The following is a 130,028-nucleotide window of genomic DNA, read 5'->3' on the forward strand; positions in this document are numbered from 1 at the left end:
CCCTATAGCTGCTTACAATAACTAAATTAAACTGTGTGCAGTGGTGTATCACCCATCAGATGGCACAGATGAGTTCTACAGCCTCCCTGGGGTCACCCAAATCAACTGTTAATAGCTGTTTTTAGTGTAAGAGTTCCTAAGCATCTTCATTTTCTGCTTTGGTCATAAGATACTCTGGAGGGCTTTTTTCTTCCTGAAATTGTTATGCTGTTTTCGGTACTTAAGAGAAAGATTCCAAACGAAGCAGCCATTCTTAACCTATGCAGACAAAGGGAGTGGTTCCCTTAGCAACAGGAACCATGTGGAGGTTCTCAGAGAGCTCTCTTTTCCCCCTACTCGTGTTTTCTTTTAACTCAACATTTTGCACAGCATCTTGCATGGAGACTCCGACAGCTGGGCTGGAGGCAAAACAGTTCTTCCGGCTCTAGCTAACCAGTGCTCGAAAGGCAATTGTTCTACACTCATCAGACAGAAAAAATGATAATCATGGGTAAGTGAACTGGCACACAATCAGAGTTCATGCTGTGGAGGGGGAAAGTTTACTGGCTGGCTACCAGAAGTGTCCAGCACTTACCAGTAGGCACGTATATTTTAAAATAGGTTACTACTGTGATGCTTAACTTGTTTACTGTTAAGATCGTATGTCTGCATTTAGTAATTCAGGGCTTTAAAACACTGCCACAACAGAGTTCTAGTCCTTAGTATGCTACTGACTTTCTTTATAGCCCTGGGCATGTCAGCTAATCTATTTGTTTTCCTCCCCCATTGACTAAATGGGGACTCTATACCACGAGCATGTTAAAAGGGCTGTAAATTATTGCAGAATTATACCGTATTGCATGGCAAAATTATATCTGCTTCTGAAGTTAATGATAACATAAAGAATTTGGGATGAAATATTCATCTTTCATTGAAGATGTAACTCAACTTTTCTGTAGATTGATCAAGTTTCTTTTCTTCATGGTACAATATTAGACTTGAGATGTGTGCATATGCAGTTGAGTATGATGATGTATAAATAACAGAAACAGAGCAGTTGATTTCCCTCAAAATAGCTATAGCTTTGGTAAAGTTGCAGCCGTGCTTCTGTTAAATCCAGCTTATTGTAACATAATGGATTTAAATTTTTGTGTGTACTGAAGTAAACACTTGTTCTGCTGTACCTGAGGTGTTACAGATTTCAATATATCTTGCCAACCTCAGCTGAAAACCTTAATGTATTATCTCTATACATTTGTGTCATTTTATCTACAAAGAAACATCCAAATTTGTCCAATTTTAAGTCTGTTACTTTGTGGGGGAGTTGCATAAGAGATTAATTTCTCTCTCCTTTCTTCCTAATTTAAGGTATGGAGTTTCTCTGATCACAATTTTTTATCACATTTGAATTGAAATTCAGGCACTAGAGTTCATATTTGACAAATAGTACTGCATACTGATCATTTGGATGCAGAGTTCCTTTTTTTCCACAGCTACAGATGGGTTTCCTGGTGTCGCAGTGAATGTGTTCAGCAGTACAGGCAACTTAGTTGCTCTTATTTCAACTGTGATTACTGCAGAAAAAAAAGCAGTCATTGCAAGTATGTGTGCAGAGTAGCTGCAGAAGTGTCATACGTCAGATATCCACTGTCAATGTCAATAACGTACTGCTGATCCTCTTCCTTTTCTTTGGTAATGCTAATCATCTACCTATCACTTTCTATGTACTTTTACGGCACCCAGTACAACTGAGCTTTTCCTACATGATCACAGGTTAAAACAATCATAACACTCCCTTTTGCATGGTCATTTAGAATTTGTCTCTTAACTCCAATTTAAAGTAGGAAACATTGCTGTATTTGCACCCTTATGAACAGTGTTAGATTTTGTAATTCATGAGGAAGTCAATTATGTATTAGAATTGAAATGAATCGTTCCTCTTTTCTCTCTGTGGTTTTATTTCACTCCTTTTATGCTCCACTTCAAATAGTGCTTCTGCAGGAGTCATTTATACCAGCTAAACTACAAGATTAAAATATTTAGCACTTAGGAGGCAGTCTGAGTTCCAAATTACAATTCATTATGCATATTGTGTAACAGATGAAGAACCTCCTTTGTATCACTCTTATTCTATTTTCCTTTTAAGGAAAAAAAAAATAATTACAGATTAATATTCTTGATTGTTTCTCCCATCTCCATTTGGTGTCCTGTTCTATGATATTCCTTCACTGGTCATTTACCCAATCTTTTCGAGCAGATGATTTTCATTCCAGTAAACAAAAATGTCAGTCCTTTTGCCAGGCCCACTATTAGTGATTCTGTATGAATAACCCACTGAGAGGCACTTTATGTTACTTAGAAGAAATGTTTGTACTGCTATTAGCAGTAGTTATACTGTGCCTTTCATCCAAGCATTTGAAGTGCACTGCAGACGTACATGAAGCCTCCCCAGAAAGCTGGAGACAAGGAAGTAATACTAAGGGATCACTTCACCCAGAAACTAAGTAAATAACAAGAACTCTAATAATCTACAAAAGTGCTGTGTATCTTACAGCAGGAAGTAAGGATTTGATGTAGAAGTGGATTACATTGCTACCAACACCTATGTCAGTGTCTTGATGCTTCACGCATAGGATACATATATAAAGTAAGCTGAAACTGAAGAAAAAGTGGATGTTAGTTTTAAAGATTAAATGAATGAATGATGATTGGCCCATAGGAAGAGTTAAGAGAAGCTTATTTATGCAGCTGGCAGCCAAGAAGTTGGATATGTTTCATGCTGTTAGTAAGATGGATAATCACACACGGATTCAGTTTCAGGATTTTACCAGTTTTGTATGCTGTATGATTTTTCAACACCAAGTAAAAGGCAAGGCTTACAATATAAGTATTTCCTTTTTCAGTCTGATTTATTCATTAAAAGAGCAACAGTTATAACTTCTTGAAGGTACCTTTGGCTAAGAAATAAATCATACATTAGTTCGTGCCTGCATCATGGCTTTTTGTATTCTAGCACCTAAACAAGAATTGGTGTGATGGTCTGGTGTGATGCTGCCCCTAGCAATTAATTAACATTCATCTGATCCATTGCTGAAAAACATTGCTGTTGCATGAAGGTGGACAGGGGGCATCCTGTTCTGTAAAAACTTATCAGCATCTTTTCTAGGGAAAGCTAGAAAATGGTAGGAATTGTATTGTTTAAGTACTGACTCTGGGAACACCTACTTGGCAAACGTTTCTGCATACCTAGAGAGTGGAAGTAACGTACCAGCATATATAGATAGAGGTCCCAAATCTTTCACTGCACTGCCATTCCTTTTAGTCAGTTTGTATTCCTTAGCCAAATACAGTTATTGTTGTTGCATATACTAACATGCTCCTTGTTAGGTTATGGCTGTTGTAAAACACTTAACCAGTGGGCTTAGATTGTTCCAGGTCGGTGAAGACCCACAAGAGCACTTTAGCTTTTAAGATGTGGTAAATCTAGCACCTTCATGCCCTCAGATTTGTAACCAATTCACAAGTACCATGTGTGTGAGAAGACTTAACAGACATTTCTTCTCTCTACTTCAGCGTTATCAACAGAGGCTTAACAGATGGTCCTATGGAGAGCAAGTATTAATTCCTAATGCTCTCATTTCTGATCAGTTGCCTCTATCAATTGTCTAGTCACTGGGCTTGTGCAGTTGTTTTTTCCCCTTTCAGTGAAAAGCTGATTTCACTTCTTTTTTTTTGTTTGTAGGTATTGCCTCTTCATACTTAACCTTCCCTTATTCTTACACACAGTACTTAGAATTTTTCTTTATTTTCCCTTCTTCCTCTAGTGTTACAGTGCAATTATGAAGAAGTACATAAATGGGTGTTTCTAGAGTCGGCTATCTGGAAGCTGTTCTGAATGTTAATAGATGTATTCATGGGTTCATCCTTAACTCTCTTGTCTATTACTTTGGACAGATACGGAAAAAATAAGTGTCATGGTCTTCGAAATAAATGTTTTATAGTTTCGCTGCCTGTTCTTCTCTATCTCTAAAAAAATTCTCTTTGATCTAAAATGATAAAGCCAAGATCTGAAAAAAGGCTGATTTTCTATCTTTCTCTTGTGTCATCTTCAAGCCCATGTGTTAAGTGTCATCAAGTTTGATCCACATTGATCTCATTCTGCAGTAGTAAACCCTGAATATTTGGAGTGAGTTTTGAAGGAAGGAGATGTTCTGTATGAGCTTAAAGTTGACATCTAAACTTGCTTTCCCCAGAAGCTTATCAGAAATGCATATAAATTGGCTTTGAGTCGAAAATTCTTGCCTAAATGCAGATGGTAAGCAGAGAAAGATAGAAATCAATGGAGGGATTCTAAAACACCTTTATCTAAATCTTTTGAGGCTAATGTCTCCTTTTCCATCAGACAGTATTGAAATTAATGATCTTTGGATTTAAATTTCACATGGAGTCAAGCAGAGAAAATGTACCTGAATCCAAGTTTCTTCTAAATACAAAGTTGCTGCAGCTTTTGTTCACAGCTAATCCCTCTGTGAATCATATGGCAACGCTCAGCATGCCTGTTCTCCTGAAGATGTTCCTTTGAGGTCAGCAATTGTCTCAAGCAAATATTTGCCACTTCATAAATCTCTACTTGTATAGGCTGGATTCTATAGCCTCTTCTTTGGGCAGTGCAAGATTATACTACAGCTATCAGGCATCACCATGGAAGTAACAAATTCTTTGGGAAAAGGACACTAGATACTCAGACTGAAACACAATGTTTTTTGTAGCCAAACTAAGTTTTAGATCAGATTGTCACTTGAAATGGATAGCGATTTCAAGTCCTACACTTGGCCTAAAACAAGGTATTGTGGAAGCTGACATATGCGGTCAGTGCACTTTTGAAAAGCAGAGGAATAGGTTTGAAATGCTTCACTGAATTCCTGATTATAGCGCTTAAAGAAGTTTCTGTAATAATATTTAACATTGTAACTATATTTCAAAAATGGTTATAATGAAGCATATCAAATTTGTCCAGAAGTTAGTGTTGAGCTAGAATTGCCATTTAGCCATTTGTACCACTTGGAAAGTATATATAACAGAAGGCATTTTATATATGGAAAATTTGATGTATGGTCATTGAAAAAAGGATGTGGAAAAGAACTGGCCATTTTTATTGGATTCTGTCTTGTATGACAATACTTTCTGGCTCACAAGGGAAGGTAATCATTCAATTTTTACTTAATAAGTAGCCAGAAAGTTATTCTTTAAAAATAATCAACATAGCGTTTTACTTTGTTTGTGCTGGAATTTAAACCAGATGATTGGTTGTTAGGAGCTTTTTCAAACCAAATGGGCTGACATATTATAAAATAAAATATCCCACGTCTAATTAGGTAATGTTGATTAAGTTACATGTGACCACAATTTTATAATTCCTTTTGTTTAATCCTATTGCTCTTCACTGAGGTACTGGGTACAAAGAAGCTCTGTAAGCAGCATATCTGCTGGCAGCTGAATGTCTCTCTGCAGTGTGTTTAAAGGATCCTTGAGTTTTTTTATACAATGTTGTAAGGCCTAGACCAATGCTATCTGAACTTGACTGTTGTGGTCAATTTAGGATTGAAAACAAATGTCATAATAGCTCTATATTCACTGCTTTCCAGGATGTTCTCATAAAAGGTATGGCTTGTATCCCATTATTTCTGCCTCTTTTGAGTGTTCCTCTGTGGTCAGATTTTGAACAAATTGTGCATTTTGTGTTTATAGGAGTAAGTCTGGAGTCTCACCTTGGACTGGTTTAAACACTACCGAAGTCCATTGAACTAATCCAATTTGTATTAGTTAAATAAGTGATGTTTGCAGCCATACATTAAAAAATAACTTCATTTAGATAATATATAAGAGGTTGAGAGTAGCAACCTTTGACAGCTTGCATTGAGCTGTAAGTTTTTATGTGATGTCACACAGTAGGCGTGATGCTTTAGCATTTTAAAACTCTGTAAGATGATAGGAAAATGAAGTTTTGGAGAGCATACCAGGTTCTGGGTAATGTAAGAGAAAAACAGGATGGAGGGAAAAAGCAGTCATAGGAGCTGAAATTTCATTAATTTTGACACTGGTGTTCCACAGCTTGGTGATAACTACTGTTCCAGACAGCTCCCATCGTTATTATAATCTCAATTTAACAGCAGCAATTCTTACTGTTTTCTATTGAAGGGGAAAAAAAACAGAATGGCAAAAGAGTTTCTCATAATGATTGCTGCTGTTGTGTTCATACGACTGTTTACACACAAGGTATACAACAGCAGAGCTGTGAAAATGCCATTTACAGTGAGCATCCTCACAGTCTGGTAACAGCGTCTTAATATAAGAGTTAGGATGGTGTATGCGTATCTCAAGAAACAAAGGAAGAATTGAGTTAGAGAGAGAAAGAGCATCTACAGGGTAATAGCAATGGGAAAAGTAGAAACATTTTAGCCTATTACCTCCTGGTCTATCAGGCTAATTAGTCACAGAAAATAGTGTACTTTTGAAGTCAGAGATAGCCAAGTAGGAGATAAATGTACGGGATTCTCTCCTCTGTCTTGCAGCTAAATGTTATTCACTGATATTGATTTGTTAAAACACAAGACAGTTTATTCCCCTTTCTAAGAATTAGTATTATGGGGAGTGGATTAACACAGGGAATTACTGCAAAGTAATTCATATGCTGTAAATTCATTTCCCAGCGTAATTTGCAGTTATTTCCTACATAGGCAAATGCAGATTTATTAAAGGGAAATGGAAATAAATGGACAGAAGCAGAGGAAACCCATTTGCAATCCAGACTGCAAAATAAAAAAACCAAGTTTCTATCTGTCTATATATAAAGGATAACCAATCCATAAAAGGGGATGCTGAGGATCTCCTACAAGTTCAGATGAGGACAGCGATGCATCCTTAGAGAAGTCATGACCAAACTTGTGTGGGCAGGAATATAAAAATAGACTGTCACCATCTCTGTGCTTTTGTTTTCAAGGTCTGAAAGAATCATTGGTGGCAGACAGACCAATAAACATCTGACAAATCTGTATAGGAGGTTTGAAAAATGAAATTCTATTTTTACCTACTTTTTCCTAGTCTAGAACATGGCTTTTATGTGGCACATCTGGTCAGACATTCCAGGAAGAAGTGATAAAATTAAAGTGTTTGCTAACCACTATGAAAATTAAATGATTGCTGTGTAGGAGGAAGGTGGGAAGACTTTTTATGTCGTTCCATCTCAGTGTAATGACATATTGTCCCTTAACAAGGTGTGGTTGATACTTTCAGTGATTTCTAAAGGCTACAAGAAACATGCAACCTCACAAACATGCCCTGCTTACAGACACAGCAGGTGCTACTTGGGCTTATATGAATTCACTACCTCCAGTGAAATGTCGTCTTATTCACCTGCACCTGCTTTTGTACCAGGCAAGCTTGCTGCAAGCAGAAGATTATTCTAGCAAAGAGCAAAGGAAAGCTTTTCAATACAAAATAGGAAACATGGGGACAGGTGAGAAAAAGGAAATTAAATAGAGAAAGCCTGTTACCAGCATCCTTTCTAGGCAGCATTCAACGCTATGCTAGACTGTTTGCAGCAAATGCTTTATTTGCACTTTCCTTCTTAAATGCACTTTTTTTTAACTTCTATTTATATTCACACTGCCATACTACTACGTAATAAATTGGGCCCCTTTTTATTCCTTGTACCATATTTTAGCTAAATATGCCTTATTTGCTAACTGTTTTTCATATTGTTTAGCACATTTTGGAGCCCCTGACAGTACAGGATGAGTTGTACTTTTGCAACTCTTGACATTTCTATCTAGCCTGTCCTTTAATACCTTCAGTACTGCAGAGCAACAAGTGGCTGGCTGACATACCTTCACAAATGTACAAGCTGAACCTTTTTGAATGTTACTTGGAACTCTAGTTCTTATTCAAATCACTGTGAATAAGATCAGACTGTTGTCTTTCTATCATGCTCTTAAGTATTTTCTTTGTTCTTCCAGATCTTTATGTATAGCTTATATTTTCCAATGCTGGCCTAGTTTTTTCTTGTCTGTGCAACTTCACCCATTGTTTCAGAACTTAACTGAAGTGCACTGCCCAAATGGTGTTCACTATTTCAAGTGAGTCCTCTAAGTGAAGGAAAGACAAGGTGCCCATAGTAACTTCTACACAGCTTATCAGCCTGAGCCTCCCTGCAGTCATCCCCAGCTCCAGCTCTTTGGAATTTATTTTTCAGCACTTCATGTTGAAGAGAGGAAGCTAACTTGGAGCTAACTCCATTCACCAATAGGGGGGTGCCCCTTGTTTAGGTCATGCAACAAGCTGCTGAAGAAATAAAAATAAATCTGATTTCATTCTTAGTTTATTCCAGACAGTTACTTTTGTATACATGAATATTGTGGCTATTTTCTCAAAAATTATGTGGCTTGATGGGATGGAGAATGGTTTCCTTTTAGTTTACATGGAAATGGCCCAGAAAAAGAAAAAAAAAAAAAAAAGAAATTTATTTTCTTAATTTAGCTGTCACAGCAGTAGGGTGATTTCTCAAGTGCATAAACCTCTGCCACATCATTTTGTTTTTGCTTTTCACAATTGATTAGAGAAAATAATGTCAGAGAAATAAAAATGAGAAAAGCTCAAAGTCTTGAGCTAGAATAAGAAGGAAAGCTTGATTGTCATCTGGAAATGACCTGTCTGGATAGGAGAGTGTTCCTACCAGCCTTTTGTCTTCCAGGGCAAAAAATAATTCCATGCATTTATTTTCCTATTTTTTTCTCATGAAAAGATGGGCTTTAAATCCAGCAGCTACCACAAGAAAACTTAAAATCATATCTCTGATGTTGTATTCAAAACTCCTCTGTGTTCGGATAATAATTGCCTGAGATATTTCAGTTTGTGCTTAAATAGAAGCGGACCAATTAAGTGTGCTGAAATGGGAATTTCCATGCAGAAAGATGCAGCCTTTTAAGTTCCTTATTTAACTGCATCTGAAATATTATCATGAAATCTGCATTTTATAAAATATATTGAAGGATGAAAAAATGGTTCCAGTTTTGTTTTCAGATACGCCTACAAATTTATGGTTCCATCCTTTGGATTGTAATTGGCTCTCAGTTACGATGTATTCACACCACCTAGCTTAGGTGGCAAAATGAGGGGCTCAGGCTCACTATAGTACAGGTAGGTGACCCCACATTTGGCTAATCTCACTCTTTGGTGATGCTTGCCAGGCACTGTGACAATGAAGCAAGCATTTCCTATCAGTTTAGGTAGCTGATATGAAGGCAGGGAGTCATCTTTTCCTCAATGTGTTCTAGCATTGCTAACAGCATGGCATTTCCATTACAGGGTTATCTGCCTCTCCGATAAGTATTTGTTGCATTTTAAGATTTTTATGCTATTTTCTTTCATTTTTCACAGTTTGCAAAGGGTGGAAATTTGTTGCTCTGAAACTTCTAGCTTGTTTCTCAGGTTGTCAGTGCTCAGAAGTTCAGAGAGACATTTGGCTGAGAATCCAAATTTTGAAGCTTTCACCAAACTGGCAAACGAGCTGATCTTTACTTGACACTGTGCATCACACTGCGCTGATGTTCACAGCAGAAAATACCCCTTTCTTCCTAGCTAGAATTTCAGAGCTTTAAAATAAGATTCTTCAGCTTTAATCTTGTGATATCTCTGAACTTCTGACCATTTTAAATAGCAAAATCATCGATTCTCTGCACATAAATCCTACAGGCATCTTGAGGCATCACTTCAGACTTCAGAAATTTCCATTTTCCCAGTTACCATTAATGAGGAATTCTTCAACTCCCACTAGATAAATGCTTTTTCTTACATTTCGTTAACATCAGTGGGCTCTGTTTGTGAAACTGTACTGATACAGAGGAGAAAGGTACTGAAGAGCAAGAATAATTTTTTGGTAACTGGGCTTGCAAATAGAGTAGTGGAGAATTTGCATGGTTACACGTGTTGTAGGAGATTAAATATAAAGGCACTGTTACCTGCAGGAATGAAATCCATCTTGTCAGCTAGTTGGAAGACTCGTGAGAAGGAATTTCCTGTTGTGGCCAATTTCTTCTCTCCTTCCTCTGCCCCCATTACGTCTTTGCTGTGCTTGCTTCTTCAGCTCTACCCGAACATATTTTCACTACGGCACATTTAGTTATCAATCAACAGGAATCTCAGCTGCTGTTGTGCTTGGTGCACAAACTGTTCTTTCTTTGCACTAACAAGGAATGCCTGAAATAGCCAGACACACAGCACTGATTGATGCAGCTACAGTTTATACACCTAGCTTCAGACAGTCTGAAACTGCCAGAATTAATAGCTTATTATTAGCAAAATACTTCTACTAGACTTATAATTTAGAACCATTTAAATGTCTGAGGCATAATCACTGATGTTAAAGTTCTAGCTTATGGCTTGATGGTATGAATTAGATACGTCTACCTGTCTCAGGTGCATTTTGTCTTAGTTTTTTTTTGCTATTTTAAGGTTTTCCTGTATGTGATGTGTTAGTGTGTAATACCAGGGATGATCAAGATTATTGGATTATTGCTCAACTATCTGTGGGTGACATTATGGCCATATGTTTCTGCTTACAATCTTCAATCAATTGTCTAGCTCAACCTGGTGAATACCCACTGCTCAAACAGAGCACCAGGAGTCTGTCCCTGGAAAGGGAACCTGCTTTTGCAGGGGTGTTGGCAAAAGAGGCAACTGCTTTTTGTCCTGGATTTATTCTATGGCATGCACCGGAGTTAAGGGCTTCGAAGAGAAAATGTTCAAAAGGAAGAGAAAGTATCAAGTGAGACATGAGAGGAGTAAAATTCTGCACAAATGGGGGCTATGGAACAAACAGCACCAACTTGCCACATACATTCTTACTGCCTTTCAGTGTGACTCTCAGCTTAACTGTTAGCCTCTCTATTTGTTTATGAGGGTTTAATTTTGTGACTGACTTTCATCTTGAAAATGAGTCTTGAGTTAAAAGCTCCAGCAGCAGAAAATGCAGAAAATTGAGCTACGGGAAACAGAGTGCTCAAGAATAAGGCACGCACTGACCAGTTAGGTGTAATCAGAAAACATGAGAGGAACTAAAAGAAGATTGAATTGCATCAGTGTATGCATCTGAAATTCAAAGCGTAAAGGCTGGGTGTTGTCTAAGCAACAGTCTGCACTCAGAAAAAGATATCAGATGAACCTGGATGCTTTCATGGTTGGGTAGGCTTTGTAACACTCAGTACACAGCACCAGGATGCCTGAGCAAGAGCAGCAGTTTCTTACATTTTGCTGAACTGTAAATGACTACAGTTCTGCCACTGGTGTTAATACAATGCTCTCACTTTGCATTACTGTCTCAAATTGTGTTTTTTTACTCAGAGGCTGCCCAGAGACACTTCAGGCTCTCAAGGCCATGATGGATGGACCCTGAGCAACCTGATCTGTGCTTGGCAGCGCAGCCCATGGGGGGTGAATGGAACTAAGTGATCTTTAAGGTCCTTGCTAGACTAAGCCATCCTGATTCTGTGATAAAAGATATCAGTGCACTTAAGGAAGGTTTTAACTGATGGAATCCTTCTGTAAATTAACCTATATATATATATTTTTATTTTATTTTATTTTATTTTATTTTATTTTTTTTCTGGGAATAGTCAACATTTCAAAACATTTGTGAACATTCCTGTGTATGCTTTTTTGTATATCGCTTAGTAGATGAGAACATCCAGTGTCTGAATCAGGCCAAGCTTTCTGTGAACTGATAAGCTGAAAGAGATGGCATACACTGAGCAACATCAGGTTCTTGTAGAAAGTTAATGCTTTAGAAATCATCAGTGCTGTTTTATCAGTCCCTTTTAAAAGAAGATCTTTTTCATGGGCCACTGTCCCATTCTTGAAGTCATCAGTAAAAAAAGAGTTTTCAACACTGTTAATTTTTCCTTTTTGAACTCAAAGTGTTTTATCTATCAGCTACTGAAGAGAAATGAATGTCTGGAGACAGAGAAGCTACCAAGGGCTCTGAATAACCCTGGGAGCACTTGGGGACGTATCCGGAGCTGCCTGTGTACTGAGGTCACACAGCACCAGTCTGCCAGACTGGTTGGAAAAGAATTTTTTTTCCTTGCTCTTGCAAAGAGCATCATTATGTTTCCAAGCTAGAATCCTAGGAGCAGAACTCAATGTGTGCAGAGCACGGCAGCAGTCTTTGAACGCTGTCTGTTATGCTAGACCATTGTTCCTTGGTTTGTTGAGCTTTGTTACTCCATGGACATCCATGGGTGTTAAGCACGTCTATGCTTTCTGTAAAAGCTGCTTCTGAAAAGGTTTTGTAGCTTGAGCAGTGGCAGCAGAAACATGGTTAGCATTGATTTTGCAGGTTATCTGAAGCAAAGTGTTGTTTTGCTCTCCCTGGGTAATCTGAGGCATCCTTTATGACTTTAAGACATCCTTCAGAAAAGAAAGCACTTTAATGCTTTTTTGTCCCTGTTTGTTCTTTTTTAAACCAAACCAAATATAAGCCTTTTATGTTTATCCCTTTTTGGTCAATCTCAATACAACCGTTGTATGTAAATCATGTCTTTCTTTTCTATTTATTTTGATTTCATTTCTTTCAGGAATAAATTCACAATATAATCAGTTGCAGTACACAGGTGTTTGTTTTTAACTGGCTCTGAATTCATGATATGGTTTTATACAATCTAGGGCTAAATTCATGACGTGGTTGAGATTCTCATTGAGCTGGAAAGTTCATTCAAGGACACATTTCTTATTTTTATTTAATATCCCAAATTTTATTGACTTGGAGTCTTAAGGTTAATAGGCATATTTATAAATACATCCACATCAATCTATATTGTGGCTCTCAGTAAGTGCTAGAGAGGAGTTGTTTGCACAGGAAGTTAAGACAAATTAACTAAAGATATGATTTTAAAATATATTAGTTAAAGTGCATTAAAGCTTGGTGTGAATGTTCTCATTGAGGAATAAAGTGACTGCAGTTCACTTTAGCTTAATGCACTTTAAATTCACACCTTTCAGCTAATTTAGCTTTACTTCCTGTGTGGACAAGCCTTAAGATTGTTCCCATTAAATGGCTGTGCTGAGCTTTATTTTCTACTTCTTAAATGCAAACATGTAAAATAGCCTTATGTTCTAAGGAGGCCATGTTTGAAAAGAGATTTTGTTATGGGTTTTCCAGTCATGACATTTGCCTGAATGAGGTCCTAAGTAGTAAATTTTAGGATCAATTATACTTTTTTTTTTTTTAATCTCAGGTATGAAATTAGTAAGTCCTATAATGTACTTATCCAAACAAAAACCATAAGACACGATGGGCAGAAATGTGAAACTATAATGACTTTTACCAATGAGTTTGCATTATTTTCCCTTTGGAATTTTTTGAAGATGTATAAACAGAATTTGAACTAGTTTATTTTCAGGATTTCTGAACTTTCAAAGCCCTGGCAGAAAGGTGCTGTGCATACACAGACTGACTCAGCAGTATGTCCATATTGCCACTGCTGCATTGTGGATGTGTTGGACTCACTGAGGGAGGAGACCAACACACACAGAGATCTCCCCAGGACACCCTGTTGCAGACATGACAAAATCCCCCTATGCTGTCTCCTTATTGTAGCAGTAATTTTAATACTTTATTCCATTTAGAGATGGATGGTTGCTGATTATTTGTTACAGTCCATGTACAAAGAGACATTTAATATATATTTCTCCTTATTACTCAGCATAGATCTGACATTCATTTAGGTTTGTATCTTTTTATTCTCACATTTATCATCAGATAAAATATAATTGTTATTCTCAGTTCTGTTCAAAGCTGTTTATTTGAAGAAACAGAGCTCTTCACAAAAGCATTTATTTTATAATTTAACATGACATATTAAAATGTTATTAACATTGCATATTTTTAACATCAGAGACATGACCTAAAATTAACCTTGCTATTACCAACTCGAGTCTGTTATGTGAGTTTATCCAGTCTTCTTGCAGTGTATTCACCCAGAATGAGTCCTTTCGCAGTTCCCTGTAGCTTGCTGTAGCAGGCACTGTGCAGAGCCTGGTGATCTGAGTGCATTCAGCTGAAAACAAGGATGTGAATGAGGGGCTGGATCTGCAAAGTGTGTTGCTCCCATCCCAGCAACCTACCTGAGCTTGCACTTAATTTTTAGTATTTAAGTAGTCTCGTTGTTTTAAATGGAACTACTTAGACTTCTGAGAGGTTAAGGAAAATCATGTGGTTAATGCTTTCCAGGGTTAAGACCAGAATGCTAAACACATTTTAGGGTTTAGCGCTATGCATTTCACTCTGCCGATGACATGAACTTTAACCAGGCAGTGTGTGTTACATTTGCCAGCTGTTATCCATGGTGTTCTACGGTTTGATCAGAGCTGGCATGTAGCTCAAAAAAGACTGCATGGCAGCTGATACTTATGTGCATGTGTAATAAAAGTTGTATTTTTGGTCTTCAGATAATGGTGAAAAAGCTCTTTCATATTCTTCTCTCCATCCTTCTTATTGTGCAGAATTCTTAGGAAGTGGTAATAAAAATTTTGAGTCAGTCTTTATTCAAGTTACAAATTGTTTGAGAAAATTAAACACTCCATTCCTGATGGTCTTTTCAATAAAAATCAAAGCCCATGTGAAAAAAAAAGAAAAAAAGAAAAAAAAAAGGAATACTAGTTATGGAATAGGAAATTGTGGGTTTCAAAATGTGTATAAAGAGCACAGTTCACATTCTTTAATAAGTATGTCAAGGTACGGTAATTAATGTTTGGAATTATCTTTGTATCACACATATCCTAGAAGCTTTAAAGAGTACAGAGGAAACAAAATGCCTTTGGAATCATTAATAGTTCCCATGTTTGTAAGAATGCTCTGCCTCTGGGAATTATGAATGTAATGTGTTTTGTAGGTTAGATGGTTATACATTGCCATTTCTTGAATCATAAACATAGGCAAGAAGTCTTAATAAATATAGGCAAGAAGTATTGTACAGATTTGTTTCTGTGTTACAGGATCAGCTAAAGGCCCTATTTTATTAGATACAGCAAGTAAGAAAGAAAACTTGCTGTATGCTGTGCGGACAGATGATGGATGAGGGTGGAGGGGTCAGAGAAACAGGAAGCGACTTGGTCACGGTCGTATAACAAGAATAGAAACGAAGTCTCCTCACTCCGAAACCCAGCATGTTATCCAGTATTCCACACTGCTTCTCCATCTGTATGCTTAGCTTTTTCTTAAGCACAACCACTGCTTGAAATCCGAGCCCACCTACCTGGTTATGACAATACTCCCCACCAAAGCTTTAAGGAAGGACATTAAATGTGCAGATACAGCAAATTATGTAGCAAGTCTAGTATCAGCTTTCTAATTGAATCTGCAAAGAACACCTTTCCCTTGTATTTTAATGTCAAAATGGTACATTAGACAAAAAGACTTTGGCACAAATAATGAGTTTATAATCTCTTTGTTTCCTGTATCCATATACTAGGTTGAAAGTTGTGTTCCTAGTTGCTTCACAGAGAAAATGGCAGTGCTTGGGAAGGGCTATAGACCAATGGTCTCTGCAGCTGAGCTTTTAGATCTAGAAATAACTGTGAAAGGAAAAGTATTATTGGGATGTTTCAGTTTAGAGATGAATAATTAACTTCCTTTACCAGCTTTTAAGCTACAGTCAAAACTTCTGATGACTTTTCTCCCTGGATAGCCATATTCATCATCCAATAAGGTGTGTTTTTTGAAAAAAGAGAAACTTGGTCACATTGTTCTGAATGAAACATGAAATGGTACAGCAGGGATGCAGTGAGAGGAGGAGGAGATAGGTTAATGAGTTTTTGCTGCAGTGAGAGTGTAGGAAAGGACACTGAGAGAGAGATGAGGCATCGCACAGTTGCAAGAAACACTGTCTGTGTTGTATATACGTGTATGTCTCACAGTTCCAGTGGAGGAATTTTTGGTTTCTTGCATATTGGTCATGTGTTAGACTAGGTATAATTGTTTTAACATTATAGTCATTATAGTGACTCCAGAATTTCAGACAGAGCAGTGTTCTTCACCAATTAACTGAAGAAGAAATATGGTATACTACATATCCAGCTCTTCCTTTCTGAATACAAACATTTCTGAATAAAAGTAGCAAAGATTTTGAGATATTCAGATATTTGCACAGTATTTCTGATAACACAGCAAGCCAACAGGGCTATCAGCAACTGCACTTTGGTGCAAAATCAGATGGAGGAAGCTACCTCTTTCAAGAGATGTTTGAGTAGGTGTGCATGCCCTGCACAGTTGCTGCTGCCTGCAATAGACCCAATACTTAGCCCAGCTTTTGGGCAGACTTGCCCTACTGGACACGTGCTTTCAATTCAGGCTGCACTCAGTCAGTGAGTCCAGTCTTTCAGAAATCATCTGGCCTTCTCCACAAGCTCCATTTTTCCCATACACCCACAGAAGATTTGCTCTGTTTGTCACATGCACAACTGTACCCAATACAGCAGGTCTGGCATAATGTTTTCAAGGTGCTGAGCTGGCCGTGTGGGTGTTGCATAGCACTTGAGCGAACACTCCAATCTGGAATTATTACAGGAATCCAGGAAGGCTATATTGTATGTTTAGCTGATACAATTGCAACCACATACAGTTGGTGTGGCAAAACACAGAGCACTGAATGGCTTTCTCTTCCAACCTAAGCCATTTGATGATAATGTTTGGATGTAGTTATTTTATATTTATTGCTTAAAACTTCACTTTCTGCTCTTCCAAGAATTCATTTGCATTAAAAATAACACTTTTGTGCAAGCAGTTGGCAGATAATAATTACAGATCAAACTATCAGCCAAAATATGCCAGAACTATGGTTCCTATATTTGCATTCTGTATTCCCTCACTGTCCACCAAAGCAAATTAATTATACCATTATCTTCTGCAAGTCAGCAGGAGGTAAATTGGAATGGTAGAAATGAAAGGGAAGAATCTGTAAGAAAATTGTCAACCGATCTGTTAAGTTTTCAATTCCCTTGGCTGCACTGTTTTGCAGTATCAAAACTGGGAAATGGAATGGCTGTCCTTGCTTTGGGCAGTGCCCTAGCCCTGCTGGCATAGGAACTGCTAGTGGTAAATGAAAATGTCAGGTGGCTATCAGGGTGTATTTATTACACCCCTCTTTGTTTACTCAGTTATGATTAACCAGAGTGTACAAATCTGTGATCATTCGTATTATCTGTAGTGCAATACCTGTCCCAGCTATATTTCTTGTTAGGATCCTACTAATGCTTCTACCTCTAGAAATTCACTTGGAAATCAAATTTTGTGCACCACTAGCCAGTCTGACTGGGAGCTCTTGTTAATACAATTCAAGTGACCACTTTTTTTATTTATTTATTTATTTTATTTTTATTTTTTATTTTGAGCTACAGTCACTCAGCGAGAAAATAAGAATAATGGCATCTCTTATTATTAATTATACAGGAATTGCACTTGCGTCATAATTCTTGGAGTACCACACACAACAGCTCATCTTGAATGCTATAAGAATTCCTAGGGCTAAATAATGGGCTTTCAATTGAATCTTGTTGTCTAATGTAGAATACAAACTTTCCAAACTGGCAGATCCCAGAGAATTTCAAGAAAATATTGGTCCAAAATTTCTGAATTTGAAAGTGAGATAGAAAAGTCTTTTATTTCTTTCCCAACTCAGTGAGGAACAAATAAAAATGTAAACAAATGTTACAAGAACTTCCATTGAAATTTGTGATGTTAGAGAGAAAAAAGATTAAAATCATCAGTGCAACTAAACATTTTTCTATGCTTCGAAGTAACTTCTCAAAGTAACACTGAAACCAACTATTTGAATCTCTATGATGCTGATTTTCAATTATGTGATTTCAGTTTGCTCAGCAGATGGTGCGCAGTAATATAGAGTGACACAGAGTTGAAAGGAGCTGCAAATATTAGAAAAGCCTTTTATTTTTAGGGGTAAGCCTGGAGAGTTCACAAATGTCAAGTATGTTGGTTCCCTTGTATGCAATAATTCCAGTTCCTTCACTGAAGGGGTTAAAGATCTGACTCTGATCTGAACCTTCAATACAAGTGCAAATTGAGAGATGTAAATCTGGTCTCACAAGTCTAGACATAACTGTCAGCTACTTTTAGCCATTGTTCTGTGTTGGTTTTTATGCTGTTTTATTTAACGAATGGGCTATTTTTCCTTTCCTCTGTAATTCCAATCTTATTTGGTAGAATCTCACTTGGCAACTCCGCTTTAGCTTTCAAAAAATATCTTCTATAACAGGTTCAGAAAGCAGTTTCCTGTGAATTTTTATGAGGATGTTATGAAAATTAGGGTTGCATTTTTGACCCCATTTAATCTCCAAGCATCTGGCTTGCACTGCTCTGTTTGGTGATGTTTCTTTCCTCGAATCTGACTTTGATAAATACTTTTGGTAGGCTGCTTACCCTTTGCAATTCAAAGCATTGGAGTTATTTACTACACTTCAGCAAACTTTCCTATTGTCTCCGCTGTCCTTTGTATCAAATGAGTTGGAGACCAGCACCAGCTTTGCAGCAGATTGATTATGTGGCTGCTGATGGCTGCTTCTTTTGGTAGTTTTGAATTTCAGTTCAGAGTAAGAAGAACTGTGCGAGTACTATAAAATTATATCTTTCTTGCTTTTATTTTCCCTTTGCACATGATGCTTTTATTAAGATGATATACTATTTTTATTTGCCATGAAATTTTAGTTCTACAAAACTAATTTAGTTCAGATGGTAATACTTGACATACGAATTTTTAGGAACTTTGATGTCCTACAGGACAAAATTCTTTTCATGCACCTTTAGTCGATGAGCTGTATTTTTACTGTCAGTCCCATTTACCCTTTTTTGTAGCAGTATTAGTTGTAGTGGTATAGAAGTACCCCACTGAGAGCAGATACCCATAGTGGTAGGCACTAAACCAACATTTATGAACATGATTCTTACCCTAAAGAATTTACAGTCTGAACATGGACAAAGAGAAAAGGAAGAACAGTTTATTCTTCTTTTACAAAGGGGAAAACCTAAATGCAGGAACTTGAAGGCTCAGATCCACAAAGACATTTAACTGCTGTTGAAATCATCTAATAATTCATTCAAAGTTGGTGATTGCTCCCTGTGTAAATATCAAGAGGGAAGAACCAAATTTGGAGCTTCCAAACAAGACTGGAACAAAATCAAAATAATATTAACAAGCCACAAATAAATGCTTATGGTAAATCAGGATGTTTGCAACTATCAGCTAGGAAGGAATCTTCCAGTAGGAGTACTGGCAGCAAGAAGCTCAGATACGTTCTTAGAAATGTATTGCACATTGCTCTGATGATCAGAGAAAATGAAGAGTGGTCTCAGATATCTGCTCAAGACAGTCCTGGAGTTCTGTCTTTGACCTTGGAAAGAAACATTAGAGGCCTCAGAATTCACTGGTCTGGACACAGGATTGTGTGGAGGTTTCATTTGTTCTACAATCAGAGTTATAAATACTGACTTATATGTATGTCTATGTATACTACAGTCATATATATAAATGTATATATATATAATATACATATTAGAAGCTGGATGGCCTGTACAGTGTGTGCAACAAATGGTCTCACTAAACTTTTGATTTACTTAGTGAATGCTCCAGAAGAGGAAGATAACCCATAGGCATAAAAAGAAATCAATTTCTGAAGTTTATCTAGGGACTTGTATGAAAAGCCCCTCCAACTAATCTTAGAAGAAGACAAAAAAATAGAAATAGAAAATGTAAATATGAATTGCAGCATAAAACCAATTTGATAATTTGAAGATGTGTGCAATCTTAGAAGTTGTTTTTTTCCTAATAGCAATCCACTCAAGACACATCTCTACAGTTACCTTTCAGATTGTGCTGTATCCAAGTTGGGAGGGGAAATGCTTTTACACTATCTCACTGGATAGCAGAAAATCCCCAATAATGAATGCCAGACTTCTAGCTCGAGTAGCTTCATTGAAACCATTAGACCTACGCCAGTTTACATCAGCTGAAGATCTGAACCAGCAGGAATAAAAATGAAAATAGCAAGGTAAAAAAATATGAGCAATTTGATATCAATAAAAGTGTGCATGAGGTCAGTCAGGACAGTTTTTCACGTTTCCCTTTGACTTTCTTACCCTAAAGAAGAACTGGTTTCGGTCATTGAACAAGGTAACACACAGCAAATGACACATTACAAAAGAAAATAATCTGTTGTAATAAATCCTGGGCAGAGCCCCAAGCATTTGTTCCTAAACTATTTATTTTTCCCCAGCTGTATTTATGGCTGAGTATACTGATGTTGCTTAAGAAAGCATTTGAAAACGTAACAAATTTTGAGTAAGAAGGCGGTTTAAGTTACGCACAGTTTAAAAAAAATCTTTTTCCTTTTTCAAATTGCAAACTTCACGTCCACAACTGAGCAATCCCAACTGCTTTATTAGAAGATGTTTGCAGAAAGAGACATTTCCATTCACAATTCTGACTCGTGCAGATTTCTGACCCAGAAAGGTACTCAAGATGTCAAGAAAAGAAATTGCAATAGACGAGGGGATGATTTGGTCTCTCAATTTGAATAGCAAACAAAAACTTTAAATATTTTGAATTTAAATAGTGAAAAAGGCAAGCTCAGACCTAAAAACTTAATGTAGAAAATAAGATGTTTGAATTTTATTGAGCCGCAGGGAGAGAATATTGTATTTTAGGAGCTGGGTGTGTAGTCCAGATGTGATTAATTAGCTGCACCCAGGTGGTGAGATGAAAGAACAACAAGCAGCTTAGCTGGGAGAGAGTGGTGGGGAGTAGGAGCTACTGGAGGAGTGCTGGGTCAGGGAAAGGGGCTTGCTCTACCAGCAAGATGAAAGGCCATGCTGGGTACACCTGCTGTGTAGACAGCAGCAGAAGTCCTTGGAAACAGAGGTCTTAAGAGAGGCCAGGCAGTGGGGTTTGGTTTGTCTGCTTGGGTGATTTTTTTTTTTTATTATTGATGACCTCTATTTGAACAGAAAATATAGAGGAGGATACACTGATACTAAAGAAGATTCATTAGGAAGTGTGGCTGGCTTGTATCAGACTGGGGAAGCTGTAGTGTAGGTGTTGAAGGCGGTGATGTTCTTGTGTTGCAGTGAAGTACTGTTCATTTCTCTTACGCTTTTATTGAGTGTTCCCTCCAACTGTGCTTTGCTTTTGGCCTGTGTCACGAGTGCAGGAGCAGCCTGGAACGTTCTTTGGGTCTCTCGCTGAATGTGACCAATAATAATAATGTTGTTAAGCAGAGAGCACTGCACAGAGGACCCGGGAGTGGAGAGTGAAATGGGTGGATCCTATGGAAGAGAAGCAGCTTGTCTGGAGCTGTTTGTGTGCTAGGGCTGAGCCCCATTATAAGGAATGGAATAATATGGAATCAAAGTGAAATTCTATATGGGACAAGAAATGGGGTGGTCTTTATAGCAGGGTGGTCTTAAACTAAGGTTTAATGTATGTACAATATACAAACATTTTTGACAGACCATTAACACCTATAATCTTGTAAATATTTGCAATTTTCTAGATCATAAATATAGCTGCATAAGCAGTTCTTTCAGGACATCATTTATACTCCATTAAAGGTTAATTTACAAGTTAGTACCTTATAGAAAGAAGATATGTGTACTTTTATGTTAACTTTCTGTAAAGGGAGACCGGTGTCTCCAGCAGCAATTTGTAATTCTCCTGTGACGCTCCCAGTGGCACCATTCAAAGCACTATTTGAATTCTTTTCATCAGCTCATGTTCACAGCAAACTTAATCTTCTGTTTTGAAGGCGGAGGGAGAAAGAAAAAGAAAAAAAGAGCGAGATCTTGGGTCTTCTGTCTGTGTTTCCAAGCATCCAACTGTTTGTTTAAACAGTCTCCCTTGACACAGATTCTCGTTTGTCACAGCACTGATGATACCTGCTGCTGTATCTAAGCCTGGCTGAGCGGGTTTGGTCGTGCCTGAGCCTTGGCTGTGCAGGGGGGGCAGGGAGGAAGGAGGTAAATAGCAGGGGATTGACTCTGTGGGCTATGACTTTATTCACTGTAATGGCATTTGTGCTTTCTAAAGATCAAAGGCCAGAAAAGGGACGGGGGCAGGGGGAGAGAAAGAAAAGTGTTTGCTGCAGACCTAGGCAGGAGCTTTCAGAAGTGCCTGTGAGAAATTAGGTGCCTCTCTGTGCATTTGGTCATCTAACTTTGAAATCCTGATGAGAGGGCTTAGAGAATGATCTGAAGGGAGGCGAGAATAACCACTCCTGCGTTAGGGCTGGTGTGGGAGAATGAACAAGGAAAGTGACAAATTTAACTGATTTCTGTTTATTTTATTCTTCCAAATGACAGCTTTCCCTGCTGAACCTATAGATAAACAACTGAGTGGCTTAAAATGCATCAGGTAGTGGCAGGAAAACCTTTTCTAAACACATACGCTTCATTTGCCCATTATTGGGATAAAAGAAAGCTTTCTCAAAGTACATGGGATGAGCTGCTCTGTCTTAAAAATTTATTCGCCTTCCATAGGATTTCCCAAGAAGAGAAATGAAAGGTTTATGCTTCTGGATCACTGTGTAGCATATGTAGATCTATGTTCCTCATATCTGAATAGTGTAAAGATTTCAGCAGTGTTTTTCTCTATTTCAAACTCCCATAAATGTTGCAGAGTACTCCAAGCTTCTCTTTCTCCTTTGAGATGCTCTTTGTGTAGTGTGGTCTAATGGTGCCTTCGCTGCTATCACCAGTAAGAGCTGACCAGGGCTATCACTGGACCTTTTTCACGTTCTATAAACATTGAAGCCTTTTTCCCAAAGTGATATACCAGTGCTGTTTAGTTTTCTCAGGCTGAATATTTCTACTTTGGCTTTAGGAAAAGCAAATTCCTATTTATTTGTCAGAAGCAAATACATCAACAGGAAGGGTGTGCTATTTTCTTCAGCTGTTTACTACATACTGTATGATGAGAACTATTAGAAGTTCTGTGCATCTTGCTTTCTTTTTCCAGACAGCATCACAAAGATGTGCTGATATGTCTTTGCTCACTTCTTTTTAATGTTTTTGCCCCAAATGATTCAGACATGCGCATACTGGGACTTTCAATAAATACTTGAACAAATTGTGGATAGCTCTCTTGTACTTATTGAGATTGTCTCCTGTTCTTCTGAGAGCCATGTATGGATGTAAAGATCAATTATTTTCTGCATTGGTTCTTGAGGAAAGGAAAAGTGCATTCAATATCTACAAGAAGTCGTTTTTCTTTTGCTTGCTTGGAAATACAGCTCAGACGCATCTTTGGATGAAAGAAATCAAACAGGTCCCTGCTGTGGAGACTGCATTCTCAAAACCTTGCCTTTCAGTCAAGGCTTTTGTGCAAGCTGGAAACTCACCACTGCAGTGCAAACTAGTGTATTGTGCATTTGTGATCGCTTATTTATATTTATCTTTGTTTCAAATATATTTCTGGTACGCAAGAGGCATTTAATTTGTACTGTTGTCTAATATAGGCACCATGTACACAATACTATCTGAACTTAGAAGCAGCTTTCTTCTACATTTGAACAGCTGATTGACAATACAAAACATCAGTAGCTCCATGCTGCTCAAGTAGATTAAGAGCAGCATGTCTGCTGTCAACTGTCTTAACAGTTGAGTCAAAAATGGAAAGCTTGCACCTCCATTTTGGAGTGAAGGGAATATTGCTTTGAGCTGGGGAACTTAGAGGAGATTCATCTCACTTTAAAGTTTCAACTCATTTTTCATGAGGGCTGTGTAAGTGATTCCAAGTAGAAGTAACCAGTTGGAAAAATTATCAGAAGTTCTGGTTTTAATGCTGCATAACTACATGACTACGTTATTTTTTTGAATCCATATTAGAACTATTTGGAAGTCTGTAAAAACATAAGGCTTTTTTTCTATTACTTTCTTATACTAGAATTTCTCTTCTTAAATGTAAATAGAGGAAAAATGAGGCAGTCTTTTTGTGGGCTGGTACTGTGAAGTTTATACCTGTTTTTCCCCCACTACTATAACACTGGAACCACCGCAGTAATTCCACCCAGGACAGAAGACTGTGCTAGTACTAAAGTAAGCATGAAAGCATGGGCAAATTCTCCATTGCATATTGTAGAAGGGATTATTTCAATCAGGAATGCTGCTTTTAAAAATACATAATAGTGATTTATTTTTTATTTTTTTTTTACTTTCCATGACTGCCTATTATCTATGATTCAAGGCTGAAGTAGTTCTTATCAGCCTGAATTTTGTTCTCTGTAGTTCAATATTTCTTTCAAGAAAATCCACTTTATTTGCATTGAACAGTGCACAGTAACTCAATCCATGATAGCAATTCTAAGGGAGACTTTTACATGATTCTTGTTTAATGCAGCCAAAATAATCAGTTCTGCCTTTTGTTTTTCAGCACAGTTCTCTTCAGAAGAGACACATTCATCCTTTGTACCAGTAATGGATATTTTTTCAGTCTGTTCTGAGTTGATCCTTAATTCAGAAATGTGTGCATGTAGTTTTACTGCACGGACATTCAAATAGTTCATACTCACCCAGAGCATTAGAACACAAGCTCCTGAGTTCCTCCTGAGCACTGGCTGTTGCATAGAGTTTGTTTCATCAGAGCCTATCTGTAAATGTGAATAGCGCAGCTACTGGGCCAGAATCCTATCTTCAAAGATACAAACTGTACTTTCAGCTGCAGTCATTCTAAACATCTACATTGTATGAACTGCAGAGTTCTTGCCTGCTGTTTAATATTTCATTTGGACTTGGACACGTGTCTGTAGGAGAGATATTGCTGTATGAGAGATTATCTCTGTGCAGGTTTGTTTGTCTCTTGTACCCCTGACTGGTGTATGTGCATTTCATAGATAACATGTTCCTGGTTTTATAAAAACCAGAGAAAAGGTACTCACTGAGAGTGTTCACATTGTGTGCATTCGGTTAATTTCTCCTTGTAACACCTCATAATTTTTCTGAACAGAGGTTCATTAATCATTCCAAATTGTATAGAAGTTTGTGTGATAGCTGTAAGACCACCAAACTCTGACCCTGGAGGAAATGAATTCCTAAAGGTGAAAAGCAAGTGTTTTCATAATTAAGCCAGCTAAGCTGCCTGCTTTTGCAAATATTTATTAACTCTATTCAGATGAAGTCAGATTAGCACTTCTGGCTGCAGAGAATGTTGTTCCATTGGATCACAAGTTCTTGTTTTCAAATCAATATTCAGTCCTTTAGCACAACGGTGAATTATTCTCCCCGTCTGTCTCCTGTGACAACGCTAACTAAAGCAATATCTGGATGGTGATGTACTTTTATAAGTACTTCACTTATAATAAAAAAGGCAGCTATTTATAGCAGATTGTTGTTTTTTCTACACTTTCTGAAATCAATTTCTAACATTCTTTTCTACTTTCTCTACGTATCTGGGATGTTAGTGAGCTCACTAGAACATTCCTAGTGCTGTAAATCTGTAGGATAAGTGCGGTTGGTATCACAAAGGCTTTCCAAAACTATGCCCCTATACTCTGGGGCATCACGTTTTAATACAAGTTGAAGGATGAAAGTACTTCGAACTGAAACCCAGTGGGGGACTGTATTGGCTCAGAGTGGAGCTTGGGGCAGGCTGTGCTGGCTGTGTTACATGGAATGTATCCCTGCACTTGTGACAGTCATCAGGGCAGAGTGCTTTTCTGACCCCACAATGTTCTTTCTCATTAGAGGATGAAGGAGAATGTGGACTATAAGCCCAATAATCTTATGGGCTGAATCAGATTTTTGTTTGAACCACTTGAAAATAGAGTAATGGCTTGCTGCAACCTGCCACAGAAGGTGAAAAGTAGGGTTTTATTTCAGATTAATTTCTCCCATTTGTTCTTGATGTGTGCATTCACTAGGATGTGAGGAAGATGGAGGGATGGAAGGGGAAGCTGTGAATCCAATGCGTCCTAATAGTATGTGGTCACTGGAGAGCAATGATCGCTTCTGTTCAGGTTTGTGATAGTAGAGGTTTGATTCATGTGGGAACAAAGTGAGGACTAGTAATACTATGTATTGCTTACTGAGAGGCTGACATGAATAACTGAAAGGAAACAGATTGGTCGGTTTTAGGTCTTAAGAAAAGCGATGAGAGGATATTTTCACGAACTGCTATTCTAACTGCTACATATTCCAAAAGCCACCACTGCAATAAAAAAATGATGATATTTGGCATAATATGTTACAGATCTCCTAAATTCTATACAGCAAAGATTTGGTTGTGTTTCCTGTATTTGTATTTTACTTTTACTGAACTGCTGGACTTCAGGAAAGAACAGTCACATCTTGTGAGCTTTGTCACTCATTTTGCTGTGCTTTGTACCCCATGTGAAGTAAACATAATAGCATGTCCTTGTCTCTGTAAATTCTAGAAAATGTTTAACAAATACTCTTTTATGTGCATGTAAATTGCCTCTGTAGTAAGCCTTAAATCTTTGTGATTTGAAAGCTAGCATAAATGCTCAGCAAAAAATGAATATTTTAAATGTTCATTTCAACTCAGTGTGAAATAGAATTGCGCTGGGAAGCTTGGAGTTGCTTCACAGCAATCATTTCTATTCTGTTTGGGTTTTTGTATTGCTCCTATGAGACGCTGGTTTGGAACTCCAGAGTTATTTTCATTCTTGCTAAAATGTAAATGAACAGTCACATCAGACCAAATGATTGCAGTATGAATTCTGGCCTGTGCAAAACTATCACAGCCAGTGAGTACAAAGTTTCAGTTGCATTGATGACCCATGGGGGTATTCACAAAAGCTGGCCCAGTGAGGCAGATCTGCTTGTAGTTCTTTGGCTGACAGTACAGAGCAGTAGGCTCCTATTGTGGACTGTTACCTAGAATAGTCAGTCTCTGTCACAACCTAGAATGATTGTTCTCCTTAGGTAAATGTTCAGCTTTGAGAACAGTCCTGCTGTGCCTTCTGCATCAAAGCATCAAAGGCTTTTCTGAAATGGTACTTCACTGTTGTTTTGAAATGTCCGATTCTGTCACTATAAAATACTTGTGAGAGATCACTGCCCCTAAACAGATCTGTGCTTTCATCAGGTCTAACAAGCTGCTCTCCATCCGTTTGGGGTAATAAACAGTGTTTGGGGTTCACAGAATAGTAGGAGGTTGTTCTGTTACCAAAGCTGCTTCTTTGTTCATCATGACAAATAATTACACTTCTATAGTGTGTGTCACATACAACGTTTAGCTTCGTAATAAATGTGCTTACACATCAAGATTTGGAGAAAAAGGAGCTTATTCTGAAGGTACATGTTAATGATTAAATTGTTAATCATTGTTAATGATTAGATTGTTAATCACTGTAATCATGTGAAAGTTACAAGGAAACCTGTCTGTATATTTTAAGTAACTTTTGGTCTCTCCAGTGACAGTGTCACAGCCCTGAACTTGTTCTGGTCTTTGGAAGGAGTGCCTTTGCATAGTTGGGGAAAAAAATTCACAGGCATCACATGTGTCTGCCTCTGTTCAGCTCTGGTAAATCCTACTCTTTCTTTATCCATTCCTAATCTAGAAATTGCTGGCTATGAAATGCTTGTTAATTTCTGTTTGTAAAGTGTTCTGCTATAACTTGAATTCAATGCAGTGCAGCTGGGAGTAGTCATGGCCAAACAATACATGGCATAAATTATCTCTTTATGTAGTGTCTGACTAGATAGCATAATCAACTGGAGACTGACAAAGCATCAGTTGTGCTGTTGTTGCTGACATCTTCATTATTTCTATGATATTCAGCTGGGAAATTTATTTCCAAAGACAGCAGTATCTTCAGCTACATCTTATGCCCTGTGTGTACTTTTATAAGCTTTCTGAAGACTGAATTTTAGTCTTTTCCTAATATGGAGAACAGTCACAGGAACCATCAACAAAACACACTCTGATCTATACTGGCTTTGCAGTAGGACAGCAGCTCCCTTAAACCATGTGAGAAAGCAGCTCTTATATGCATGTGGATCACTTCAGGCAACAGCAGCTCTCTGAGTCTTAGTCTCAAGCAGGAACATCTCTAAGGATCTGATGGACTCTTAATGCTGATGTATCTTTGTTTATCTTAATGTACACCTGAATGATCGTGGTTGACTTAAATGTTTTGTAGCTCGAAAACTTCAGGCCTCATTCTGTTCCACTGCAGCAATGATTGAAGTGTTTCAGAAATTTTCCAGCTAAAGAGACCAGAAAAAAACCAACACTATGACATCTTTGAAGAATCCTGACCAAATGGTTCTGGTTTCCTTCTAGTTCATCTGAAAAACAAGCAGTCCTGGTCCTCGTCTCCAAGATGCTGCTGCCATGTTGGCTGCCCCAAAGCTGGAGGACTTCTGGCCTCCACAGCCCTTCCTGTAGAAGCTGGAGTCTGCAGGAGTCAGCCTGTTGGATTTGCCAGGAGCAGCCCTGCAACAGAGCTGAAATCCAGGTTGGGTTGCAAGGGCTCTAGATCAGGAACCACGGCAGAGGCAGGAAGCCTAGAGGAGCTGGGGCTGCCAAGCTCCGCTGCTTTCAGTCGCTTACATCATGGGTGTCTCAAACATTTCAAAACGCTGGGGGAAAATTATTTCATTGGGAAATTTTCTAAGGTTTGTCCAAACACAATTATTTTTTCTTCACTCACAATTTCAGAATTTCTTGAGTTTGATCACATCTGTGACTGATGAACTGGGAAATATTTGTCTTCTTTATGAATATACTGAATACTTCTGTGTCTCCGTGGATGATGGGTTATTTGCTATGGATTTGGATCAAGAACGTTGGCTAAAGAAACTAGTGAAAAAGTAAGACTCAGATCAATGTCCTTGAGGAAACACAAGAAACCAGGGAATAGGACAGAGAATTAACAAATTGGCAAAAGAGTAAGTGTGAAAGATGATAGGTAAACATGGAGCCAGGGAGGCAGAAATTGCCAAAACCAGAGCTGGAATTTACTACAGTAGTTTATATATACACGAAAATTTGAAGAATAAGTGAAGAAGCAGAGCAAGATGCGTTTATTGGCCTGTTTGAAGGATGGGAGGCTATCCTTCCCACTGTATTCCTTTGGTTGCATGGAGGAGGGGCACAGATATCCTCAGCATTTAATTTCAGGAGCACCTTAACCACCTTCCTTGTCACAGATCTCTGACACGAGAGAGCAGACAGATGCCAGGCAGAGCAGGCCTGGCTCTGCTGCATGGGGTGGGAGGGATGGAGGTGATGATCCCCTTGCCAGGCAGCCGGCCTGCCCAGCTCTACTGCCTGACCCCATGTGGAGGTGTGCGGGAACCAGCACTGATGACAGAGGGTTGTTAACAGCCTTAAACCCAGCTTTGTCTTTAAAGATGATGACAGTTTTTCCATGGAGTGACTGGGAATTAAAGCTTTAACATTCTAAATGTTTGAGTGTGTTTCTCAGCTCCAAACTTCCCACACGGTTGCTGGATCTGCTGGGTGTCTCTCAGCAGCTCCGTGGGGACCTGGAGCAGAAGCACGGGGTGGCAAGAAGGGAGGGACGTTACTTGATGTGCAGGGAGGATGTGCTTCCGGCTGAAATACCGCCTGCAGCGAAACGCTGGTCAGTGTTTGCTCCGGACAATGCGATAGCAGTGCGTGGCTGCTTGGACCACATCAGGCGTCGGAAGAACTGGGTGAATGCTGCCACCTATTGATTGACGCCATGCAAAGGAGCGCCTCCCAGCCGCCCTGAGCCTTGGTACACAACTGGCTGCGGTTTTATCATCTTCCACGGGAAAACACCATTCCTCATTCACAAGTGTCACCTGGACCAAGAAGAAACAAACAACTCGCTAAATGGAATTAATGGCCAATAAAACGTACTGCTGCTAAAAATATCTATTGTGCATAAAGCCGAGATTAATCCAGAGTTAATATTTTGGTAAACGTGTCAGTTAAGAGGCCACCCAAACTGGCTGATTTACATGAAACATATTTCTGAGCTCACATCTCTGTAATAATATGCAGACTTTGTGATGCAATAATAATAACAGCTTCTGGAATCGGCTCCTGCTGTGTGCTACAGGTAGGTGAGCTTCTAGAGATTAAACACAGAATGGAAGTTGGTCACAACAGGTTGCTCAAAGAAGTAGTTCTAGTACAACCAAACTTTTCTGCTCGGCTGTAAATATTCAGTATTTACATATGAAATATAGATAAGTGGAATAATAAATGGCTGATATCTCAGTCATCTCACAGAGGGGCTGTGATCACACAAGTCTCTGTACAAGATCAGACAGTCAGGTCTGCTTGTGTGTGCTTTGTCACAAGCACAGCATTTTGTTTTCTGTAAGTCTTTGAGTCTTTTCCATTCCCAGAATGAAGCGTAGGTGTGCGCTGGACATGCAAACAATCATCGCTTTCAGTAATTAGTTTCATGTTGCATCATTTGGTAGGCTTATGATCACCTCCCTTACCTTAGTGAGTGTTTTTTGCCTTTTGTCTTTTGAACAGTTTAAGAGTGAGCTTAAATCTCTATGACAAGATGATTAGTGGTAATGTTTACTTGGTATAAACAAACTAATTGTCTTTTAAAGAACTACCTGGGGCAAGAAAGCATGGATTTTTTTTGTTAAAAAAAAAAAACGCTGTTCTATTAAACAGCATTTGAGTAGCAGTAGAGAAGTACTAAGAGCCTTAAAAGTAGAAAAGGCAATTGCAAAAGGTCTGCTTTCCAGAAAGCTGGAAGTAGAAAGCACAGAAGAGAAGGGGAGGAGTATTGGTATACAATGAGAAATTGCTATAAAGGCTTCAAGAATATTCATATTCCTTCTAGTAAAATAATTTTAGCTTTTTGTACCAAAAACAGCTGGAAAGTGAGAATTCCCTCATGAGAATATTCCGTATATCGGTCTGTAGGGACCAAAAACTTCATCACAGGTTTTGCCACAGAAGCAGCATCCCTGTTCAGGACAGCGTTGAAAACAGAATTTTTATGCTTGCGTTTAAGTAATTTTACTTAGCGCTCATAAATTTCAGATTTTCAGCAGGGCTTTTTTCCTTATAGAATCCCAGTGTTAAAAAGGTATTCGGTGGTTTTCAAAAGATTTCCAGTCTTTCTCGTGTGGGCAAGCAGTGAGCTCAGCCAGCTGTCCGCAGCCTGCTGAGTAACGATCCTCTGCAGCAGCAGGGTAGAGAGGGAATCCTGCACACATACAGCTTGGGATCTCCACAAATGCTGCATGATGTGTGTTTTCAGAAAGAAAGCAAGAAAAAAAGAGGGTTGGAGCATATCCTCATTAATTTTTAAAGTATAGAATAGAAAGTATATTACAGAATAGCATAGAATAAAAGGTATATAAGTAAGTTCAAGTCTCATGACAGATTAATGCCAGGCCTAGGGCTAGGTTTTATCTTCAGTTATTTCTGCAAAAGGATGTGATTTGGAATGAAGTTCAGAACCTTTAACTGAAGTTTGGAAGTGTGGGAGAATGCTTCCAACACTGTCCAGAATAAAGCATCACATCTGAATAAAATCACTGATATTTTTTGATGTAACAGTAGCCCTGGTGCCCCTTTAAAAGCAATTTGAAAAAGTAACTAATAGTAATTTAAAAAAATCCCCACCAACTCCTCCCACCCCTTCCCCCTCCTGTAGATATAAACAGTTATTTGCTATGGCAGAAATGAGTGTCTCATTGTTTTCAAATGCCAAATGTTAAACAGGAACGTTCCTATTATTTGAGCCCAGTGCACTGTTCAGGAAGACTAATGATTTCATGAGCTGTTGTTTAGCTTTGTTCATCATTTACATTATGACTAGATTTCTGTGGCTACGCGTGGTTATTCCTTATTCTGCATTGTGGATTTCAATGGGATCCAGTGTTAATCCTATTTGCCCTTTAGTAAAAGAAGTAATAAATAAATGTGTATTTTGAAATACCGCTGCTCTCCTATTTTGGAAGATATTAAAGCCGATATTAACATTACCAGATCTCTTTTAGCTGAAATGAAGGCATCAGTAAAATATGTTTTTTCTTATTCATCTAGAAATCATTTTTAAACATAACCTGCTTGGGCAGATGTCCCATAGCTATAGATGTGGTTGCTGCTTTTGTTGCTATGATTGCAGACAGCTGTAGTGGTAGCCTGCCTGAAGAAAGAAAAACAAGACATCACATGCAACATGCATTACTGGACAGAGTGTAGGACCGGGATTCTTTTTTTCTCCTTTTATTGACTGAACATAAAGCTAACTGCTTTCCATTGGCAGTGTTAATGCCTTTTTGATCATATTTTGTGACAACTTCATGACAATTGCAGTTTTGTTTACTCTGGCGGTAATTACTGTTGTACTTGCATGCTTTGCTGCTGACCAATTTTAAGGAATTCAACAAGCCAAAAGCATGGAGAATTCATGGCAACTTTGACTACAGAAACAAAAGCTTTAGGTGTTCATCATTCTTCTTATAGCTGCAGAGGTAAACAGCATAGAGTCAAGGCACCAAATGTGACTGTTGATACAACACTATTTGCTTTAAATACTGTTTTAGCCTGAGATCTTATCAGTCAATTTGGATTTTAGTAATTGCTATTAATAATCTTTTTATTTCTGATCATTCATGCAGCGTAAGGGATTCCCTCATTCTGCCCAGAGGCCGAACCAGACAGCAAAGCCAATGTGATTCATTCAATGAAGACAGTGGACAATTACCACCATCTTGATCACATTTTGCCTTGAGCAACTGGTAAGTCAAGTTTAATTTTTAACATATAAATTCTTAATTATTAGTTCAAATATAAAATAGTTTAATGAACATATTTATGAGCATGTAAGCTGAAGAATGGTATCTTAGCTTTTGCTTTCCTAAGATCTGAAGTTAATTCTTTTACTGCTATGGTGTGTCCTGGCTTACCTGTAGATACAGTGCAGCATGTTGGTGCCACATAGAACATAATGTATAATTTAGATTTATTTATTTTTTTCTCTGAAATATGATTTTGAAAGGACATGGATGTGCTAGAAGGACATTATGTCAGTATTTACCAATCCCCCCAAAAATGCTTTTACAAGGATAACATTTTTATTTGACCTTTGAAGCACCCTGCTGTTAGGGAATAAAAGGTTACTTCAGTGCTTTGATGTGAAAGTAGAAAACAGATCACAAAGAGCGAGCTACAGTATGTGCAGTGAGAATGTGTGTCGGAAGACTTCTGCCACTGGTGTGGCTCATGCTATACCAGAGTTGTTGTCACAAAGATGAGATGTGCTTTAGTGGTTAATTCCAGAGTAGTTTCCCCAGAGATTCAGGTTTTTAATATTGGAACCATCGCCATAAGCTTTTTATTTTTAATTCTTGGAAATGCAAAAATCACAGTTAAAAGGCTGCTGCTGTTTTTACCCTGGTCAGTTCTGCCCTTTACCAAGAAACAGTGCAACATGCTTGTTGTGGTTTGTGACTTGCTGTAAGAACACTAGTAAGAACACTCAGGGCTGCTCTGAACCATGCTGAGATCTCCTTGCTTGTTTAATTTTGGCATATGCTGAGTATGTGCAGAGGCCTCCATAGGTGAAAATCTCAAATGGTCCATTCTGGACATCACCTGCTTCTGAACTTTTAGTCTGGGATATGCTGTAACAATATTAGTTGTCACAATGACACATCATCAGGTCTAGCATCTTTCAGCACAGAATTTATTACTTCAGTCCACATCGTGTGAAATCCAAAAACGCACCTGATGGGAGACGTGAGGACAGTGTGCTCATATTGGAGCGGGGTGCACAAATGACTTGAAAATGGAGCCTTAGTCTTACAAAATGGCTTACATCTATAAAAATGAAATGCCAACGATCAGTGAACAAGCAACAGAATTATATAAGTTGATCTTTGTTTTTGTTATTTCTTATTTTTGCCTGATCCTATTTCCAGTGGTCCCTTAGGAGTCGTTTTAACAGCTTACTAAGATCCCCTTACAGAAAGTTTTCTAGACTATGCAGTCTGCATTTACCTTTCATTTTTTTCATTTCATGCCTTGTATGTGACTTGAGAATATGTAAAGTATGATGATCTTCAGAAGTGTTTTGCATCTCACTGGTCAAAAATGCAGACAATTTGCCTTAAATAATTCCAGCAGATGCTTTGTTTCCCTGTATTTATTCCACACACAGTTACAGTGTTCCGATGGTGTTAGCATACAAGAAACACACATTTGTATTTTTCCGAGTCATTTCTGATGCACTGATTCTGTGTGGATAGCAAAGATGCCATCTGTTGTATTGTTGTATAGCTGCATTTTTTTACAGAATTTAGTTTCTCCTTAGATTTGCTGGCTCCTAATGAATGAAAAACTTGAGATCTTATAGAGGACTGATAAAGGCATAAGTTATGTTAGCTTTAATAACAGGTATTTTTTGTTTGGTTTTAGTATTACCGCAGTAGGTCTGAGAAGGCTTACTACGTGGATAAACCTAATTTATTTAATGTAAATTTACTAAAGGTCTATACAGCTTCTCAGTAAGCTTCCCATTTGGCCTACAGGCTTAATGAAGCTTGAAAACTCTCCATAATGCAATGTCATGACAGTTGGAGGTACTGAATCTGCTGCTTTCGGTATGAAAACAAAATCCCAAAGCAAACACAGTGGGGTATGGTAAGCTAGGATTGAATTAAGTGTTGGTTGGATCTACTTGAGTTTTTCTTGTCCTCTTCTTTATGATATTAGGGTTTGTATGGTGAATGCAAATTGTTCTCTCCCATGAGTTTACTATTACCTGTGGGGTATTTGGAATAAAATGACTTTGGAATACTGAAAATTTCTTTATAAACATACTTAAAACTGTGCATGAAAGGGATTTTTGCCATAGAAGTCTTGCAATATATTCCAATGACACAGTTCTGATCAATGACATTTGTGCAACAAAATCTTGTTGAACAGCTGTTGTTTTTCTTCTAGAAACTACTAGGTGAAAATGACACAGCAAATGCATAATTTAAGTCTCCTCCAGAGTAAAAAGAACAGTATGCCATCTTCTCCAAATGCTGCAAAGCGGTTGTATCGGAACCTGTCAGAGAAGCTGAAGGGGAGCCATACATCCTTTGATGAAGCATATTTCCGAGCGCGATCGGACCGGCTCAGTCTCCGTAAGACCTCGATGGTAAATACTTGACATTTATCTAATTGTCAGTTCCCTTCTTATAAATCTGTACCCTTTTCAATATCACAATTCATCTGTTTCCTGACCAGTGCTGTATATTCTTCTCAAGCTTAAATCTGTTTTTGATCCTATGTCAAAATACAGCCTGACCTTCTTGAAGGCCAAAGCAACTTGCGGTGGTGTTGCTTTATCTTAGGAGTAAGATCTTATCTTAGCATTAAGGTCTGTCGGGGACTGTAATGTTGGTCACTAGATAAGACTGTGAAAAGACTGCACAGAAAACAGTATAGCCTGGGTGCTCTACACTGTTAGAGAACAGAGCCAGGCATTCTATTGCTAGTACAGGAAATCATGTACGTCTCCACTGAACTTAATACTCACAAGTGCTTCTACTTGTACCAGAGATGGTAAAGCTATACAACCTACAGCATATACGTTTTGAAGAATGGGATGCCTGTGAAGTTGTAACAGTGTAAGCTCAGTGCATAACAGAATCTTTTATATTTGCTGGAGGAAAATAAATCTGGTGTTGATAATGCCATTAAAAAAATAAATAAATAAATAAATAATCTCTTTTCCATAAGTAGAAAAACACATCTTTCATCTTCTCTTCTGAAATATTTTGAGGGAGAGAGATCCTCTCCCCTTCTGAATAGTAGCAACTTAGGACAGTGTGTGCAGATGTGCCAGAAGTCACATCTAGGAGCCATTATTCTGACGCACTAAAGCAGATGCTTTATCTTCTGACCAGTGCTTCTCTAAATATACACTTGTAATTACATGTTCCTTCCAACATGTATTCTTCTGTCATATTTAAGTGATGAGAAATGGCAAATGGAGATAGCCAAAATACTGAGGAGCAGTGCACCGTTGAGGTAATATCTCTGGATATTACCATTCTGGGGTCTGAGACGGTGTCCATGGGAGTCAGTGAAGAGATTCCCACTGAACTTTGGGACCCCTTCTGTCTGTTATGCATGTGGGTTTTTTTTCTCAGTTTTCCCTAGAAATAAATGGTAAGTAAACTACCAGTTAAGGGCTGGAAATATTCCAGGTTGCTAGCTGGTGCATTTTCTAATCATTGAATTTCTGTGGTACAGAGGTAAGTCAGTGACTAAAAGCATGTCTCCAGACAAGTGAATAACATTTGTTAGAATTTGTAGGGTTTTTTTCCCTCAGTTTTGGCTGGTTAAGAGTTTTCTTTCCATTCTCTCTTACTGTGCAACACTTTCCATTCAGTAAATTGTTGTCTTGCTGCAGACATAGCAATGTCCCAAAATAGCTTTATTCTTGAACTCATGTTTATCAAAACAAGTCTTTGCAGAAACTACTTTAATGTTTTTTTTCCAACTCCAGTAGCACATAGTGGACTTTTTCAGGCTAACCTAGAGCAAATATCTTGAAAGGGGTACTTCATTTTAATTAAGCTACATAAGATTGCATTTCTAAACACTAACAGCCCTGAATCACTTACTGGAACATGGTTATTACTTACTGCAAAGCAATACTGTAGTTCTTTTCAGTATATATATTTGTGCACTAGTATAACACCTAAATAAATTAATCACATAGCACAGCTGCCTAGCTAACGATTAGAGGCTGCAAGACAGCTTCAAGGAAAAAGAATGTCCCTAAACTTTACCTGACCACTTGTAAATGGGATTCAGTTTCTCTTTGAATTCAGTGACCTTCTCTGTTCAGAGAGGAACAGAGTTATCCAGCAAATGCAAATAATGGCAGAAATTAGATCTTGTTAATATTTGTGACAGTACCAGCTGGATTGAAACTAAACGTGTGTGGCCAAAGACGGTACATCTTACCCCCATCTGAGTTTCTTAGCCCTGAACTGCAAACATCTGAACGATGCTGCAATTCTAGAGCCACTTATATAAGAATATAATCAGCTTTATTGCAGCAGAGAACAATATAATATTCAAGTATATTCCTGTTTTCTATGTGAAAGCAAATAGTTGTGGAAAAGTTGGTTAGGAGCACAGAACATTTTCTGGGCTTGGAAAGCTGGGCTCAGTGCAGGCTTTCAAATGGGACAATTATTAGCATGGCTGAAAATGTGGTAGCTATTTCACTGTCTCACCAGGGTGTTTTTTTGAGTGAAATAAGTCTATTATGGTTACATGCACACAACTGTGTGGATGAGGGATACGTACATGCCTCTTTGGAAACGTCATATCATAATTCCATGTTTTTACAATCTTTGAAGTTACGAGAAATGCCAACATATTTCAGACTAATGGTTGTGTCTGAATTGTTCATTTGGAAGACCTGATATTTGCAATTTGGTCTGAAAATTATTTGGATTGGATGAAGTAGGTTATAAACTTAACGCTCTGTTTCTTGTTTAAATGAATGCAACTTTTTCAATTAGATTTCTAATGTAATGAAGAAATGGTAATTTGGTTGTATTTTTGCATTCTGGTGGAGTGTTTGTGCCAGTAGATTTGCTGGCCAGAGTATCTGTATGGAACTAACTTAAGCACGTGCTTTTATTCTATTCAGCAAATGACTTCAGGAGAAAACTTCAGAAATACTTTAGGTATTTGGGTTGGCAAATAAAAATCTGATGATGCATTTTAAAAGACATCTATGCAGGTTTAAGTCTTGACAATGAATCCAAAAATAACAAATAAAATCAATGTTTGGAAAATAATTTTACAGGAATTGTTCCGGTAGGTAAAATCTTTTGTTAAAATGTATATGTGTATTTGGAAAAGGGCCAGATGCTTCTGTCAGCCACATCACTGTTAATTTCAGCTGCAGTACTGAATTCAGGCATCTTCATCATTATGTAACAGGGCTTTTTGTTCGTTCTTATATAATGCAAGAAACTTCTGCTATGTGGTACAGATTTATTGAGTTTAACACAGAATTGGAATTAACGCTAAATAATGGTCTCCAGCACTTTTGGTGGCAGTCTACAAATGAAAATTCGCTGAACCTTTCTGCACAATCACAAGGCCAATTTTGACTATTTTGATTTAAAAAAGAAGTGGAAACAGTGCATGTATCCAGAGCCATGGAAGTAAAAATCTGAATGGAGAAATACCTGGTTTCCTGTCCTGAATCCATACCACAAGTCTGTCATTCATTAATATAACCAACTCTTCCCTTCTTTTCTGCACCCCAAGTGTTTGCCAGTGTTTCCTCAAATGAACTTAAGGAATAGAAATGAGGTCTAATGCAGTCATTCCCTTTACTTCAACTAATCACCTTTATAATAAACCCTTTATGAATTATCTGTTAAGTAAGGACATTTTCTGTGATCACTTACAAAAGTAACACGTTTTTGCTTTTCTGGTTGCATGAGCGTGGAGATGCTTCTGAAGCATAATTCCCGTTTATTTCCTTAAATAACAGCACAAGGGAAGTTCCAAAATAAGTAGGGAAGGAATCTGAAATGAGTTTAAGCTGAGATGAAATTAATGCCTTTTAGAAAGTAGATACAATATATTAACCATTTCACCAAAAATACCCACTGCTCTAATCAGTCATATGAGAAACAGACTTCCATTTCACAGTACCTCAACTAAAATAATGGAATTTCAAAAATCTAAAGAGTGCAGCATTTTTCTTCAATCAGCGCTCCATTTATGTCAATTTTGAGTGCACAGTACAGTGACATGCAGCTGTTAAATGCAGAGAATTGACTGGAGTGGGAGTTGATGACATTAAGCACATGTAGAATAACACAATTAATTAAAATACTTTGTAATTAAATTAAGCTTCTTTTGATTTCTAGCTAGAGCACCTATTCCCTTTGGACTGGGGGGAAAACACCAGAAAATGACTAAGATCTGCCTTCTTGATACAGGAGCAGACTTGTGGAGCTGCTGGAATAAAAGAAAGCATGGCTGCATTGCAGTAAAAATTTGTCATTTTTAACTTAAAATAATAGACACCTGGCCTCCTTTCCAAGCTTCGCTGGTGATGTGTTCTCTCTAATGATGGTATACATCCTGAAGGACCTTTTTTTCTCCCTTGAACAGAGGTATATGTAGAGAATGATAGTTTTAGCTGCTCACCATTTAATTTATTCTCAGATTTTTCTCTTTCATCTAACACTGAAGTAGGATCCGAAGTATTTGGCAGTAAAATGACATATGAGTCCCAGAATTTAGAGAATAAAACAAGAACTTGATAGACTTTCATTTTTATGAAACACTTGGTTAAGTATTGTCTTTCATTCTGCTTGGAAATCTACATATAAACTAAGACTCCAGAGTGAGTTATCTTTTCTGTTTAATAGTCTAAAAGGTGTATTTCCAAGTCAGCACTACCCTTCTAGATTTACTTTCTTTTTGCTCAGTTCATGTCATCCACAGATAATCATTTAACTGAAGCATCTCATTTCTTTGTATTGATGGGAAGGTTCAGTATTTTATAGTAATGTCACAAAAAACATTTTTCGTGATTTATTTCTTAAAGTTCAAACATTTTGAAGTTCTACTGCATTTCTGTTTTTGTTGGTACACAGAATTTCCAGTGCAATGAAGCTATGTTTGAGGCCGTAGAACAGCAAGATCTGGATGCTGTTCAGATTCTTCTCTATCAGTACACACCAGAGGAACTGGACCTGAACACCCCAAACAGTGAAGGACTTACTCCTTTGGATATCGCTATTTTAACAAACAACATCCCTATTGCTAGGACTCTTTTGCATGTTGGGGCAAAGGAAAGTCCACACTGTAAGTATTCAGTTTGAATTTGTTTACATAATTCTGTAATAATTAGGTTTGCTTATGTTTTGGAAAATTAATTGTGTTGCCAAATCTGACGTTTTTATCACAACGTTGATTACACCTGAAATAGCAGCACAGTGCTGGAAGGTCATTTGCAGAAATATCTCCTTGTTGAACGTGTGCTCAGCAGATAGTATTATTTCCTATATCAGATAGATTTACTGTGAATCAAGTTGAACTTCTAACCTTATGAACAGTGAAGCAGCTGAGTTAATACTAATACCAAGAATAAATCTTCAAAAATATGGAAATGGGAGTGGAGTGATGATGGTCTGAAACAGAGGTTGTCATTAAAAATGAAAAGATTATGGGTTATCTAGGCTATGGTGTGTTTTGATTATTTTGACCTTGGTTATACTGCCTTCAGAAGGCTGGTTGTGTTGAAATCCATCATTTCCATTACTTCAGACTCCTGTTTGTATCTCCCCAACCCAACTCTTCAAATAGCCTAAGATCACACTCACATGAGAGTTTCAAAGCTCTGCAGAACCAGTTGATATCTGAGCACAAAACAGACCTTCACACTTCACTGGAATACTATCATTGCTTATAACTACATATTGTAGTTATAGAACTATCCTTTGTATTCCTTCACAGGCATTTAAATGCACAATTTGTGGGCTGCAGGGTGACTTACCAAACCAATTAATCAACCGTAAACCATGACACAAACTCTGACGCCTTGCTTATGTCTAAAAATACACCAATGTATGTGAATTTGTTTTAAACTGTCAATGCCTATATTTAGGACATTCCCAGCAAGGCTATAATGAGACTGTGTTTGAGGGGTTCGGCCACTGCAGACTCTGCCATTAATTTGAAGTTAGTTAAATTAACAACATTTAGTGCTGGCATGTCAATCTCAGTGCTCCAGGAAATTGCACCTTGAGGCTACTAACATTGCCAGTTTTTTCACTGGAGAGCATGTGTGCATGTGTGTGTGTGCATGTTGAGATTTTTTGCCAGACCCTCAGTGTTGGTACACCTTTATTGCTTTTCTATGTCCACAGCACTTATATTATCATTTATTCTGGCCTCCTTTAACCTTCCCTGGAGATTTTTGCATAGTGTAGCTGCTCAGTGAAAAGATTTTTTTAGCTTTATATTTATTTGTTTATTTTTCTGTCATGGTTCATGACTGAGGCTTTAAAAAAAAGTGTGACAGCATTTAGAGTACATGATTGACTGCTGAAGCAACATTCATTAACCATGACAAATCTAGAGGAAAACACAGTCTTGAGTGTTCTAAACAGCAGTAAAAAAGACTAAACTAATTTTTCATTGACCTCATCTGTAAATAAATGCAGTCTGATGGCGAGCAGGGGCAATCATAAATTAGTATTCATTTCCTGTAATTAATGCAAACATGCCTATGAACACAGAGAATATGAATATATAACCACCTCATTTCCATTTCAAAATATACCCACCAAATTTCCACTTCACTTATCTTGATTTTTAGCTTTTCTGATTGAAATAATGGTCAATACGTCCTCAATAAAAAGCTGAGGACTGTTCTGTTTTCTTTTTTAATTTTTCACTTCATGGTTTACGTTTGCTACTGAGGAACAAAATGCAAAGAGCTGTTTTCAGCCTTAAAACAAAGGTCTGCAGCAGTTTGCTGTGCCTGGGGAACTAACAGCAGTCAAGGTCTTTTCTTTGTCTTTTTTCATCTTTTTTTCTTCCCCTCCAGTTTTTCTGCTTTGTTTTCTGTTCCTAATGGAGCCTTTTAGAATTAAACCCATTCTGTATGATATTAGGCCTGCAAGGATATGATCAGAACCCAGCAGGAACATTTTCATTTCACTGTGGTGATCAATTGAGCAAGGCTTTGCCAGGTTAAGTGAGAGGGGTGGGATTTCAAGGTAGGATTCTGACTCGTACCAATTTTGGGACAGGACACAAAAATCTTTTAATCTGATTGTAAGCAGATGCATCGCACAAATGCATACACTTGGGAGGTTAAGAGGTAAATGAATTCCCTGCTGCAAGTGCACACAGAAGGCTTCTCACAGAGAGAACTCTTGTTCTTCTACTCTGTTAGACATAGAGATCAAGTTGAAATTTCACTATAGCATCAATGCTGTAGGAAAGAGGATCTTAAGGACAGATAGCTTGCAGCTGCCTGGAATAGGCAGAATAGCAGATAAAAGAACAGAAAGTAAAACTCTGATCTTCTTTTCCACATGGACCTCAGGCTGTATGAATCTTAATGGGAGCCCAGCATTTCTTAAACACAAAGGAGGATCAGAAAATGCAGGATTTAGAATATTAATTTAGTGGGGAGGAAGCAAGACATTTGCTCTTGTCAAAGCCCACTGCTTTATTAATCTTTTCAGTTACTTTTGTTCACATATTTGTGGTCTGGCTAGGTTTGTTCATGGGAACCTAAATATAAATAAGATTAAAATTTCCAGCGACTGATTTGATACATTTCCAAGACCGGACAATTGTGGATCTGAATCTTGATGAAAGAGAGAGAGCCAGATCCTCACTGAAGACTTGAACCACTGCCAATCCACAATCACCTGAAGTTCTGGCACATAAAATCTCTTTTCTCAGTGCTGTTTTGCCATCAGATGTGTTGCACGCTTATTGTAGGCATGGAGCCAGGAAACTGTCACCTTTGGCCCCTCAGTAAACAGCCAGTTGTGAGGATACCAGCAGATTCCAGTAAGCCTGGCCATATGCCTCTTGATGTCCACACGAAGAATGATCAGACTTCAAGAGGGATGGCTACAGGCCAGCTTCTGAAAGAGAGGTCTTAGAAACAACTATTCTTCAAAAGCAACCTTTGGATGTCAGAGGTGCTGGGTAATTCTTCACTCTCCTCCTGTGGTTGTAAAGATTCCTTGTCAGTTTTCACATTACTGTGCAGCATTATACTTAGACTATGATAAATTTCAATTGTTATACAGTTATGTGAGACAAATGGCAAAATTAACATGAGGTTCAAACTGGATAAAACAGACACCTTTTTCAATCTAAGCATAGTAAAGCAGTTATATATGTTGCCCAGAGAGCTTGTAAAGCTCCATCCAAAGAAGTTTTCCAGGCCAGGTGGGTAATGTCCTCAGAAACTTGGCCTGAACTTGCAGCTGATCTTGTTTTCAACAAGAAGCTTGAACATCAAATTTTGAACAAGATAATTAGAAAGGCCCTTCCAATCCAATTTATCCTATAACCCCATGATTCCAGTTTGGGAATTACACATTCATATGTGCAGATATCATCACTGTTATGGTATTATGATGTCAAAAGCCAGTCAGCCTTGGTCCCTTCTGCCAGCTTCATATAGTCAGAAACATATACTGCTCCTGGCTTATGCAAGTAAATGTTTGGTGAAGCTTCTGCAACACTGCTGCTGTTCCTATAAAAAACACAGAAACTAACAGGCTGGCTGTCCCCATGCAGCAACACTCCATTATTGCTAAGAGCAGCATCTTGTGCCAATTCTAAATAAATGTGAATCCTTGTGAAGTGTTTTAGATAAAGAAGTGCTTTTGATTAGAACTGTCTCAGATCTGCAAAATTACCAGGCACCAAAGAAAAGCTGCTTTCTGTGACTTCAGAATTCTTTTTCTTGTATGTTATTTCCTGCATATTGAACATCAGATAAGTCCTTGCATGTCTCAGATTTAACAGCTTTACAAGTCCTATTTTCTAAACTGTTAATAGTTTGAACAATTTCAGGCTAAAAGCAGTTCTGAAAGATTGCAATTGATTCACTACATTTCTCTATATAAACAAAGGTCTGTGCATAGCAGTCTCATGGACTTGGGTTAAGACATTTTAGCTTGTATCCAATGTGATTGTCATTTTTCACCTTCATATAGCACACAGCAGTTCATACAGGTAACTGCTAACTGTTGAATTAAAATCATTCTGAGCACTTGAGAATAACAAAATCTCTGTGTGTCAAACAGCTCACTATCTGTCAAATCTGTCAGAGAACTAATTACATGAGCAACGCTGAGGCACAAAGAAAACCTGGAAAGAGAATCACTGTACTCCAGCTGTGGAGTAAACACAAAACTCCTGTGCTTAACTTTGCCAATTAGATCTCTCTTCACTTGTAGAGGTTTATATATTTTATATCTTCAGCTATAACCAATATCAATTTATTTCTTCCTGAGAAATGTGTGATATTATGGCATAGTAAGAGCTAGAGACCAAATTCTTTATTATTTTACTTGTTTTAAGTTGATAGAATTTTATAAAAGATGTAAGCAATTTCAGGCTAATTAAGACATTGTTACGCATTTGAGAAACATTAGAAGATAAAATCTACTGTTTATTCATGACATTAGTCCCATTTAAGTGGCCAGATCTTTAAGTGTGGTACAAATTGCTGTGGCCCTAATCAAGTTAATGACAAGGTATCTGTTGGAAGGCACAGTGTTCAAGGATTTGGCCTTACATGGGTTATGTTGGAATGCGTACAGCCAGAATTTTGTCACGAGTCCATCAAGCAATTATTTACTTTTCCCTTTTCTTGGTAGTTGTTAACATGGAAAGCAGGTCAGTGCATCTGTGTACACTGGTCCAAGAAGCACAGCAGCGAGTTACTGAATTGTCTGCACAAGTGATGAATGAAGGCCTTGGTACAGACAACACAGAAAAAGAGAAGCAACTAAAAGCATGGGAATGGAGATACAGGCTATACAAGCGCATGAAGGCAGGCTACGAGCATGCTAGTAAGTAGAAGAAAATAGCTGCAAAGTTTGACAAGAACTCTTACAGTGGCAGACACTCTTTGTTGAGCAAAGATGATCCTGTCAGAATCAACTGCAGAAATATTTAAAGGAAATGGGAATTTGAACCCATAGGAAGGAGTAAACAGGACCAAATTCTTTCACATTTGGATCTTTTAGCTGTACTCCTTCCTCTTCAATGAAATACAATCATTGCCATTAACGTTTTTACAGTCATCTTTATGTATGCATATACTTAGAATAATTTTCTCAAATTTATTGTATTCTAAGATTGTTTCTTCAAGACAAAGGTAGCGCTTCTTTCATTAGATATTAAATACAGCCAATATAATGATTTTTTAATCAATTCCAGCAGTAAGTCATGACATTTTATGTTTGATTTCTGAATGAAGTCTGATTGATATTCTGTGAATATTCTGTGAATATTCTTGCGAAGAAACAATAATAATAAAAAAAAATAAGGCCTCAACTGACAAATGTGGAACTCCAGCACTGAAACATTTGTGGAATCCGCAATTTCTGGATCACAATAATGTAAAAAGGTTTTCTGTCATTTAATAAATTTGAGTTTGTTAGTGAAACTATAAAGGTTTAATTAGCTCTCTGTGGTTTTGTCCTTTCTCTCTCTTCCTACCCACCCCAAGAGATTTATAGGGGCTTTTCATTGACATAATTAGCATGAATCTGTTTTATTGGGTTACATATATGCAGGAAGATATTTTTAACTGAAAGGAGCCAAAAACCATGATAGAAACAAATGGTGTCTGCAGGATATTGTTAGCAGGGCACTAATTAAAATTCTCAAAAGGCAGAGAACACAAACACCTACAACCCAAAGCTCACAATTGCAGGGTGATTTTCAGTGGGTTCTTTGAAGACTCAGAAACATTGTTTGAATAGGATTTGTTGTGCTGAAGAGCTGATGTTTTCTCTTCTCTCCCAGGAGCCCCTGAGGCGCCAACCAATGTCTGTCTCATGGTAACAAGCAGTACATCACTCACTGTCACCTTCCAAGAACCTCTGAGTGTCAACTCAGCTGTGGTGACCAAGTATAAAGGTATTGGATTTAGACATCTTTCATTTGCCTTAACAATCTGTAAACATTTGATGGCCAAGTGAAAAAGGCGTTTTCACTAGAAATGTCTGAATTGAATTATTTTCATAGTAAGTGTCTGTACATGTTGAATTTTCTTTTAGGATTCCTCAAAGAAGAAGTTTTATTAAAAAAACAAAAACAAGCATGCTTTCTTTTTGAGTGCTCTGAAGGAGTTTGCTTGACTTACTGTAGTTAAGACATCAGCTCAGTGACTGGGTTGACATGAGTCAGCTATGCAATGCAGACTAACTTTTGGTGCCTGTGGGCTTCTGAAACTGCATGTATCCTTGTAAATGCCAAACCCACACCACAGTTCCTTAAAGGAATGCCTCTGGAAGCTGAAACTTCTGGCAGAGGTATCATACAGCCCAGCTAATTAGGTATTCCAGGGCTGCCACATCATTCTTGGAAGAGCCATACGTATGGAGTGGCACCAGTTAGTTGCAAAGTGGAATGAATAGGAAAATGCTTCCATGTGAATAGCTCTGTTGAGTAGAAAATAATTTCTATTCCATAGGAAATTCCAACTTAAAAAAAAAAAAAAAAAAAAAAAGAAAAAAAAAAAGTTTTATCAAATATTGAAAGAAAAATTTTAAATTTTCCTGTTTAAGGGAACTTGCTGGTTCTCTAAAATGATTGGAACAGTGAGTTCCTCAGTGTTTAATGGAGCAATCTGCAACCTTCATTTTTAAGTAGGAACCTGGGTCCTTCCACAGGTCTTAAAAGCACTGTCCTGAAGACCTCAGGCCTTCTTTGCCTACTCCCAGGAAGAACTGAGAGTGGAGACCCTGAAAATCCTCTTAAAGCAGGTTTTGATACATGTAGGAGGAACTATAACAGCTGGGTCTGGGGCAGTATCTGTTTCTGTGTATAGGTGTCATAGTGATTGCTTCAACACAAAATACACAGAGAGCTGCAAAAGAGCAAGTGCCCAATAGTTCATGGAGTTCCTCTAAAGGTGGGATGTGCCAGTGCTCAGCCTTCAGTGGCATCGCAATCACCCAAAGGACTAAATGAGATTATCTTGGAAAAGGCATATTTTCTTACCTCCCTCTTTCTGATTTGAGACACCAGTCATCATTGGCTGTGCTCAGTGCACTTTTTTTCATAGTGCAAGGAAAAAAACAAAACTCCCAGACATCACTAAAACAATCAAAGTGATTCCATTCCTGATAGCCTCGGTAGAAGGGTAAATGACTGTATTACACCTAGTCAGCCTTGCAGTGCTGCAGGAAGTGTTATTTGCAAAAACATCAAAGACCTTTAGGAGCCTAAATCGAATTTTCAACAATGGGTTGGGTTGCCAGGAAACTAAATTTCATTTAAGGGCTTCCTACTGCCTGATTTACTTCTGAAAGTAATACTTGGGCTCCTAAAAGACTTAATTCTCCTGAAATTATTAGCCTGCTCTTTGTTGTATGCAGAATTTAAATAAACCTGAAACATCATCCACACTCTCATTAGGACAAATATTGACATTTTCACAGTAAAGACAACTCTGAAATAGAGCTGATTTCTGAATCAGAATACTACTCCCAGTTTCTAAAGGCCGCAGTATTTTTATCTTGCTAACTGAATTGTGTTGAGTATGGTTTGCACCTATCAGTTCTGTCCCCTTTTGGTAAGTACAACATTAAGAGAAATTTGATCCAACTTGACCTAACTTTCTAATCAGACGAGGTAGCATTGCTGTCATATTTTGAATTACTCTCATTGGTGATCATTTCATGCTACATCACGTTGACAGTTCTGGCAGAATGTTCTTTTTAAATCCTCTGTCCCATGAGAATTGAATATTTATGGTTAGATAAAAAGAAAGATCATTAATAGCTCCTTTTGGTGACTTTCGGGAATTAATTAAGCACGGGCTGTAGAATTGCTTATTACATTATGGAGTGAGGTTCTTCGTGTTAGTTTTAGAGGCTGCAAAAAAGAAACAACAACTGCTCAAATGATCGCTTGTAAGAATGATTAGAACCAGCTCGCAATTAGCCCGAAAGGAGATCTTGGTAACATTGTCTGAGCATCTTTTCAGTCAAAGTATTAATCTCCTATCAACAAAACGGTACCAGTATTTTACTGATTCAGGGAAAAAGTAAGCTGTTAGGTTTTATTTCCCTCAATACTTTACCATTTCTTTTTCTAATAAAAGATCAGGAGCATTTGTAGCAGTGTGTAGGGAATACCTGCTCATTTACAGAAGCTAATAATGTTTTTTGTATGGATCTGAATTAGAGAGGATAAAACTGACATCACTTTTGTTCAGTCTAGTTTTGTTTCCTGAAAGCACTGAGAAGCTGCCAATTCCTTTTCTTCTGTGTCATCCTTTCTTTCTTTTTTTCTTTTTTTTTCTTCCTTTCTTTTTTTTTTTTTTTTTTTTTTTAACATATTTTTCCAAAGCTTTACTTACTCAAATGTCATTTAGAAACTAGGCTTGGAACGTTATCTAACTGTCTGCTATTTTCCTGTGTATGATCTTTTCCCTTGTTAGCTGTATAACTTACAAGTAATAATACAGGAGAATAATACTTTGCACTCAGTCTCTAACCACTAAAACCATCTCACTTCATTAGGAGATTTAATTTTAACCACACACGGTGAATGAGTATTGACTTTGGTGTCCCAGCTGGATGGCTGTTCAGCGACTGCATTCTGTTGAGCCATTGCTTTAAGGAGCCAGAGTATTCTCTACTTCCTCTCCTGGATTGTTGTTTAATGTTGCAGGCACCATCCTAATGGCTTCCTTCAGTTTCCCTCCAGAGAAGGCTACAACGTGGTGGTGGCTGATGTGAAATGATTCCTATGTATATTGTAACTTAGTAAAGTGTTTTGAGGCTGGAAGCAGACAGGCATGCCATAAATCAATAATAATAGTAATAATCTGCTCTGTGCTAGAGAAAGATTCAAAGCCAGAGACACCTCACCCCAGCCAGTTTTAGGAAGGATGTGAAGCATCACCATAATTTGGGAAGAAAAACCCATACCCTTGGCTAATCATGCCCTAAAGCCAAACTTCACATCCCATCATGGAAGCACTTACGACCTACTTTAGTTTTACATCTCTGTAAACGCAATCAAAATGTTCTGCACCATTATACAAAATAACACCACAGTTTGAAGCTGGAGTGAACCGTTTTATATGTTTCAGAGCTACTCTACAGTCCCCATCTTGTTGCAGAAAGTCCCAGCAGCAGCAAAATCCACGTAGGCACTACTTGGCTCCTAAGAATAGCACAAGTGAAGCTGAGAAGTAAATGCTTGTTGGGACTTATAAGACTTGTTGTCTTTTGCTAATTAGCATTTCTAGGTATCACGAATTCCACACCATGCAGGTACATAGGGAAATCTGTTGGTTTAAAAGAACAAAGAATGTTGACAAGTAGTTTTATTGTACTTATTTTCTATGCATTTTAAGCCTGATAGTTATTTTGCTTTTGCAGTGAACAAAGTACATGTTAACACAATGCTGAACATCACCTACTTGGAAGGACCACTATGCAATGGAAACTCTCCATTTATATTTCATTTACAGTTTTTCAACAAACATCTATATCCCTTTTTGGAGGAAAAAATAAATAAAGAAAAAAAGAAAGAGCTTGTATAACTGAAGTTGAGCTAATTTGTTTATGAGATGGGAACTATTTGTATTTGAAAAGAGATTAAGAGAGAAAAAATCTGATCCATGTTTGATGTAGCAAACAGAGCTCATCTTCTCCCTGGATGTGGCTGGGGACTTGGATTCCAAGTTATTTTCCAGATAGGGATGCTAAGCTGTCTAGCCCACTTCAGCCTTGTGTTACCTTTTTAGTTAGTTACTTTAACAGAATATTTCCTTTTAGTCAGGACTGCCCAGCTGCCTTCTAGGATTTCTGTTGGATGGAAAGATCTTTTTATTTTCTTTGTCAGTGTAACATAAAAAAAAGCAAGAGGTGGGCAACTAGATCAAGAAAGAAGGAGTTACACCTTACTTAAATTTTGACAAGAAATACCTCCCTGCCTCCTTCCCCCCAAGGCAATTTGTGTCTCATTTCAGATTATTTTTTTTTAACTATAGAATTCCTGTAAATTGTCTTTAAATCACTGGTTCAGTCCTAGTTAGATGTGCAGAAGCCTCAGCCAGCATCTGAAATCACAAGATGAAGCATTTTGCCAAGTTAAGCCCTTAGGATGTGCATTTAGAACACAAATCAGTATTTGAGATTCTCTGGTATCTCACTATGTCAGTGGAGGTCTTTCACTACAAACTTTTGTGTGAAAAGCCCCAAAAACCTTACAGGAAACTGTGTGATTTTTGTGTTATTCCGTACGTTTTACTTTTGAGAGTAATACCTTTACAACCAAGCAAACTGATCAGTTTGTGTGGGCCTCTGTCCCTGCAAACACAAACACAAATACGTTGCATGTTTTGTGATTTGTCTGCCAGTAGTTGAATTGCAGTGTTTGATCAAGTTTGGTATTGTTCCATAGGAAGCTTCCTGCAGTGACCCATCCAGTACTGCCCTGTGGACTTGGCTCCAGACTGACTTGGCCTGTCTAATAGATAGAGCTTATATGAAGGCTAAAGTCCATATGTACATACAGAATCTCCAACAGTTTTCCCTCTTTGGTGCCAATTGACCATTCACACAGCAGTATCAGAGCAGAAAGCAGCAAGCTTGTGTTTTGTTTGATTTCTAGAAGAATCCTGGTTATGGAAAAGAATACTTGTAGAAGTGAATCTTAGGTATGAAAATGGTGCTTTAACATTAATACCTGTAGATCTTTGTACAGCAGATGATTCATCACTGCTTGCTTCTGTTCCAGTTTAAAGTGGAACTGAGTAGTATTCTGCATCTGATTTGATCTTGAAACCCTTTTCACTTATTATTCAAAGTTTCTTTGTATATTTTGAAACTCCTTGTTTCTTTCCCCAGAATGGTTCTTGCTCCATAAAATGGAAAGAGAGAATACTTTCCTTTGTAAGATATTTGAATTTATCCCACTGAATAGGTGTGGTCTGATATTTTTTACAGTACTTCATTTATGGCATTTTATTAGGTCTCCTGGGCACTTTATTTGAACATTACATTTTGGTAGCTAACAGAACTGTGCAATTCAACTTCTATTTTTATGCCTCGTGAGTATAGAAATGTATAAATGTTAGAACAAACCTTTCTATTTCTAGCTCCTGTTAAGGACTGTAGTATGTGTTGGACTGGAAAAAAAAAAAATCTTTTATGTTAGGTTTGCTTGGCATTTAAAAGCACCTTTGAACATGAATTACATATTAAGTGATGATGTATTTAACTGATGGGGTTGATCAGACACCAATTATTCAGTTTAAGCATTCTTTCTGCTTTCTGCTTTCTGTTTCATAAGGATTTTGAGCAACAGCTCAAGGTGAAGGGCAGTGAGAAAAAACAGACCTATAGGCTCTGGTTTTGTCCATCTTTGGTGTCCAAGAAAAAGGCTCACATCATGATGTTGCTGACTTTTAGACATTGCTTTATTTTTTATACTTGCTTTGATTCACTGGCATTAATAAGTAATTTTAACAATGATTTGCTCATGGCTAAGTGTTTGAGCTTCTGGTTTGTAGGCTGGGCACAGGAGAGCTGATTTTCCTGTAGAGTGACAGGACTGGAACTCAAGACTTTCAGTTTCTTTCTTGAAGGAGGTTCTCAGACTTTTTGTTCCAGGAGTTTGGAAATACTCCTTGTTAGAGACTTGATGGCATCAACTGCTAATAAGACAGATTAGAAATGTTTTCACAAGGATTGAAAATAGTCATTTTGCCACTCCAACAAGAATTTGATACTTCTTTAGTGATTAAACTGGACCTACCTTGTGTGCTGAACTTAAATTACAGGGTATACAGTTTTCACACGAATGCTCAGTTCACACATGAACACACAATCAATTTATGCCTGAGCACCCTATTTTCTCACGTCTGAGCACCCAATTAGTTCACACACAAGTGCTCACTTTGCTTCTGCCTGAGTACTGTGTTGGGCATGTGTTTGTAGGTTACCGTAGCCAAGGTCCACTGGTATGGGGGGGGGGGAGGCTGGGTCTTGGAGGTTCTGGTCGCAACTGGCCCAGACAGGTCCAAAACCAACTGAGATCCTCATTGCTGAGAGTATCCCCCTGCTAGAAACAAGGGAAGTTGAGACTAGGAAAAGAGGAGGGTATGTGTTAAGTGTTAAATTGTTTATGTTTCTCTCTTCTCAGTCTGAATTAGTGATTACATTAATTGGCAATAAATGAAATTAAGTAAAAACAAGACTGTTTTGCCAGTGGCACCTGGCTTTAGTGCTAGGGAGAGGTGAATGATCTTTAAATTAGTGTAGGGATTCATTTATAAAGAAATAAAAGCCATAAATATGAGTAATTAACATCCATTCAACAATGTCTCTCTTTAAAAATGTATTACAGAAGGACCAGAAGAAAAGTGGTGCAATCCCGTTAAGCAGATTAATTGAATTAGGGTTTGTGTATTTACCTTCTTTGTTAACAGTGCTATACAGTGCTCCAGTATGTCTTGTACATTTTGATAGATTACTTTTTTGTTTGCATTTGCCCAACCAGTCATTATTAATTAGATTTTAATGTATTATGGTTTGGGAAGAAGCTGAGCCTAAGCCATGCATGCTTCACACAAATGAGTTGTCCTTACTTTCATAAACCTCCCCACTGGCTTTGGTTACACAGATTACATGAGTGGAACGAATCCACTGGGAGTGGAAATTCATAAGATCAGAGCCAAGCCTGCTATACCTTCCTAGGACATGAAGCCTTTGCATAAGAACCCCATTTATTCTCCAGTCCCTTTTCATAGCTCTAGTGTGTATTTTCTCTCACTTTCCTTTCCACAGCCAGAGTGGGCTGTGTTGGTCAGAGGAAGGCTGAGGCACAAACCTTTGTTGTTATCACAGTGCCAAGTTGCATTGTAGCTTTCTAACCAATACTGTCCGTGCCTACATTCTAACCAAACAGAATTCTCCTTATTTCAGATGGTGTAATTCAGTGTGCATAAGTGGATGGCTTACATGCTTCATGCAGTTGGTATAACTTGCCTATCTGCTCTTGTTCTGTGCAGGATTTCAAAACATGAGATGCATAAAGAAAGCCTGAACCCAAGTCTGCAAAAATTGGGTTCTTTTTGAAATGAAACCTGGAAAGATTAGCTCAGTGCAGCCAGGAGGAACTGACTCAACAGACAAAATGTGAAAAAAATCGACAATATTGTTGTCTGTCTGAGCTGGTAAAGCTGTGCGCACCAATAAACCGGTTCCTCCTGGCTGTTTTGTTGGCTCAACTTGCTAAGACGTTGTAAGTGTAAATTGTTATAATTATTTCGTAAAGATCAGCAGGCAGCAAAAGGTGCCGTGAAGGGATTTCTGGCATTAGGGCTCTCCTTCAGTTTTACATTTCAAAGGAAGCTGTTGAACAATGCAATTATTTGTTTGGAGGCCCTTGGGAACACAAGCTAGGATCACAGTGTCCTTCAGCCTGGGCCCTGGACACAGGGAGGAAGGGAAGGGGAAAGAATCCTTGCTGCATTAAGAGTCTGGGTTAAAAATCATAGTGACACAATGCTTTCCCCAAAGTCACAGCAAGTCAGTAGTAAATGCAAGAGTCAAAACCAGAATTCCAGCTCAGTACACTATTCAGTAGACACTATCAACTTAACAACCTAAGTCATGTTTCTGGGTCTAATTAATCTACTCAGCAATTCAGTGAATAATTTAAGTGCAAGCAAAATAAATGCCAAAAGAAGTGACAAATTCTACAGTGGCTTGAGCTATTTACTTTAGCAGGGAGAAGGTGTTTTCCTGAATGACTCCACAAAAGGGCTGGGAGGTGTTTTGCACCTTCCCTTTTTCCCTTATCTGTGTGTCAGTCTTTCTGGTGAGCTGTTTAAGGTATACTTAGTATAACAGGAATACAATGAATAGAAAAGAAACAGGTGAAAACAAACTCGCTTCTTTATTTTAAAGTGCATGAATTGAGTATTAAAAAGGAAGAAAAAAAAAAGCACACACACAACTTGGCCACAAGTAAGTTACATAACTTAAGCCAGTCTAAAATTATGTGCCAGCAATTTACATGAGTTTTATGTAACTGTTTATACTGCTGTTTATTTAAAAATTACTACTTATCTTGGCGACCGCAGCAACACATCGTGCATTCGCTAGCTCTGGAATACAGGGCACCTTCATTAAAACACATAGTCACCAATATATTAAACACACAAAAAACCCCTGCTCTGACATAACGTGAAGTGTCAGATGGAAAGCCGCAACAGCGAAGACATTCAGCGTTCACGACAAAGCAGGCCTGTGGGGTGTTCAGAACAGGACTGGAACATGCTCCATCCTTAATTCACCCAACAGCTTTCAGGTCCTTTACAGCAGAGTTGGTACAGTCTACAAGACCAGCTCTTGTTCCTGGGCTCTTATAAAGGACCCTCTTCATCTTCAGGTTTTTATACTTGCATATTTTTATATTGAACTTGTGAAGTGCTGAGGGTAACCAGCCTTTTGTTCTTTCTTAAAGTACCAAGTACTTCAGTTATGCACATAGTTGTTATATTTCGTTCACTATCAAAACAGCCTCTTCCAGCACTTTCTGTCTAGGAAAGTAAGCAAGGCTTTAGCAGTGTTTCCATGCTGAGTTGCTCATGCACAGTTACATAGTTTTTAGATCCTGGTCCATCACCAGGGTGAGTAGCTCTGCATTATTCTGCATAACCAAAAAATGCAATAAACGGTAGCCTATATCATGGTATTGTGAGTCAGAGGATGATATGCTATCAAAAATAACAATGCTTCAAACGTGTCCAAAGAACCAGTTCATGCCTGGATGCTCTCCAGTCCATAGAACAGCTAAAAAATTGAGAAACTCCAAGGGAATTTAATGCTGCTTATTTCACCATTGGCTTTTGTTCTTTGCTAAAGCACAACCTTAGCACTGCCCCTCCTGCTGAGAAACACACTTGTCATGCTTAGGATTTCAGTGAAGACAGGATTTGCTGGCAGAATCTGTCTTGAGTGACACTGTCTTGATTTACACGACCCTTCGTAGAGGAAAATAGAGTCTGAAGTGACTGCATGTCTGTTAGTAATGTGTTCAGCAATTCAGGAAGGGTTTCTCTCATTTATCCTTCTGGAAAATAGAGAATGTCTTAGTCTGCAGCATGTACACAATGTCCTCAATGATTTAATAGAGCAGAGTTATAAACCCTGAAAAATCACGGTTTATAATGGAAACTCTGACAGGCCATCAAGTTTAATGGCACTTATAAGCACTGCTATAATTAAATCGTCAACAAAAACCTACAACATGGTACAGTAACGGTCTCTAGATTTTCATACTAATGCACAGAGATAGCTCCCATTAAGGTTGGCAGTAATTAGATATTTAAAACCCAAGGAGAGTAAGAAAAATATACACTATAAAGTTCAGACAAAACCGATATCCTTTTCATTTCAGCAAATACAAAGACATTGCTGAACATGCTGTGCATTCACAAATGGCATTTAAAGAAAAGGACTGGCTTGGAAGAGAAAGGAAAAAATTGTGCTTTTTAGATAGATAAGATAGTATAAGGTAAGATATCTACTAAGGTAGTAGATATAGAAGATAGTTTTTGAATCTCAAGGGAAGATAATCAAGGAAATCAAGACTTTTGAGAGTGCTTGATCTGGTCCAAGGAGGATCACAGAATCACACAGAATCACAGAATGACCCGGGTTGGAAGGATATTTCTATACAGAGTTGCCAGGACCAGGTGATTGGAGTTTTGTGGTCCTGTGGAACCCAAAGGACTCTCTTCCTATGCCTACATGTGCAGACACAATTGCAAAACAGTGCTTTTTGTTGGTTTGGATATATAAACTGCCTAATGGAATTAGCAGGTCCAAATCTTTTACCTAGTCTTTTCCACTGCTTCCCTTTCTTTAAAAGGAAATTGTTTAACTGAGAGCAAATGTTGATTGAATGTAATTTGTATTGCAGGGTACTTTTAAGCATTCTTTCCTGAAAAGCTTTTGAACAATATTTTGCTTTTCTCTCTCATGCCCAGAGTTATAATTTAATTACTGTATAAAGTTTTCCTAAACATTATTGCTAAACATGACTTTTAGTATCCACGTGGAATGGTAAACTGCTAGGAGGAAAGTTAACCTGTGAAGTACTTTTATTCCTTTTGTTGGACTGTTATCTGATTCACTTTGCTTCTGCTGTTTGTTTCCTAGTGGAATGGAGTTGTTCAGAAGACTTTTCTCCTTTGGTTGGTGAAATAATTATGGATAATCTTCAGTCTTTGAGATGCACCATCACAGGTCTCAGAACAGTAAGTGCCAAATGATTCGTTTAGATCTTGATGCCCCCTGCTGCCCCAGTGATAAAAAGACACTGATAATTTGCATCCTTGGCTGTTGGTAACAACTGCAGAGTGCCTTTCTTCTAACAAGTTGCAGTCATTAAGCATAATATGTCTGGTATCCATGATCAGAAATTCACAAAGGAACAGACAGACAGCATGAACTGTTTTATAAGTTGGCATGCTTAGGATGGAGCCAAAAAGACTGGAATGAAAGCCTCTGTTTTCTGGATCGCAGGGTAATCCTAGTACAGATCAAAGGCTCGTGAAAGTTCTAGTCCGGACTCTGATGACAGATAACTGAAATAACTGCTCTTTCTCTTCTACTTATTTCAGGAACATGTAGTTAATGGCAGTCATTTTCATTTTTGTTTTATTTTCACATGCATGTTTTACATTGCTAAGAACTGGGTCACCAATTGAGAAAATTGATAAATATTCACATGTATTCTTAAGCAGAATAGTTCTGACCACGTGTCTGAGCACCTACTGGCTGTTCTACACGGTTTGTGCAAGCAAATTTGGATTCACAAAGCGCCACGGTGTGCATTCCCTCTGTTCTTCATTTTCCAGCAACAAAACAATGTAACTGGTCTTAAGTTAAAATCAAGCAAGCTTGCACAGTCTATTTCCTAGGCACACATTAAGAGCAGTGATTAGGGTGTGTTTGTCCATAATCTCTAAAGCATATAACATTTGTAAACAAAAAGCTAAGCTTTGAGAAGCACTTTCCATTGGCCTATATTTACACATCAAAAGGTCTGCCTGATTTCAGTGATGGCCAAGCAGAGCTTCTTCAGTTACTGTGCTTATAGGAAGACTAATATCACAGCAGAAATGGGACTTCTTGATTCTTAAAAGTCTGATTCTTAAGAGCACTGCTTTGGTAGGAGAGATCACAATTTGTCAATCATAATTGATGGTTTTTGTTGACCCTCTGCAAATCACCTGCCCTGTAATCATTGTGCAGTTTTTCAGTAGTTCATGGTGCGTCAGTCGACATCCCTGAAAGCTACTTGAGAGATTTTCAAAGAAAGCAGTTTTGAAAGGGCTGCTCTTCAGTTATTACAGCCATAATTTCAAGTGAAGTGCAAGTTTTGATTCCATTTGTTGCCTTTTGCAGGGCCAGAGGTATTACATTCATGTTTCAGCATACAATATGAAAGGATGGGGACCTCCACGAAGATCTGCTCCTGCATATGCTTCTCCTTCAAGTAGGTTGAGCTTGTTTGCACTCCCAGTTTGGTTATTCATGTTGCTTTTTCAGAATTTCTTTCTCTTCAAAGAAGAGAAGAAGACAAGTATGCTGGAGTTCATGATTTAATTACCGTGTCATTTAGATGGGAAATAAATAAAACTCAACTTCTTCTCCTCACCCCCCCAAAAAAGAAGATACATAATATCTTACTTATGTATTTATTTTTCTTATCTTTGAACCTTCATTTCTTTTAATAGAGTTCTGCTATATGGAGCTTCGTTTTTCAGCACATGAATGGATCAAAACTTAAATTTGAACTGCTAGAACCAAAATACTTACACATATAATATGTAATTTTGTATTCTGAGTGTAGCATTATAGATTCCATTCACTGAACCATGCTCGTAGTTTTCAGTTCTGAAGTTGGTGGAGTTATGGGATGCATGCAGCATGTAGAATACTGTAGAACGTCACAGACGTTGGTCGGATCTAGCTCACAAACACTAAAATATTCCAGACTCATCCAAAAGCCTTTCTTCTGTTTCAGACTTAGGACAGGTTTTCTCAGGCTCCGTGCAAACTTTCATTAGCAGTTATTAATCTGCTATAGTCACGTTGTATTGTTAGTCACTTATCCAGACTTAGTATTCATTGCTGAGCTGGCTCTGTATATTACAGCTTCCCTTGTATTGATTAGTGCAGTAAAGTGGGACTTTTCATTTTATTGCATTAGCACCTGTTTTTATTAGGCTAATGTAACAATTTAATAACCTTGAATGCTAATGTGAGAAAACTAAGCAACGGTGCTAATAGAGAGTGTGGAATAATCAAAGCTGAGGCAGTATCACTATCCTATTTTGCTACAATTTTGCTCCTGTTTACCATGGAATAAAGCCAGGGTGTAGTCTAGGCTAAAGAAATATTCTGTTTGCAAACAAAAATGAGCTACAGTAATGGCAGAAAATTCTACTCTTGGCTATGCGGGTAACTCACTACTATGGAGTTGCATTGAATAATTTAGTGACATGCAATTACCCTGACCGTACTCAGGGGTAAGTACATAGGATTTGGGCCCACAAAACCAGAACTTATGCAAGCTGAGGAACAAATCTCTTCTGCAGTAGCTGGCAGTTATTCAGCTAAATATCCCCTAAGAATAGGGCACTCCTAGCAACACTGGTTGTATCTCAAGCTGTAGCTGCGTGTGATACAAACATTTGCTTTGAGTGCATTGCATTGTCTTCCCTGTCTATTTCTTGTTCATTGTTATTAACCTTCTGACAATACATGACAGCTCCAAAGCTTTGGGCTGTGAGGAAAGTTTTGCTTCAGATTTCAGTGCAGGTAGTTATGTATGTGTGTTTTCTTCACTGGTGAACATGGAAGCATTAGACAGGCTCAGCTCACTGCATATAGATAGCCAGCAACAGTGTGTTATTTCCATGGAGTACACTTAGTGACACATGCTCAAGCTTTCCAACAAGTAAGGTGCTCACAGCCTAAGTATAAAATCTTTTCATTAAGAAATATTAACATCAGAATTTTAGCTTGAGAGTCAAGATATTCGTGCAGTTACTGAAGGTAGAACTTTGTCCATGTGGATACCTTCACCATTAGTTTTGAGATCTAGCAGACTTGTGCTTGGCAAGGAGGCAGCAACCTGAAATTACAGCAGTGTTATATTAAGGAACATGGCCCTAAGGTAAAAATTCAATGTGAATACATTAAGTACAAAGTTGTTTGCAATGGCAGCTAGAATATGCTATGTAAATGAAAGCTCTAGGGCTAATCTGGATCCAGTCCAATCCCAGAGCATCAAAAGTCAGTGATGTCCTCAGAGAATCATCCTTGCAGCATGAGTAAGTGCTTGTCACTGTCCTGTTTACCTCTCACAAACAGTAACTTGAAAGTGCCTGGAAAGCTGTGGCTGGCATTCTGCAGCCACTCTGTAAAGCCACAGTGGATAGTAATATTTCTAGGCATATTAACTGATGTGATTCACGGACAGTGTGGGATGCTGGTCCGATTTCCAAGTCATTTTGGAGGCTGTCAGCAGACTAGAGGGTCTAAAAGTTTGAGAACCACCTAGACAAAGAAACCACAAGGTTGTTCTTCTTACTGCTCTGATGACCCAAAGCATTTTGGCATTGCTGAATTCCATTTGGTTCCTCCTGGCTGCCAAGGGAGATCTGAGAACTGACCTCCCAACATGAGTTATAAATGCAGTTGGCTCTTGATCTCTACTAAAGCATACATCATGCAGGGTAGCCATCCTGCAGCTGTTACAACTGCCCACAGGCTATCAGGATAGCAATTGTCTTCTCTTCCCACCCTTTATGGGGCTTACCAGCACTCTAGCTGCTATACTAAATGGCAGTAAATATATATTTATCATCATAGTATCATAGTATCATAGTATTGTGCGAGTTGGAAGGGACCTTAGAGATCATCGAGTCCAACTCCCGGGATTCGAGCCCTCTGTGTAGCAGAGCGGCACTTCTACCCCCTGCTCCACAGGGGGGGATTCGAACCCGGGCCCCCTGGTGTTGCAAACGGGAATTCTACCGCTGCGCCACCGGAGGCACACAAATTTATATCCCTAGCATGGTGAGTCCTTTGCTTAACTGAACTTACACTAGAAAGTAGAACTGTGTATTCAGTGAGTGAGCAAACTGTTTGCTGGTGGCTTCTGTGCCTGCAAGATGGAAGCTTGTCTCCCGTGGAGGCAGATCTCTTAATAACCTGATCCACCATTACTTTCTTTCAGGAAACTATGGTGTCATAATTTTTTATTATAGCAATGTGAGCAAGTCAAATCAGGAATCAAATAGCTCCTCTCTGACAGTTTCATCCTCTTGGTTGTGAAAGGGTTGTCTGGTGAGCTTTTAGCTATTGGCAAATAAGAGTGAAAACAAAGTCCCTTGTAGGTTCAGAGGATGTGGGACAGAATTCACAGCTTCTTGCCTCGTGAGTGCAGTGCTGAGCAGACTGATGATACTGGGGCAGGGATTGCCAGCCTTCCTTCAGGCCCCAGTGCTGGGAGGTTTTTAGAAGTGCTTTAACTCAGAGCATTTCTGGGGCTACAGAGAAACCTCTGGTTCTTGGAAGACTGCTTTGCGATCAGTTTCCTTCGTAGCTGTAGGAAAGCCTCATGGCACCTTAATAAAAGATGGGAGGAGCAGGGCTGTGATCTTAGTGGGGTACAGAGGGTCAGTACAGAGCAGGCTGAGCGCAGCGCTGGTGCTACAGCAACAGGAGCCATTTATGCACTAAAGAGAAAAAGCCATTGTCTAGTCAGTCACTACAGGAGCTTCTGGGAGCTGATTGTGAGCTCTTTGTTAATCATCATTATGATTAATTATGCAGCTGGCACAAAGCAAAGGAAGCTTATTGTACAATGAACAACAGCAGACTTGAAACAACTGCCATTTTTCCTGCATGCCCTTATGCAAGCCTCTGCTACAGCCAAGAAATACCAGCGGCAAGAAAATGTTTTAAAACCTTCTCCTACTACTTTGTGTTTCATTTCTGTTTATTTCCTTTGTTCAATAGACTGGAAAGACTGCAGTGGAAGAGAGCCTCGACACAGGGGACATACTGAGGCCCTGGAACGTCTCCTTCAGCAGGTTCGAGCAGCTCATCAGCATTATAATTGCAGAGGTAAGGATAAATATCTATGTGGTAGGGCACCAGCTGAAGCCTCTGTGGCGCCTGTAATTTTAGCAGTTTTCTAACTAGGTCATACCTTCTCATTCATCAGGAAAAGAGAGATATTAATATTGGCCCATCTGGAACCACTTTAGCTTACTATCTTGCTCTTAACCCTTGAAATTAGTTGGATGGAAACATCTGAAAGCTAGAATGTACACAAGCACTGACACACCCTTTCTCCCTCTGTACCCTGTGCAGTTATTGATGTGCTTTTTCCTACTAGTAAGTTTTACTCAGGATTCTGCTAAAATGCTTCAAGAATCTCTGTTTTAGTTTTTTTTAATATAAAGAAATACTTTAGAGAGTTAACAACTGTTTTGGATCAAAAAAGAGACTTGGCTGCCTCCAAATGGAAGACACTAAGTACTCTATTGGATGTGATGCCAATCTATAATGAAAAATAGTTGCACAATGCAGTGGGAAGATAAGATTGCTACATTTTCAAATAGAATGGATCAAAACTGGGAGAGAGTTCGAATCTCAGCCAGCTCTTTGCTCTTCATTCATGAGAAACAGACTGTGCCTTTAATAGCTCAAGAGCCAAGGCAACAGCTTGGCATTCTTTTTAAAGAATATATAAAAACTCCTGCTCTGTACGGGTTGTTGAAAAGTGCTATTTATTTCCTTAAAATAAACTTCTAACAGGAATAATGCTTCATTGCAAAGGAACTTGTTTTAAACTGAAAAGTCGAACTACCATGAAGTTTTCATTTTTCATCACTTAGTATGACTGTTATTTCAAACTGCATCAACTGATTTAAAATCACAGAAATACTTAGGGCTCAAATCATCTGGATAAAATGGAAAGATGCAACCTTTGTTCTTTATGTGCAAATACATCACAATCATGATGAGCCACGGACTGCCACAAGCCATTGTAACCATAGCAACTAAAACTATTCAGCTATGTTGCTTGGAAAGGAAAAGGAGATTTCGCAAGAAAATGTTGTTTCCCTAATTAAAATTCATGCACACATTATCACTTGCAGGTGGCTACGGTAGTAAAAATACAAACGATGTATTCCATCTCTTACACAGCTTTTCGTGATTCAAGAAGTCGTTATCCATGGTACAGATTTTCTCTTCTGAAGTTGTTGCATTTCTCGGCTCTTTCAAGCCACCTTCCTAGGAATAACTGATGGAACATCTGAGAATATTCTTAGGATCAGTTGTTTTACTGACATACCAGCCCAGAAAAGAAGCAGTTATAAACATGCAGAAAATCCCTTCTTTTAAGAATTTGACACCAGTACCTGGTTCTCATAAAATTCCACCGCTTCTGAAATTAACTCCAGTCTCAAAGCAAAGTACAGACAACTCTGTTACTGATTTCTAAGCTCCTTATGCTTAAAAATAAATAACAACAATACTGGGAGTCTGTTTAGCTCAGAACATTTTCTTGTGTGCTGGAAAGAGGATGTGGGAACTTACATATGGCAGTACTACACTGTGGAATCAGCAAGAGCAACACCCTTGATCCAATTAAATCAGAATCTCAGAACTGCTTGTAATGTTAACATTACACAGAACTGTATTTTGGATAAATAAAGAGAAGAGTCTTTGGATCTTACATTAAACATATGGCTTATGTCAATCCTTGTATTTCAGGAACTTGAAAAAAAAAAAATCAAGACAAAGTAATTACAGGAAAAATAAGAATTATGACATTAATTTGACTGTTATTTGTCAGTCTCAGTGAAATCTGAGAAGTCTGATCAGGGATCTGAGATAAGCTATTGGTAATAACCAAAAAGCCCCAGTAAACTTTTCCACTTGGTGCAGACAAGACAGAAGCCTGCTTCAACTGTCATGGGCAGAAATCAGAAAGGGCGTGTTTCTGTAGATAAACTGAAGACCTGGCCTGACTTTAACCAGTCTTTAACGTGTTTCTCTTTAACACATTCCTTTCATTGTAAGTGAACATTATAGCTTCTGCTTTCCTCATTTGTTTTAGAGGTGTCAGTAAATAGCTTGAAACTGTTTGAAGAATACCGCTGAATCTGCTTGCAGGCACTAATTCACAGGGAATTAAAGTGAGGTGAAGACAGAGGCAGATTCAAACCTGAAGCCTTGTCCCTTCGGCTTTCCTCGAAGTGATCCCTCTGCAGGACTCCCCAGGCAGCCTGAAGGAGAGTGCAAAGAGTGCAAAGGAGGTGAAAAAGGTGGAACGGTATATAAGAGATATAAGAGATATAATGGGGGGGTTACATTGCCCAGCTTCCACACATCTCTTGCCCATGTCTGTTCATTCAGGCTTTACACCAAAGCCTTCGTTTTGCCCCATGCTTTATATTTCAGGGCCTGAAGAAAACATGCTTGCAAAAATACCAGGAAGAATACAGTGGAACATACAGTGAGTTTAAGAGCTTTTGGAATTAGATCAGCTGTTGCTTTTGAACCTGCTCTGTGATATGTTGAAATCTCTTAGGGAATTACTTAGGAAGCTTTGCTTTCATATGTTTAATCTTCTGGAAAATCCCGATGATTACAAACAACAGTCATCCATTTGTCTTCATAATACCGTGCCACAGACTATCATAACCCAATTACTACAATTGTGTGTTCTGGCAACACTTCAAATGTATTTTTTAAGTATTTTTTTTTTCTGAAGATCATTCTTCCTAAGCAGTTCTGAGTGGATTAAGCAATTGTGTGATGCTTCATTAAGAAAGGAACTCAACTCTTTAGTAAAATGCTTACCAGATATTTTATTTCTGAAATTCAGTTGAAATGTATTTTACTACAGACTGACTGAAATAGAAATGGTCTGATCGTAATTCGACTCACAATTTTGGATCATGTTTTCATTGTGTTTAACAAAGAGGACGATCTCTTATTCCGTGGGGCATTTCAATAGTTTAGATTTTATTTTGATGAGAATACACAAAAACAGGCTGGAGAATCTGGCCATGGGCTGAGAAGTTTGGGTAGGAAATTTAAGAAGTTACAATCTATCTCAACTGTTGAGCCTGATTTTGTACTCCAAACTGCAGCACCCGGTAACATGACTGACATGATGTAGCTTCGTCATGAGATACAGTTTCTTCTTTTGAACAAGGTCCCATCCTGAACTGAGATAATATGAGTCTGTAGTGCCCTTAAGCTACTGGAGAATCTGCTGGCTATGTATGCCCTTAAGTTCTGCATGGTATTCTGCCTCTGTGCATGTTATTCCAGTGTCAGTTGCTAAAATCATGGTAATCGAAAGTATGATTTTCTTCCGGAAGTTTCCAGTTATTTGATGTATTTTCATCCATTGTTAGTAAAAATTCTAAACCCCATTTTATGACCTCTGCTAGGATTTCAATGGGATTTAGCTCCTCTTCTACTAATTTGCTTCATTATTCAGTGTTACCGTTAGTGATATTTAGTTGTTCCACAGACTGTCTGATCTATGGGGCTAAGATTTCTCCTCAGATAATTTTGCACTGAGGTAATTCCATTTACTTCACATCTGCCCCACTTGAGGAGAGGCACCCGCTTGTCTAGTGATAGGACAAAGAATTCCAGATGATCTTCCTCCTCAGAGAAATGGCATGGCATAACAGACATTCCTCTAGAGCAGAAACCCCAGATGCGTGCTAGCAGTGGGAGCATGCAGCTTTCGGGTTTCTCACAACCAACTGATGTTGCTTTCAAGTATCTGTCATATTTAGGTGAACTGCGAAGACACACATATATATCTCACCTAAGAAGAGAAAAACTGTTAATGTGGCAAATAGAGTTAATTGCCTGGTTCAGCCCAAGTGTGAATGCTTCTGATCTAAATCCATATACTGGAAATTCTTTGATCTTGGCCAATATATGTTTGCTCCTGAGATATTAACAGAGCTCATAGCTCTAGCATACTGTTCCTTAGCATCCACTTATTTTGTTCTTATTTGCACTGTTGTATAAAGATGACTCTGTTATTTATTAGTTAATTAAAGAACAGATTGTTAAAGTTCCATTTCCCATAGGTCCAAACTATATTCTCAGTTCCATGCTTTTCCAGCTTCTAGACATACTATCATGTAAAACAAGAGCAGGAAAACAAATGAGTTTTTCCAAAAGGTAAAGAAATCAAAGATCGCTGACATCAAAGGAGCAGCCGTGGATTAAGATGAGTCTATTTAAACTAAACTGAACACTGCATTGGAGGATATGCCATGCAGACCAAGCTGGCACTGGGAAGACAACATATTTGGTGATCTAATAAGTTTCGTACTTCTAAATTGCACAATTTCACCCCCAGTAGAACCTTGTTTCTTTGTACTTGCTGTTCAGCAAAGTGGAAATTATGCTAACAATGTGTCTTCTTTTTGTAGTTTTCTATGTGCAAATTACAGTGCAAATTTATTCATCATTTAAAAATATGCTGAGTGCTTTCACAGACGGGGTTTTGACAAGAGAAAATTTAGATGTTCTTTAAATGTTCAAGCTTAGAACTTGCTAGGGAGACACAGACAGACACCTTCTATTTTGCACTGGAGGTAAGTAAGAAATATATTACTTGGAAAACACCTAACCAGGCAGATTAGCAGCAAATTCCTCCTGTAAAATCTTTCATGAGTCACATTTTGTTCCCCACTGGAGAGGGCTGATCCTCAAAATGTTTGGTAATTCAGTCTGGATGGGGAACCATGGTTCATTCAAATGGCGAGGAAACAGCCAGATCCTAGAAGGCTGAGATGTAATTTCACAGCCACAGTTTTCTTTCTGTCTTCCTCTTCAGATCACAGTAAACACCGAAAGAACTTTTTTCCTAAAGTTTTAAACATTCATTTCTTTAACAAGCCATATGTAAACAACAACTTCTGACAATACCAAAATCAATACAGAATCCTGCTGACTGCTACGTATCAGCATACCTTCTAAAAACTGCTTACATATACAGGCAGACACAGCTGTTTCCCAGAGCCTGAGAGCTTCAGTTCCTACTGGAACTGAATTCTGAAGCTGCTCTTCTTTTGTGAGAGCTGGTGCAGAGATCCCTGTAAGCACAAAGCGGGACATGAGCTGAGGGATTACATCATCCTAAAATGCTGACAGATGCTTTGATTCTCCTCTTGTATTTTTGAGACCACGTGTAAAATTTATATCCTTCCTGAACACGTGGTTCAAGCTGTACTTGTCCTTGGTGCAAAACAACAGTTCCACCAAGTCTGAGTTTGATGCACTTAAAGAAATTATGTGATGAACAGTATTGTTAAGAAAGATAATACAGGCAAATGTTGTAAATCAGCATGTTTCTGAATGCCGTCTGTTGAAAGAAATAAGATAGGCACCAAATTACAGTTCTGATTTAATAAACAAAGGATTTTTATGATTTATTATCTGAAACTGAAGTACTGCATTTGGTTTTGTTTTTATTTTCCATTTTAGAAAGTTCCAAATTACAGAACACTGGCCGCAAGCAATCAGTCTCTAGAAGCCTGAAACACCTTTTTCATTCGTCAAACAAGTTTGTGAAGACTCTGAAACGGTCTGTCGTTCATTTTATCTCCCAAACATTCCAAGTTATTGCTTTTATGTAATAGTGAACAGCACCTTAAAAATAGATGTACGCAAATTTTACTTCCAATGAAACAGCAATGTCTGAATAAACCTGATAAAGTTATGGACGTGTGATACTGATGCATCTGATAGGAAAATAATGCCCCAGTTCCAACTGAAGTCATTAGCAATCCTTGATTGTTACCACTGGAAATGGATTTGAGTTGTAATGGGAAAATATTGTGTGCAAACACAAAAGTACAGTCACTGTGGAATTGTTAAGTGCAGCCTCTATTGCTGCTCAATAAGGAGACTGGAATTTATTTCATTCATAATGAAAAATGCAGAGCACAGGTGATGTGTTCTAATAGATACTAATATCGGCATCGAGCAGCACATCAAGAACTTTCTAATGTTTTTAGCTAGGTTTGCAGCCCAGCACGACCCAAACAACCCTTTGCTTTGATAGTTTATTTTAGCAAATGAAAGTTTCTTAGGCTGGATTATTTCTCCTTTCGTTGCCAGGAGTATTCAGCTTGCTTTTTCTTCTTTGTATTTTGATAAGAGTTTGATTCTTTCAGAAGAGTTCTCCAGAGTCTTTAAATTCCCTAAGGCAGCTCCTTAATGTATGCAACTAATTGCAAGGGTAAATATTGAAAGGAATGATCTCTATAAACAGTTTTGCAGATATGCTGGCCAAATTACACTCAATTACACTAATGTAAATCCATAATAACCCTACTGATTTCAATTGAGTTATTTCAGATTTACTCTGAAGTAAATGAGGGCAAAACTAAGCCCATTAATGATAAAAAGTTTTGGTAGAATTTTTGATTTCTAGAGAGCATAAACCCTCCATTGTATACTATTTACTCTGGCAAAACTCTTACTGAAGTTGATGTCAGTGGCTTGCACAGATTCATAATTCCTTAAATTCTTGTAGTCTCACATCATCTGAAGAGAGAACCTTCCCACATATTTTTCAGAATCACTACCTGAAGTTGCATGATCTGTAGAACACAAATGTTAAGATCATTTGATTTGTTAAAAATCTATGATTCAGCAGCAAAAATTTGGCATAGACATTAACAGACATGGAAGCTGTTTGACAATGGTTCTTTTCTTCTTTAGGGGACTCTACTTATGTGTTATATTTTTTTACAAAGACAATTTATTAGTAACCAATGAAGATCAGATCCCAATTGTGGAAATTGATGACTCCCACAGCAGTTCAATTATGCAGGATTTCCTGTGGTTCACAAAGGTAACGAGAACATAATTTCACATATTGCTTCTAAAAATGTGCTGCTAGCCATGCAGAAACCTTAGCTGATCATTGTGAACAAATTAAAATGCTAAATGATCAAGTGCTTCATGTTTTACTCACATTAAAATGTAATTTTCAAACAGCATTTATATGAGCTAAATTCTGATTGAGTCACTGACTAAAGCACAGTTAACTCTTTTAAATGTAAATGATCCTACCTCAGTGACTGCTGACTAAGAACATAAAGGTTTTACGAACGTTTAGAGGAAGAGCCTAAAAAAGGTTGTTTTGGAGTCAATGTAACAGTGATGCCATCATTAAAGATATCTTCACACTATTTTATCCTCTAAGAAACAGTAAATTAGTCTTACTCAGTAGTCTAAAAAATGATTGAAATAGGTGCGCAGTGTATACGGAATGATTTCTGTGTGACTTGATATCTGTCTCTTGCTTATCTAGGCAACTGTTGCCTCCCACAGAAACTAAAGATGAACGTCTATTGATTTTTCACATTCCATAATGCTTGTAGTTTCATTTCTGCCTCCATAAATGCTGAGAACAAAAACTGACTGAACTGGGTGTATTTTTGCAGTTGTCCTGTATGTGGGATGATATCAGATGGCTGAGGCAGAATATGTCTATATCCATCTCTTCATCAACAACACTTCAAGCCAGGCAGAAGATGCTTTCTGCAGCAGCACAGCTACAGGTTGGTGCATTGCCTGTTTCCAGCTATTAGCTCTGTGACTTTCCAAGCTCCAGTAGCAATTGTGCTTTATTACGACATTTCTCTAGGAGAATGTTTTGACATGTATTATAAAACTTGTGGAGAACGTGCTCACAGTAACGTGAAATTTCTAGCAGGACAACAACTGCTTTCATTAGATATTTACTTTTGTGGAGGAGAAATAGATTCACAAAGGTGTGGGCATAGTCCTTGCAGAAAAAGTATACGCAGACCTCACTCTCCCACCTTTGCTTGAATGAATTCACCAAAAATGCCCAGGAAAGTATGGTACAGTCACGGCATTAATGGAGATCCTCATATTGCTTGGCTCACGCATTAGCAATACGGCCATCCCTCTTATTGCCAGTCCATGCAATAAGCTAGCTTTTATAGCAGCTGTGAGAGCCAGACACTTTGTGGCCATTATTAAGAATATCTGTGTGGGGTTTGTTTTACATCTTTTGGCAAAGCAAGCTGCGCAGAAGAATAGCCTTCCTGGGCAACCACCTGTCTTGACTGATTTCCCCAAAGTATCCCGAAATATATGGAATGCCAGCCTGCTGCACCTTTATTGGAGGACCACCTGTGTTAAGCAGCAGCTGCTTGCCAGTCCTTTGAGTTCTCACTAGAGACAGTTTTAACTGTATCTGCTGAAAGGTCCCTCTGGTGTGGTTAGCTCAGCCTAGGTAGCACACACTCCTTTGGTTAGCTCTGTTTCATTCCCTCCCTAAGAGAGCTTTGTTAGTATGCACAGACTGCAGTCTGAGATAACCAAGATTATATTGTGTTAATTGCTACCAGAGATGGTAAGAACAGAACTTGAAGCACGGAGATATGGCAAATATGCCCAGAAGGTACACTGCTCTGTTGAATATTTGGCAGCTTTACTGTCCTCATCGTTTGTTCTGTCAGTTTGATCCCCTGATGAGCACAGGAACTGTCACAGGTCTGCCAGCCTTTAACAGTGTGTGGCCTAATGGGATCCACCAATAGAAGGATCTCAATAAAGTTTATACGGTTGAATACGTTTTAGTGAGGCAGTTAACAGTCTGACTCCACAGGAATTTAGGACAGAATGGAAAAGATCAGTGATAACACAGCTGCTGAGGGACTGGATCAGTGGATTCAGTGACAACAGGGACTGTAATTTTGCCTGCTGTTACCACTAGACAACTAAGCAAACAAATCACAAGTGATGGGATAACAGGCAAAGCAGACACAAAACTTCTTAGTGCATGAATTAGCCATAATTCCCATTAGAAGGTGTCCCCACTCTCTGTACTGGAATGTCATTCACAATGAACAGCCATCAGTGACAGTAATGATCTATTTGCTTCTATCTGGGCACATTCTTATATTGGACTTGATTTAATATCACCACGAGATGGCTAAACATCTCCCTGTAGTAATCTGCCCCATCTGTGGACACACAGATTCAAATAAAATGTATCGCAAAACCACCCAGTGTTAATCAACGATGAAGGCTAAACTCAACAGGTAGAACAGTGAAGAAAAAGGAGGTGGTCTACAGATGCCAACAGTGTGCTCTGGAGAGGGATGCTTAAAGCTAAAACTGCTAAATTATGTCACATAAAGGACAGCCACCATGCTGACTATCTGGAGTGTACAAACAATTCAATAAGAAAGTTTATAAGTAAATATTGTCTGCTACATGCAGATAACAAAAAATCAGGACGGTCTATCACTTTGCAATGCCGTTAAGTTACAGCACTTCTTTAAACATACAGTGTGCTGGACTGTGAATTCCAGTTGTCACTTTAAACAACCCCCGTCCCTCCCCAGCTTACTGTAGAGCTCTTGAAAAGTCCTGAAGTAATAAGCATATTTTAAATGTTAAGCATTTTTCTTTAAGACATCTGGGAATCTCTTCAGTGGCTGGTGACTGGACTGAGTATGTTTGCACCTATAAGCAGATGCCTTTCTGTGTGAGAAAAGGGATTTTGACCAAAATATGTATTTTATGTGGAGTCTTTTAAAATTACTTTTCTTTAATCCTCACATATTTTCCTGGAGAGCTTTGCTTTGGTAGTTTGTTGGTTTCTGCTGGTTTGTCTCGCACATTCTTGGTATCTGAAGTAAAAGAAAAAGGGTCCGTGTCTTTTCAAATTCCTTTGTGTTCCTTCACAAACACGCCCCACAGTTCAACTCCAGAACTATTTACATTCAGTGCGGATATGGGGGCCTCTTGCTTTTGTTGCTGAAAATTATCAGCATCATTTTGAAATAGAGAACAATACATTGAGGTTATAGTTAATGATCTTAACAGAAAACATTTGAAGTCTCCAATATGAATTCTGTATCACTGAAAAGATTCTGCGTCTCTCATTTCGGTATGCATCGAGCTCTTTGGTAAGTTCTAAGCAGAAGGACTTCATTGATCCCAAAGGAATCACCATTAGACCAACACTGAATGCTTTTGAAAACAGCATCCTTTACATAATGGGGTACAATCAGGAGGTGGAGGTGAATTTGCAATGTGCCCTTTTACAAAGGTGTTGGTTTGTAACTGTCTGACGTTCTCTGGTAAACACCAGACTGAACACGACTGGACCAAATATGCAGGAAGATCTACTGACAGAACTTCTCCTTTTGCTGATGCACAATGTGACTGCAGGGCAGGGACTTCAGAAAGGCTGTATGACTGGTCTTTACTGAAGTCAATAGATCTGATGTCAAGGAGCATAATGTTAACTTTTCAAAAACATAATAAATAACTTTCATTGTCTACTTTTCTTCTTTCCTAGAATTTGCTGGGAACTCACAACTTAGGCAGAGTTTTTTATGAGCCAATCAAGGATCGGCATGGCAATATATTGATTGTTACCATCAGAGAAGTGGAGAGTCTTTATTCATTTTTTAATGGTAAATGGATGCAGGTATCCAAACTACAAAGCCAGAGGAAATCCCTTTCGACGCCAGAGGAGCCAACAGCATTAGACATTTTGCTTATAACAATCCAGGTAGTGCTTTGCTTTTCTTAACTGTATGTTATTTGCTTATGTAAAGCCTGTGCCAGAGCCCTGATTTTGGAAGATTCTTGTAGAATTTTAGGCCCTAATCCAGTGCCCAGTAAAACTAATGGCAAGGTTCCCACTGAAAGAAAAGACTTATATTACTTCCAGTGGGGCTGGGATCAGACCCTTAATATGTAAAATATCCATGAGATTAGAAAGAAATTACTTCAAAGTCCTAGCAGAGAATGGAGCTGTTTCTATCAGTTTTGGGAAGCCACGCTATAGCATTCCTTAGCAAGGGCTATAAACATTTAAAACTCTCTAGGATGTTCTTAAGCACCCATACAGACACTTAAAATTTCTATGCCCCATAACATTTTTCCACATAACCCTGAACACTGCATTTAAGTATAATATCTACTATTCTACTTAATAAAGTTGTTCTTCGGGGTTCAGAGTTCCTTGGAGCCTGGTATAGTTGCTACAGAATTCTTTATTGACTATAATCCTTCCTTAATTGCTGCATAACGCGCTCCTAGACTCCTTATGTAGAACAATACCAAGGTAAGGACTGATCCCAGAAAGTGCTAGAGTTGTCATCATTGACAGCCAGGGGATTTCAGCCCTTCAAGAGTCAGTAAACTCTTGTTAAACCTGTATAGTTAAAAGATGAATATGTGTGTATGTAGGTAACCGTGTATTGCTCAGAAAATGCCTGCAGCCAATATCCCTCTTCAAATGAGTGTCAAAGTTACCCAAAACACTACATGACAAATATTGTCTCAGTCCCTTCTTTCGTCACTGGACAATGACTGTCATGGTTAATTTCCAGATTTTTCTTGGGCAGAGACTGTGCTTTTGGTACCAGAAACTGACAGGGAATCAAAATATACGTTACCAGGTTTTAGGAACATTAAAAAATTTCCAAAAGACAATAAAACTTACCTGATCCATGTTAGATTTACTGTATTAAAATGTGTTAAAGGTGTAGAAAAATGTCAATCTGGGCAAAAGTTTTATATTAGGAAACCCAAAATACAGGCCTGATCAAATTTCCACAGAGATCCTAGTGGAAAAAATGTTCCCCTAATGGTTTACACATTCCTATCTAATGCCCACCCTTTCTTGTATTACTTGTTTAATCATCGAATGGGTATTTTGTTCATGAAGTGCTTGTGAAAATGAGGGTCTAATTGCATTGGTCCGAGCCAAGCAAAGCACTGGAAGATAATTTGATGGTTCCAAGAGTAAAGGCGTAAGGCCAGGTGTCTTAATCCTCACCCACTGCAGAGGCACACATTTCTCAGGATGGCAGCAGATGTCCTTTTTAGAACAGTGCTTGAGGACAGCTATGTGTAGCCTTAAAAACGTCTCCTGGCTTCAGTAAAGATGCCATCAGTATTAATTCTTTCTGAGCTCTACTTGTTCATAAAGATATTTGCTCAGAAAACACAGTCATTAATTAATCTTTGCAAGCCACCAGCTCCCACACTTGGAGAGATCTTCTTGTTGATAGCAGTTAGGGATAACAGAGTGAGGTTTTCAAGAGATCTACATGCATTTCTCTGGTGCCAGAACTGGTTTGTGCAGTCCCTCTATCCCACCTTCCCCAGCTCAGAGCTTTTCTCTACCCCAGATTGCTGCTGAAGAGATCAGATGATCTCTCAGATGAGTGCAGAGGTGGGTGCTATTGAATCTAATTTAAATGCAATGGTTGTAGAAGGTTGAAATCGCAGTGTTTTAGTGCCAGTACCTACATGATGTGGAGAGCTCTGAGAACCTGTGTATGACTTGAAGTAGGAAGTTGTCCAAGGGCATCCAAACTACCAGAGATTATTTGTATGCTTCAGTGTGTGCTTAAATACTGGGAACTGGGAGCACTGGTGACACAAAAAGACAGCAGTAAAAACGTATTGCTTTTTGATCCCAAATTTGTGATTTAGGTGGGGGGGGGAAAAAAAAAAGGCTTTTTATGTAGGACTGTTTCTCTCAAAACAGGACATACTTTCCTATCACAAAAGAAGTCAGCAACGCCTCCCTCCTGGATTGTATCTGGGCTACCTTAAACTCTGCAGTTCCGTGGATCAAATCAAAGTCCTCGTGTTGCAGAAGCTGCCTAATGTCCTCTGCCATGTCAAAATCCGCGACAACAGCAATGTCTCCAGGTAAGTCAATACACACAAATTTACATACACAGATGTAGAGAAAGAACTTTTCTTTAAGTCTGGCTCAGGTGTGTAGCATAGAGATCAGTGCTGAACTAAGAGGATAGTATAAACTAAAAGGATAGTTTCTAAGGATAGTATTCTGTGGTCACTCACATTCTCCATGGTGGGAATAATCTTCCATACGTCTTTTATAAAGATGACAGTTTGCAGCCCATGATTCAGCTGCCAGTAAATTCAGTGTTCTTTCATTTGACCACAGGGTGTTTGTGATTTTTCAGTGTTTTCTCTTGTGCATTATCTATTTTTTCACTCTAATCCATAGCAAACATACAGCATACTCAGACAATTGCTATCAGCCATTGAACTGCTGGGTAGTGGAAAAGACATTTCTCCATTAGTAAGGGTTTATAACAGTTTCTGATTCTTGAGGTTTAAGATCAAGCCTTTACTTGGGAGCAGATTCTTCTACATCTATTATCCATCTCTTTTTTCTTTACCATTTGATGCTGGATGCTTTCAAGATTGAAAAATAGATGAAGTGAATTAAGGATTTGATCTAGAAGGATGATTTGTATGTTTATCAGGTCTAGAACAGATACATGTCGATCAAAACCAAACCACATAAAAACCCTTGTTCTGTCACCGCAGTCCCTACTAAAACATCTGTCCCCTTCTTTCCTGTAGCCCTCGTTTAGATACTGACAGACCGCTCAGGTCACCTCACAGCCTTCTCTTCTCCAGGCTGCACAGCCCCAGCTCTCTCAGACTGTCCTCATAGGAGAAGTGTCCCACCCCTTGGATCATTTTTGTGGCCTTCCTCTGGATGCACTCCAATGGGTCCATGTCCCTCCTGTGCTGAGGACTCCACATCTGGATGCAGTGCTCCAGCTGAGGCCTCACCAGTGCAAAGCAGAGGGACAGGATCACCTCCCTCACCCTGCTGGCCACGCTGCTTTTGATGCAGCCCAGGATACGGTTGGCTTTTTGGGCTGCCAGGGCACATTAATGTGTGGAAAATAAATAAATATGTGGAAAAGAAAATCTGGAGTGAGGAGCCTTAGTCAAATATTTCAAAGGCAGTCGGACTTTAAGACGTTAGCAAGGAATGTTCAGCCTGAAGTACACGTGCTAGAAAAATTAAGTTTTTCTATGGTAGATTTTCAACCATAAACAATCAGAACTGCACAGTTTTAGAATGTTTTGCTATATGAGGATTAAACTATCAACAGATCCCGAATGCACATACACTGAATTCCTTCTTGTGCACTGAACTTTTGTTATATTTCTAATTTTAACTTAACTCAACATACAGAGATGAGTGGGAATGGATCCAAACACTTTCTGGCTCAGAATCTGTGGAAAGTATGGATCATACTTCAGACTGCCCTAGTCAATTGTTCTTGTATGAGCTCCAGATGGCAGTGAAAGCTCTCCTTAAACAGATCAATCTACCTCTGCATCAGGTATTTTCCTTTGTGATATTTATCACCCTTTTTAAAACTGATTCTTAAGAACACAACTAGAGTTAAAATGTAACTTGAGAGTGGGAATTAAATGTAAATGTTGTAAGAAAAGAAAAGCAGAGAACCTTTCTATCCAATTACTCTAGCTGGGGGTTGGGGAAACACCTTCAAGTAGCTGTGCGCACCTTTGCCCAGCTGGCAAAGGAATAGGGGTATTTTAGCAGGGAAGAGGGCAAATGATGATTCTCAGAGGTAACACTGGGGATATACAATAGGCTTCTGAAGACACAGCACCGTGCAGTTCTTTCACACAAATGCAAGACTCCTAAAGCACATAGGCTCAGACCTCTAGATTGCTGTGGCTTTACATTTACTTACAGATGCATATTTGAATAAGTAAAGAAGTCAGAGAGGGTAATCTATGATGTGAAAGATCTATGGAAAAATAAGCTGAGGAGTTTGTTTCTTGTTTACACGAATTCCACTTTATTTTGGTCTGCAAGGGCTTACAGTAGAAGTAAATCATTTTTATATTCACTTCAAGATCTGTTTGTGTAGTTAAAAAGATGTGGCCTTAAAATAAATGAACCTGGCTCAACAATTCTTGATTTTGAAAGGTTTATTTTAAAGAGGAATCCATCAGTGCTGCACCTTCTAGCCCAGGAAGAGCCAGAAAAGGCTCAGGTAAATCCATAATCAAGACAGGTGGTGTGCTGCCTCGTGGTCAGCCACTAATCCAATAGGGCTTTGTACAGGTCCCTGTACCAGTGTACTTTCGTGGAGGATACAGCTTCTGTACTTTTGTTGGGGTTTTTTTTTGAGCTGGGGAATGAAATATGGAAAGCAATGTGCAATTTGTTCTACAGGCTGCTGCTCAGCAAAGCATTTAAGCTCATCTGTTGTGCACAAGGGATAGACATAACCATGACCTCGCAGTTAAGCACAGTTATAAACGTTCTGATGACTCAGAATCGAACTTCCGTGTCAACAAATTGAACTTTATATTCAGCAGGTTTAGTTACATAGTTTTGTTATTTTTGTGGTAGGCAGAATCACAGACAGTGGCACTGGCTGCACCCCCCAAGAGAAGAGCAGCACTGCACACAGCAGCTGTGCAGCAGCCTCAGGCCAAACGCTGTGTGTGCCATTTGCTCCTGCTGCAGCACTTGTTAAACCTTTTCAGCGCTGTGTTGAGGGAGAGCTGCATATTTCTCTTAACCAACCCTAAATTGAATCTTAAAGGTTTTTAATTGAATCCATTTTCATGTTTTCACATAATTATGCAATCATAATCTTGAAAAGCACATGGCATGTGATCATTTTCTGCCTAATAAGAAACATAAATGTTGTTTTCAGGGGGGCTGTGCCTGTGTGTGTTGTTTCAGCGTGGAACATTGCAGCTTTAAATCTTTATTTTATGTAGTGACATGAACCCACATTTAGAGCCTCCCTCCCCCCCCCCCCCCAAATATTTATGTTTTATAAAAATTCCAAGCTTGATGTTGTGCAAATTTTCTTTAATGTTTTATATCATTTGGGGTGTTGTTTATATAAGTGCCATGTTGTAATTCTCTCCTATTTCTTCCCCCGCGCGTGTCCCTCTACAGGCTAAGCACTTCCGTCTGTATACACAGGAGGTGTTGGAACTGGGTCACAATGTCTCCTTTCTTCTCCTGCTCCCCGCCTCAGACGACGTCTGCACTGCCCCAGGACAGAATAATCCTTACACCCCACACTCAGGATTTCTTAACCTCCCTCTTCAGATGTTTGAACTCGGTATAGTAGCTTGCTTCACCTAGAAATATTAACCCAGTCTCCTTATAATGAAATCACAAAGTTGTATCTGTTTTCCCCCTTGTCCCAGTGGAGAGTCAATAAATCACATGATGGCTTTGGCAACAACACTACCTATAACTGTGTACAAGTTACAGAGGGAGCAGAGCAGTTAAAGCATATACTGTAGCAATCGTTATTGAAATGCAAGGCATAGAGCAAAGCCCACAGTTATCCCGTATGTCTCTTCAGACTTATTGGAAGTTGATGTTCTTTAAAAATCAGAACAACAACAACAGAAAAAATGACGTGGCAAGGTTGGAGTGTCAAAGCAGATGCAATAAGAAGCATACCTTAAATTGCCACAGGAATAACCAGTTTTGAAGGGGATGGTTTTTGTTCCACTTTGTTGAAGGTCTAAGTGGAGTTTCCCAGCTCACAGTCACCTTTTTCTTTCTGATTCTTGAAAGAATGTAGGAGACTCGTTCCTGCTGCTGCTGCAGGAAAAGCCTGTTATCACGAGAAATGCTGAAGTCCTTCATAGTAGGAGTATGAAGAGTAAGGGGACTGCTGAGCTTTACACATCAGTCTCTCTGGCCTGTAAAATTGCTTGTTATTATTTCTTGCCTCTACCTTAGAGAGAGAAAGACAAGAGCTAACACTGATGGATTCAGTACACAGGGAGCCACTTCTGTCCCTACTGGCAACTGGGTCCTCAGTGATGCCTCTCTCAGGAGTTTATGGGACACCACCGCTATCACCGTCCTGTTTCCTGTATGCCATCGCTGGGTGTTTGCAGTCGCTGGTGCAGGGGAACAGTAACTGGATGTTAATGGAAGGTCTTTTAGCTGAGGATGGGGTTCTGCAGGCACGGTAGATTGGTGACTCCCCATCATCCAGCAGCGCAGATCTTATTTGAGTCAGGCAGGAGCATACAACTGTGTTTATGTCACATCAGCCAGGGCACAGAGAGAGGTGCCCATGACAGCTCTGGGTTTTATGCTGGCTGTGGGAGGACAGATGACAGCTGAGCTGCCATAAAATTATGGAGTGCTACAAACAGACAATACGTGAGCTGCTCTATATTCTGCCAAGGCAGAGTTACCCCTTCAACAGAGAACTAACGTAATTGAACTAGAAGTGATAGTTCAGAGCTTTGGGTCACATAGCTGTGGCATTTGATGCGACAGTAGTGCCCTAATGCCAGATTTACAGTCTTCTTGACATGCAGCCTCCAGGCCTACAGTTAGACTCTGTGTATTCAGCATCTTATTTCTCCCTGTGAGTGGTGACTACTGCATTCACTGTGCAAATTAATGCATGAAGTATATTCATCTCTGGTGAAATTCGTCTCTGTGCTACAGGTCTTGCAAACTATTTAACTCTCATCAAGCGGTACATAGACCATGGGCAAGAGCTCTGCTTGCTTCTGGAATGCAGTTTGCATTGGGCTGACAAATCGATGGACAGGGCAGAATGATGTGGTGCAGATAAACACACAAAGAGTAATCTCTAAAATAGCAGTCTGGGTGCAAACCTCTGTTTAGCAATGTTGCTGCAGTGGGGAAGAAGCTCATGTCAGAATGGAAAGCTGAATTTTACTTTATTATTTTTTTTTTTCACTGAGGTAAGCAATCATCCAGCCATGGGCAGATGACATTTCTACATGACTTGTTATATATGTATCCCTGATGTTCTGTGAAGTGACTGTGATTCACATCTCAAATATTAGAAGCTTCCATTCCCCATTAGCTGGTGGCTACCAACTATATAATTGCATAACCACAAAAGACTACGTTGAAGTAACATTTGTTAAAGTAACATTAAAGGGTCTGACTTAAAACCACAAAGGCTAGAAACTTCAGCACTGAAGCTGAAACCGCGGCTGTAATTCACTCAAGAGTCCACCACATATGGCATATATACTGTGAGACCACACACTATTCTGACTAGATCCCTGCAATATCAAGGCATCATTGGGAAACCAGAAGGTAGAATTCTTTTTTGCTCACCTTTTTTTTTGGTGGGATTTTCAGATTCAGCCTTCATTGTCGTGTTAATGATGTTTCTGGGATCAGATTTCTCGTGTTGAGGAATTATTACTTTTCCTAATCATGTTGGTCGCAAGGGATAAATAGATCTATGACCCCGTTTTTGTTTTTATGTTTATGATGAGAAGAAATTACGCACTTTGAGCACCCTACGAAACATCATGCCCCCACCCAGAAATGCAGCAGTATGAAGGCAGCTGCCATTCCCTGCTCTAACAAGATCATTCTGTGTGCTTGCAATGAATGGGGAAGTATTTCTGAAAACTTGCTTTCCCTCAGCAAGTTTCCTATGTCTGTACTGCAGTTTGCAGAGATCACTGGCAAGTTCTGTCTGAGAACACGAGGATCTGGAAGGACACAGCATGAGGAGGCCAGGCAAATTAATGTCTGTGAAGCTCCATGTAGCTGTTCCATCTCTTGGCTCTTTCAGTGGCAGCTCACACAGCTCTGTGCTACTGCATCCAATGCACAGAGATGTCATCTGAGCCTTCTGCGTTACCCTTCTGCACAACAGTTCAGAGGAGGACACATGATAACAACTAGCAGTGTTTTAACTGTTTCACCCTAACTGTGATGTCATTGAAATGCTGCTGATGCTGTCCTTTACGTTTGAGTTACTGATCTACATTAGCCTAGGCCAAAAGAAAGTTGTCGTCCTCCAAAATGGTACTTTCTTTCTGAAACACCCAATTAAAAAGAAAAAAGAGGGTTCCATTTTCCAGTTGTGTCAGTACTTGCTTGATAAAAGAAATGATGAGCCTCAGAAAAGAGCCTTCTGATTAAAGCTATCGAGGGCAAAACAGCCTCAGGAGTTGCATACTGAGGGCCTGATTATCCCTTCACATAGATATAAATTAGAAGCGACTCTTTTGAAATTGATGAAGTAACAGAGTAAATCCAGTGTAAATGAGAGGAGAACGAGAGCCTGTATTATTTATTTCCAGCTTTAAGTAACCCATCCAGGGAGTTAATAATTACATTTAATAAAATTTGTGTTCTGAGAGCTAAGGATTTCATATTTCATAACCAGGGTATAACAGTGTTTCCTTTGCACTTGGTCTTTTCACAGTTCATTTTTGCTGTTACAAGGAGAAATTTATAAGCCTGTATTGCCGCCTTTCTGCTGTCATAGAGCTGGACTCTCTGAAAACCCAGCAGTCCCTGAGGGAAGCAATTTCAGACAGTGAAGTCGCTGCAGCCAAACAAAGACACCAGCAAGTTATAGACTACATACAGGTAATAGTCTGTTTCTGACTATTCCGAGGAGATTTTAAGGTGGCTTTCTTAAAAACTGCATAAGGCTGTAATTTGAAATCTAAATGGAGAATTATTCACAGACATCATAAAAAGAGTAGTTGTATCAAAAGCGCAATTCTGCTTTTATGAAATTCTAACCCAGAACATGATTTCCTTAGTTGTTGCTTTTATACAAGGATTTTTATGGGTAAAATCAAATGACAGTCATGCTAGGCTGTTATACAGAAATGTGTCAGCCCGCTTGTAAAACTCACTCCCATCGAATGTGAGGTAAGCTATAGCCCTGCATGGCATTCAATTCTGTAATGGTTTTTCTCTGCACTCTTGCAGACCATTTTGGTAATTGACTGCTCACAGATAAAACCCTTGACCTTTACAGAGGACATCTATGCACCTGGTTGATCTGTCTTTCTACGAGCGAAGCGCAGATCAGTTTACAGCTCCATATTTTTAATATTGTAGATGCCCCCTGTTGGAACAGGGGCCAATACAATCATTTACCTCATTAATAACATATTTGGCCCTTCATAATTATGAACAAGATGATAACGTTTCTGTTTTTCCTTGCTCTGAACTCAGATCCCCTTTGCATGGTTTACTTCAGAGCCATTACAAACCCGCAGGGGAACAGAGAGGAATAAACCATTGTGCTTTCACATCTTCATTATCATCTCCTTCCTCCTCATCTCCCCATTCGCACACTCAGAAATTCTGGTTTTCCCCCAATGTGCAGAAGCATCTGGAGAATTTTTACCTTTCACATCAAAAACAAATATACGTATATTAACGCATATACACTTTACAGACAATTCTGTTCCTTTTCTCCAGAGTCTTTAAGTCACATGTAAATCATAGAATCACACTGGGGAAATATAGGAGAATATTTTAAACTTCCGCGTTTGTGCTGAGTTATTGTGACAGTATATTAGCCTTGTCAGGTTTCCTCTTAAATGAAAACCAGCTGTATTCCACCTATTGGCAAAAATATCTCAGCCCACCACATACCACAATCTTCAGCGGTGACCACGAAACCGCGAGAGCAGTTGTGTGATCCTAGATCTAAGACAGTGTTGAAGTTGCTACACAAACCAAACATTGTAAAGAGCAAGGGAGTCTACGTGAATGCAGTTCTGAAAGGGAGTCAGGGGGCAGCTAAAAAGCAAAAGTATTTTTCAACAACAAGACGAGAGCAGAGAAGGTACTCAGCATCTTTCCCAGCATGTTAGACAGCAAGACAAAATGTCTGCAATCACTGAAACTAAAATTGAAGTCAAACTGTAATTGATATAACACGATGCTTCAAGCATTCCTAAATAATTTAAGAACTACAGTTCATTAAAGTGACAGATCCACTGTCCTGTGGGACGCTGTAGAATGGCACTGCGGAGAAAACTCACCACATTTGCATTTCCACAAACTGGAAGCAGTGTGATTTTTGTTCGGATTTTGTGAGGATTGCAGGAAGAAAATAAAAGAGCTCCAAAATCAAATAGATGAGAAGTTCACTCACTGGTCAAGTGATTGTATTCCTTTTGTGGAGCTACACTTAAGTCTTGAAATGAAGTTGGATTATGAACAAATACCTGAACTGTCAGTGGTTATCACTGGAATTAACTCACTGGCAAGGCACTGACGGTGTTTTGTTATCAAAAGACTTGCAAGACCCACATTAAATTGTACCTTTTCTCTGCTTAAGTGCTTGAAGCTATATCCTGCAATTGATTTTGGTACTTGTCTCTTATTGCCATCAACAGGCATGAATTAGAACTGTCCTGTGTGGATTTATACTGCTAAAATGCATACAGACCAGAATAGCAAGGGAGAAAAACTGCTGTTTGTCTCAGAGATTTGCTGTGATACCCCATGTATATACACGTACACACACATTCTTCTCTGTTCAAAAACTGGGTTTGATCTGAGCACTTTGCTTTTCAGTGTAATTGTGGGTTCACAAGAATATCCTTGAGACATCCTGATTTCATTCCAACACAGAATGAAACCAACTTTCAAGCGTGCTACAAAACTGATCAAACTTCATACTCCATCAGAAGACAGTTTTCACTTCTTTCCATGTCAGAGCTTAGGCCTAGATTCACCCCTCCTACAAGTTCTCAATTGAGATACCTAATTCAAAAGTTAGGCCCTAAGCGGACTCAGTAATAGTGGAAGACAAAAAGCTGTCAACCAAAGGCAGTTCAGACTAAAACCTGCTCCTCTCTGATGACAGTGACTGCTCACCTAGCAAAAGCTCTCCAAAGCACACTCTGAGGTAGAATTATTATGCAGACTTTATTGTAGTTTTTCACCATTTTTTTCCCTCAAAAGCAAGTTGATGAGATCTGGAGGGAAATGAGATGGATCACAGAAGCACTGCAGTACGCAAGATACAAGCAGCCTGCAGCTGGCCTACCAATAAAGAAACTTGTGGATCTGTCAGAAGAACACTCTCAAAAGAAAATCAGTTCAACATCTTCACATCTAGATTGTCTTCCCTCACCTCCTTCCTCACCTGAGGCTAGAAGTCAGAGGAGAAAGGCTGTAAGCGGTAAGAGAACTTCTGTTTGTTCATCATGCAAAATCTTTCAACTCCCTTTTAATTAAAACAGTTCTCAAATTTCATTTTATAAAAGAAGTAAATGTTTCCCATTCCTGCCAAGGTACTTTAACAATCATTTTCCCAATCATTCACCACTCATATCCCAAGATCCTTCTACAATCTTTACAATAATGTTTTTGCTTTAAATTACTCAGAATACTTGCTCATCAGCAGGCAGCTTTGTCACCTCACCATTCCTGCTCATTTAATGAACAGGTTGGAAGGGAGAAGTCATACCACTGACTTCTCCATGACCTCCAGAATTACTAAAGTACAGTTGTGTTCTTTCTCAGCGCCTCTCCCTGAGCTAAATTTTCCCTGCTCTACAGACCATAAATGCAGAATAATCCTTAGCTCTGACACCACGTAACCTAGAGCATTATCTTGCCCTGCATGGGCTCAATTCATTATTATTGCACTATGCTGTAATTTACACTAGGTTAAAGTGAATAGCCAGCACAGTATAAAATCACCACTTTCTTTTCCTTGTTTCTGTTATAAACTATGCACAGCCATGGAGCATCAACCCATTCTATTTGTTATTGATCCTTCAGGAGCCAAAAGACAGCAGTGATTTGAGTGCCATTGGGCATTTTGGTCAACAAATTCACATTTAAATTAAATGTACCTGGTTCGGATTTGAATGCAGTAATGCAACCAATAAGGAAAAGGGTTGTTTTGCTCATCTACCTCCATGCCTCACCTCAGGCCTCTGGTCCACACAGAGAGTTGCACCGTACTCACAGTTATGGAGGTATCTGTAGTAACTCAGCCAACATCTTTAATGAAAAACAGAACGTGGATTACATTTTCTCCCAAATCTTCATCTCTATGAAATTTGGTGAAAGCAAAGTAGAAGAAAACAGGTACTTTCAGAACTTAACCCCAATTCCAATTCCAATTCTTCCCTGTATTTAACTGAATAACGAATCCTCTTTGCTTTTCCTAATTCCACCACCAACTCTTTAACACATCTGTAAATCTCTGACAACTGTCTTTGCTGTCACGTAGGCCCATGGAAGATTCCACAGAGGAAACATATGTATGTTTTCAGAATTGCAGCTATTATTCTAAATTAAAACACACACACACACAAAAGGAGGAAATAACTGTTAAGCAGTTTCTCTGTTGTGCTTGTCTTCTTGCTATTAATAAAGTTCTCTTTGCAGATTCCCAGCCCTGCTCAGATGAAGAAGGCTGTTCAGAAGTATTCCTTCCAACTGACAGTGACTATGATTCCAGTGATGCATTAAGCCCCAGAGAATTAGACTTGATTTACTCCTCCCCGCATGACATATCCCAGCAGGCAGGCAGCGGCCTGGGCGGTAGTGCTCCTGATGTTCTCCAAGTCCATGATGTGAAGCCTTGCCTAACACTGAAAGAAGGCCTGACAGAGTGTAGTGCCTTTGATACTAATGCTGAATATTGCACAGAATATATGAGCAATCTAACAATGTCAGGGATTGCATCAAAAAGCATAGACAAGTCCTCTAGCTCCAGGCAGCCATTGAGCTTTTTAGGGAAGAAGAGACTTGGGAAACATCAACATTACAGCTACTTCAGCAGACATCATCGTTGGCTGCGTGTGCACAGCGAGACACAGTCTGCCTCTCTGTCTGAAGGCGTGTATACCCAGCATCTCATGAGATCTTCAGATTTATCTCAGGAACCTACCTCCAGTGAGCAGTTACAGATTCCCATCGATGAGTCACGGAGCGCTTTCTTACCTCATACCTCCAGCCTTCCAGAGGATGGAAAAGGCAAGTATGAGGAATCAAGGCAAAACGTCCATAGGATACAAATGGAACCTTATAAAACAACATTTCTGAGTGAAGAGGGCAAATCCTGGGCAATGAGCACACAGTCTGTAGAACAGGAGGATGTGCACAATGCTATGCAACAGAAAATGGGTCCAGACGATCCCCTGGGTTCTGCTGGCTCTGAAGTATTCAGCAGCACACTGTAACTCCAGACTTCTGCATCGCTTCCCATTGCTCCACGAGGAGATAGTTAGCATTACGCATATAGGGCCATACCTTCAAAACTACTTCTAGAATTCCAGCTCCTGAAATGACAACTTCTGTCATTCAGAAGAATCCTAATCATCTGACTCCATCGCCAGATTCCCGGTCTTACAGCAGTATCTGCCATGTTGCAAGCAGTATTGCTTGTATCAGCAGTTTTGCAAATAGGGTCGTACATAACAGGACGCTTTGTGGCTGCAAATCCAGTAATCAGGCTTTGCAGTCGTCTTGATTTCCAGTTATCTCTAAGCATGCAAAATTTTAAGCATGAGTGGTTTTGACTGCAGTGTAGCAGAAAGTGTAACATCTTTGGTGTCCTCATGTTAGGACTGTGTCCTAAGCCTCTATGAACCTGTTTTCCAGCATTTCCTATGCATTTTTCTTCTTATTGGCCCTTCTGAATAGATTGAGGTTGCATGTAACTGAAGTGCTACCTGGTTCAGTAACAGTTATCCCACGGTATCTAGCCACTGACAGAGAACTGAGCATTCTTTCAGTATCTAAAAAACCCAGCCATCGTTAACCCTGCATGCACAATCTCTGAATGCTGCCAGAGCCTGACAAAATTATCACAACGTTTGAGGGTTTTTTCAGAAGCTCAGATTTCAAATGACATAAGTAGCAGGTTATTTTAAAGGCTTAAACAGGAGTCAGCCTTTGAGGTCACAGGCAGACAGAATGAGTCCAGTCTCCGAGTGGATATACACAGGGTCTAAGTAGGAGTGAAGAGAAGCTTGGTCCTCTACCCACGACACAAGTGTGCATTTCTTTATGTTGCAGAGACTCTCAAACACCCACTGGAAAGAAACGCACCTACTTCTGTTCCTGATTTTTCAGTGTATATCCAGGGCTATCTGATCACTGTGTCTGAAACTGGGATATCATGGCAATTCCCATTAGAGACATTTGGGGTGTGGTTTAAAGCTACAGGTTTTTGTTTGTTTCACCAATAAACATTGGTATCATTAGAAGAGTGGAAAACGGCGTGTTAGCACGCTGTAGAATAAGACTCGGAGTACTAGAGAAGATGATCTCAACAAAGAAATCTATATTAATGAGAACCATAACATCTGAGTCACTGAGAAATGAACTCATGTGAAGAGAAACCCCAGCTGTTGCACAAGCTTTAATTTTTCTCATACAGTTCTTGAAGTTTAATTTTATGGGCCACATTCCTGCTGGTTAAATTCCCTCACTCCATGTTTGCGCAGCCTTCTACCCTTCAATTTTTCAGCCTCCAGGTGGATACATTCTAAGGCCTCCAATAAAGAGATTTGAGTTAAATAGTTGAGTTTACAAGTCCTTGAGGTGAAGGTAAGGATTTGGGCCCATGATCTGTGGTCCTTATTAAAATAGCACTTCCATAACCCCAGCGCTATTAAAATCCCTGTGAACTCAATCCATAAATTCAAAAATAAATGTTATTCACTGTTTCATGCTTGGTCAGTATGCAGGAGCCAAGAAGAGCCTATGCAGTGATAGAAGGGCAGAAACTTTCTATAAGGTATTTACATTTGTAATCTCTCTTTTTTGGGGAAGAGGGAAGTTAGCTTTTTGTACCAATAATATCCACGATGTGATCCAGTCCTCAGTGAGGATGGAAACATTTCCATTTCCATTCACTCTGAACGAGACCCACACTGAAAATTCCTGTGGGTGAGAAGATGGGGGAGCAAAAGTCTCAGTGCCAATTTGAAGCTAGAAGGACATGCATTGTATGTTGTACGCCACATGGAATTGCACGGGGAAAACCTGACTCACACGCCATAGAACCAAACAGGGATGGTTTACCATCACTGAAGGCAGCAACAGCTTGTTCCATTAGATTATGTTTGTTAGCAGAAGGCTGTTTGTCAGGGAGAGACAGGGAAAAAAAAAAGTTATTTTCAGAAGTCAAAATAATGTACATTGTTTTCCAGAACACAGCAGCTCGCCCAGGCTGCCCTGACCTTTTCAGCCTCTAAGCAAAACTGCTGTGTAACACCTCACTGAGGTATGAAACAACAGCATGCTGAGACCAAGTCTCTGTAAAAATTGGTGATATAAAACAAGATAAAATGAAACCCACTTTGCTTTGCTTTGGCTTTTCAGGACAAGCAGAACAGTGAGGGCACGAATAGCAGAACCTTCTGCAGAAGAACAGGTACACACTGCTGGATAGATAAGGGTGTAAAATCTCTGTTATCTATTCCTTCCGCTGGGCTGTTCCAGAAGTAGTCATGTATCTAACAAAGAACTGAGAAATAGGTTGACTTTACCCTAATTTCACCTACCTGCTTGTGCTAAGACAGAATCTGACTCTGGGAGTGCCAGCCAGAATCTACTGCACCCTGATTTTAACTTTGCTGTGTGGAAGTGGTGTTTATGTGACATCCTACAGGGCATTCCTCCTTGATCCCATTGCCTCCAGGCTGAGTTTCCCAACTGTAACAGTCAAAATAGTTCCAACTTTAAGTACTTCTGTTTATAAAGCACTTAGTTATCTTTTGAAAGAAATATCTGCTCTTTGTTCTAAATTGATATCCCAGAGATAAATAAATAGTAGAAAGAGATGCCTTTCCAGCATAGTTGCAACACTAACCGTAACACTTCTGTGGTTCTTGTAGGAAGATCACTCACGTTTCCCAAGCAGCCACAGCAGTTTGGAGGAATCCTGTGAAATACAGCACTGTTATCCTCACTTCATAGAAGCACAGAAGCATCGGGTGACTGTTCCGAGCAGAGCTTAGAGTAAAGGCTCACAGTAAGAAATCAAATTAAATTTAAGAACCCAGACGGTTGTTTTAATCACTGGGAACCCTGACTCCAGCTGGAGCTGGGGTCCCTCTCAGAGGGTTCATGAGCAGTCACAGGAAATACTGAGAATAATCCATACTAGAATCTCTTGAGTCAGCTCATTCAAATGAGTCTGTACCCACATACATCAGCTGAAGCTCAGATCTGAAGTGGGTACTTGGGCCTTGCAAGCTTCTGGATAGCCGTCTTTCTTAGCTAACAGCTTGGCACAGAACGTCCGCCCTGTATTTTCCAGGGAGTTTTATTCTCACCTGGGCTGAACCCAGCTCCTGATTTCTAGGCATGACTTCGACTGGCCAGAGGAAAACCATTCCACTCTAACGTTATGACCCCACAAAAAAACAGCAGACCCTGTGCTCTAAAGCACTCCTGTTTCTGCTAGTAGAACGCTAGATATAGGTGAGCTGCAAGGGTTACACTAATAATTCTTTGCATCTACAAGATGGACAGTTTGCTTGAATAAACCTGTGGCTCAAAAGCATTTCTCTCCTATGCTTGTACGTGTTCTGCTTTGCCTGGATATAAATAAATAAGTAGATTTTCTACACAGTAAGGGCGCATACAGAGAAACATATAGTTAATAATTTTCACTGATGAAGCATAAATGTTTTTAAATATAGACATTAAAGAGAGAGGAGGGGGATACAATATTCTGTCCTGAACATTTTAGAGTGTATTGGAAGGGGGTGATGTATCTTTACGTTTCTTACAATACAAAGAAATGCATTAAGTTGCTGGTCAACTCTTTTAAGGTGTTTAAACGCATGGCTCATGACTGTTAGGTAAAACTTCAATGGAGCCTTACTAACAACAAGGGTGTAGTGTGTCTGGAAGTATGGTGCACAACCTGGAAACTTGCTCTGAGTCTCTCTGAGGTGTTGAACTTTGCCATCAGCAAGAAGTATTTTTAGAAAAGAGTCCATGAATTTTCAGACAACAGAGACTTCATCAAGGTGGGTCTCTAGTTTTTTCCACTACAGCAGAACATTAAATAGCTAGAAAACTTTATTTGTGAGTATAATTTATCTTCTGATTCCATGAAGGAGAATTCATAATGCTAAAGCATGGCAGAGAAGTATGAAACAGAGCTGTGGGTCAGGAAATTCTCTGCAGAAACACGGGGCGCCATTCCCCAAGGTGAGCTGAGGGCTGTACTCTGGAAATGTGCTTTGGACAGTAGTCTGACCCCTTTGTGCAGGCACAAACTGCAGCTGTCTCTCCTGCTAAGTGTTTGCAAAGTCAAGAGGAGATGTTGATTTGATGGGGCTTTGGAGCAGGCCCCATATACTGCTGTAAGTTGTATAGTTCCTACTAGCACAGAGATCATCTCCTCTCCATATTGATGTTTATGAGCTCTTACCCAGCTGGCTGTCTCTCACACTGTGCTTTTGGGATGAAATAAGAGCCACGCTAGAATATCTTCCTCAGCCTTTTTGTAACAAATCTTGGGCAAGACTTAGCCTTTAAAACAGTCGTCCCATAGTAGGGTAAAGTGTCATTAAGCTTGCCTGTCACTAGGCTGCAGAAAGCCTCCTGTTTTGTTAGTCAAATAATAGGAACCGATTTCTTACTAGTTTGTTTTGTCTTGTAAAGGTATATGAAATTAATTTAAAATAAGAGGAAGTTATTGGTGCAGCACTAATTACCTTCAAACTATGAACTGCAGTAATTTATACCGTACGCTGAATGCACAGACTTTTTGTGTTTTACTTTATCTAAGGGTCAGCCTGGGTCCAATCCTGCTTTCTTTGGACCTCATTCCTGGGTCTTTTGCAGCAGTGTAAATGAGGAGTGGTTCCACTGCAGCTGAGCCAGGTACCCACAGCACAGATGGGGGCAGCTCCGCTCGCCCTCCAGGAGGGCCTGGGTCACCCTGAGAGCAGCACAGTTAGCTGGCGTAAGAAACAATATGTGTAAGGAAGACAAAAGGGTTTTCATCTCATGGAATGTTCCCCTAGATGCCAAAGGGACTGCTGTCTAAGCAAGGTTCAGAGAGCGAGCCCACCCTGCTGCTGTGTGCTACTGGGTGGGAAACGCATTGCTACATTTTATAATAGGGACCAAATTTCTCTCCCGTATTATGCAAATGAACTCCTAGTTACTGAATGCAGCCAGTTCCAGTTATTTCACCAAGAAAAAAATGAAGACTGTTGAGGGTTACTGGGGAGCTGAGGGAGGGCAGGAGGGGTTGTTTGCTTTTTTCCCCTCAGAGAAAAAGTAATTTAAGTGAAATGTGCAAGGCTGTGTTTAATTGCTTCCTGCCTCGTTTGTACATAGCAATTTGGCTGTTTATTGGTTGTCTTTGTTCAGATTTTTATTGTAACTTGTTGCTATATATGCGACCAAGCGTATGTTAAAGTTTAAACTTCGGGATATAATAATGCACAATTTTATGTGCTTTAAAACTTTGTAAATATGTAGACAAACAACGTATGCTGCGCTAACTGCGATCTGGGGACTGGACACCACAATATTGTCATGCACGTGTACCTACAAATGGTTTGAGAATAGCAAAATATAGATGGGGGGTGGCAATGAGCCAAGAGTAAATGAGTGCCGTATGACTCATGCTTCTTCAATAATTCCTGAAAGAGGCATGTATAGTACATAAAATAGACAATAAAAATAATTTTCAAGACTACAAATATTTTTTATAACTTCAGATATTAAATACTATTTTAGAAAAAAAAAAAAAGATTGGTTGCTAAAAGAAGTCTTCGGTTTATTCAAGCGAATCGCTGTCATCAAAGTGTTCTTAACAGAATCTTTTGTTTGATCTGCTATCATAGAAACCTGGCTCTTTTAAACTTCAGAAGGCCTGCAGTGCTCTTTCATTCTTACCACTCCTACGGAGATCGTGTCCTTCTCCCTCCTTAACCAACAAAGATGCTAAGATGCCAACCAACTTAACCAACAAAGATGCTAAGCTGGGCGTTCCCAGCACCCCACACATGTGTCCGTGTCCCTTTTGAAACAGGTTCTGTGTGACCATCATTGGGAATCCACGTATGTGAGATCCTTACAGTCAGAGGAGACCGCCGTGCGCTTTGTTCTTCTCTGAGTTCTTTCATTTCCATTGGAAAGGGAATTTTTCTCAGGCCAATCTGTCAAACGCGGTCTCCATGTTTTTATTCTGCTCTGCATAGTCAGAAATGCAGCAGGCAGGGGCACGGTTCCCAGTCTGTGTGTGAGAGTAGAACAACAGAAATTGAAAATCACTTTGCAGAAGTGCACATGCCTTAATACAGGCGTGATATCTGGGCTGTCAGATTCGCAGTGGCATCTTTCCCGTCGGTGTGTTACACCTGCAGAAGCTGCTGGCACACAAGCTCACGTCTCCATCCCATGGCTGCACACCGGGCGCATTTACAAAGACAGCCAGACAGAATCTGCTGCGCAGTCCTGGTGTGAATCTGAGCTTTCAAGCCACGTTGTAAACATGCTGCATTGAGGGTATATATAATCTGGTTGTAGTCGAGAAACACCCCAGATATTACCTACTGAAGGAATTACCTTATAAAGTGAAACACTCTTCTGTTATGATTCTGTTTTTCGCATATCCTTATATGAGGAAAAGAAAAGCACCACAAAATTTCTCATTTAGTGTAAATCTGGCTTAGTGTGTTTAGGCAGGAGAAATGAGAACAAGCCCGTTTTGAATGCTGAAGGGAAATTGGAGGATTCTGCTTTGGTAACGGCTGACCTTGTTTGAAACATGCACAGGGTGCTGAATTTATTCAGCTGCCGGTCTGACGCCTCGTGCACTCTCTCCCTTCTGTACAGATAATGGCAGATTGGAATAAGTGACATGGCCAAGGTCACAGAGAGCTTGTGACAGAGCAGGGACTGCATGTTCTGGCTGGCATCCTTACCACATCATATCACACAGGTATACAGGGGAACGTAAGTGTGGGTGGATGTTTGTATTTCAGCCACGCCGACTCAGTGCAAGCTTCAGAGTAACAGCACCCAACTGGAATATCTGTGGGTGCCTTCACACATGGAAAACATTTTAACCAGAATGCAGCCAAAGCGGAGTTAAATAAGGGAGCAAAGGAACTCTTACAGCGTTGGTCATTTCTGCTTCCTTCCTTTTTCATTTCAATACATTGTTACCAGATTTGCTAAGTTAGTGAAAAACAACCGACATGCAGGTGTTTAATCCCGTGCAGTAACAATGAGAAATCAACTTGGAGAAACAGCACAAGGTAAAGAAGGTAAAGAAGGATTCCTTGCGTGCATGCACTCCCTCTGATGCACTTTGCATGTACCACGCGTTTTTCAGGCCCGGCTGTTGACATGTTTTGCTTACCCAGAGCTAAGAGTTGTTCTTTGCATAAGAAGATAAGTGGGTGAACAGCTGATTCCTACAGAGCTTTAGAACAAGTTTGCTCCGGGTTCCTGGAGGACTGTGCTGTTTTGTAACCGCCTCTGTGCCATACATTGCTTTACTGAAATGCTTTTAAGCCGGCTGGAAAGAAGGCAGCAAACTTACAGGCATGTTTTTCACTTGTTCTTCTGACAGCAAAAGATCAGCATCTTGTCGGTCCATGTATTAACTGATACGAACTGTCATCATGAACAAACCGTTAATGTATTTTTTAGCTCTGTCTTTAAATAAATATTTGGGGTTTGATTTGGGTTTTTCATTTGCTTAGCGAATACACAAAAAACCTTTATAAATAACCTCCTCCAACCTCTTCCCCAGGCTGCTGTTTTCAGACTCCCCTTTCAAACCAACACGTGCTCATTTCAAAAGGAGCCACTTAAAACACTTATTTTGCCTTAGTTTCTATCTTATTTATAATCATTCATTATTAGCTCTAATTAATCAGCGGGACTTCGGCTTCTTATCTGTGCAAATAGTACGTGTAATTATTGTGATTTTCAAGTCTGTTTTTATTATAGCAAACATGCAGGACAAAAATCAAGTTGAATTTTCCCCTCTGCTACTCACCTGCTGCTACTTACAGGGGAAAAAAGCACCGCACTGAACAGCACCCTTTGAGCTTTCTAAACTAATACTGAAGTACATTTAAAGACATGACAGGCTTTTTCTGCAGGTAAATGCTACTGCTTTCTCTTGGAAGCATCCAAAGGAAATCTCTGTATTCGGTGAGGTGTGAAAATACAAGAGCAAAACGTCTCAAGTGCGGGTGCCTCCATTAAGTGATGATAAACAGACCCACAGTGGGTGGCTGGTCTGAGTCCCTGCTGTGAGACCCGCTGACATCTGCCACTGCTGCTGTCTCGGTGCTTGGAGCACTCCTCGCTTCTGACCGTCAGTGCTGGTATCAGCCCATCACACACAGAAACGTGGCTCAGCTTCCCCCCACCTGCGGCCATTCCTGGACCACAAGTGATTCTGCCTCTTACATGGAGGTTCTTCAGGAGAACCTGCATGGCCTCGACCTTTCCCTGCACTGCTTTTAAAATGCTTGAGAAATGAAAACGGGGCCTTTTTGTTTGTCTCTTTACCCCCCTGAAAGGGTGACAGAAAGGAGCTAAACCACGATCTGGGCTTGAATAGTTTAATATGGATCCTCGTGGCAATGCAGGCTTTGAACTCAGCCCCACAACAAGGCTTTTTCCAGCTTTTTTTGGGGCACACTCGCTCCTTCCCCACCGTGTGCCTTGTGGGCTCGTTCTGATCCCCCTCTCTCGCAGCTCCATCCCTCTGTTCCTCCACTCTGAGTCACAAGCAATAACCCCGCCTGCTCCGACCCAGTCAGTGCCTCAGCTGTTCGGGTAAAGCCCACGCTCCCCTGGGACTCACGTTTAGTACAACCCCAGGATTGTCAGGGCTCTGGCTGGCAGTGCTGCCGAGGGGACAGTCTAAGGCTCTATTTTAATCTCCTGGAGCCCAGCCAAGCACTGGAACGGAGCTGCCAGCACAAGGGGGGCCCTCCTGCTCACTGCGCCTGACCTCCCATCAGGAGAGGTGCTGCTGTGTTCCTTCTGCAACTACTAGGGCCCTTTCATTGCGCTGACCTCCCATCACGAGTGCTACCAAGGATCCAGCTTCCACTGCTGGGGGCTTAACCCTGGCTCCGCTCCAGCACACGAGCCGCACGCTGCTCGTCTCCAGATGTACTGACTGCACCGCGGGGTTTTGCTGCAGCACCGCTTTGCAGCAGCCGTGGAGCAGCGCCGTCTGCTCACTGCATCGTCTGCTCACTGCATCATCTGCTCACTGCATCGCACCCAGCCGGACGTTCCCCTGCACAGCTCTCAGCTGTGACGTGTCGTTTGATGAGCACTCCTGCACGGCTTCAGTGCACGGCGCTGGCATCAGCTTGATCAGAGCTACACACTCGGGGCTTTGCACCCGCGGGTAGCAGTGAGGAAAAAATGGCGCTGCAGTGCACTGAGCCCGGGGGGTGCAGGAGGTCCGAGCGCACCTGGCCTGCAAGGCGGTGCAGTGCAGGGGACACGTGCAGCGGACACGTGCAGCAGGCCGCAGCCGACTGCAGCACTGCGCGCGCACACGGCTCCGGCAGCGCGTGCCCGCCGCTTCGCTTCCCGCCTCTTCGTTTCCCGCCTCTGCGCCTCGCACGCGCAACATGGCCGCCCTGTGGAGCCGCGCCGCGCTCCCTGCCGGGCAGCGTGAGGTGATGGCCGGGCCCGACGCGCCCCGAGGTCGCCTTTAGGCACTGATGTGCCCCGCGGGCCGCACGGCGTTGCTGACGCGTGTCCGTCAGCGTGCGGGACGAGCGCAGCCCTGCGGTGCTTTCCCAGCCCCGGGGCCCTCAGCCGCGCTCCGTGTGGGGCTGCAGCAGCTCGGCTGTGTGACCGACCGCTGCCTCCCAGGTACGTGCTGCGGGGCGGGGCGGGCAGCGGTGGCGGTGCGGGGCGGCGGGCGGTGCGGCCAACAGCCGGCCGGGCAGCCCTGAGAGAAGGAACGCGGGTTTCCGAATCCGAAGGGATTGGAAAAGGCCGCTCTGCGTCAATAGGAAGCAGCCCAAGTGCAAACCCACGTGCTGCGGGTGCTGGGCGCTGCTCCGTGTCCGGCCGTAGCACGAAGCCACAGCAGGTCGAGCTCATCGCTGGCCCTTCATGCTGTGCAGTCTGTGCCTCCAGCATCCAGCTCTATTGACTTCCATCCACATCCATCCATTGGACTTGAATAAAGCCGGCGCTCTCTTTCCTATTGCAGCTCAGATAGAAGTGTTGCTGCGCTGAGCTTCGTGCCCGCATTGACTCCTGGTGGCTTTCAAAGGATGGGGCTGTGAAACGGCATTGCTTGTTAGAATATGAATAGGCAATGTGTAGAATGTGTGGTTCTGGACTTAATCGAAGACCAGAGTTCTTACGATATCCATGTCTGTAAGGGGAGGATTTGGGTAAGAGTTTAGGTAAAATAAAGTAAGATAAAAGGCTTAATACCACAGGCTTTTAAAACCACATTTACTCAGCAGGAGCTTGAATGGTAATATTTTTCCTTAAGTAAATCTTAGCAAACTCCCACAGTATCAGAAAAAGGAGCGTTTCAGAAGCAAACTGCCTCCCGCACACATCTCCTGTGTTCTGAGGCACTTTCATCCAGCGTTCAGCATTGTGTTTTTAAAATCAACTGAAGAAAGCAGTAGCAGAACGGGAATAGACTGTCCTTTATGCACTGCATGATAACTTTCACTTTGGAGCAAGTATGGAACCAACACATTTCATGCTCGTGGGCCTGTTAATGAGCAAGCTGGTGAGAGAGAGCTCCGTTGTTTTTATGGCAGACAGATTTATGATTTTGCTTTCAACATGTTATATATTATTTGCTAAATCTGTTTACAGAAAATCAGTTGAACCGATGCTGAGAAAAAAGTATTTTTCCTTTTGGCAACTGATTTTAAAAACAAACTGAGGATTCACTTCAGCGTCCTCTGAAGCCACAAAAGACGAGGTCAGCTGTCTCAAGCATCAGCTCCCCGATTGCTCTCCAAGTTGGCAGCAATCTGGTTTTCAGCTTGACAGTCTCATTTGAAGCAGCAAACTTTGCCTGTGGAACATGTTCTTTGTATCGGGGCAGTCTTTACATTTAAAAATACCTTCTGAATGCTTCTCCACGCTGGATGATGCCGTGAAGTCGTTCCCTACTTCAGTATGAAATCTGTGGGAAAAGAACCAGCTCTCCCCATTCCCTTGTAAGTTCTGCAGTTGGTACGTCCAGCACACACTGTGCTTGTCTTGGTGATGTAGCAGGTGTCTCTCATTCGTTTAGAAAGTATTTCAGCACACACTGTTAGCTGGTCTCAGCAGCCTGCATGTTGGCAGCCACTGAAATGAGGCGTAGTTCACCCTTAATAGTGATGGACTCCATGAATTCTGCCACGTGATGCTCAACAGTTTACTGCCAACATCGTACTTTCTGGACTTTCATAGCACACAGTAACTGTCCTTTTGTGGTGTGGTTAGACTGGTGCAGCTGGGCTGTATGTGTTCTGTCCTTTCCGTTCCTATCTCAGTCTGCTGAGCTCTGGTGGAAAAAGCTGCCAAGGTCCCAGATCCTGCGTGCTGTGTGCAGGAGCTCTGCTGGGTTGGGTTCCTCCAGCAGTGAGCACTGTGACCTCACTGCCCCGCGCTGTGTGTGGAGCAAACCTCCATCCCTGGTGCTGTGCACTGCAGCTGGGGGACACCTGCGGGAAGGACAGCAGAAAGCTATTGGCAGCATGAGTGATCCTGACTGAAATGGTGCAGCCTGAGCAAATACACGGCTCCGGCTGTGCCCGTACTCTCTTCCTGGTGAGAAGGCGTGGGCTGAAAGCGCAAATAAGCAGAGTTTGATGATACTTTGGTGTGAAATGATGGGGGACAGGCAAAAACACTTACAGGAGCTCTAAGGCTACAGAATAAATGGAACCTTGTGTTTGGAAGTGGAGACAGCACATCACTTTCTGAAAGAAGTGAAGGGTGCTGGAAGTTGGATGGCCCCGGTAAGAGTACTGCACGGATAGGAGCTCCTTTGGGATTGTCTTTGTGAGGGCCAGAGGTTGGAAGAACTCAGCTGGTGTTGAGTGCTTTAAAAGTCCCACCCTGGCCTTCCTTGTTGACCAGGCAGTGTGTTGCCCCAGGCTGTGTGAGTTTACACAGCAGCACACCTTTAAGCGCTTCCATGCTGGTTTGCAGTATCGACTGATGCTCCCCTCACATGCTCTTCCTTATTTGTCTGCAGGCAGGTTCATAGATTATCTGCTCAGGTTTGTTTTGCTTAGGTGATTTCTTTAGACATGCACAGACTTAGGAGGTATCTAGTCGGTGTCTTTGTCTCTTTAAAGATGTTTGCTCCCGTATACTCTCACTATTAGCCTTTGACTAATGGTATGGCACTACTTGCCAGAAAGGCTGCCTGCTTGCCGGCTGTGTAGGTGCCTCTTCTTCCCCATTGCAGGTTCTCCTGCAGAACTTGGTTGGCCGCAGTGAACAGTTAAGTATCTAAATGTCTATTCAACGAGTGCCTCGCCAAGTTAGCAGTGCAAGCATATTTTTGTAAAGAAATATGCAGCCCGCCTTGTGGTGGCCATTGAGAAGCTGAGCTGCAAAAACATCAACACCACAAGGACACAATATTTTTCCCCTGATTACAACACGCTCATTTATTTTGGAATTCTTATGCCAGCTGAGGACTGCAGGGCAGTGACAGTAGAAGAGTTGTCCAGGTGCCAAGGAAAAGAGAGAGCTGTATATGTACTCCTGTTCTGAAATGGTGGAGGGAAGGGAGAAGGGCTGCGTGAGGATTTGAAAGAATACATTTCCATCGATGTTTTCAAGGCAGCCCCCAGTCTGCTCCCGCAGCAGGTACCTGCCGTGCTTGGAAGATGTGTAGGAGATCCAAGTGATGCTGAATTCCCAGCTCTCGTTCCCTTGAAGAGGATGCAGAGATCTGCAGGTTCAGAACAACTGTTCTTTTTTTCTTTTTTCTTTTAAAGTTAAGGGAAATGCTTTCATTTCCAAGAAGCTGTGAAAGCCATTGCAGAAGGTTCCTGTGGGACAGTCCCTCCAGCACGCATTGCTATAGCTGGGCAGGCAGTGGCTCTACTGCCCAGCTGGGTTGTTTGGGAGCGATGCAAAGAATAAACAAACAGCTGCAGGCTTGGCTTTGTTTCATGTGGAAAACACAAATCACCGCGCCCTTCTGTGGTACACATAAGACTGTTTTTGCCCCGTAATATACGATCCTCTCTGTTTGAAGGCCTCTCCATCATTCAGCATCCTTTGAAGCCTTTCGATTCCCCGGCAGCTCTCTGCAGTGACTTCTTGAAAGAGGCTGCAATCATCGGAACGCACAGCATCAGGTGTGGGCTGTGCGGGCTGTGGGACCTCAGCACAGCATCTCATGTTTTTGAAGCATTCTTCTAAAGCTCTTTATCTGCAAAACACTCGAGCCAAGCCCAGGTGTGCTGCAGCAATCCAGCACAGCGCTGTTACAGCGTCTGTCTTCTGCCGTGCTCCCTCTCGGTTTTAGATCAGGCTCTGCACTTTTGTAAGGGCAGGGACTGCCTTTTTCTTATGCATTACTGCAATACCAAACATGGTCGCTCCATGTCTGAGCTCTGAGATATGACAATAAATCTTTGAAAGGATATATATATATATATATATGTATGTTATCTTAATGATATAATCATGGGTGTGATGTCATTGTTATGGTTGGAGAACTAAGACATAGATGGTCTTCAGACAAAATTACTGAGTATCCCCTGATTGTGGGTGTGCTTATCCAAGCCACCTAAGAGCTGACATTTCATATCAGTACTTTATATGTTCAAAGCACAGTTCCAGCTGGCTTGAATTGCAGCTGTTGTGAACTCACTCCCTGCTATGAACAGAGGCTCAACTGAGGCTGCATAGCTTAAGCATTGTAGAAAATGAGGCATATCCATCAATGGCCACCTGTGAAAAGCTTTCAGTGCCGTGCATGCTGCCACACTGAGATTCTTCAGCAGAACACGGGCAGAGAATTCGTTTTGCTGGGATGATGTTCAGTTCCTGCACTGCTTTGCTCAGAGTCTCCCTTTGCACTTTACTCGCTGTCAGGTGTGTGAGCAGCGAGCTCCAGGGCACAAAGCACGTCCACCCAGTGACAAAGACATCCACGGCCTTGGCGCAGACAGTGGAGAGCTGCAGCACGAGGTGTGAGAGCAGTCCTGGGGCTGTTTCTCAGACACCAAGGGACCTGGTACAGCGTGGTTCATTGCCATGAATGTGTTTGTTCCATGCTCACACATAGGCCGCTCTGCATAGCACCCGGTGCCCTGCTCAGAGGGATGGCTGCCCAGCACTTCCAACATTACGTTTAATTTAGAAGGCTGCTTCTAAACTAATTTTTGTCCGTGTGGTGTTTCCTTTCTGTGAGGATTACTTGGAGAACTTGTGCAGAGAGTAACCGGTATTTCTCCCTGCACAACTGTTCCCTGTAGCTGCATTCTTAGTCCTTCACACTCACCACCAGTCAGCAGAGCCATTGCCAGCAGCACCATGCATGTCTGCCACTGCCTCCTGTGCGGCTGGGATCAGCCCTTCTCACTGACAGATAACAGATAACTTCCACTGCAATGAAATCAGGAGATGCTGGGAGGTCGTGCAGCCTCTCTTTGCCTGTATTGCACTTTTTGCTGGTTTTGCTCAGTTTTGCTTTTTTGTGACCTTGTGGTAGCCAGTTCTGTACTGTGTGTGTGTGCTTTCATCTGTCTTCTCCCTCTTTTTAATCTCTGTTGTCTATTGAGATGGTCCAGAATGCGGGGCCTGAAGTGCCTTCAGCACATGCACAGTGCCTGCTGCAAAGCAGTGCTGCTTAAAGGGCGCCAGTGTTCACCGATACCTTTAGCTGAGAAAGCAAAGTGAGTGGCTGAAAGAAACTGAACTCAACAACAATCACTGAGCACATGTCAAGTGCACATATCACAGTGCAGAAAGACTAGCTTGTATGAAATCTCTTGGATTGTCTTCCCACAGCCTGTGATAAATTTCCATATGAAATCACAGCTATCCTTGCATACCTCTCCACATGTTCACACAAGGTTTTGAAAGCAGCCTTTCAACAAGGAGCTGCTATTTTCCTGTGCTCCTAGTCCATAACGCAAGCTCTTACCTCCTTCTACAAATGTTTGTTTGCTCACGGAATGGCGTTGTTTGAGCCAATCAGACCAAAGTCAGCTTCCATTATGAGCACTGTCTGTCAGTGTTCTGGGTTCTACCTGGAATCTCAGAACCGTGAGTTCAGTTTTGGGGCCTGAGCAAGCATGCACAGCTGCATCTGGCTCCTGCCGGTACGTGACTGTGCCAGGGTGGTGACTTGGTGACAGGAACCTGGACAGAAGCTGCTCCCCAAGATGCTCCCCAGGACACTGGCAGTGCTCAGCAGCAGTGCTGCTGCTCTTGGCATCCACTGCTTTTGGGTGTGCACTCTTAGCAACTGAACATACAGGGACACAAGGGAATCAAGGCCTGCCTGCTCCTTGCCACTGTCCTGTGGGAGGCTCCACTGCCCACTGAAGTCCATGTGAATTTTTTCTGTCCCTTCACAGGCTTCTGGAATGAAGCCCTCTCCAGTGTCAGGATCTGAGCTGTGGGATCAGGCTCTTACCTTGAGAGTCTGTGCACTGAGTGCCTCCTGTCTTCTCTGTGTAGCTGCTGAACTAATCGATAGACACTTGGCTCGTTACATTTATCCTCCCAAGCTGAGGGATCACGCACCACTGGCATTGAAAAGGCTGAATGATTTGCCCCGGTTCATGCTTTTGAATAAAATTGACAGCTATGAGATGGAAATGTTCAGCTCTTTTTTTTTTTTTTTTAATTTGCTGCAGGAAAGATTTATCGGACAGAGGTGACGTCTTTGACCCAGTTTTGTCCTGCCAGGGTCTCTCTGAACGCCTCCACGAGCTGCAGAGGGAGAGGAGCACCGGTGTGTTCAGGTATCTGTTTCTCTCCCCGCCACAGCCACACTGCCCTTTTGGCTCTGGGATGCTCACTGACTCCGTGCTGCCAGCCGGGCCTGGGCCAGCCGGGCACCCCAAGGTGCTGCATCCCCCTGCAGAGAGCTGGCTGGGACAGGGGGCCCTGGGGAGCTGGCAGGGGGCTGTGTGCCTCGCAGGGTGCCGGCGGCCCGCGGGCCTGGGGGCAGGGCGGCTGTCTATTTTTAGTGAGGGTTTTATAGAGTGGATCCCTGCGGTCTGGCTCCACACTGAAATATTGTCCTAGTCTCAATGACATAAACACAGGGCCAGCCTGTGATCCTGGCGCCAGCTTCAGCTTAGGGAATGTGAATGAAAGTACCAGTGGGGTCCAGGCAAGAAGGAGAAGAAAAAAAATCCCGACTGTAATTACAAATAAATCCCAAACCCTTTCGCTCTCATGGCTCACTTAGTACAGCAAATAGCCTCTGATTCTCTACAAATAAGACCCAGCTTAGTTACTGACAGATCTACCAAGAGGCAGTTAATGGAATAATGACTAAGGGAAGCTTAGGGTAATTTACAAACGGTTGCCGGTGTTGGAGGGCGATCGCCCCCACCTCACCCCCGCCCTGCTGCTGCAGCCCTAAGCTGCTGGGCAAGACCAAAGCCTCAGCACACAAGGGCTGCAGGAAGGCTGTGTATTTATTTGCTTATTTAAGAGATCTAACATTGGAGGATGACAGGCAAACTCCAGTATCAGGAGCTGAATTGTGCCTCTGGAATGAGGGACTGAGGTGAGGGTCTACAGAGCAAGGTTATTCTTACCTTCTGTTCTGATGAGAAAAGTGAGGAAATCTTAAGTGAAAGTGGCATAGAAAGCCAGCTTTGCCATGAGATTCTACCAAAGCAGCAGTGTGGCTTGTTCTGTCACAAAGGTAGGTCTCTTCGAATCACTTGTGCAAACTGATAACCTAATTTTTGAGGTGAAGCGCTCGGTGTACTTCAAAAGTTGACTTCCATGTTCAGAGTATGGGGAACTCTTGTGAAACTCCTACTGTGGTCATGGCAATTATGGTTTTTGTTTGGTTTTGATCTTTTTGTAAATGAAAGCACAACACTACTCCAAAAACTTATTATTTTGTCAAGAACAGGAATAACAGGAATGTTGTTCCTGCATGGGAAGCAATTGCACACATGTACACACACACGTGCAGATGTGTGCACAGAACGAGTCCAGGTAATGGTTAAAGGATACTCCTTTAGGTCTGGCATCTTATTGATGTGTTTATTATGAAAACAAGTGCTTTAAAAGTTGATGTGAGTTCAGAAGGTATGCTGAACATCAGGATGTTCTGTTCAGTGCTGTTACTTCAGTCTTGCTTGAAAGAAAATGATCTTAAGACCAAGGTATACATGTGAAATCTAGCTGATTGTTAGTCCTGGGATGGGCGCTTTCTTCGTATGGTCCCATCTTAGACTTTACAAGTGTCTGTGCTAAAAGGAGGAAAGTAATAGTCACTTGTGAATGTTTTTGAATGAAAAGAAAGGCAAACTCCTAACTGATGTTTTCTGAAGGAAGTTGTCTGTGTGTAAGAGATGCTTTGCTCTGAGCTGGGCACACGAGTGATTTGTGACCCTGCTTTCTATGCTGCTGAGGTGTTTGTCTCATGTTCCTACTGCAGTCTGTGTCAGTTCTCCTTTAGAGATGGTGGTGCTGTGGGATGTTGCACTATGCCCAAAAATGGCTCTAAAAGTTTTAACTCTATCCTGTAATTGATGTGTTGTGTAAACTGCAATAAAGGAAGGATATTAAAAAGGATGGTGGGGGACACATATTTAATGAGGACGAGTAAACACACCCAAGATGTAACTGTAGATATAAGAAAAATAAAAGCAGCTGGGGGGCTTCTGAGACATTGTTTGTCTTGAAAGTGATGAGAAGAGGCACCATCAAAAGACTTGTTTTACTACAGTCATGCTTCATTATGGGGAAGGAAAGCGTGGGGAAGGGGGGGGGGGTGGGGGTTCCCTACGTGACCAGGTTGCCAGAAGAGACAACCTAACTCGTTTGCATGGCCTAATTAATCCCTGAACCCAGTCAAAGCCTGAGTCAGAGAGAGAGAGCAAATGTCAGATCTGTGTCTGGGAAGCCTAGATTCATTACTTTGACTCGCCTGGGTCCCTTTGCCCTCACAAGCAAAGACTTTGTAAGTCCCAAGCCAAATGAACATGTCCCAGAGGCTCATACTGAACATTGGCAGGTTTGGAATACATCTCTTTTGTGTCTGTTCTGATTCTGAATTAATCAGATAACCCCATGTGTATCTCTGTCTTGTCATTTGGGAGAGAAAATGGAAAGCTTTCTGTTTGCCACTGAAGGTACAAGTTTCTTTGAAAATGACTCAGTTCAACATAGAGCTTTTCACAGCCAACCCTGTCACCATGCATTTAGATCTCATGACATTTTGTGGTGGCTGTGAAGATAATGTTATGCACACAACTCTGTCTGATCATGCTGATCTTCTTTTTGAAGAGATCAGATTCCCTAGAGGGAAAAAGCATAAGAAGCAGGAGAGGAGTGATAAGTACAAATGCTGAGGAAAGGCACACAGTTTATTCTTTTTCAAGTTATTAAATCTCCTTCATCCTTGCAGGTCTTCCAAACCAGAGCAGATTTATAGAATGGCTGATAGTGCAGCGGTTCCCAGTTGGAGGGACCTTACCCTGTTGCCTTTACTCTGGAGGCAGGGCTGTAGTCAGAAGTTGTTTTGTCTTGGGTTAAAGTGTGCTCTTTGATTACCCTGTAGCCAAAATATTTCTTGTGATCACACAAATGCAGCCTTCTAGATTTGGTCGGAGATGCTTCCCCCAGCATCTCAGTGATCCGCTCCCCTGAGCACATGCTGTCTGTGGAACATTTTGCCCCGGTGTCTGAGGCATCAAGACTGCGCACAAGGGACCAGGGGCTCAGGGCATCGTTGACAGAAGTACTTTTAAATTAAGTTTAATCTTCCTTCATTCATAACCAAGAGGCTAAATATGATGTAATCGGATTTATTTTTTCCTCTTCACCCCCACTGGAGCCAGGAAAATGAAGTAGTTGAGAGAAAAGGGGTTGTCATTTTCAGTCAAGCAGCCATTCATCACAGAGCATTAGACAATTAGCAGTAAAACATTTCGAGGGCTCCATTGGTGCTAAAAGGGTGAGAGGGTCCTTCTAAATATCAGAGGTGGGAAATGTTATGTGTCGGGGTTGTTCGGTAGCTGGCATCAATGAATCACTCACACGTGCAGGTCTCCATTGGGGGGTTGCTGTACTTCTCGCTCCGTTGAATCTCTGTCACTCAGTTGTCCATGCTGTTCTATAAAGAAGGGAATAGGGAAAAATTGGTTGATCTCAGTAGATGTTTATCTTAATAAGCTGGCTGGCAAAAAAAAAAAGAGGATAAATACATTCCTGCTTGTCATGTGTGTGTGTGTAATATATGCTGCTACAGGGAGTTTGTTTGGATAAACAGTGTTGCCTGTGTGGAAAATGAAATCCCCTTCAGGAGCCGTTGCTTGTAAATATAAGTGTCATTTTTTTAACATAAAAAATGCCCCGCTTTCTATTTCATCTTTGCCAATTCTCCCACTGGCCTCTCTCTGTAATGAATTGGTCTGCAAACTGCGAGGCACTCTGCCTGCTCTGCTCTCTTTTCTGGACTGCCGAGATGTTAATATTTGGCACAGAAAGCAGGATGGCTAGGTGGGGTGGGGAGGGGGGCGGAGGGTATTAGAAAAGTTCTGGCCTCCCTGTGTTGCAGACCTTTTGCAGCAAGGAATAAATAAGTAAATAAAATGTTTAATTCCTCCAGGCAGGGTTGCAGCCAAGAAAACTGTTCTGAGATATTCAGATTTATGGCACAAAACACTGCTGAGAGAAAAAGCAAGAGACAGAGACAGTGGAGTTCCACCTCCCATGATATATAGAGCCAGGGGGAGGTATAAATACCCGCCACTTCCCGGACCCTCTTTTAAAAAAAAGACAAACACCCAGGATCCTGTCTCTGGCTGGCTTGCAGCAAGGCGCCCTCATAAAAGCTAAGATAAACAGTTTATCAGCAGATGAATGCACAAGCCCTGTTCTAAAGACAAGAGTCTATACCTTAGGAAAAATGCAGGAGCGAGAGGAGAGCGGGCAGAGAATCAGGGAGGTGCAGTATGTGAGGAGCAAGAGAAGGAGGAAAATAGAGCAGTTCTTTAAGGACCTTGCAAGACTTTCTTCTCTTCTTTGGCAGACTTCGCTCTCTTTTTTTAAGGATACGTTTGGCAAGTGTCAAGTCTGCTCTTTCCATATAGCTGTACTTATTGAGGACTAGAACCTTACGTTTTTATTGGGAGGGGGGTCTTTTTTCTTTTTTCTTCTTTTTATTGCTTTAACACATCGGTCATCCCAGGATTTACTCCACCATAAAACATTCATCCCAGAGCTTAGTTTCAAAATACATTATTTATATATCATTTATCACTGCAGATGCAGCTTCTTGGCCAAATGCATCCATCCCTGTTTCCATTCTCTTGGGATTTCAAGGCAGAACTTTACTCTCTCAAAAAACTGTTTACCTTCCAAAGTGTGTGATTCATAACTGTTTTCTTTCAGAGTAGCTGATCACCTACTAACATTGTGTAGGCCAATAAAACACTCTTCATTCTGTGTTTGAATTTGGAAAGGGAAATGGATGAGGTACCATGAGATGCAGCACTGTTTTTGAGGTCTGGCTGGAGCTCCCCAGACCTTGCCAGCCTAAAGGACATTGTTTGAAAGCTGTGGAACTGTTAAGTCTACCTGCAGTGCCTGGAGTCCTGGGTGAACTCACACGTGGCCTATGAGAGTTAGAAGGTAAATTGGGAAGCTTGCCATGGGACGTATAAGAACTGTGTAAAATGTGCATCTCCTTTAGAAATCTTAGGGATTCGCAGTTTAAAAGAAAACAAGTTGCAAATGAATTATCGACTTTCTTATGAAATGTATAGGAATTTGATCAAGGAGCAGGGAGTTGGTCTGGGAGCGAACTGGGAGACAAGACTGAACCTGGAGTGACCATGGGTCACTTTTCTGCTCTGTCACTCACAAATTTCCTCTGTAATTTTAGCTAGACATTGGACTCTTTGCTCCGCATTGATACAGGTTTACTCTAGTTGTGCTTTGCAGCATTGGTGTGGAAGAGGCAGGGACCAGCATTCCTGCTCTATAGACAGGAAATCACAGAGCTGCGAAACATACTGCCTGAAGCCTGATGGGCACAGGACTTCCCTGGTTGCGCTGTTGGTTTTGCTTCATTTAACAAACAATCATCTGATCTGCAGGCAGGTTTTTGAAAATAAGTGAGAGGCAATGAGTTCCTGATCTACATTAATCTGTAAGGGAAAGAACAACAGTTGTGTGGAAGCCTCCTCTGCTAAGGAAGGCAGCTTTTCTGAGCACACCTGGCATGGTTTCTCTTCCAGCTTTGGGTGGTTTATTCCTTTCTGTGAGATTCACTCTTCTGTAGAGGTGCAGACTCCCTTAGAGCCCTCAGTGGCTCAACGCCTGCCTTGCGTTCAGCACGAAGCCCCTGAGCCCTGGGGTGGCTCAGCAAACACAGTCAGTTTCTCTGGGCAGATTTAACAGGAAGCAAATCACTCTGGAATTCTCTCTGTGAATCCTTGTGGGCTGCGATCAGATCCTTAACGTAATGTGTTTTCAGAGCTGTGCCTCCAGAGTCCCAGCAGGGCAGCTGCAGGCCTCTTCTCTCCTCATCAGCACTGTGACCCTATGGGAGCAGCATCTCCAGCAAGCCCACATTGGCTTCCTGTGTGCCTTGAAAGTTGTATTTGCTTTGTCTACTGAAAAAACACGTTTTTACTACTGTCAGCGCTCCAGAACCAATAAAGCTGAGGCAAAGGGAGTTGTTTCCTCCTCTGCTCCATGCACCATTGCCAGTAGAGTGACCAGCTCAGTCCTGCCTGAGCTGCTGGCCCCTGTCCCTATCCCAGGCAGGGCTGGCATCATGCACCGACTCTGGATCAGGCCCTTTACCTCTGGGTTTCATTTATTGCTGTTTTCAGCAAACCCCGAACTAAACCAATTTGATGGGGATCCAAATCTCTTTTCCCTCTGACCCAGAGGCTTCTGGCAGAGCAGTTACTGGCAGCTCTCCCCATCCTGCTATCAGCCATTCCACTGAGAAATTCTTGGGCCATGAGTGACTTCTGTCACTTCTGCTTTCCTTGAGCTTGTGCGGCCTCGCCAGCAGCGCGGTGCTCCATGCAGACACCTGGCCTGGTGCAGGCACAGTCCGGAGCAATCCACACACCCTTCCTGCAGCCCCACATCACAGTGTGGCACAGGAGGGTCGGCGCTTCGTGGTTTAGAGTGTAGAACCTGAAGTGCACAGCTGGTACCAACAGGCTTCATAGGCTTTATTTTTAGACTCTGAGACTGGTAGTTAAAGGAATTGTTTTCAAGTGCCAACTGAGTAGAACTGAATTTGTTCTGAAAGCAGAAATACGGGACGTCAGGAAGAAACTTCAGGATTTTTGCTTTCTCTTCAAAGCAGTTATTTTAAGCTGTTGTTGTTTTCGTGTCTTTTGTGTTTAAACAAGGTGGCTTGAAAGCAGATTCAGAAATCTTTGCAGTGACTTACAGGTTACTTTCCCTGTCTGCGCCTTGGCAGCACTGCTGTACACAATGAGGAGGAACTGGCCCACACCAGTGGCCACTTTCCCAGTAATTTCATTGGGGAAAAATCTGATCTAACCTAATATTTGACTGCTTTCATAAAACTCCTTTACGAAGAAGCGTGGCAACAAAGACTCCCTGAAAAGAAGGAGAAGGGAGGATGGGATCCAAGGAGGAGCGGTTTCTCTCTTCCTCATCCACTTAACACCGCGCATTGCCAACTTGTAGAACTCACAGCCTGAATGAAATCCCTCCCAAAAGAGCTCCACGGTGAAGCGAGGCCAGCTGCAGGTGGGAAGGCAGTGAGGACAGAGGCAGGCAGACCCCTCACCGGCACCAGCAGCCACTTGCACCCCTGCGCCCCCGGGAACCATCCCAGCAGTCCAACCTACCACTGCTCCACCAATACTGCAAGGTGGGATGGCACTGCAGCCTGGTACAGCTGAGAAATGTCAGCAGTTTCCCATCTTTGTTCCTCGGCAAACTGTGCTGCTGCTGCTGCTGAGAGCTGGTTTTAGGTTCCCGCATGTCAGGGAACACACGATTCCGTGTTGCCCTGTAGGGTGGCCAAAAAGGAGGAGTGAAAGCTTTGCAGGTTCTACTTGAGGGCAGAGACCAACAGCACCAGATGTCACCGTCAGGCTTCTTCTCTGGCGAGTGGCTTGGGTCAGTTTTCCACCTTTTTGTGTTGAGTTTAGCCTAGGGAGTGAAAATAGATCATAAAATACAGTTAATTTTTAGAGAAGCAGCTCAACGCGGTTAATACAGTCAACACAGAACATTCATTAAGATCCTAAATTTGAAGATCAGCATTCAAACAGATACATAAATGATTGATTAGTGGCTGAGCTTCAGTCCCATTAAACTTAGGCTCCTAAGTGCCTACGCAGCCTGCGGGATTCCAGCACTGTAGGACATTTTGCTTACGTCCTCACAGAGCGCTCGCTGACCCTGCCTGCACGCTGACCGTGCCTTGCGATGCTTTCAGTGACGCAGCACTCCTGCGCTAGAAGCGGCGTTCGGGATCAATCCGTACAACTGGTCCACGTGCGTAACGTCGAGGCAGCCTTTCTGTCTTCGCTGTACGGATTTGTAGCACCGCGGCGGCGCTTCCGACGGAGCAGCCCCAGAACGGGGCCGCGGGGCCGCGGGGTGCGCTCCGGGCAGCTCCGCAGGAGGGCCGCTGCCGCCGCGCTCCGCCGGGATGTCCGCGGGGCGGCCCCGGCTCAGCTCGGCCCGGCGCCGCCAGCAGAGGGCCCGCTCTGCCCGGACGGGCGCCGGGGCCGGGGCGTCTGCTCTGCCGCGTCCCCGCGGGCGGGCGGGCGGCCAGCCGGGCGCGTAGCGGGAATTACATCACGGGCCCATGTGCGGAGCCGGGCAAACCTTCCGCCCGCGGCCAGGTAGCGCCGCGCGGCGCCGGGGAGCGCGAGAAGCGGCGCGGATAGAGCGGGGCGGCCCGGAGCCGCTCTCCGCTCCCGGGTCGCGCTCCGCCGCTCCGCCGCCGCGCCCATGGGGTGAGCGCCGAGCCGCCGGCCCCGAGCCGCCGCCGCCGGCGGGAGGAGCGGAGCGGAGCGGAGCGCTGCCCCGCGCCGAGCATCTCCCGGGGAGCGGCGGGAGGCGGGGGGAGGCGGCGGGCTGCAGCCTTCCCCAGCAGAGGGTGTGTGCGGGGTGGCAAGGGGGGAAAGCCGCGCTCTCCCGGACTTTTGTGGGAGTGGGGGTTGCGTTGTGCGTGTGGTTTTTTTTAAGGGGGGTGGGGTGGGTTAGAAGAGAGTCTGTGGTTTCCATGGAGATGAAGCTGAAAGTGCAGGAAATTTAAAGGCTTTGGGTCCTCGCGAAGCAGACAAACTGGTGCCAACGTGCGCGGCTGCCGTTGCTGCTGAGGAGGCGGCTTTGCGAACGGCGGAGAGGAGCGGGGAGGAAGAGCCGGCGGCGACTTCTCGCACACGCACGGGCGGACGGCGAGGAGCGGCAGCGGCGAGAGCGACTCGCAACAAAAAGAGGCGTCTGTCTCCTCGTCGCGGGGAGCGCGAAAAGAAGCGGCGGCTGCGGCAGAATTTTGGAGCGGCTCCACCGGGAGAGCTTTTCTCCAGCGGCTCGCGAGGAGCGCGTCTGCGGGGCCGGCTCTGCCCGCGGCCGGGGGCTGCGTGCGGCGGTGCGGGAGCGGAGCGGAGCCCTGCACGGACAGACGGTCCGGGATATCCGCGTCCGAGTTTTCTGATGCATTTGCTCGCACCTTCTTCCCCCGCTGCTTGGTGAACCCAGCCCCCCTCCCCCCCCCCCCCGGCGGTCTCCCAAGGATGGATCATTCCCAGTGCCTTGTGACTATATACGCCGCGGTGGTGCTACTGGGGCTCCGGCTGCAGCAGGGCTCCTGCCAGCACTACCTGCACATCCGCCCGGCTCCCAGCGACAACCTGCCCCTGGTGGATCTAATCGAGCACCCGGACCCTATCTTTGACCCCAAGGAGAAGGATCTTAACGAGACCTTGCTAAGGAGCCTCATGGGAGGACACTTTGACCCTAACTTTATGGCTATTTCCCTGCCCGAGGACCGGCTCGGGGTAGACGATCTGGCCGAGCTGGACTTGCTGCTGCGGCAGAGACCCTCGGGAGCGATGCCCGGTGAAATCAAGGGGCTGGAGTTCTACGACGGGCTGCAGCCGGGCAAGAAGCACAGGCTGAGCAAGAAGCTGCGCAGGAAGCTGCAGATGTGGCTCTGGTCCCAGACCTTCTGCCCGGTCCTATACACGTGGAACGATCTCGGCAGCCGTTTTTGGCCCCGGTACGTCAAAGTGGGCAGCTGCTACAGTAAAAGGTCTTGCTCGGTCCCAGAAGGCATGGTCTGCAAACCTGCCAAGTCCGTGCATTTAACGATCCTGAGGTGGCGGTGCCAGCGGCGGGGCGGGCAGCGGTGCACGTGGATCCCCATCCAGTACCCCATCATCGCGGAGTGCAAGTGCTCCTGCTAGGGCTGCGTCCCGCCGGGCTGCCGTGGACCTTTGCTGCAACACAAATAAGAGACACTGCTTTCTGGTTAACGTTGTAATGCACTGTAATGTGTAGGAGAATGTATATTGTGTGTATATATGGCACCGTTTTAATATACTATTAAAAGGTCAGTATTATACGTGAAATAATCAGCGTCTACTGTATTTTTAAGGCTATTACCCTGATCGTTGCTAATGTATCTTTTTTTTTTTTTGTATTTATATTCCAGAGAGGAGATGCTTCGCTTTGGCGAAGTCGGTTTGTTGTTGTTGTTGTTGTTTTTTAATAAAAGGATTAAAAAATACAAAGCAAACTTTTTGATAAGAAAACGTTTGAAAGCAATTTTCCATTCTTCGGAAAGTGTGTTGGTGTGTTTGGGTGTTGTTTTTTTTCTTCTTACGGACTTTAGGTTAAAAAGAAAACGCCTCGAGCACAATGTTATTGTAAATAGAACGGTCTGAATGACTTAATTCTATGTAAATGAAGAGTATCTGCTATTTATTCTTTATATCCCTGTAGTAAAAGCTCAGAGCAGAATTAAAGTCAACCACTAAAACACGAGCGCCGTGCGGGTGCTGTTTGCTCTTCGGTGCGGCCGCCCCGCGCTGCTCCGCTCCGCTCCGCGTGTTCCGGAGCCCCGCACACCTCCAGCGGCGCACGCGGGGCGAACTGCGGGGCTGCGGGGCCGCTGCTCCGGGCTTTTGTAGCCGCTTGACATTTCATTTACAACGGGACACGTGTCTTTCACACCTACCATTGTGGTGGGACGCTGCTGAAACTTGACCCTTGGGCTTTAGAGGTTTGCAGCGCAGACGCGTTATTAGCCCAATCCTGTGACAGCCTCGCACGCCCTCCCCGACCGGCGACAATCGCCCTCACAGCCCATTAACTCTGGTCACCCGCCGGTCCCCAGGTGATCCGCCGCCGGCAGCGCCCGGGCTGGGCACGGACCCGCTCGTTTCGTCGGGTCCCGCGGTGCGGTGCGGGTGCAGCACGGCAGCGGTGCGGGTGTAGCGCGGCCCGGCGCCGCTCGGCTCCCGGAACGCCGCTGCCCGGCGGAGACTGCGTTCCGCCGCCCCCCCGCCCGGCTCCGGCCGCCCCCGCGTCGGTCTGCGGGCTCCGCGGACGCGGAAGTGCCCCGCGGCTCCGCCAGGACCCGCCGCCGGCAGCGGAGCGCTGGGCCGCGCCGTGCTGGGACGGCCGGCGGTTGTATCTCATAGATACCGAGTGCAAAAACAAACGCTCCACGTGTTCCTCAGAGGCGCCCTGACAGTGCAGAAAGCCTTTTCCTTATTTATCTTGGAATCAGCAAACTTTTTTTTTTTCTTTCTTTTTTTTTTTTTTTTTTTTTTAAACTCTCAGGGAATCCACGCTGATCATTCCGCAGCCGCGTGTCTCTCACTGGCACAGCCCAGCCCTGCTTTCCCCGGCGCTGAGCTCTCCTATCTCCCACTGCATATTCATTCCCCCTCTTGCCGTCTCGGTGCGTTTTACCGTCCGTCTCTTTGCTTTTAATTTCAATACTTTAGGGGAAAAAAAAAAAAATAAATCAGATCTCGGGACATTTCGGGTATTCATTAACCTAGTGAAGAGGAACGGAGGCATTATTACTCACATAGAAGGCACCCTGCCCCCATGTCTATCTAAGGGTTCATTGTAAAAGGATTAAAAGTTAAAGACCTTCATCTTATGATTCTTTCATTTAATCTTCGTGGCGCCTGAAAGACATGCTGGATGGATGATCACATTTAAAATATTCCTAATGTCGGCTACCTTAGGACTCCAGGCAGGGCAAACAAACGTAATTTATTTCTAGAAGAAAGGGGATATTGAGATGTTTAAGTTTATGAACCACCATTACCATGTATATTTGTTAGGTTCTGACAAATACCCAAATAACATTAAAATCAGCCATTCATCACATATGAATTTATGCAAAACCTTCTATGCCTGGGGCCAATTTTTTTTAGACAGTTTCACTTGCAAAAAAAAAAAAAAAAAAAAAGCCAAAAGCGAGAGTTTTTCATGGCTGGTAAACACGAGAATTATGCGAACAGAAACTATTTCATGCTGGGATGGCAGCCAGCGACTCGGGAATGTCAACAAAAGTTCTGCGAAGGTTGAAAATGTCACTGGATTACAATACAAGATCCTTTGCCCCATTAGTAAACGTTACTAAGGTAATATTCCCACTGGTAGTGAGGGACTCGCCCCCCATTCATCCCTCGGCGATCCCGCAGTGGGGCAGACAGAGATACTGTCTGCAAACCGGCTCTGACTGCCTGCAGATGGGAGCGCTGCAGCGTGCGGGGCTGTGCGTGTGTCTGCAGGGGGTGAGCGCCGCGTGCTCAGCACCACAGCTGGCTCCTGCCTCCCTCCGATGGGCACCTCCCCAGCTAACGAAGCCCCAATGCTGAGAAAGAAGGTCATATTTTGGGTTAAAAAAAATCGACTCTCACCCTCCACAAGGCACGTGATTTTTATTATTTTTTTTAACGAACTAACTAAATTTTGTCAGCTGGTGGAGCAAAAATAAACGAGTCGTTTCCACTGTTGTTTCTGGTCAGGTTCACTTTCTAGTCCTCCTGCCCCAGTGTTGAAATGTTTGGCTTGTAGTGGAAGTGTTTCAAGCCAAACAAATAAAAGAGCTTTCTGGTGAATGTTTCTATGCAAATCTTTTTAATATTAGATTTTGTAATATGTTTTTAGAACAAAATTGAATTATGGCTTTTTCAAATTGAAATCAATTCCTAACACGGCCAAGTTTTGTTTGCTCATCTTTGTAGTGGCACCACAGGACCTCACAGAGACCACTGTGGGGAAGCAATAAGAAGGGAAAGGTTGAAGTTGAGCTTGTAGTTACTCTTCAGTTTCTTCTTTTGCAGTTTTAGTGCCTTAAAGTGTAATGTTGGAGACTGAAATTCATATCCACCTCTGGCACAGAACGTGTAGCCTCAGGTGAGTCCTTTCACCCATGCCCTGTGTGAGGAGTGCATCTCTTTGCCTTCCCTCTTGGCACTGTTAGCTTCCACCCAGCGCCGTCTGCCCTCACTCACCACGTGTCTATTCGGAACATGGTGCAGTGAGGCCCAGCATCCAACATGATCCCTCGGTGGCCTTGGACGTAGCATCCAGGGCATTATCTCTTTGCCAGTGCAGAACAGGACCTTATGCATACTCTCCAAAGCTTTATACATCTACTTGTCAGAAGTATGTGATGTTTGAAGAAGAGTACAGTGTTGTACGCTAATTCAGAAGCGCTGAGAGTAACGTTGTTGGTGAAAGGAAGAAAACAGAGACCAGACTTATGTTGTCCAAGAGTTTGTAATAAGCTCGTTCAAACTTAGTCCAAAAAGAGTGAAGAAAAAGAACCACTGAGGACAATGTGTTACATGTACCATCAAAGTATGGGGTCCTTGCACTTCTATCCATATGAAAAAATGCATTTGTGTTCTATTATCCTTTTCCAAATGCCATCACAAAGATACATTCTTGAGATCGCGTGAGTGCATGGTGCATCGCAAAAATAACCACAGCTAGAAATTAGAGCAGTGCTGTTTGTGTAAATACTGGACAAGTTTTTCCTCTTCCATAGTTTTAATAGAGAAATAATCTTAATTTAGTAATGTCAACAGCTGTTAAAAAATTCCCAGCAGTTCACCTTACTTGTTATGTGAATGTAATCTGCACCGTGCTGGTTGGATCTTGGATTCCTTAGAAAGAAGATATTCCAGGTCAGGGATTTGTCAGGAATCTTCATTGGAAGTTGAAATAAATATCATGACGTCATCACATAATGTAGCATCACTGCTTTCAAGGTAAGCCAAACCAGAGGTATGTTGGCAGGGGAGCGCTGCCACCTGGTAGAGCCATGCTAGGAATAGATACGACCCTCTCATCGCGTGGGGAGGAGAATAGCCACACTCTTCCTGGAGTGCCCACAAGGATCCTGCAGTCTTTCTGTGCGTGTAACTCCCCCAGGAGTCCTGCTGCACACGAGAGCTGCAGAATCTGTCAATGCTCTCTTTTGAGGGAGCAGCTACAGCGAATTTGAAGAGACCCTTTCATTCCCTCTTCCACGCTCCCAGACCAAGCAAGAAACTCCAATGGTTAAAAGGAAGGGGTTGAATATGTTCACTTGAAACAACTGTTGGAATGGTTCTGAAAGGAACAGAAATATTCAGCAGTCAGCAGTAAAGACCCTAAATCCGTAGACGCGCTATTGGAGGATCATCTGCTTACAGCCATCTTTTGGGAAGGCTGAGTACCAGTGTGTTCCTGCTAAGTCTCTGCAGGGAAGAGCTGCTGGGTGTGCGATGTGCTTTCTGAAGAGTGGGAGAGCAAAGACACTGGAAGAGAAATCTGCACGGGTGCCATTTTGCAGCAGGTCGTGGTGCTGAGCGGCTGGGATAGGAGCTGCAGCACTGGTACTGTTCGCCTGTAGCTCTCAGTCGCTACTTAGATGGAAAGCATCCGTGATCAAACATTGTGGGGGCTCCCTGGCTGTGAGCCTTGTCTGGGATGTATTTATGCTGCCATTAGGCATGAGTCAGGACCAGACCGACCCGTGTGTGTGCTTCAGCCCGGCCAGGCTGCAGCTATCCAGGAAAGCCTGTCAGTTGTCCATGCAGGGGACACCAGCAGTGTTTGGATGCACTGATGCAAGAGCCATCACGGAGCTAAAGCCAGCAGCACCAACTGAGTGCACACAGGTCTCAGCTTTGCACTGAGACAGACATTCCCCAGGACTCACATCTCTCCCTTCAAGAACCCAGCAGCAGGAGCTGCATCAGATAATCAAAACAAGAGTTTGAAAATAGGTTTCACACTCCCTCCTTGGTGTTTTTTTTTTTTCCCCTCCTGAGAGGGGGAGTGGCAAAACTCCCATCACAAAGAACGTTACTCAGAACCAGAACAGATCTTAAGGCACAACACTAAAAACCTGTATGCAATGCAGAAGGACTGGGTGGCTCGAGGGATTGGTAATGGTATAAAGAGCTTTTCACCACTAGGCTTCTGGCTTCAGTCCAGAGGTAGTAACTGAAAGCCACAGTCATCTGATGCCTGCATCGTGGGCTGTGCAAAATGAGTTGTTGGTCTCTGCATAGATCCTACCAAGCGGGATCCAGATCACAAAGCCACCACCAGAACTGACATTCTTGCTAGGTTTCTCAATCAATAGAGCAAAATGAAACAGGAATGGGGACATTTGATCTGTGTTCATGATTCAGTAGCAATAAGGGCGTATTGTTTGGACGGTTTTGTTTGTTTGCTTGGGCCGTGTGTTTAACACTGGAGAATGTAAGCAGTATAGCCCCTTGTATGGATACAACGCTAATAGTATGTAGCATTTTCTCTCTGGCACAGTAGTATCTTTATACTTGACCTACACCTGGCATCCTTTTACCTGGCTTGGATGCAAAACCCAGCTCCAGAGGAAGATGCAGCAAATGCAAGGGCTTACTCTGCTGTTACATTGATCAGGAGCACCCTCTGCCTAGAGTGGTGCAAATTATTTTCCAGTAAATTACTCTTACTCCTAACAGTATGGATGCACTCTGCTCACTGCGTTGGTCTGCTTTAGTCAAGGCAGTGCAGTGTCCCAGGGCTGAGCTTAGAAGCTCCCCTCTCATGGTACCCCAGTCATGCAACTCTTTGAGCGCCCCTTTCTCCAAACAAAGGATGGAGCAGGCTGTGATTCAGGCTGTACTTGCCGAGCTTCTGTGTAGTACCTGTTCTGTCCTGTGCAATAAAAGAATCCAGCACCTTTTCTCAGCAGTATATAAACTGATCTTCATTTTGAGTATTAGGAAAATGTACATAAAATCAACACATATTTACACAAGAGCCATTGTAAACATCACCCCTCTGTTTCAAAATGAACTTTCTGGTATTCCAAGCACTTCATAATATTGTCTGTGAGTGGAAAATGCCCTGAAAATAATTTTCCTTCACTCCCACTCTTATTTTGTTTGGACCTTTCGAGATAGTGCGTATCTGGTCAGTTTCAGTTTGCCCTTTGCATGAATTTGTTCCTCTCAGGGTGCTGATTTCTTTCATACAGCAACACAATGCTGGAAAATATTCCTTAAATTGGATTTCAAATATGCATAAATTAGCTGAGGGACTTCACAGAGCAGTGAGGACGGCTGAAATCATATCTTTCAAAACGGAGTGGATTTCCAAGTTCATCATGTCCTTTTGGAATAAGTGGCTAACGTTTTGGAGGTAGCACTTGCACAATAAGTGAGGTCATTGACTCGAACATTGAAGCTCTTGTAAATAAGCCTTACTGTGTTAGCTATAATCAAACCCTAAATGAAGTGCTTCGTTGCAAATCTTTGTTGTGGTCTTGGGAACTTGAAGGTAACCTGCCCTTTGGCTCTATCTGCTCGCAGGCTGTTGGCTTTAGAAGGAGAGATGTGTCCCTTTCACTGGACAGCTTATTGGGCCTGGATCTTATGCTGTATGTGGTCACTGTGGAGCATTCTGCACATCAGCTGAATAGTCAGCCAAGTTCACCAGGAGCTGTGCAAAGAAGGCGGTGCTGTAAGACCACCAGGCCAGGGGCAGTTACGCTGTGCTTAAACTGTCTGCCGAAGTGCAGGGCATGTTGGTCTGAGCCAACAAAACACTGCATGTGCACTCGGGCCAGGCCTCAGCAGTCCTCCCAGTGACAGATCTCCTGGCTGAGCAAACCCTGTTCGTGTCCTCCTCTGCAGTGCTGGCCGATGCTGAGCACCCACACCAGCACGTCCCGGGGGAGCTGAGAGCAGCCTGGGTGTTCAGGGGAGGGCTGTTCTACCTAACCAGGAACAGCTGAGTGTTGTGGTTTGTATAAACTGTTTGCCATGTATGTGTGGCATGTGGCAGTAAATGAAACACTTACTTTAAAACTTATTGAAGTTCTTTCAGCAAAAAAATTAATGTGGGGTCAGCTTTTATGCTTTGTTTCAAATGAAGCAGAGATTTATACACCTTATTATCCTAATTTTTTTCCAGACACTGCTCTGAATATCTTTCATATCTTATGGGAAATTAAATATCAGAGTTTTTAGAGAGATCATTTTTAATTTCCCATCTATGGTACGAACAAAAAAAAAGGGTAAGTCTAATGAAGTGGCATGTAGTCAAATGTTCAGACTGTAATCATCCACCAAATATTTAAAGCAATCTGAATGAAACTTTTCAGACAGCCAGACTGGGTTCCTCCGACTTTGCAGCTTCTGAGAGATGCCAACAGACTTTAAGACTAACATTCTCAGATCTGGGTGCCTAAGATGAGGCATTGTATTCACAGACAGACACCTACAGCTATGGTTTGCGTTTTGATGCTGAAACTCACACATCCCAGTAGGACACAATGAGGGGGAGCAGATGTAGCCTTATTGCTACAGTTTGTGCTGAATACTGTGAGTGTTACAGTTGGGTAATAATATTTTTTTTCCCAGGAAGAGCTAACACAGATAGATGCGCACTGAAGAGGTGGGATTTAGGTATATAGCTTTCCTAGGAGCTGCAGGAAATCCCACTTTCATATCTTCTCACTCTGAAGTTATGAGAAGAAGAACATAGATCTTCTCACAGGCAAGAGGAATCCTAAAGCAAAGTAATTAGATTCTAAGCTGTATCTTCTGGAAGGGTGGATTTATAGGAGAGAAGCAGAGAGAAGGCTGTGTTCCCCTCTCTTCACTTTTTCCCCTCCTGCTGCCTCCCACTGTCACATTCTGGGTCCCCTCAGCTGCTGCTGAGACAGTGGATAAATGTATTGAGTTCAGTACCGCTATTTTATGCCAATCAAAGATCTCAATCTGCTTATAAAACAAATGAAGTATTTTCATTTTCTGTTTATTGTTGCCAAAAATCTTTCTGCCTTTAGCACGGTAGACAGCTGTCACTGGAGTTTCTGTTAGTGCATCTTTCCTAAAGGTGGTCACAATATTCTGATGAAAATATTATTTGACCAAATAGCAGAGGTGTTATGAAACTGCAGGCTTTCTTTGGTGAGTTTAACAGTAAAAGCAAAGTGTGGCTTTTTTTGTCACCCATTTTAATTTTAAATCTATACTGTCCATTCTTGAGGAGCTCAGGAGAAACTTCCAGTATAGCCTTTGCAGTTTTGCTGGAGTTAACTTGTAAGTCTGTGATTAAAAATGCTCCTTTGGTCAGCTCATAGTTTAAAGCAGTGGTGCTGAGGAGCAGAACGTAAAAGTAATTTCACTACTAATTGCAGTCTCTGGGCCAATAAACCCTGTCAGTATTTTGCAGCAGGATGTTCAATGTGTGTGCAGAAGTTGCTTCCACTTGATCTGAAGAAAGCACTTATCTGGCGGCAGCAGGACACTCCTGCTGTCTGCACACTTTGCATCAGAGCAGAGTACAAGATACGTATTTTACAGGTCTGCTAGATATCTTCTGCATTCAAGTTTGGGATAGCTATTGCTGTAACCTCTAATGACCTGCTGTGCTGCTCATTGGAAACAATAATTTGAACACTGAGGGGAAATTGCAATATTTATAATATATTAAGCCATGGAACATGTGAAACCTGGTTTCCTGTGGATTTATGTCTTGAAAGTGAATTTCTGGAGCTCATTTGCCAAATCTTTCTGGAGCCAAACCTGGACAGCACTACCCTGACCCTCCCATTTCTGGGGAGCGTTGTCTGGCCTGAGCTCTGCAAGCCAGGTGACATCAACTTTGAACAAGCCGAGCTCTGAGAGACATGTCCTGAATCCCGGACTGTCCGTCTGTCCTGCTGGGCGAGGCCCTGTCTTACTGTCTTCATGTGTGAGAACAGCTGAGCTTATGCTGCAGCTCACCTTCGTGATTGGCGCTACTGGATCTCTCTTCCCAGTATAACTATTCTTTGTTTTATTATTCAGAAATTTAATATTCATAGCTGAGAGAAAATACAGACACATAGGCAGCACAGTCCCGTCGATCTCATTTCCTTTCAAAACAATCCAAAAAGATTGCCATAGTGCTGAGTAAGAAATGTGAACCCATTGAACACCCCAACTGCTACCATTGAAGGCACCTATTGCAAATATCCCCAAACTTCCTCCGGCTTCAGGCACTCCTGAGCATCATTCTTGCTATACTACTTGCAATTTGCAAATCCAGTATCTATGTCAATGAATATGCTGCCTTCTAGCCTCTGCTGAGCACTTCTATAGTCTATTCCATAACCCTTGTCCTTCTTCTTAGTATTTTGACTTCTCTGCATTGTAGTGCAAGTGAAATTAGATTGAAGGTCGCTTTGAGAAAATGTCCCTGCTTCTATATCTGCTGTAAATTCCTGGAATGCTTCAGGTTCTGTTAAGACAGTAAACACTTCTGGTCCTCTGTGTGCAAATTGTCTGCCTGGGCTCCATGCATTTATCTCCTCGTGCTTTACAGTTCACCAGAAATTTTGAAAGCATATTATTTTTGGTGATCTCCAAGCATTTATTTAAATTATTCACCAGAGCTGTGAGGAATGGAAAAAGTAGATAGTTGTAACAGCTCAAATCAGGTGGCAGATCCATAACTGCTGTAAATCAGCACAGCTTTGCTGGTGCCAGGCAAACTGCTCGGCTTTATGCATGCACCGAGCACAGCCCTGCGGAAGTGTTTGGCCCTGTGGGGCTGTGCAGAGGAGCTTTGCAGGTGGATATGGCTCGTAGCTGAGATCCTGGGGAGGACAGGCTTGTAAGACACAAATATTATCTGATTCATTTGTGGCATTAACATTTGATGCCTGTGTTTTCAGTACTAAGGATTAGTATAAATCCTGTGTGCATAGCCATGCGTTACATGAATTTACTTTCATACTCCTTCACTAGGCATATTAAAAGTTGCATGACTTCCAAATCTTTCTATGTGCTGTTGATTAGCATTCCACCAGGATCACTAACCTATTAGAGTGCCTGTCACTATTGGTGGAAAAGAGTCTTTTATTTCCTTCTCAAATGATTTTGCTTTTCTTCAATGGTGTCCATAGCAACACATACTGGTAGTGATGAGTCCCTGATTCTGTTGCAGGCTTTCCACAGCAGTGTCTTGCCAGTAACAACAGTTGACCCGACATTGTGAGGCTGCTTGGAGGCACGTAGCCACGCTGGTTCTCCTGATGAATGGGAGGTATCTTTCCCTCCATGGCAGGTCCGTTCTGGTACGTGACACAGCTGGTTTGTGATCAGAATTATGGGGATCTGACTTCGGAAGGCCTTTTGTCTGAAGTGCATTTTCTAAGTGTCTGTGTGTATACTGGCTTTCCTGTGAGTGTGTGCAACTATTCCTAGGGGTACAAGCTGCTACTCACGGCTGAAAATGAGCCTTAAAAGCAAGCAGTGTGCAGAATGGCCCTCCCAGAATGTAGCCACAGGACAAGGACTGTCAAGTCATTTGTCCTTAATCTTCAGTCCTTTCAGTCTTCTCTCGCTGTTCTTAACCTTTTTGTATAGGTAAAATGCATTTCAAGGAAACGAGTAATCTGCAGCACAGAGTATCTATGCTGGAGACTTTAAATTAGAACCAACAATCTAACCTGGAGCTCAAATAAAAATGACTTCATTACCTAGACTGAGGCTGGCAGGAAAGACAAAATTCTCTGCTGTGTGGTCTCCTGTGCCTTAACCTAATATTCAGAACTAATAGAAATGGATCTTGGACTTAGTAAGAGTTGGCTTTTTATTGTAGGGACCAGATCCAGTAATTTTGCTCCATGCAGTAATTCTTACTCACATCTGTAATCAATGGGACAATTTGCTTAGGTAGAGATCCTCAGCATGTGTAAAAGAGGATAGGACCTGGACAAAACCCTGCAGTTTTTCTTTCTCTGACTCATACTTGTCTCTGGGTTTGCTTTGTGTATGTATTGGCACTGCAGTTGCCTTCAGGCCCCAAGTACATATCTGCAGTTCTTTATGTTGTGTTCTGAATGCCAGATAGACATCCTGAGTTCTGCACTCATTGAAGAATCTGCATTTTGCAAGCGAGAAGTCTTGAATAAATGCCTATAGAATCGTAAATGGGAGTGATTCCTGTGACTGCAACTGTCTGACATCTTCACTTGTGCACATCCTGTGCCAGTTCTGTCCTGTCGTTTCCTCCAGGGACACCTTTGCCCGGCTCTCTTGGTTGCAGGGTCCCATCTGACCCGGGGCCAGACATAATGGGTGTTATGTTAGCAGATGGACGTGGCTGCAGTCAGTCAAGGGACCATGCTTAAGTGTGAGTGCTGAGGGCAGAACTCACAGGTGGGAACGGCCACATGTCTGTCTGTGCTGTGGTCAGGGGGACATACCATTGCTAATTCTGCTGCGGGCTGACTTAACTGAAAAAAGAAATTCTTCCTTTGCCACATAAGGAGAGGTTTTGGCCTGTAGGAATTGCCTGGGTGGTGCAAAGGAAGGCGGGGAGTAGAGGGACATTCTAATTAAGTCTCTATCCCCTTTTGTTCATATCTTTTTAGGAAGGCCCCCACGGAATAGTCCAAAATAAGCTCCTACCCTTAGCTGAATAGGTTGTCAGGGTGCAGAACTATATTCTGCAGACTTGTGCATGTGTAAGGGGTGTGTAACATTTTTGTCTGAATGGAGCCCTATGTTCTCATAATTTATAGTAAGTAATCTTATTTGCAAAGCATGCCCTTACAGTTTTAAAAAACAAGTTAATTGACTTGCATAAAAATCAAACATGTCAAAGTTTTCCATCTCGACACAAACAGCACATTGAGCAGCACAGAGCTACAATAGCTGTGATGCAGTCTGGGCTATACCTGTTGAGATGTTTCATAAACCAAAATGGAATCTTAAAAAGTGTGTCAGTTTTGCATACCTCCGTGTTGCTGAATTTAGGAGTCCTTTGCTCAACTAATTATACAATGTTTTATTTTTTTCCTTGTGTAAATAAACAAACTTGTGTCTGAATTTTGGCAAGGGGCACTAGAAGCCAATTAGAAGGTGTTCCCAATGTATTACAGTATTACAAACAAGATGCCTTTTCTTAGAAAGGCGAACACACCGTGTTTCTTTTAATGAGTGTGAAAATATACCAGTTGCTTAATCACTAGCAACTTATAGTTATAAGCATAAGCGGGTCCTTTCTCTGGAATGAAAAACATAGCTTAGTTTCTTTACTAACAGATGACATTTTAATTTAAAAGTCCCATTCTTGTCTGGAAGGGCCAAAACATCTGAATTATCCAGCTGAAAAATACGAGGCAGAGGAGAAGGAGCGAGTGGGAGGGATTTTCTTATCCAATGGACTTCATCCATCCCTGATGAGTGGTGCAAGGACAGCATTTCCCCCTGGTTTGTCTCTGTAGTGCCATCCCCCATCCTTTCTAGGACAGTTCATTTGCCCAGTCTTGCTGCACTCAGTACATAACCCGGACTGCACCAAAACTAGGACGCTGTTGAGTCACGGATGTTAAGTCGTAGGTAATGCTTGCTGCATGTGTAGCTGTGGGCCAGAGCACAGCGATGTCCCAGGAGGAGCAGGACCTGGGAAGCACAGTGACTCAGCTGCAGTTTCTTCCCATAGTCTTCTGCTGGGTCAAAACAGGGATGTGGCGCTCACTATTTTGAAGCGATAAAGCTTCCTTCTATCAAGACAACCTCAACTGATCGCAGTGTGCAGGCCTGTTGTGAAGCAATAAAAATACTAAGCTGGTTAGAACTAGCAGCTCCTTATGGATATCCTTTATCCTGGTTTTTCCTAAATTGTTTGTCTAGAAACATAATGATCATTTGATTTATGGCTTGTTCAGCAATCTCCAAATCGGATGGCATTGCATTTGGCGCTGTGATTCTGTCAGCATGGTATTATTCCCTTGCAGCCAGTGCAGGGGTGTTAGGCACAGTGACACATCTGCCGCCGGTCCCAGGATGACAGCAGAGTGTTGCTTGTCAGCAGATAGAGGCCTGGAAGAATCTGGCCCATCGTGATTTTTAATCCTCCTCATAAAAATAAAATAAGCCTTGGGAAAGCTCTCCAATGTTATTTAAAAATAGAAGAATGAGTGTTAGTGGTTTTATATGGATTACATAAATTACTGGTTTATTAGAAAAAGGGATAATTTTAAAAAGAGAGAATTTCCCTCAAAGGGAACATTTAATTTCGTTGGGTTACTTTGCGGATATTTTATTTTACATTTAAAATAATTAAATCTTTTAAAGGATAAATTTTCTTTCTTTCCCTCTTCGGTAAAATAGTGCTTTTCCTGCTTCAGAGCTACCCAGCCCCACACAAGCCGGCCTCCCCTGCTCAGCACCAGGGCATGTGCCCTGCAGCCACGGCTCAGCAGGTTGTGCTGAGTTTTGGTCAAAAGGGGGAGAGAAACAGAAAATCGCCCTTTGCTTTGATTTTTAATGGAAGGTTGAGCTTCAGAAATTGATTTTTTTTTCTTCTTTCAGCAATACATCTGAAAATGTTCAGGTTCAGATTCAGAGAACATCGTGAGGCTCTGGTTGGGTAGCATACTTTATGCTAAAACCAGGGCAAAAATCACGTTTTCTTGTAAAAATTCTTTGGTTTTTCAGTACCCAAAAGCAGAGGGGAAGAACTTCGCTCAAAACGAAAACATTTCAGCTTTCTGTCACTGAAAACCAAAAAGTTGTCATTGAATTTTTTGTGGTGAAAGTAATAGTTTCTAATCTAGTCCTGAGATTTTCCAGGACATTTAGGGAATTGCAGGCTGTGCTCTGGATGGGGACACGGGAGGCCAGTGCTCAGTCCTCTGCTTTGTCAGGGGGCATTAATACTCTGATGGGGTATGGCTGCTGCCCTCACAGAGGCAGCTGAGGGCTCCACCGGAGCCGGTGTTCACAGAATGGCTTGGGTTGGAAGGGACCACGAAGTCCACATGGTTCCAATCCCTTCCACAGCCAGGGATGCCCCCATCCGAATCGGGCTGTCCTTTCCAGCATGGGGCCGTCTTTGAACACCTTCCTTGAGCTCTCCTCCTCCTGCCCACAGCTGTGTGCCTCACAGGCAGTGTGCAGCAGGTGGCCATCTCTACGGGCAGTTCTGCAGGCACAGGGTCAGCCATGCCATGCCCAGCCATGCTGTGCTGTGCTGTGCAGGCCAGCAGGCTCCGGGACACTGTTTGCACCAGTTGTTCACACGCAGTCTTGAGGCTGTCCACGAGGCGGCCACCTGGTCAGTAGGCAGCCACATCCATTGAGACACTCGCAGTCATACATCAACTGCTTCACTGTCTCGGAGTTTCTTCTGTTGAATGGGAACTGTACCTTGGCCTGTTTGCTGTCTGTAGGTCATCAGGCCTCTGTGACGGGCTGTGCCCGTGATCCCTTGGCAAATCAGGTCTCTTGCAGAGCTGCAGAGACATGGCTGTTGAGGGCTCCCTGCTACTACCACTACAGAAAGAATACACACAGCCGAATGCTCCCTTTTGTTCAGGTTTTTGTAAGCACATGGCTTTTCTGGGAAAGATCCTCAACTGCTGTAGAGTTGGCAGGCATCCACAAAAATGAGAGCAGCTCTACCAACTTGCACCAACAGAGCAACTTGGAGGGGAAAAAAAAAGCTCATGTAGGAATCCCTTTGTTAACAGCTTATTTTGTGTTTACAGCATTTTTAAAAGTTCTGTTAAAAATAAATTCCTGGAGTTCTGGATAAATAAATAGTTGTAGGGAAGAGTCCTCTGTAGCCATCAAGTTGCCAAAAATTATCAGTAATCCTCAGTCAGATGGAATGTACAGTTGGCAAGGGGATGGCAGGAAAAAGTCCTCACCAGTTCTGCCTTGTATTCCCATACAATGAGAGATGCCAAGATTTTCCATTAGTGTCTGTGATGCAGTTGAAGATGGGAGTGTTTGTCATTGAGGAGACCTTGTTTTAGTTAAATAACCAGTCAAGGGCTTCGTTCAGTTGCGTATTTTTCCATCACTAGACATTGATTTCACACAAGTTGCTTTATTTTGTTAATGAAATTTGACCCTCATTTCTTCTCCCTCTGCATTTAACTCAATTTAGGTCAAAACATAGAATATGCAAATGAAGAACCACAAGTCCAGCCCACTAGTGATGTGGTTTTAAAGTCCTGAATAAAAATAACAATTTACAGACTAGTCTGGGGCAATATGGGCCCTGAAAACTGACATCCAGGGACCTGGCAGCTGACGTGTGTATTGAGTTGGGCTTTGACACTGCTAGGATTGATAATCTGGGGAGTTTGGGACAGTGACTAATGATTTTAAGGGCCTTTATTCTGAGTGATGAAATTTGGACAAATGAAGCTGGCGTGTGCTCCCTGCTGTCTGCAGCACTCCTCTGTTTGAGCCCTTTGTAGCAAAGCTTCGTGCTCTTGGGGAACCCCCAGTCTCGATGATTCTGTGTATCTTGGCCCTAAGGCACAGTGCATGTAAGTGGATAATGGGCCAAGAGCTGGTTTTAAGCAGCAGTTCCACCTGTTGAGTCAAGAGCCAACTTTGGCCCAGGAGCTGAAATCCAAAGATAAGGGCATCGAGCATGCTCACACATTGAGTCGCAGCCTGGCCTTGCAGCTTTGTTTCAGAAGCACTGAACCCACACCAGGCACACCGTGAAGATGAAGTCAGAGTGGTAAGAAAAGGGAAAGCTGCTGAACTGGAGGTTTTCCACTCTTTTACTGGATCTGGCTCTAATAAATATACCTGCTAAATGTTCCGCAGTTAGGTTTACATGATTGCGTTGCTTTGTGCCAGCTGAACAGTTGCAAACACTGTGTCGCACAGAAAAAATGTCAGGTAAAGAGTTTAGTAGATGAACTGCCAACTTTAAGGGTGTAGAAATGTCTCATCCAGTCTGTGCAGAAATGTTCAATGCGCTCAGAAGAGTTGGGCTGTAGGTATAGCAGTGGCTGTGTCTGCATAACACCAACATCTTTTCAATTAGCCCTGAAGGCAGACGCCTGAGAACAGGAAAATGAAAAGACTGGAAAGATTTGTCATCGTTGCCATGATTAAGCTCCATTCATACTCAATTTTTCAGTGCTTTCCTGACCATCAAAACATAAAGGCAATTCTGAACTATTTAAACAGTAATGCAGCTCCAAATTAAATTAATATCTACATTATAGCAGCTACTTACTGTGACTGTCAAAAGTTAGTTTTGCCCCAGAGAGAAGGTACAAAGAAAACAATGGAGGGTCTTCAGTGTGAAATCAGATACTAACAGTCACGCAGAGCTGTGGAGATGAAATACAATCTAACCTTTTCATGTTTAGACTAAAGCTCTTTCGTTTAACATTACACTTAACGGAACAGCTTTAAACCAGCCACAAAGAAGTGACCTGACATGTTTTGACTATAATAAGCATTGATTCCATGCCTATAAATTTTATAGTTGAATCAATTATACTCCTCCTTTATAGGATTAAAGAAAACGTTTCATTCTGAATGGATTTTTTTTTTTATTCTTATGACAGAAAGGAACTGAAGGGAAAAATGAGTGAGCCGTGCTAAAACTTTTAAGAAAATGCCTGAAGTATTTTCTTCTAGAAGAATGGCAGTGTAGATAGAATATCTCAGCTCGTGGAAAGTTCCATAAGCACTGTGAAAAGATTTCTTATTTCCCATAAACTGAGAAAGGAACCAGCTATGCTGTCTCACTCTGCAGCACAGTTAGGAGATGGCTCTTGCTACAGAAGGATGGATGCCATCACACTCAGTGCTGGAGGAGAGGTCCATGCTTTTCTTTCTAAGAGTACATCGGCCTCCTGGGGGAGCTCAGTTCAATTTGAAGCTCGGCCATAAGCAACTTGCTCTTCATCTGACATCATGACGTGTTCAGGTCCAACACTGTGCTTTTCTAAGATGCCCATTAAATGTTTTTGCAGTGAAAACAACCTTGTGCAAGCAAGCATGCACTCATACCGTGGTCCCAGAGCCATGCCTTCTGCTGGGAGCTGACAAGGCCCCTCTTGCCACCAGCACCATCCCATGCCTACACAGGCATCTTGGCGGTTCCACGGCCCATTTGCAGTCACTGCCCTGCAGAGCAGTACCAGTTCAGACGAGAGCATAATGTCCTTGCCCTGACCGGCTCACTCCACCTGTAAGAGATCCTCTGAATCAGTGAGAAACCATCCAGAGAGAATAGAGCAAAGGAGCCTCTGGCTGGTCCTTTGCAGCTCCCAAAGGCCAAAGCAAAGATTGCCTGAGGCAAATGTCATCATTTTGAGTAATTGAGTGCAGTAGCTGATCAAGGTGGACTGATTTATGATGCTTGATTTTATAGGTCTAGATTAACTGTAGGTTTTTTTCCCCTCCCAATTACACTAAGTACCTGATAAAATAGTGCCCAGGCAAATTTCATAAAATGAGAAGTGAGCAACTTGTTTAGAAGGACATGCTGGGAGTTTTACATCAGGAACAGCCAAACGTCCTTGAAACTTCTATAAGCTGCTGATAGTGAATTTTCTACTGTGTGCAGTTATTTGGGCTGTTTTTTACAGCAAATGAGATTTAAGAATCTCTCTTCTGGCTTAAAATCTGTGAAAAGATGCTGCATTTTCTGAACTTAGGCTGTAAACTGTGGTACAATAGTTCTGTCCAGGTAAGGATGGTAATGATGGATTCCTTCTGCAAGGAGTTTGATTTGACCCCCAAATAGCACGTGCTGCTCTGCCATCAATAGCCCAGTATGTGGAGCGATAACGTAACGTTTCCCTGATGGCTTTGTTTTGCTTTTATTTTTAGAATAGTGACATTTACATAACAGTCTTGATGGAGATTTAGGGTACAAAAAAACCCTAACGGAGGCTACAGCTATAAACCTCATGTGCTGTGTTTATAAAAAGCCACTTTGATTCGGTGCTGTATAAAGTATGTATAAAAAGAAAAATCCATTACAACCGAGGGGATTTTCAGTGCAGTATTAGCCTGCTAAGAGGGTTAACAAGATTCGTGCTTTCTTCCCCCTTCTTTCTATTTTTTAAGCCATGGCACAATTCAGTACAAGCAGTTAAAGCGCAGTTTGGGTGACACAGATTAAATTGTGCGGGCAAAAGTACTGCGGGGCTCCTGTAAAGACACAGATGCAGTTCATTGATACATGTAAATAAGATTATACCCTTTCCCCTGTATTTGCATTAGCCAAGACAAGTATTAGACATCATAATACAGAATGGTTATTCAGAGTTCACTAATTATGGCTTTGTATCTTTAAATGAGATTATAATATGGCCAGCTCTGGGTCCTGGTACAGCCTGACTGTGTTATGCTGTGGCACTTGGAGGCAGAGGAAAAATAGCTGAAAAAAACAGAAAATTTCCATATTGAGTCGGTCAGTGCTTGTGTGTGTGTGTGTGTGTGTGTGCCCTGGACAGGGGAGAAAATGGCTCTCATCAAAGGGCTGCAGCAGAGTGGGGCTTGCAGGATGTGCCAGCTGGCCCTGCAGGTGCTGGAGGCTGCCTGGCATATGGTGTCTGCACTTCAGTAGGCCTTCCCAGCTCGGTGCTGCCTGTGGTGGCCTTCAGGTGCCTGGGCAGACAAAGCTCCATCAAGGAGAGAATGCAGGCTGGGCTGATTTTTTATTACATGCTTGGTTTTGCAGGGTGATGGCTAGGTGACCCGAGGAGCCTGTCGAGCATCTGCTGCTCTTTCCCTGCTGCACCCATGACAGTCTTTGAATGCAGTGGGTTCATGGCAGGACAGGGGAGCAGACCAGAGGTGGCTGAACTTTGCTTCCATTCCCTGTGGAGCTGCAGCCTGGTCAGTGGCACCTCCACAGAAATCCCTTTGCTGCACTGCAGTGCAGGACAGGCACACCAGGCACTCTGCGCTCCCTGCTCCACAGCGCAGCTCAGAGCTGTTCTACCAACCAGGTTTCACCCCAGAGCTGGCTGCATTTCAGCCATGAATGAAGCCACCCTTGTGCCCGATGCGTCTGTTTTGTTTTAATTCTGCAGAGCTCTTCGGAATCTTCTAGGATGAAAGGCGCTGTATGAGTGCAAGATTGTTGTTTTTATTTGGATTTGGAAATAGCCTTTCTGAAAATAGTAACTAGTAGATTAAATGCCAGGCCAGGATGAGGCAATACTGCTTTGTACACAGAGAGGATTATTAGAAATATTTCTTTAGAATGATACCCAGAATGTGAATTACTCAACTTGCCAGGTTACTTATGAAACAGAAAAAGTTACAGAAGGGCTTATGTAACATTGTTTTTCCAGAAAAAATAGTTGGTGGTTTTTCCCAGCAGTTCCATCTGCTGAGTGGCCTAACGTCTTGCAAAACCCCCTCGCCACTTCTCCTCCCAGAACTTCTGTAAGTGGACATGTACAAAACCATATCCATGCGTAACAAAGAGCAATCTCAGATGTTTTAAGTAGGCAATCGGATACAAGAACAAGCTTGGACTGTTTGATGGATGAGAAAGGTCAGTTTGTTTTTAACTTCCCCGCATATAAATCATCTATGAAAAAGTTTATTTTGCAGATGTCTTGAGCAGAACAAACAAGCGATACAAAGTTCAGTGATCTTCTCGGGGGCTGGGAGGAGAGGAGAGTGTGCCAAGGAGGTCCCCTAACTGCTGGTGGCTGCATCCTGTGGCAGAGACCCACTGCGGCACTCCGGCTGCAAGGCAACAAAGGGAGCCTGCATCAGCACGGGGCAGCTCTTGCAGCATCTCCTGGATATGGCAGCGCTCGTAGCACAGCAAGCACCCTTCTGCTTTCAGAGGGACGGCTTGGCACATTTAGTATTTGGGGCTGAGTTCTTCTAATACAGCAGGGAAAAGGCTTGGTAGCCTCTTCTAGGCAAACATAGGGTCTCTTGCGATACAAAGTAATGCTGTGCTACTATTTAGTCTGCCTAATAGCACATTCAGTTTTTGATACTGAGCTGACAGGCCTCTTTCAGAGAG

The 130,028-nt window shown here is 41.5% G+C and overlaps 2 protein-coding genes across 2 annotated transcripts; both read left to right on the forward strand.

Annotated features, from left to right (window-relative positions):
• Nucleotides 1–286: 286 nt before the first annotated feature.
• Nucleotides 287–90,288, forward strand: ANKFN1 (ankyrin repeat and fibronectin type III domain containing 1). Its single transcript, XM_072352227.1, has 19 exons — nucleotides 287–490; nucleotides 32,651–32,770; nucleotides 34,977–35,178; nucleotides 39,671–39,881; nucleotides 44,438–44,632; nucleotides 45,594–45,707; nucleotides 55,985–56,082; nucleotides 57,236–57,326; nucleotides 60,863–60,970; nucleotides 66,386–66,485; nucleotides 67,628–67,760; nucleotides 68,356–68,472; nucleotides 71,256–71,471; nucleotides 73,464–73,630; nucleotides 74,946–75,096; nucleotides 76,704–76,872; nucleotides 79,990–80,156; nucleotides 82,503–82,722; nucleotides 83,943–90,288. The coding sequence occupies exons 3-19, from the start codon at nucleotides 34,993–34,995 to the stop codon at nucleotides 84,737–84,739; spliced, it is 3,240 nt and encodes a 1,079-aa protein (XP_072208328.1). The 5' UTR covers nucleotides 287–490; nucleotides 32,651–32,770; nucleotides 34,977–34,992; the 3' UTR covers nucleotides 84,740–90,288.
• Nucleotides 90,289–108,898: 18,610 nt separating this feature from the next.
• NOG (noggin) lies at nucleotides 108,899–110,717 on the forward strand. Its single transcript, XM_072351896.1, has one exon. The coding sequence runs from the start codon at nucleotides 109,481–109,483 to the stop codon at nucleotides 110,150–110,152; it is 672 nt and encodes a 223-aa protein (XP_072207997.1). The 5' UTR covers nucleotides 108,899–109,480; the 3' UTR covers nucleotides 110,153–110,717.
• The last annotated feature ends 19,311 nt before the right edge of the window (nucleotides 110,718–130,028 follow it).

This window comes from Excalfactoria chinensis, chromosome 17, assembly GCF_039878825.1.
Source record: "Excalfactoria chinensis isolate bCotChi1 chromosome 17, bCotChi1.hap2, whole genome shotgun sequence".
NCBI lineage: Eukaryota > Metazoa > Chordata > Aves > Galliformes > Phasianidae > Excalfactoria > Excalfactoria chinensis.

Coding starts and splice junctions, on each gene's coding strand:
- ANKFN1 (XM_072352227.1), top strand. CDS start 34,993: ATGACACAGCAAATGCATAATTTAAGTCTCCTCCAGAGTAAAAAGAAC. Junction 35,179..39,670: donor GTCTCCGTAAGACCTCGATG/GTAAATACTTGA, acceptor GTTGGTACACAG/AATTTCCAGTGCAATGAAGC. Junction 68,473..71,255: donor CTGCAGCAGCACAGCTACAG/GTTGGTGCATTG, acceptor CTTCTTTCCTAG/AATTTGCTGGGAACTCACAA.
- NOG (XM_072351896.1), top strand. CDS start 109,481: ATGGATCATTCCCAGTGCCTTGTGACTATATACGCCGCGGTGGTGCTA.